Source organism: Somniosus microcephalus, chromosome 8 (assembly GCF_052327205.1).
Source record: "Somniosus microcephalus isolate GS21.2 chromosome 8, FLI_Smic_1.0, whole genome shotgun sequence".
NCBI classification, from domain to species: domain Eukaryota; kingdom Metazoa; phylum Chordata; class Chondrichthyes; order Squaliformes; family Somniosidae; genus Somniosus; species Somniosus microcephalus.
Window position 1 is genome coordinate 248806930 of NC_140994.1, and position 144179 is coordinate 248951108.

Below are 144179 nucleotides of genomic sequence, written 5' to 3' on the forward strand. Positions count from 1 at the left end.
AATTCACCTGTCTGCCTATATCCTCACTGCCCATTTCACCAGTTTGACTATATCCTCACTGCTCGTTTCACCAGTCTGCCTATATCCTACTTACTGCCCATTTCACCAGTCTGCCTAAATCCTCCTCACTGCCCATTTGACCAGTCTGCCCATATCCCCCTCACTGCCCATTTCACTGGTCTGCCCATATCCTCCTCACTGCCCATTTCACCAGTCTGCCTATATCCTCCTCACTGCCCATTTGACCAGTCTGCCCATATCCCCCTCACTGCCCATTTCACCTGTCTGCCCATATCCTCTTCACTGCCCATTTGACCAGTCTGCCTATATCCTCCTCACTGCCCATTTCACCAGTCTGCCCATATCCTCCTCACTGCCCATTTCACCAGTCTGCCGATATCCTCCTCACTGCCCATTTCATCAGTCTGCCTATATCCACCTCACTGCCCATTTCACCAGTCTGCCCATATCCTCCTCACTGCCCATTTCACCAGCCTGGCTGTATCCTCCTCACTGCCCATTTCACCAGTCTGCCTATATCCTACTTACTGCCCATTTCACCAGTCTGCCAATATCCTCCTCATTGCCAATTTCACCAGTCTGCCTATATCCTCTTCACTGCCCATTTTACCAGTCTGCCTATATGCACCTCACTTCCCATTTCACCAGTCTGCCTATATCCACCTCACTGCCCATTTCACCAGTCTGCCTAAATCCTCCTCATTGCCCATTTCACCAGTCTGCCAATATCCTCCTCACTGCCCATTTCACCAGTCTGCCTATATCCTCCTCACTTCCCATTTCACCAGTCTGCCTATATCCACCTCAATGCCCATTTCACCAGTCTGCCTATATCCACCTCAATGCCCATTTCACCAGTCTGCCTAAATCCTCCTCATTGCCCATTTCACCAGTCTGCCAATATCCTCCTCACTGCCCATTTCTCCAGTCTGCCTATATCCTCCTCACTGCCCATTTCACCAGTCTGCCTATATCCTCCTCACTGCCCATTTCACCAATCTGCCTAAAACCTCCTCACTGCCCATTTCACCAGTCTGCCTATCTCCTCCACACTACGATGGTCTGAGGAGCGAGTTGGGTAGAATTGCTTGGCGAATGGCACTCAAATGTTTGATGGTGGATAGGCAATGGCAAACATTCAAAGACCGAATGGATGAGCTATAGAATTTGTTCATCCCAGTTTGGCATAGAAATATAACAAAAAAGGTGACTCAACCGTGGCTAACAAGGGAAATTAGGGATAGCATAAGATCCAAGTAGAGGACATATAAATTGGCTAGAAAAAGCAATAATCCTGAGGAATGGGATCAGTTTAGGATTCAACAAAGGAGGACAAAGGGATTAATTAAGAAAGGGAAAATAGAATATGAGAGTAAGCTAGCTGGGAACATAAATACTGACTGTAAAACCTTTTATAGATATGTGAAGAGAAAAAGATTGGTGAAGTCAAGCGTAGGTCCCTTACAGTCAGAATCAGGGGAATTTATAATGTGAAACAAGGAAATGGCAGACCAACTAAATACATACATTGTTTCTGTCTTCACAAAGGAGGACACAAATAACCTCCCAGAGATGCCAGAGAGCATAGGGTCTAATGAGAGGGAGGAAATGAAAGAAATCAGTATTTGTAGGGAAATGGTGTTTGGAAAATTGATGGGACTGAAGGCCGATAAATCCCCAGGGCCTAATGGTCTACATCCCAGGGTACTTAAGGAAGTGGCCCTAGAGATAGTAGATGCATTGCTGGTCATTGTAGTGTATGTGCCTTTAAGTCAGAACTACTTTTTACAGCTCCTGTATACTGTAGTACCGGCAGTGACCACACCGGTATATAAGCTGTGCGCATGCCTCTGTACCACAGTCTAGAGATTACCCTCCTCCAGTAAAGACCTGTTATTTGTTAATGAACAGCATCCATGTGATTATTTATCCACTGAACCATGGATCTAACAGTGGTGACGAGTGTTCATTCGAATCTACTTGCAACATAAAAAAAAATGTTCGAGTCCAGGAACATGGCGTCGACCGCGAGCAACCGCCCAGCAGTCAGGCAGAGATCCAACTTTGCTGGGGAGGCTGTGGAGAGCCGGGCTTGGTTCCCCAGCCACAACGAGCAGTAAGAGACCGACGACAGGTCCAGAGCAGACCCTTCCCGAGCAGCGGTGGCTGGAGCCGGCCGACGGCAGAGAGAGAGAGCCGAGCAGCGTCGACGGGGTAAGAAAGAGGGTGACGAGAGCAGGGCGCAGCCGGGGGTTGATCACCGAGCGGCGTCGAGGAAAAATACTGCAGAGAGAGGGTAAGAAACAGCCGAGTTCTAGACTGAGCGGCGTCGACAAATATCAAGAGAAGAACACGCAGAGCACAGCCAGGGATCACGGGCTGATCAGGGGCCACGGGGCGAAGCAAGGGGATGCGCCATTGAGCCACGGAGAAGCAGGGAGAGCGCGGGAGACGCCATTGAGCTGCGGAGAAGCAGGGAGAGCGCGGGAGGTGCCATTGAGCCACGGAGAAGAAGGAAGAATGTGGGAGACACCATTTTGCGAAGCCACAGCGGAGAAGACGGGCGAGCGCGGGAAGGAAGGGAAGCATGGGAGATGCCATTTTGTGCCAGCGGAGAAGAAGGGGAAGCGCGGGAGGTGCCATTGGTGATAGTTAACGCACAACCAAGAATGCTGAAGAGTGGCAGTATCTCTACGTTCGACAATGAAGTCGAAGATTGGGCGACATATGTGGAACGTATTGAGGTGTACTGCAGGGTGAATGAAGTGCCAGATGCTAATAAAGCAGGGGTTCTGTTAAATTCCATGGGTGCAAAAACTTATGGGTTACTGCGAAATCTAATAACCCCAGAGAAGCCGGTAAACAAGAATTTTGAAAGCATAGTAGAAATCCTACAGGACCACTTAAACCCCACACCGCTGCTGATAGCAGACGATTTAAGTTCCATAAAAGGAACCAACACAAAGACGAAAGCAATGCTGAGTACCTAACGGAACTGCGCAAGCTATCGAAACACTGCCAGCTTGGAGCGGGACTAGCAGACACATTAAGGGACAAGTTTGTGTGTGGGCTACAAAGTGAAGGAACCCAGAAACGGCTTCTATCAGAAAAGGACCTTACGCTGGACAAAGCTTTCAGTATGGCAGTATCACATGAAGCAGCCGCAAGGGGCACTGCAGAGATACAATGGAGACCGCAAGAATATGGCACCAACGAAATGACCTATGGAACAGGGAAGTGCTATCGCTGTGGCAGAACAACACATGACCAGAAAGATTGTTGGTTCAAGGACCAAGTGTGCAGACAGTGTGGGAAAGCAGGACACATAGCAAGAGTCTGCAGGTCTGGGAAGAAAACCAACAGTAAGAAATCTCCACAGGAGAAGTACAAAAAGGTACACCAGGTGATGGACAGTGGTTCAGATGAACAAAAAAGTGACACAGACTCCGGAAGCAAGGAGCTGGGTTGTCTGAAACTACGTAATGTAACTGAAATGGAGGATCACCAGACTATCTGGGTTACACTCAAGATAGACGGAGTCCAAGTGGAAATGGAATTGGACACAGGGTCAGCTCTAACAGTTATAAATCAAAGAGACTACAAGCGGCTATTTTCACATACACCCTTGAAAGCTACAGAGATTGTCTTGAAGACGTATACGGGGCAAAAAGTCTACCCCAAAGGAAAAATAAGGGTGAATGTGACATATAAAGGTCAGGAAATACCTAAAATGGATATATATGTATTGCCAAATGGAGGACCACCACTGCTAGGACGTGAATGGATCCGAAAGATACAATTAGATTGACATTCCATACAGGCACTGAAGGTTGAGGCCAAAAAGGATGATGACGTCACACCTGGACGACTGTCAAAAATGCTAACTGACGCAAAAGAAGTGTTCCAGGAGGGACAAGGAACACTCAAAGGAATAACAGCAACAATTAAAATAGAGGAAAATGCAAGCCCAAATTTCTGAAGGCCAGACCAGTGCCTGCGATCAGACCTGCGGTTGAAGCAGAGCTGGAAGGGTTGGAACGTTCAGGAGTACTGTCCAAAGTGGACTGGAGCGAGTGGGCTACACCCATCGTTCCTGTAATGAAGAGGTCGTTGAGTAATACGCCTTCGGAACCAAAGAAGGTCCGCATCTGTGGGGATTTTAAGGTGACAGTGAACCCCGTCCTTCACACGGTGCAATATCCGCTTCCACGAATTGAGGATATTTTTGCCTCGCTATCTGGTGGTAAACGCTTCACCAAAATTGATCTAGCCCAGGCGTACTAGCAAATGGAGGTAGAAGAAGCTTCGAAACATTACCTTACGATCAACACCCACAAAGGTCACTATCAATAAAACCGGCTAGTGTTTGGAGTAGCCTCGGCTCCGGCTATCTGGCAAAGGGCAATGGATCAGGTCCTGCAAGGGATTCCAGGGACCCAGTGTTATTTGGACGACATCTTGGTCACGGGCGAAAATGACGGTGATCACCTCGCTAACTTGGAGAAGGTGCTCGCCAGATTAAAAGAATATGGGCTACGAGCTAATCGCCACAAGTGCGAGTTTTTCCAGAAACAGATCTCGTATTGCAGCCACGTCATCGATGAAGAGGGGTTACATAAGTCCCCTGACAAGATTGAAACAGTAGTCAAGGCTCCAGCACCGGAAAATGTGTCACAACTGGAGTCGTTCCTCGGGCTGGTAAACTATTACCACAAATTCTTACCAAATTTGTCTACGGTATTACACCCGCTGAACACCCTACTGCAAACAGGGGTACCATGGAAGTGGGATGACGAACGTAGACGAGCTTTCCAGAAGTGTAAAGAATTGATCACATCAAAAGAGGTGTTGGCCCATTTGAACCCAGCACTACCAATTCGTTTGGCATGTGATGCATCACCTTACGGCATTGGAGCGGTGCTGTCGCACAAATTCCCAGATGGGTTGGAGAGGTCAGTAGCCTTTGCGTCTCGGTCACTAACCTCAGCTGAGTGCAACTACGCCCAGATTGACAGGGAGGCCCTCAGCCTAGTATGGGGAGTAAAAAATTTCAACCACTATCTGCATGGGCAGAAGTTCACCTTGCTGACTGACCACCAACCACTTGTCTCCATCTTTAATCCTAAGAAGGGCGTGCCAGTAATGTCTGCACAGCGGTTACAAAGATGGTCCCTGTTTCTAGGGGTGAATCAATATGAAATAGAATATAAAGGCACGAAACAGCATGGGAACGCTGATGGGCTATCGCGCCTGCCACTGCCTACGGTGGAGAAAGCACTAGCAGTGGACCCTATCGAGATATTTTATTCGTCGATAATTGAACGATTGGCAGTAACAAACACGGATATAGAGAAGGAGGCCCGCAATGATCCGACGTTGTCACGGGTATATGAATTGACGGTGAGGGGATGGCCAACACATGGCGACTCACTGTTGCCAGCATTCTCATCCAGAAGAGAACAGCTGTCAGTATGCCAGGGGACAGTGATGTGTGGAGCCAGAGTGGTGATTCCACCCAAGTTAAGGGAGAGAGTGCTAAAAGAGCTACATGAAGGTCATCTGGGGGGAGTAAAAATGAAAAGCCTTGCTAGGGCTTATGTGTGGTGGCCGGGAATCGATCAACAAATCGAAGACCTAAGGAAGAGCTGCTTAGGATGCCAGAAGGTCCAAAATGCACCACCACATGCCCCTCTACACCCATGGGAGTGGCCCTCCTCTCCATGGCAATGGGTGCACATTGATTTTGCTGGTCCATTCATGGACTCAATCTTCTTAATAGCACTAGATGCTCATTCAAAGTGGCCTGAGGTGATAAAGATGTCTTCAACCACTACAGAGAAAACGATTGCAGTCCTACGGATCATATTTGCCAGAAACGGTTTGCCAGAGCAGATCTGCTCTGATAATGGACAACAGTTTGTGTCTGACGAGTTCCAATAAATTCATGAAAAGGAATGGGGTAAGGCATTACACATCCGCACTGTATCATCAAGCCACCAATGGATTGGCTGAGAGGTTCGTGCAAACCATTAAGAAGGCGATAAAGGCCATGTGCGATGAGGAAATTCCACTACAGCATAAGCTGGACAATTTCTTATTAGCCTACCGAAACGCGACACATGCAGTTACCAACCAGACCCCGGCCATGATGTTCTTTAACCGAAGGTTGAGATCTCGTCTGGACTTGCTCAGACCAAATGTGCGAAGAAATGTTGAGGACAAACAATTCCAGCTCATCAACGAGAAGCCGACAAGGAGCTTCAATGTAGGGCAACCAGTCTTGGCCCGGGACTATCGAACAGAGAAGTGGCAACCCAGAACAATATGTACAAGGCAGGGGCCATTAATGTACACCGTGGATGTCGGGGAGAACATTGTGAGACAGCACGTCGTTCAGATCTTAGCATCACAGGAATGCGCCAACCCCATATCTCGAGTACCTGGGGATGAACCCGACATACCGGTAGCATCTACTTCAGACCCAGTAGCAGTGGAACCCGATGAACAACCCGATGAAAAGGGGTCAGGATCGCCTCTGCACCAAAAACAAGAACCTCTGGAAAGGCGCTATCCCAAAAGGGTCAGGAAGCCGCCCCAAAGACTGAATCTATAAATGGACTTTTGTTATTGAATGTACATGTAAAAATGTAATTGTTATTTGAATATTAAGGGGGTATTATTAATCAAAAAAGGGAGGAATTGTAGTGTATGTGCCTTTAAGTCAGAACTACTTTTTACAGCTCCTGTATACTGTAGTACCGGCAGTGACCACATCGGTATATAAGCTGTACCCAAGTCTAGAGATTACCCTCCTCCAGTAAAGACCTGTTATTTGTTAATGAACAGCATCCGTGTGATTATTTATCCACTGAACCACGGATCTAACAGTCATCTTCCAGAACTCGATAGACTCTGGAACAGTACCCATGGATTGGAGGGTAGCTAATGTTACCCCACTATTCAAAAAAGGTGGTAGAGAAAAAGTGGGGAATTATAGACCGGTAAGCATGACATCGGTAGTGGGGAAAATGCAACAGTCTATTATAAAAGATGTAATAGCAGAGCACTTGGAAAGCAGTGACAGGATTGGACAAAGTCAACATGGATTGACAAAAGGTAAATCATGCTTGACTAATCTACTGGAATTTTTTGAGGATGTAACTGGTAAAATAGATAAGGGAGAACCAGTGGATGTGGTGTATTTGGACTTTCAGAAGGCTTTCGATAAGGTCCCACATAAGAGATTAGCATGCAAAATTAATGCACATGGGATTGGGGTCAAGGTATTGACCTGGATAGAGAACTGGTTGGCGGACCGAAAGCAAAGAGTTGGAATAAACGGGTCGTTTTCCGAGTGACAGGCAGTGACTAGTGGGGTACCGGAAGGATCGGTCCTAGGACCCCAACTGTTCACAATATATATTAATGATCTGGACAAGGGAATTGGATTTAATATCTCCAAATTTGCAGACGACACAAAGCTGGGTGGGAGGGTAAGCTGTGAGGAGGATGTCGTGAAACTCCAGTATGATTTGGACAGGTTGGATGATTGGGCAGAAACATGGCAAATGCACTATAATGTGGATAAATGTGAGGTTATCCACTTTGGTGGCAAAAACAGGAAGGCAGATTATTATTTGAATGGCAATAGATTGAGAGAAGGGGAAGTGCAAAGAGACCCGGGTGTTCTTGTGCACCAGTCCCTGAAGGAAAGCATGCTGGTGCAGCAGGCGGTTAAGAAGGCAAATGGTATGTTGGCCTTCGTAGCAAGAGGGTCCGAGTACAAGAACAAGGATGTCTTGCTGCAGTTGTATAGGGCCTTGGTGAGACCGCACCTTGAGTATTGTGTGTAGTTTTGGTCACCTTACCTGTGGAAGGACGTTCTTGCCATGGAGGGAGTGCAGCGAAGATTCACCAGGCTGATACCTGGGATGGCAGGAATTACGTACAAGGAGAGATTGTGTCGATTGGGCTTATACTCACTGGAGTTTAGAAGATTGAGAGGGGATCTCATCGAAACCTATAAAATTCTGTCAGGTCTGGACAGACTAGATGCAGAAAGGATGTTTCTGATGGCCGGGGAGTCCGTAACCAGGGGTCATAGTCCAAGGATAAGGGGTAAGCCATTTAGGACTGAAATGAGGAGGAATTTCTTCACCCAGAGAGTGGTGAACCTGTGGAATTCTCTGCTACAGAGGGCAGTGGAGACCAGTTCATTAAATATATTCAAGAAAGAGTTGGATATATTTCTTGAGGCTAAAGGGATCAAGGGATATGGGGAGAAGGAAGGGACAGGCTACTGAATTTGAATGATCAGCCATGATCTCATTGAATGGCGGAGCAGGCTCGAAGGGCCGAATGGCCTACTCCTGCTCTTATCTTCTATGTTTCTATGTTTCTATATTTCTATATTTCACCAGTCTGCCTATATCCTCCTCACTGCCCATTTCACCAGTCTGCCTATATCCACCTCACTGCCCATTTCACCAGTCTGCCTATATCCTCCTCACTGCCCATTTCACCAGTCTGCCTATATCCTCCTCACTGCCCATTTCACCAGTCTGCCTATATCCTCCTCACTGCCCATTTCACCAGTCTGCCTATATCCTCCTCACTGCCCATTTCGCCAGTCTGCCTATATCCACCTCACTGCCCATTTCACCAGTCTGCCTATATCCTCCTCACTGCCCATTTCACCAGTCTGCCTATATCCACCTCACTGCCCATTTCACCAGTCTGCCTATATCCTCCTCACTGCCCATTTCACCAGTCTGCCCATATCCTCCTCACTGCCCATTTCACCAGTCTGCCAATATCCACCTCTGCCCATTTCACCAGTCAGCCCATATCCTCCTTATTGCCCATTTCACCAGTCTGCCTATATCCTCCTTACTGCCCATTTCACCAGTCTGCCTATATCCACCTCACTGCCCATTTCACCAGTCTGCCTATATCCTCCTCACTGCCCATTTCACCAGTCTGCCTATATCCACCTCACTGCCCATTTCACCAGTCTGCCTATATCCTCCTCACTGCCCATTTCACCAGTCTGCCTATATCCTCCTCACTGCCCATTTCACCAGTCTGCCTATATCCTCCTCACTGCCCATTTCACCAGTCTGCCTATATCCTCCTCACTGCCCATTTCGCCAGTCTGCCTATATCCACCTCACTGCCCATTTCACCAGTCTGCCTATATCCTCCTCACTGCCCATTTCACCAGTCTGCCCATATCCTCCTCACTGCCCATTTCACCAGTCTGCCAATATCCACCTCTGCCCATTTCACCAGTCAGCCCATATCCTCCTTATTGCCCATTTCACCAGTCTGCCTATATCCTCCTTACTGCCCATTTCACCAGTCTGCCTATATCCACCTCACTGCCCATTTCACCAGTCTGCCTATATCCACATCACTGCCCATTTCACCAGTCTGCCTATATCCACATCACTGCCCATTTCACCAGTCTGCCTATATCCACCTCACTGCCCATTTCACCAGTCTGCCTATACCCACATTACTGCCCATTTCACCAGTCTGCCTATATCCACCTCACTGCCCATTTCACCAGTCTGCCTATATCCACCTCACTGCCCATTTCACCAGTCTGCCAATACCCACATTACTGCCCATTTCACCAGTCTGCCTATGTCCACCTCATTGCCCATTTCACCAGTCTGCCTATATCCACATCACTGCCCATTTCACCAGTCTGCCTATATCCACATTACTGCCCATTTCACCAGTCTGCCTATATCCACATTACTGCCCATTTCACCAGTCTGCCTATATCCACATCACTGCCCATTTCACCAGTCTGCCTATATCCACATTACTGCCCATTTCACCAGTCTGCCTATATCCACCTCACTGCCCATTTCACCATTCTGCCTATATCCACATCACTGCCCATTTCACCAGTCTGCCTATATCCACATCACTGCCCATTTCATCAGTCTGCCTATATCCACATTACTGCCCATTTCACCAGTCTGCCTATATCCACATCACTGCCCATTTCACCAGTCTGCCTATATCCACCTCACTGCCCATTTCACCAGTCTGCCTATATCCACCTCACTGCCCATTTCACCAGTCTGCCTATATCCTCCTCACTGTCCATTTCACCAGTCTGCCTGTATCCACCTCACTGCCCATTTCACCAGTCTGCCTATAGCCTCCTCACTGTCCATTTCACCAGTCTGCCTATATCCTCCTCACTGCCCATTTCACCAGTCTGCCTATATCCTCCTCACTGTCCATTTCACCAGTCTGCCTATAGCCTCCTCACTGTCCATTTCACCAGTCTGCCTATAGCCTCCTCACAGCACATTTCACCAATCTGCCCATATCCACCTCACTGCCAATTTCACCAGTCTGCCTGTATCCTCCATATTGCCCATTTCACCAGTCTGGCTACATACTCCTTACTGCCCATTTCAACAGTCTGCCTATATCCTCCTGACTGCCCATTTCACCAATCTGCCTCTATCCTCCTCACTGTCCATTTCACCAGTCTGCCTATATCCACCTCAGTGTCCATTTCACCAGTCTGCCTATATCCACCTCACTGCCCATTTCACCAGTCTGCCTATCTTGACCTCACTGCCCATTTCACCAGTCTGCCTATATCCTCCTTACTGCCCATTTCACCAGTCTGCCTATATCCTCCTCACTGCCCATTTCACCAGTCTGCCTATATCCGCCTCACTGCCCATTTCACCAGTCTGCCTATATCTACCTCACTGCCCATTTCACCAGTCTGCCTATATCCTCACTGCCCGTTTCACCAGTCTGCCTATATCTACCTCACTGCCCATTTCACCAGTCTGCCTATATCCTCACTGCCCATTTCACCAGACTGCCTATCTCTACCTCACTGCCCATTTCACCAGTCTGCCCATATCCTCACTGCCCATTTCACCAGTCTGCCTATCTCTACCTCACTGCCCATTTCACCAGTCTGCCTATATCCTCCTCACTGCCCATTTCACCAGTCTGCCCATATCCTCACTGCCCATTTCACCAGTCTGCCTATCTCTACCTCACTGCCCATTTCACCAGTCTGCCTATATCCTCACTGCCCATTTCACCAGTCTGCCTATATCTACCTCACTGCCCATTTCACCAGTCTGCCTATATCCTCACTGCCCATTTCACCAGTCTGCCTATATCTACCTCACTGCCCATTTCACCAGTCTGCCTATATCCTCACTGCCCATTTCACCAGTCTGCCTATCTCTACCTCACTGCCCATTTCACCAGTCTGCCTATATCCTCCTCACTGTCCACTTCACCAGTCTGCCTATATCCTCACTGCCCATTTCACCAGTCTGCCTATATCTACCTCACTGCCCATTTCACCAGTCTGCCTATATCCTCCTCACTGCCCATTTCACCAGTCTGCCTAAATCCACCTCACTGCCCATTTGACCAGTCTGCCTAAATCCACCTCACTGCCCATTTCACCAGTCTGCCTAAATCCACCTCACTGCCCATTTCACCAGTCTGCCTATATCCTCCTGAAGTCTGTTACTATCCTTCTCATATTTCTGAGTATTGTGTCATCTGCAACTTTGAAATTAAGCCCTGTAAACCCAATTCCCGGTCATTAATATATTTCAAATAGAGCAGTGATCCCAATTTTGTCCCTGAGCAAACACCACTGTATACCTTCCTCCAGTCTGAAAAAGATCCATTCCCCACTACTCTCTGCTTTCTGTCTCTTAACCAATTTCGTATCCACGCTGCTGGATATCAGTTCTATCAGTTCTAAACTTACTGTTTGCTAGTTTGAACCTGCGTCCCCTTGTCCTGCTCCCACAGTTTAATTTAAAGCAATATTTTTGATTAACCATCTCTGTACTATTTACTACCAGTGACCAGTTAGAATGGAATAGTACAGCACAGAAGGAGGCCATTCGGCCCATTGATTCAGCGCCAGCGCTTACAAAGACCAATCCAGATAGTCCCACTCCCTCACTCATTCCTCATATCCCTGCAATTTTCTCTCCTTCAAGTATTTACCTTATTCCCTTTTGAAGGCTGCTTTTGAATCTGTATCCACCGCCCTATCAGGCAGCGCATTCCAAATCCCAACCACTCGTTGCATAAAATAATTTTTCCTCATGTTGCCTCTTTTTTTTTTTGCCAATTCCCTTACATCTGTGTCCTTTCCTTTCCAACCCTTCAGCCACTGGAAACAGTTTCTCTTTACTTACTCTATCTAAAGCCTTCATGATTTTAAACACCTCGACCAAATCTCCTCTTGGAATCTCTTTCCACACTCTGGGATAAATACATCTATCCCTGAGGATTTATTTATTTGTTTCAGTTTTTCTAGAACTTCCAACTTGTTTATATCAAAATCCTGAATGACTTGAAGAGGGCATGTTGTTCAATTCTTCCCTTGTCAATACTTGGAGGAAGTAACCACTCAGAATATTTACTTTCTTGTGCTCATCCTGACTTTCAATTCCAGTTTGCATCTTTTAATGTTCTACTCTCTTCTCTGACAATCTTCTTGCCGTTGTAATATTGTAGTAATGCAGTATTGTAGTCAGCTGTGACTTAGTGGGTAGCACTCTCTAGGTGGGAGGGGCTAGGAGTTAGCAGGTGCTGCTGGGTGCTTGATTGCTGCAGGGAGTTGGAGTGAGTTTGTAAAAAGTTAGTGGTGGGGTTTTTTCAGGTTTTAGGGTCTTTTTGGTGCTTAAATGGCAGCCAGATGGGTGCTGAGTTGCCCAGAGTGTTCAGAGCGGCACGTTGCTCAGAGCTGCAAGGTGGAGAGCTGTGGGGTGTGTCACAAAGGCCCCAAATGATGTGAGTGTGTGGCAGAAGGAAGCCCCTTGAGTGATGAGGAGATGGGAGAAGCAGAAGGAGCAGGAGGTATGAGTGGAGTGGCCAGAGGAGTGTAGCAGGCAGAGGACACAGCTGGTGAATGGAAGGAGAAAAGAGCGCAGGAAGAGGCAGAAAATTGCAGGAGCAGAGAACAGGATGGAGATGATGGAAAACACACCAAGTATGGTGAAAAATGACAAAGACAGCAGAGGGCAGCACGGGTCAAGTGCAGAGTCAAGCCATAATACAGCTCGGCTCTCCCTAAAGAATCTGGTGTCCGCGGGGGGAGAGGAGGCAGGGTGCGGGGTAATTGTAAGTACTCCAAAGAAAGATGGGGAGTCAAACATCTCGGGGAGTAGGAGGGGGCAAGACAAGGGGAGGGTACAAGAGGCAGGAGCCTTAAAGGGGCAGCAGGATGGGAGCGGGGAGACAAAGACGCCAGAAGGGAGCAAGATAGGTGCAGATGCGCCATTGTCCCAGAGAAAGAAGAAACGGGGAGCAAGGGTCAGCAGTGGAGATGAGGCCGAAGGGGGTGGGACTGTTGGAGAAATCGGGATAGCAGGAAGACTGTCTAAGGTAGATTATGTATCTGACGGGGAGCAGGGACAGAAGTTTACAGAAGAACTCGAGAGTGAAGAGTCAGAGGGGGACAGAGACATAAAAGTGGGGGGTGGGGTGCCATCGGGTGGAAAGGGAAAGGTTAGTGAGGGGCAGAAGGAGGGAGAATGGGCAGCTCCTCAGCCCAAACCAAATGTAAGGAAGTGGATGAAACTGCAGGGAAGGTTCAAACAGGAGGTGAAAAAGAGCCGGAGGCTGCAGGAAAAAGCAACAGCTGCCCGAAAAGTTGGGAAGGAGCATGAGAGGAGGGACGGGCCAGAGATTAAATGATGGGGAGATTATCAGGCACACTTCCTTTAATCGGAGCCATGATTTCATTGGTCTCGATTAATGTCAACGGACTGAGGGATGAGAAGAAATTGCAGCAGTTGTTGCAGTGTTTTAAAGGCACTGACCTGTTGTGTCTGCAAGAAACCTTTTGGGATGAGGATATCCTAGAAAGAGTTCGGAAGGTTTGGAAGGGAGAGGTGTTTGCAAGTTGTGCAAACAATAACCGTAGAGGGATGGCTGTTTGGTGAGTCCGTCCATAAAAGAGAACGTTGCCTTGGTGGACAAGGACACTAATGGGAGATTTTTTATGGCTAAAGGTAAAAATGGAGGAATTTAATTGCGATCTCTTAATATCTATGCACCGAACGACCATTACAAGTGTCGCAAGTTTTTTCGGTAGTTATTCACTGAAGTGGCAGAGGTGGAAAATCCTTGTATAGTGGGGGATTTTATTTTATTTTTTATCTTGGATGGCCATTTCAGCCCAGATGACCTTTAAGGATGACAACTCCAGAGGGATGATTGTAAAAATGATAGCAAATTTAAATTTGAGAGACTTATGGAGGGATCAGAACCCCATAAAAAGAGAATTCTCCAGAAGATGTTGGATGGGTGATGTTTTAAAACGGAGCCAAATAGATTTTGTGTTAATGCAGGAAAGGTTAAGTTCTGAGGTGATGGAGATTTATTATAAGAAAGTATTTTTAGTGACCACTTGGCTTTGGTTCTTAAAATTAGGAATAGCAGAGTTAAGATCGGTTCAGTGGTTTCGATTTTTAACAATCAATACCTTAAACAAATTGCTTATAAAGAAGGGATTTTAAATATAATAAAGAATGCTCGTAAGGAACCTTTATCCTTGAAAGAAAGAAAATTTTGATGGGATAATTTCAAAGATGAGTTACAAGTTTTTTCAGTAACTTATGGGAAAGGGAGAGCAGCAGCTAACCGGCATTGAGATGAGAATATAAATGGAAGGTTTATGGATATCTGTAAAGTAGTTGATGGAGGGGATAAGGGAGCAGAGACTAAGTGAGTGGTTTTAAAGGAAGAGTGGGAATTATTGCAAGCTGAAAAGTGCAAGGGGGACATTCTCCATGCAAAAGGCCAAAGATGCATTGTCGGCAGAAAGATGCACAAGATATTTTCTAGAGCAAGAGAAGCTGAACAAAGATTGTCATTAATTGGAGAGTTGAAGGTTAGGGAGAAGAGCATTAATGAAAGAGGGTAGATTTTGGAGGCAGCTAATAGCTTTTATCAAGAGTTATATACAAAAGAAGACATTTCCAAATTGGCGATGGAGAAGGTTAGTGCTTTTATTGAAGAGGGTTTCAAGGAGGATGAGAGAAGCATGCGTGGCAAAGAAGTAGGATTAGCAGAAATAATAGTAACAATAAGTGGAAGGAAGGCAGGGAAAAGCCCAGGGTCCGATGGACTAAGTGCAGAATTTTATAAAGAATTTTTCGAGATTTTAAGTGCACTGCTCTTAGAGGTTTTTAAGGAGATTAAAGTTGAGGGAAGCCTGGCCCCATCTATGAGGAGATGTGTCATAAGCTTAGCATATAAAAATAAAGGGAATAGAAGGGATCTGAGGAATTGGAGGCCCATCACATAATTAAATGTAGATTATAAGATCTTGGCTAGGGTTATGGCAAATCGTATGAAGGAGATGATGCCGCAGATAGTTTTGCCCTCTCAGTCCTATGGAGTCATAGGCCGGGACGTCGCAGACTCTGTAGTCTCAATCTGAGATGCGATAGAGCTAATGGAAGAGAGTGGGAGGGAGGCTTATGTGTTAAAGATAGATCAAGAGAAATCCTCTGATAGGGTCTCTCATGAGTTTTTATTGATGGCTTGGGAAGCATTTGGTTTCGGGAAAAATGTAATTGAGTGGATAAGGATTTTTTAGTCAAACATATTTAGCTACGTTAAATGTAACGGTTTTTTATCCAAGTATTTTCCGATACAGAGGTCAGTGAGATAGGGTTGTCCTCTGTCCCCACTGTTGTACACATTGGTAGCAGAACCATTAGCTTACATGATGCGAAAGAAACAAGGTGTAGTTGGGATTGTGGTTCCCAGTTCCGGGCTGGTGTCGGTGATACACCAATATGCAGATAACACGACCTTAACGTTGAGAGATGATGGGGGTGATTTTCATTCAGAAGTCGGGAAGGAGGCGGGACTACAACTTTCGGGGTTGTAGTCCCGCCTCCATTGAGATGCGGCCAATCCATGCAATTTTAACTTGATTGACCTTGTTGAGCCCGCCCAGCGGGCTCAGCAGGCCAATTAAGGGCCACCTGGCAACAGATGATGTCACAGACTGAAATTTCATCTGTCAAGATGTTTTGACAGATGAAATATCAGTGTTTCACAGCTGTTTGAAGCTGCCAAACACTGACAGTCTTACTTCTAACCTGAGTCCTTCTACACAGACTCAGTTAGAAATCTCACCGGCACAGAAAGCTGCAGGTTGTCACTTTTGACAGTTCGCAGTCATTCTGCTTTCTGTGCCGGTGAGATGATGGACTCCCGAAACCTAGAGGAAGGAAGGCTGAAAAGGTAAGTACAGGTAATTTAAACTTCTTTACAAACTTTAGACACACCAAACACACTTACCTTTGCACTCATGCACCCATCACTCACCTGAACACCGGCATCTTGACCCCCTCCAAGTCCTTCAACCCGACGGCCCGACTCCTCTAACTTGGCGTGGTTTGGAGCCGTCGGGAATCCCACACTTCAAGCTTTAAAATAGGGATTAGGCTAAAAACTGCCTGTTAACTACCTGTTAAAAGGCAGTTAATTGTCACTAATCCCTTCCCGCCTCGGGTAGGTGGGTCCCAGTGCGGGGCGGGTACCTGCCTCCTTTGAAACTTACATGGAGGCGGGTTGGGGGCGGGATGGGGGCGGGATGGGGGCGGGATGGTGTCGGGACCCCCGAATTCGGGACTTTAACCCCCCGCACGCCTTCAAACCCGACTCCACGGGTCAATGAAAATCGACCCCGCGGCGTCAGTGAGGAAAGCTATGGGAGTAGTGGAGGAGTATTGTAGAGCTTCAGGAGCCAGAGTGAATTATAGTAAGTCCCAATGCCTGGTTGAGGGAAGGGGTAAGGGGGAGTGGTTGGAGGAAAGCCCCTTTAAGGTGGTGGAGGTTTTGGAAGTTCTGGGGGTGCATATGGGGTGCAAGAAGAACAGGGATGAAGTGAATTAAATTGGGAACCGAAGGTTATGAAAATTAAAAAGATTTTGGGAAGATGCGAAAGAAGGTGGGTGAAAGTGAAAAGAAAAAAGACTTGCATTTATGTAGCACCTTTCACAACCACCGGACGTCTCAAAGCGCTTTACAGCCTATGAAGTACTTTTGAAACGTGGCAGCCAATTTGCGCACAGCAAGGTCCCACAAACAGCAATGTAATAATGACCAGATAATCTGTTTTTGTTATGTTGGTTGAGGGATAAATACAGGACACCGGGGATAACTCGCCTACTCTTCTTTGAACTAGTGCCATAGGACCTTTTCGTCCACCTGAGAGAACAGACGGGGCCTCGGTTTAACATCTCATCCGAAAGACGGCACCTCCGACAGTGCAAGGAAAAGTGACAGTGGTGTCCGCTTTCCTGCTATCTCAGCTATGGTACTTATTGACGGTGGAAGATATTCCTGAGTGCAAAGAAAAGTCCATCCGAGAGGCTTGTGTGGGGTTTTTAATGGAAAGGGAAACCAGCCTTGGTGGCTTACAATACCATCATTGGACGGAGAAATCAGGAAGGACTCAATTTCCCAGATATTGATTTGAAGAAAAAATCCTTTATTTTCAATTGGGTGAAGAGATTTCTTCAGAAGTCAAATACAAGTTTTTGGAAGAGTTGTTTTGAGCATTTTTTTTAAAGAAGTGGGATAGGAGGGCAGGGGATATTGTATATGGAATACAACAATATGTTTTTGAAATCGATTAAACCTCTCCCTAGATTTTATAAGGAGATTGTAGAGACTTGGGCCCAATTTTTTAAAAGTGTGCAGTTTATGCCCAAGGGTGCTGAGGAATTTTTAGAACAGCCCTTATTTTTGAACAGGTGGGTCAACATTGAAGGAGAGGTATTATTTAATCAAGCTTTTATAAAAGCTGGTATTATATATGTGAAAGATGTATTATATGAGGTAATTCCAGGTTGGTTGCTGGAAGTGGTAGTGAGCTTCATATTTTGGGAGGAGGATCAGGAGGTAGAGGAAAAAGCAATTATGATCATGTATGAGAAGAGTGTGAGGGCAATGCCACAGGATTGGATGGAAGAAATAAATGTGCAAATCGCCAAAGGAAGTAAAATGCTTCCCGCTTTTCCAAGCTTTCTGCTGGAGAAAGGGGAGGAGTTGGTCCAATTTGACAACTGTAATACTCGAGATTTCTATGGGGCATTTAGAGAATGGAGAGTCAAGACACCTGCTGGTCAGGGGTTTTGGCAAAGTATATACAGGAAACTCTCTTTTTACCAGCTCCTAAATAACTGGAAATCTCTCTTAACCGGCAAAATTCAGGAGTAGGTTCAGGTAAGTTTTACTTCATATTAGTGGCCGTGTAACCGGGTTCCTGGGCCTGTGGCCGTGTAACTGGGGTTCCTGCACCTGTTGCCATGCAACAGGGACACTTGGATCTGTGGCCATGTAACCGGGGTTCCTGCACCTGTTGCCATGCAACAGGGACACTTGGATCTGTGGCCATGTAACCGGGGTTCCTGCACCTGTTGCCATGCAACAGGGGCGCCTGAATCTGTGGCCGTGTACGGGGCTCTCGTACCTTAGTAAGTATACCTCTCTGTAATCCGGACTTTTTGATCAACCGGTCCTGTTGGTGTCGGATAAAAAAGAGTTCCCTGTACCACAGCTGGACTTCAACAGGATTTGGAGGGAGTGTGGGCGAATTTTAAATGTCCAGAGTAGATTGAACTGGATTTCAAATTGGCTCATAACTGGATTTTTACCATGATGGTCTTATGTAAGATTGGGTGAGTGGAGGGGGTAACTTGCCCAGTGTGTGGGACACAGGATGAGACTCTGTCCCATTTACTGGTGTTATGTCCGCAGTTAAATGATTTAAAGTATTATGTTCGACAGTTGTATGAGGTTTTTTTGCTGGGTGGGGACCGAAGAGCGAGAATGGGAATCCCGTGTGTCTCAATTTTGAGATGGGGATTGCAGGAGAGCCTGCCCGAGTCTAGTGGAGCGGCAATTAATTTAATGTTCAGTTTGGCTAGATTCGTGATTGTGCAAAGAAGGAAAGCTCTGTTTTTTTAAGGGGAGGAGAATAAATCTAAAAGAGTATTTTAAATATAAGCTAAAAGATCATTATAAGGCTTTGTGGATGTTTTATTCAGAAAGGAATTTAAAGATAGTATTTTATGATCAATTTTTAAAGTATAATCGATTAATATATGTTACGGGAGACAATTTAAAACTTCAGGTTTTGATGTTAATATGTGGTGGAGGAATGGCTGTGTAGAGTGGCGGAATGGATTTGTATGATACAATGGAATGATCAAATGTTGTAAATGTTTTTAATGTTCAATAAATAATATATATTGAAAAAAAAGTGGGCAGCACACTCACCTCTGGAGTCAGAAGATTGTGGGTTCAAGTCCCACTCCAGGGACTTGAGCACAATAATCTAGGCTGACACTCCAGTGCAGTACTGAGGGAGTGCTGCACTGTCGGAGGTGCCATCTTTTGGATGAGACGTTAAACCGAGGCCCGTCCTGCTCTCTCAGGTGGACGTAAAAGATCCCCTGGCACTATTTCGAAGAAGAGCAGGGGAGCTATCCCCGGTGTCCTGGCCAATATTTATCCCTTAATCAACATCACTACAAACACAGATTATCTGGTCATTAGTACATTGCTGTTTGTGGGAGCTTGCTGTGTGCAAATTGGCTGCCGCGTTTCCCACAAAACAACAGTGACTCCACTTCAAAAAGTACTTCATTGGCTGTAAAGCGCTTTGAGACGTCTGGTGGCCGTGAAAGGCTCAATAGAAATGCACGTCTTCCTTTTCTTTTCAACCAAACTGGCAAGACTGTCGGACAGCATAGGCACAGACACCTCAATAATCCAGCTAGTAATGCAACTTTTTCGAGACAATTTATGGTGAAGAACCTTTGCCAACTCCAAGCATGATGCTGTTGAAGCTGCCCTGGTTATATTACAGAGGGGCAATATAAATGGGCTGGCCAACTAAAACATGACCACCACCAAGCATGTACAGATGTTCTGAAATGGATATACAGAACTATTTTCTTCTGTTTCAACCTCTTCCTCAATTAAAACAACAACAACAACAACTTGTATTTATATAGCACTTTTAATGTAGTACAACGTCCCAAGGCGCTTCACAGGAACGATTATCAAACAAGATTTAACACCGAGCCACATAAGTAGATATTAGGGCAAGTGACTAAAAGCTTGGTCAATGATGTAGGTTTTAAGGAACGTCTTAAGGAGGAGAAAGCGTTAGCGAGGCCGAGAGTATTAGGGAGGGAACTCTGGAGCTTAGCGTCTAGAGAGCTGAAGGCACGGCCGCTAATGGTGGAGTAATGAAAATCGGGGATAGGCAAGGCCAGAATTGGAGGAGCGCAGAGAATTTGGAGGTTTGTGGGGCTGGAGGAGGTTACAGAGATAAGATAAGGCGAGGCCACGGGGTGTATTTATTACTGGGGAAAGATTTGTATTGGCGAGTGTGCTAAAGCTTTCTGTTTGATGGCTTCTACCTCTGATGTCAGCTTTGGCTCATATTACATCAGTGCTAGACCAGGTGCTTTGATTGGATGCATCGTTGGAAAATAAAACTAGTTTGGTGGCAGAAGCTGTGCTGAATTTACACCAAAAATGTCCCATCAGCAGCAGCTGTGCCATCAGCAACAAACTCCAAATCCCAATGATTTATGCAATGACATATAACAGCACAGGTGCAGTTACTTTAAAGACGTGCAGCTGAATGCAGATATGCTCTTCTCCTTCAGTTGGCTGCACTCCGACATATAAATAGCCTGACCAGGCAACCAACAGCAGCGCAGACCAATCATAATGTAGGTCTACGCATTTGCCATGGGATTAAGGCACCCTGATTCATCACAGTAATTATGCTATGTTACAGCATGCCTGCAGAGCCAGGCGTGGATGCCAAAAGTCAAAGGGAAGGAGCAGTGCAAAGCGTGTCAGGGCAAGAGAGAGGCTAATTCTGATTCCCAGCTTACAGAGTAAAGCTGGCCTCAGAGAGAAAGAACTTGCATTTAGGTAGCACCTTTCACCATCTCAGCATCGCTGGAGTTTAGAAGAATGAGAGGGGATCTCATTGAAACTTATAAAATTCTAACAGGACTAGACAGACTAGATGCAGGAAGGATGTTCCCGATGGCAGGGGGGGGCCAGAACCAGGGGTCACAGTCTAAGGATAAGGGGTAAGCCATTTAGGACAGAGATGAGGAGGAATTTCTTCACCCAGAGAGTGGTGAACCTGTGGAATTCTCTACCACACAAGGCAGTTGAGGCCAATTCATTAAATATATTCAAGAAGGAGTTGGATATATTTCTTAAGGCTAAAGGGATCAAGGGATATGGGGAGAAGGCAGGGACAGGGTAGTGAATTTGGATGATCAGCCATGATCTCATTGAATGGCGGAGCAGGCTCGAGGGGCTGAATGGCCTACTCCTGCTCCTATCTTCTATGTTTCGATGTCCCAAAGCGCTTCACAGCCAATGAATTGCTTTTGAAGTGTCGTCGCTGTTGTGATATAGGGAAATGCAGCAGCCTATTTGCACGAAGCAAGGTCCCAGAAGCAGCACTGATATCGGTGAGCAAATCATTTGTTTTAATGATGCTGGTTGAAGGATAAATGTTGTCCAGGACACCGCGGGAAACTACCCTAAACTTCTTTGAGTAGTTCCATGTTTCATTCAATGTTTCATCTGAAAGATGTCACCTCCAACATCCTCCTCAGTGCTATACTAAAGTGTCAGCCTAGATTACACACTAAACCTTTTTAAATCACTGGTTAGGCCTCAGCTGGAGTATTCTGAGCACCAAACTTTAGGAAGGATTTCAAGGCCTTAGAGAGGCTGCAGAGGAGATTTACTAGAATGGTACCAGGTAAGAGGGATTTCAGTAACAGGGCGAGACTCGAGAAGCTGGGATTGTTCTCCTTAGAGCAGAGAATGCTAATGGGAGATTTAATCGAAGTATTCAAAATCGTGAAGGTTTTTGATAGAGCAAGTAAGGAGAAACTGTTTCCACTGGCAGAAGGGTCAATAATCAGAGGACACAGATTTAAGGTAATTGGCAAAAGAACCAGAGGGGAGATGAGGAGAATCTTAGCGAGTTGTTGTGGTCTGGAATGCACTGCCTGAAAAGGCGGTTGAAGCAGATTCAATAGTAACTTTCGAAAGGGAATTGGATAAATACTTGAAGTGGAAACCAATTACGGGGCTATGGAGAAACACCAGGGGTGTGGGACTAATTGGATAATTCTTTCAAGAGCAGGCACAGGCACGATAGGTTGAATGGCCTCCTTCTTTGCTGTATGATTCTATGAAGTCTCTGGAATGGGGGGTTGAACCCACAACCTTCTAACACAAAGGTGAGAGTTCACATGTCAAAGGAGGGATTAGAAGCTTTAGTTGTGTTTTTAACTGGGGTATTGAGGGTCAAGTGTGAGACTGTAGGGGGTGGCGTGTGTGCAGTCAGCTTGCCTCTGACTGGGTTCCTGAGTGCTTCGAATCGCTCCCACACCCCTGGGTTCTAGACACCGGACTTAGGTACAGGCGGCGATACAGAATTGGGGTAGACAACTAGTTTGGTACAAGAAAACTGTATTTTATTAAAAGGCACAATAAAAAAATTACAACATTGAAAATCATTGGAACGGTTACAGGCTTACAAGAGTACACTTAATTAGGAATGGGGAACACACAGCACATCGAGGGAAAAATCACAGTATTAATCCCCCTACCCTTGTCCCACCCCCAATATCTAACTAATTGTGCTGTGAGGGGCCAGGGATTATGCTCACCAATAAGGGTTTCTGGAAAGGTTGGATCCTGTCGATTGAGCCGGTTGTGGTTTTGGGGTTCACTCTTTGTGTCCTTTGGGGCCTACCGTCGTCACGTGGTCCCAGGGCGCGGTGGTGGAGTCGTCTGAGTAAAGTACCCTCTTTTCCTCCGTTAGTGATAGGGAGTAAAGTCTTTGTTGGGTACTTTACCTCGTAGAGTGGAAAACTTCGGGTTTTGTTCTTCTGGTGGTGGTCTGGTCGTCAAAGTTTTGTTGCGGTTGGGGTTCGGTTGGCGGTCTTCGGTGTTAGCTCGGTCGCGGTGGCCTAGATCACTACCTGTGCAGTGGTAATGATCTGGAGGTATGGTTTACCCGGCCCTTTGTTACCGTGGTGCTCGTGGTCGTTCTGCTTCTTTGAGTTTCGAGAATTCCTGGACCACGGTGTGTGCCTGCTCGTCCCCCAACGCTTCTCCACACTGCCCTTCTCTGCTTGTCAGCCTTGCCGTTCGTCTCGCCTCGCTTGCCCGCTTGCTGCACACGTGTCCTTTTCCAGTTTTTTTCAGTTACCGGTGGGCCTACAGTTATACTATTTCGGAGGTTGTTATCTGCGCGCCAAATCAGGGTTGGTTCTTTGTCCGATTTTTGGCGGGCTCGTTAAAGTGATTATAGTCGTTCACCTTAACTGCTTTTTGGGCGGTTGCCCCGTTGTTAAATGCTCTTTAATGTCTCGGTGTTTGTTATTCATAATGTGAATTGGTGTCTTCCTGGCTCGGTAGCCAGTTTAAACTGTAAGCGATTATTTATGCAAAGGTTTGATGGGTTCAAGATTAAGTCTTTCCTGAGTTGATTGGTTTCAAAATGAAGAATGCGTATTCTGCATTATCTATTGTCTGGCTTCAGCTCTCACAGGCCCAGGCATGTCATTCGACCTGCCGTTTTTGCAGGGCCCTGCTTTCCAATCTTGCAGGCTTCTGTCACGAGGTCCAGAAGCCATTTTGTTTAGGGTACCCTTATTAATAACTTTGTCCTTCGGTGTCCCTTTATTAATAACTTTGGGGAATGTGGGAATTTTGAGAACCCTACAAGAGTGGTGGGGTGTCCCTTTTAAATCCCGGGCCTCTTTTAAGCAAACCAGGCCTGACTCCCTCCCAAACCTGGCGGTAAAGTCTCATAGGATTTACTTAGTAAAGAAATATTCGTAGATAGCAAATTATACCTGCCTTAAAATCTTTTCCATGCTTCTGACATGTTTAGAGGTACAAACTGTAACGTTCTGAACAAAATCAGTGCCAAATATAGAGACAGTGAGCAAATTCAGAGTCACACACAAAGGTCAAACAAAAGGATGAATCCATCGGGTGAGAGGATGGGTTTTTATACTAAAAATCAACAACCCAAAACTAACTGACAGCATTCCTGCTTGACCAACATTTCTGCAACCGTGCATGTGTATCATATCTAAATGCAGACCTTTGTTATACACAGCCACACTCTTTATTTGAATGTTAGTACAGTCAATTCAATTCAATTCAATTCAAATCGCTTTATTGGCATGACAAGGTACATCTTATGTTGCCAAAGCATCGAAAAACATTCATGGTTGAACACATAAACACAGATCTATCCATACAGTGTATAAACAGATATATCCCTGAGTGTATAAATATACATTCATATAATTTGTATATACTCTTTTCTTATACTTAGTGGTTGTCCCTCTGTTTATGGCAAGCTGTAACATAGTGTGCCGCTAAGGTTACACAATTTCTCTCTTCCCCTAGTAGGTATGGGAGTTTTTGGTCGTCATTCAAATTTCTGAATTCCGGGCATATTTTTGTGAATTTTGGGTAGAAATTCTCCCTTATGCCCTGATATTTTCAACAAGCTGTGAGGAAGTGCATCTCTGTCTCCACCACTCCCTGACTGCAGTGAGAGCATATCCTGTCCTCTCTTGGTAGCCGGGTCTGCCTGTGTCTACCTTTTTCGATCGCCAGGCTATGTCCTTGACATGAATCTTGTCATTCATGGGAAATGACTTACGAAATAATACTGGGCGGCATGCTGGTGGCGCTGTCCAGGGAGAGTATAAATACTCGGGCATGTGGCCAGCTTGCTCAGGACATTCTTTAACAGGAACTAGTGAAGGACACAACTGGATCTCCATGTTGAAAAACAGTTGATTAAAGCCTTGTTTAATACTCAGACCAAGTGCCTAGTAGTTTTCTTATGTCAGTCCTCTTGTGAATTAATCCTTTTTTCTGCTGCTTTGTATTGTTACCCCTTTGTCCGACGCCAACATCTCAAATAAAGCCCAGAAATGCAGGCTTGGTGACTCATGAAGACAAGGAATTGCATTGAAAGCGCAGCGAGACATGGGCAGGTCATGACTTTTATTATAGAGGGGGAAAAAATCTTCAAGTATGCAAAAACACGTTTTACAGCAGTGGTGAATTTCAAAATTACTGAAGGGGCTGTGAGTACTAAAGGTGTGAAATTTATTCCTGACGAGGAGCTGGGCCAGGACCCCTGTGTAAGATTTGCAAAATCTGTGCATCTCCCCGAAGGTTATTATTAATAAAAGGGATCCTGCGTGGACATTTTTGAATTAAAAGGGGTACCCAAGATGGCGTCCGTGCCTCATGGCAGAAAGCCTGTGGGATTCCAAAATGGATTCTGCAGCGCAGACAGCTTGGGAGAAATCGAAACTAAGGCTGCAGGCTTTCTGTGAAAAGAACTTTGTGTTTTGGGACCCAGACAGAACTTTGAATTATGTATTAAACCGAATTGGAGACAAATCTAAATTCAATGAGGCCTACAGTTAACGCCATCAAACAGTCTGCATACATAATCGGAAACAGATTAAACACATCCATCGAGGCTGGACAAGCCCATCAAGGACTTTCAGGACAATACAAGTAGATGCAATTACCGGCCATCTAAAAACCGTCAGTATAGATTGCTACCATTATTTTTAACTAGCCCGCCAAAATTAAAACAAAGAACTAACCTGATTTGGCGCGCAGATAAGGGTTTTCGACAAAGGTATAATTGAAGGCCCCCAGGTAGCAATCGGTGAACTCCTGCTCTGCTCACCTGCTGCTCTGATGCGGTGCTGGTGCTGCCGCTCCCCTGGCTCTTCGGCCCCTCGCCCTCGTGGCTACTGCTCTTCCCCCGTCCCGCGCTTACCACCTGGCCTTTGTCCGTGCCCTCTCCCACTCTATCTGGACTCGCCCCGGCACCGGGTCAGGCGAACACGGGCAATTCAGGCCAGGCAAAGCGGGACGCGACAAGGGGAGGAGGGAAGACCACCGGAGGAAGACCAACTGAGGGTAGGCTTCGAATCATCGGGCCTTCAGCCTCAGCTGACCTGCGACTATCGTCATGCAAACTCAAGCTGTCGATGAAGGACCATCCCTGCAAGGTAAAGTACCCAAGCAGAGACTTTACCTTTGGGGTAGTCGAACCTGGACAACGCCCTTGCAGCACCCGGAGCCCACGTGACGACGGTAGGCTCCAGAGAGCACCAAGAGCGAACCCTGAACCCAACCGCTGTTTTGAGTCTAACAAACCCTTTTGATTGGTGAGCATGAATTCTGACCCCTCATAGCTTAACCTAGTTAGGTATAGGGGTGGAATAAGGCTAAGGGGATTGTTAAGATAGTTGTTTTCCCTTGATGTGCCGTGTGTTCCCCATTTCCCTGTATAAGTATAAGTATAGTATTATTATGCCTCTCTTGTAATTTTTGCCTGTAGAAGTGTACACTAGAAATTTTTGCATAAGATTGTATCAAGTTTTCCTCTTCAATAAAATCTTGGTTTTGTTTGCATCCAACCACCTGTCTACTCGAGTCTTCTCTGTATCACTGCCTGTATCTAAGTCCAGTGTCCAGAACCCAGGGGGTGAGTGATTCGAAGCGCTCAAAGAAGGTAGTCAGAGGCAAAGCTGACTGACCCAAACACGCCTGTGCAAAACCCCCCACAGAAATGGCGACCGCAGCAGGACACCAGCAATAAGGTTGCGATACGGTAGACAGTGGTTCGGATGAGCGAACCGTGATGGAGGAAAGGATTTCTGATTATGTTTTTAGCAAGATGACTATCACTAAGAAGTGGATCACCACTCTGTTAAAGTCTGGGCGTCCGGTAGATGCAGCAGCCAAGTGGACAGAGGGAAAGAAACACAAGAAGACCTTAGAGAAGGCAGTTTGGCTGATGTGCTTTAAAAAGCAGATCAAGCTTCTTGACGGGCTCGTTGCCACGCAGGCAATCGAGTTAAGGGAGTCAGCCCTGGAGATCCAGGATAAGGCTCACGCGGGGGAAAAGTTGGTAGTAGCTCTGCAGGCTTTGAACCAAGAAAGAGTGCATCTAGTAAGAGAACTCAAGACCCAGTTGGAATACCTACAGTGTCAAGTCACCGAGGCCAAGGGAAATGAGTCAAGGTTGCGGGACAAAAACACCCGCGTGGCAAGGCAGATTAGGGAACAGGAAGAGAAAGTGCAGGAGGTAAAAGCCACTTACAAGCTAGCTAATGAACAGGGGTTTGAGGAGGCAGACCACGGCCCCTGCAAAGAGAGGATAGAAAATCTGAGCCGGGCCCTCCGGAAGGCAAAAGGCATGGTATGCCTCATAAGCCCAAAGGCACATCAGGCAGATTTTATGGGGAACGAGGGGAGAACAGTTCCAATGTCACCGGTAGTGCCTAGGGACGACCCGGTTGAGAGAGAGGGGGGACCTCACGACCACCACCCATAGCGCCAAGTTTCAGTGAGGTTTGGCAGCAAGGGGGGGTGGAGCCCAGAGTGGAGCCAGAGGTGGAGGCGGAGGTAGAGCAACCCCCATCCGAAAAGTCGGAACCAGAACCGATGAGCCCAGCACGGCATCAGAGGTTCGGCCCACCCGCCAATGCCGAAGATGAGGGAACCCACCAAAACCAGCTCGTATTACCCTTTAACACCCAACAGCTTAGGGTTATGGTCAACCATATCCCGAAGCTTTCCGCCAAGGGAGACCCCTCGATCCACTTCAGGGAAATAGAGTAGGCCGCCAGCGTCAATGACTGCAATGACGCTGAAATGGCCAAGATGCTGCTATTCTGCATGGAGAGTAATCTCCTCCAATCCCTCTCTGAAGAGTGTAAGAGGGGACAGAGCGGGTACGAGGAGCTTAGTGACACAGTTCTGGAGGCCATGGGGATGGATGAGGGAAGTCCTTTCTCCCATGTAGAGAAGACGGTACAGCTCTCAGGGGAGACCCCGCAGGCTTTTGCGGGCCGGTTGTGGCCAGTGTACCGGAAAGGCTGCCCGGGGACGCGGGACCGGGGTTTCCTGAACGGGGATTCTCTGACGCATTGGCTCCGTTGTCTAGTGGCAAACAGCTTGCCACAGACCCGGGCCAAGGCAGAAGCCTGGTTCGACCCCAAAATTCCCCAGACCACAGAGATCACGGTAATTAGACAGCTCACTCTGGCCTATAAAAACGGTAGGGGAGCCGATGCACACCCACCCAAGGGAAAGCTGCATGAGGTAAAACCCGGACCGGGTAGGAAAGAGTGGCACCAGGAAGGGAGTAAACCCACAACACAAAGACCAGTTGTTACAGGTGTGGGAAGGATGGTCACTGGTGGAAGGAGTGTAATAGAATGAGAGTAAGCTTGCAGGGAACATAAAAACAGACTGTAAAAACTTTTATAGATATGTGAAGAGAAAAAGATTGGTGAAGTCAAGCGTAGGTCCCTTGCAGTCAGAATCAGGGGAATTTATAATGGGGAACAAAGAAATGGCAGACCAACTAAATACATATTTTGGTTCTGTCTTCACAAAGGAGGACACAAAAAGCCTCCCAGAGATGCCAGGGAACATAGGGTCTGATGAAAGGGAGGAACTGAAAGAAATCAGTATTTGTAGGGAAATGGTGTTAGGAAAATTGATGGGACTGAAGGCCGATAAATCCCCAGAGCCTGATAATCTACATCCCAGGGTACTTAAGGAAGTGGCCCTAGGAATAGTAGATGCATTGCTGGTCATCTTTCAGAACTCAATAGACTCTGGAAAAGTATCCAGGGATTGGAGGGTAGCTAATGTTCCCCCACTATTCAAAAAAGGTGGTAGAGAAAAAGCGGGGAATTATAGACCGGTAAGCCTGACATCGGTAGTGGGGAAAATGCTAGAGTCCATTATAAAAGATGTAATAGCAGAGCACTTGGAAAGCAGTGACAGGATCGGACAAAGTCAACATGGATTTACAAAAGGTAAATCATGCTTGGCTAACCTACTGGAATTTTTTGAGGATGTAACTGGTAAAATAGATAAGGGAGAACCAGTGGATGTGGTGTATTTGGACTTTCAGAAGGCTTTCGATAAGGTCCCACATAAGAGATTAGCGTGCAAAGTTAAGGCACTTGGGATTGGGAGCAAGGTATTGACTTGGATAGAGAACTGGTTGGCGGACAGAAAGCAAACAGTTGGAATAAACGGGTCGTTTTCCGAGTGGCAGGCAGTGACTAGTGGTGTACCGCAAGGATCGGTTCTAGGACCGCTGCTGTTCACAATATATATTAATGATCTGGATGAGGGAATTGGATGTAATATCTCCAAATTTGCAGAAGACACAAAGCTGGGTGGGAGGGTATGCTGTGAGGAGGATGTCGTGAAATTCAAGTACGATTTGGATAGGTTGGGTGATTGGGCAGAAACATGGCAAATGCACGATAATGTGGATAAATGTGAGGTTATCCACTTTGGTGGCAAAAACAGGAAGGCAGATTATTATTTGAATAGCAATAGATTGGGAGAAGGGGAAGTGCAAAGAGATCTGGGTGTTCTTCTGCACCAGTTGCTGAAGGTAAGCATGCAGGTGCAGCAGGTGGTTAAGAAGGCAAATGGTATGTTGGCCTTCATAGCAAGAGGGTTCGAGAACAGGAACAAGGATGTCTTGCTACAGTTGTACAGGGCCTTGGTGAGACCGCACCTTGAGTATTGTGTGCAGTTTTGGTCGCCTTACCTGAGGAAGGACGTTCATGCCATGGAAGGAGTGCAGCGAAGATTCACCAGGCTGATACCTGGGATGGCAGGAATGACGTATGAGGAGAGATTGTGTCGATTGGGCTTATACTCACTGGAGTTTAGGAGATTGAGAGGGGATCTCATCGAAACCTATAAAATTCTGTCAGGCCTGGACAGGCTAGATGCAGGAAGGATGTTTCTGTTGGCCGGGGAGTCCAGAACCAGGGGTCATAGTCTAAGGATAAGGGGTTAGCCATTTAGGACTGAAATGAGGAGGAATTTCTTCACCCAGGGAGTGGTGAACCTGTGGAATTCTCTACCACAGAAGGCAGTAGAGGCCAATTCATTAAATATATTCAAGACGGAGTTGGATATATTTCTTAAGGCTAAAGGGATCAAGGGATATGGAGAGAAGGCAGGGACAGGGTACTGAATTTGGATGCTCAGCCATGATCTCATTGAATAATGTAGCAGGCTCGAAGGGCTGAATGGCCTACTCCTGCTCCTATCTTCTATGTTTCTATGTTTCTATGTAAGAACCCTTGGAAGGATAACAAACGAAAGCATCCCACAGCCCCAGCCCAAAAGTCAGGGTAGGGACCCCTTCCGCAGAGGTCGAGTCGCTTTTGGACGCCATGAGGTCCTTACTGGCTGGCCACGGGAGAGTAGCAACCGCCATCGGTGCTCTCAGCCCGTCAGCCCCATCCAACGCACAACCGTGACTAGAGCCGGCGCAGCCTGTGTATCTGTGTTCGCTCCGATATGATGAGTGGAGGAGATCCATGATGGAGATGGAGGTGGAAAAGGTAGCGGGGACCTATCTGTTGGACATGGAGGCATCGCGCACCGTGATCTACTCAGCTAACCCCACTGCCTCACCTCTCTCCAGCGGGGTCCCATACAGTCTATCGGGGTTCACGGGTAAGGAACAGACTGGTTCGGTCTCCATCCCGCTCGCCATTCGGATAGGACTGCTCCGCTCCAAGTGGACGTGTGTTCTGATGAATTGGGACGTGGAGGGTGGAAGGGGAGTCCTGGGGGCCGACTTTATCGTAGGTCACGGGATCCTGGTGGATTTGAGGAATCAGTGCTTCTGGGGGGCGTGAAAAGTAAAGAACGGGGAGATCGTAGTAATCCCGGGTAAGGAAGGGAAGGGGACCCTCTGCACCATGAAGCCCAAAGAGGATTATAACCTTGGGCTCATGGTCAGCAACACCCCGCCAGAGTTCCAGGCATTTGTGCAGGCCCACCTGGCCGCATTTGCCACTCACAAACACGACTGCGGGAGGGTCACATGGTTTGAGGTCAGAATAGATGGGGACCCCATGGCCCGACCACAGAAACAGTATAACTTCCCCAGGGAAGCAGAGCCGGACATGGAAGCAGCCATGTCCTCGTTAGTACAGCAGGGAATTCTGAGGCCGATAGCCACCCATGTGAACTCTCCGTTGTGGCTGGTTAGAAAACCGGACAATTCCTGGAGAGCCACGGTGGACTATCGGGTGCTCAATAGTAACATCCCAGCCTGTGCACCTACAGTGGCAGCAGTTGCCGACCTGATAGGGCGTATCCCAGCATCCGCGACCACTTTCACGATGCTGGTTTTTTCCAATGGGTTTTGGTCCATTCCTGTCAGGAGGGAGGATCAGTACAAGTTTGCCTTTACTTTAAAAGGGCAACAGTACACATGGAACTGCTTGCTTCAGGGCTTCCACAATAGCCCCAGCATCTTCCATCAGTGCATGGCAGACAGTTTGAAGGATTTTAGTCAGCCCAGACAGTTGGTACAATATGTGGATGACCTACTCCTGTTCACTGATTCGAAAGAGGAGCATGGCCCGCTATTGGCCGAACTGCTGGAGCTGTTAGGACAGAAGGGTTTCAAGGTAAATCCCAAGAAGGTGCAGATGAACCAGCAGGAGGTGAAATTCCTCGGTCTGACCGTGCGCGCTGGAGAAAGGGCCATAGATAGGGCTGGGGAAGGAGAATCCCGGGACCCTATTGGGCAGGTCAGGAAGCCGCAGTCCGGAACAAGGGAGGCACACGGGCGGTAGTTTTGGCCCCGGACCTAAAGCTGGTCCGGACCCAAGATCCCGTCTGTAAGACCGTCCCGGTGAGAAAAGATAAAAGACAGCCCCTAGAAGGTCCGCTCGGGGCAGCGGGCGAGCCCTCCACACAGGTTTTAAAACAGGCCGCTGGTTACATCAACCACTGCAAGCTGTTTCAGCCTGAAAGGGGAAAGCAGCTATTTTGGAAAAGGCCTGAGGATGAAGATCCTCAGCCTGCAGCAGGAGCAAGTTCACAGACTGCACGGGCAGGCGCTGTGGCTTGCTTGAAGGGAGGGGCCATCCAGCCCATCGATTGGGACATGCCCCCACTCTTCTGGGATCCAGACGAAGGGAGGGACCCGAGGGCGAAAACTCCACCCCTAAACCAGGTGTAGAGAGGGAGGGACCTGAGGTCGAAAACTCCGCCCCGGACCCAGCCATGGGACCTGGGGGCGGATACTCTCAGCTCGCAGCAGCAGGCTGTGAAAAGTTACCTGCCCCCAGCCCAGGTTCGGGAGGGGTCAAGCCCGGGGGAGTGGCGGTTCGGGTAAAAGGCCCAGCGACCAAGAAAGCCCCACCCGCCAAAGCCCCCAGAAGGTCCCCACGGACGCCCCAGCCGAGAAAGCCATGGTCACCAGCCCTCTAGTTACCAAGGGCCGCCCCTCGAGCCAGGGAAAGCTCCAAGGACAGAGGTCCTCAACCAGCAGCCTCGGGCTGCGAGGAACCAACAGTGAAGGATGGTGCGGTCACGCCGGGGGTAGCGGCGAGCTGCAGTCCAACCAGGAATTAGCCTGGCCGCCCGGAGACGGGCGGCGGATGTATATAGTTGGGTTTAAGTTTTAAGTAAGGTGTAATTGTTTAGCTTAAGTTTGGGTGTTTGTAATTTAAGTTAAATAAGGTGATGGGTAATTTTAAGTTATGTAGTCTGTTAAGAGTGTATCTTTGGGTCGAGGTCGCGGGACCCGACCATGCCTCACCAAGCCAGAGAATCTCTTCGGGACCTGGCTGCATGTTTTTTTTTACATCTTTTTGCAGAAAGATGTTCGGGATGGAATGGAACGTGGTCCTATTCGCCCTGATCGGGATGAGTAAGGAGAGGAGGGGCGACGTTCAAGACTCCCACATCTACGGGTGTTTGGGAGACAAGGCGACCCTGGCGATCGATGGGAGCGGTGAACGGGATACGGAGGAGACCGCCGTCTACTTCCACGAAGGAAGGTGGCCAGGATGGTTGGGGTCCAATTCGTCTCTGTACTCCAGCCAGACCAGATTCACGTACGGGGAAGCCTCCCTCCTGTGCCCCCGGGTGCGAGTCGTATCCACGAGGGTCAGCTTCACCGTTGGAAAGCGAATATGTTTAACATGCAAAGGACACATTTCACTGGACAGATGGTGGTGGCTCAGAAAGTTGAGCAAGGACATGAGGAACCCCGAAGTCGAATGGGAGCGTCTGGGTAACAATACCCATCGGACAATTACCGGGACTCATGGAGGACTGAGTGTATGTTGGGACAAGTGGTGGGAACCGGACCAAGGGATTTGTATCTGTATGTGGGGGTCAGAGAAGGTCTGCCCTGCAGGCATATCCATTATTTTCCACCGGCAGTGGCAAGGCGCCGGGGATGGAATAAGATGGATACCAGCCTGAAGACGTGCGCAGTCCCATTCTCCCCAATCCCAGTCAATGCCACTGAGCTGGTAACCCGCCCCCATAAGCCCCTGCCCACGGCGTAGGCAGCGAGGTTATCCAGGGAAGATTGCCCCACTACCGCCAAGGGACCAGGGGATGGATTGGTACTAGTCCCCACGATCAGATGCTGTACCAGGGGGTACACTACGCGGTAGCCTCCGTGATTTTAAATCTCACGGAGGTACATTTACCGGAGTGGTGCCCCAAAGAAACAGAGCAGTTATACCAGGCCCTATTACAGGACATGTTCAAGAAATTTTATGAGTATGATTTTGCCCATGTGGACAAGACCGAACTCTACACCACACACCAAGAATTTTTGGGTAACCCAGGGAGACAAAGAAGGGGTGTATGGAACGATGTTTTTACTGCGTTTAACACTGGGTCCTCTGTCATCAACAGCTTGGATGACATAGAGCTGCAGACCTAGATAAATGGTTCAAAAGCACAGTTAAAAGGGATATTACTGGATGAGAACAAGGTAGTGGGCTCGGAGTTGCATGAGGACCAGGCCATGACGGTCAATTTAAAAGAGATCATAGCCGAGTTGGAAAAGCACGCGAAGACGGTAAAAACTCTCATAAGGGAGGACAGAAATGCTTCTGACCAAGCCGCGCAGAATGAGGTGTGCGTATTATACGGAGCTTTAAAACAAGGTTTGGTCCCCTCCGGGATTAGCAACTGTATTGATTTCTTTGTGGGTTCAATGACGAGACATTTATGAAAGAGAATGTCTTTTAATCTAAAGTCTGTTCAACTCTTTATTCAGCATTTACAGGAGACATCATGCTAGTGATGCATCTAGAATGAAACTGAAACTAAACTAAACTGCTTTGCTTGTCTCTGCCACATGCCCTCTGCTGGTCAGGCACAAGCAATCAATACATGCAAACATGCTGGTAAGGCATCATAATCAAACAGGCAAATACCATCTCTATTTGCTGATATCATTACATCTCCTTTTCTTAAAACAAAAGCATTTTACTTTTAACTAACAACATGTTTTCTTTGTATTAATCTGCATTTTAACTGTAACACTTAATGAACTTACATTATCATTATCATGATCAAGGTTTTTTAACCTTGCTTTGTGTGTTCACATGAAATATGTAAATACACTAGAACTTGAAGAAAGAATAAGACAACATTACTTCCTTCTATAACAATAGTCCTTACATTTGCTCAATGAGTCTCTCAGGAGGCTTCACGTGTCTTGAGGATTTTCTGATTGATTGTCCTTGAATCTGAGTTGTTGCCTCAGATGATTGGTTCTCAGCTGTGTGATCAGGTTGTTCAACAGTATCAGTCCTTTGACCTGCTGTGGCTGGTCCCATGAGAAGATCCTGATGATTTCTTCTCAGAACAGCACCCTCATCTGTCTGAATGGTGTATGATCTTGGTTGAACTTCACTCAGGACAGTTCCCTTCTGAGTCCATGTGTTTGTTTTGTCTTTGAACCTTACTTGGTCACCAGTGTGGAGTTCAGGTAGGTTTTGTGTTCCTCTGTCATAGTAGTACTTTTGCTTTTCTTTCTGTTGCTCTTTGAACTTCCTCACTTTCTCCCCCTCTTTTGTTTTCAGGAGGTTCTCCGGGATGGGTAGGTTTGACCTTAGCCGACGTCCCATCAGGAGTTGGGCTGGTGACATACCACACTCGAGCGGCGTTGTGCGGTATACAAGCATGCTCTGGTAGAAGTCAGTTCCACCGTCTTTTGCCTTGTACATCAGTCTTTTCACTGTCTGGACCGATTTTTCCACTAGTCCATTGGACTGTGGAAAGTGAGGACTTGACGTTGTGTGGACAAAGTCCCACTCTTTGGCAAAGTGTCGGCAAATTGCATTGTAAAACTGGGGTCCGTTGTCTGTGAAGACCTCGCTTGCCACGCCATGTCTGGAGAATATGGCTTTCATACATGTTATCACAGCATCTGCAGTGGTGGTGTACAGTCTACAAACCTCTGGATACAGGGAGTAATAGTCTGTAACTACAAGATAGTCCTTCCCTTGACATACGAATAGGTCAGCGCCTACCTTCTGGTAAGGTCTGTCTGGCGCTGGGTGTGGCTTTAGTGGTTCTACCGGTTTGCTTGCTCGATATTTCAGGCATATTGGGCAGTTTGACACCTCATTTGTCACATCTTGGTTGATTCGTGGCCAGTACATCACCTCTCGTGCTCTTTTCTTACACTTTTCGATTCCCAGATGTCCTCCATGGATCTTTTTTAACACCTCTTTTCTCAGACTCTTTGGGATAACTATTTTACTTGCTTTGTAGATGATGTCTTCGACCACTGATAGTTCCGCCCTGCAGTTCCAGTACTCTGCCATGTCAGGTGAGCAGTCTTGCTTCATGTTGGGCCATCCATCCAAGATGCTTTTCCTCAGTCGTCTCATTGTTTCATCTTTGTTTGTCTCAATCTTTATGAGCTCCATTTTTGCATCTGCTATGGGCAGTGCACTTGTGATCATGTCCACGTGGGCGTTCACTTTTTCATCCATTGTGGTGTTTGCGGGCTCACTTGGGTCTACATCTCTGGACAATGTGTCTGCTGTATACATCAGCTTACCCGGTGTGTACGCAACATTCAGTGTATAGCGTTGCAGCCTGATCATCATTCTTTGTATTCTAAGCGGACAGCTATTTAGTGGCTTTTGGAACAATGCAATCAAGGGCTTATGGTCAGTCTCTACACTGATTGCTTGTCCTGCCACAAACTGGTGAAATCTTTCACAGGCGTATGTGATGCTGAGCAGCTCCTTTTCTATTTGAGCATATCGCGTCTCCGCGTCTGTCATTGAGCACGATGCATATGCAATAGGTTGCCAGTAGTCATATTTTTGCAGAAGAACGGCACCGAGCCCACTCTGTGATGCATCTGATGATATCTTGATGGGTCTCGCTGGGTCATAAAACCTCAGAACTGGATCCTCTGTGAGCAGTTTCTTTAGATCGCTCCATGACCTCTCATGCTCATGATTCCATTCCCATTCTATATTCTTTTCAGTTAGTCTTCTCAGTGGCGCCATCTTTTCTGAGAGGTTGGATATGAATTTCCCCATGTAGTTGATCATTGCATTAAACCTCTGCACGTCCTTTTTGCATTGTGGCTTTGGCATATTCTCAATGGCGGACACCTTTCTGGGATCTGGTCTGATGCCCTCACTGCTAAGGATATCTCCCACGAATGTCAGTTCTGTCACCCCGAGCTGGCATTTCTCTCTATTCAGCTTCAGGTTTGTTTTCCTTGTTGCTTCCAGCACTTTTTTCAGTCTCTCGTCATGCTCAGTTCTCGTGGTTCCCCATACTATGATGTCATCCATTGATGTATCAACTCCCTCCAGGTGCTCATAGATCATATGGATAGTTTTGTGATACACTTCAGGAGCTGAGGCAATGCCAAATGGTAACCTTAGGAATCTGTATCTGCCAAATGGACTGTTGAACGTACACAGTCTTGAACTTGCTTCGTCCAATTTCATCTGCCAAAATCCTGATGATGCATCTAACTTGCTGAAATACTTTGCATTTGCAAACTGTGCCATGATTTCCTCACGTGTAGGAAGCTTGAAGTGCTCTCTCTTTATTGCTCTGTTTAGATCTCTTGGATCCAGGCAAATTCTGAGCTTTCCATTCTTTTTGTCCACTACGACGAGGGAACTCACCCACTCAGTTGGCTCATCTATCTTCTGAATCACGTTCAGGCTTTCCATCCTGTCCAACTCTGCCTTCAGTTGCTTTTGAAGAGCAAACGGAACTTTTCTGAATGGATGTATGACCGGTGTCATACTTTTATCTACTTTGATCGTGTGTTCTCCTGGAATGCAGCCTAGACCCTTAAATAGGTCTTTGTACTCTTTCATGAGTTCATCATAGACTGTCTCTCCTTCGCTTTCCACAACGAGGACTCTGTTTACCAGGTTCAGTCTCTCACAGGCTTTTAAACCTAGTATGGCTTGCACTTCCTTTGGCACCATGATTAATGCTAGCGTGTGCTCCCTGTCCTTGTGTGTTACTTTGACAATGCATCTTCCTTTCACTGGTATATCAGTACCTGAGTATCCTGTCACTTTCACTTTTATTCCATGTATCTTTGGTCTGGGTCTAATTTTCTTAAAATCAGTCTCTGATATCACATTAACTTGTGCTCCAGTGTCCAATTTAAATGGAATGTGTATGTCATTCACTTGTAGTGTCAACATCCAGTCTCTTTCTTCTTTTTTGTTTTCAGACACAACATCTACATAGAACTCCTCTATCTCGCTTTCATCTATTGTATGGACCTTGCTTTGTTGCGCTTGGTTCTTACAGCAACGGGCATAATGGTTGTTCTTGTTGCAACTATTGCATGTTTTACCATATGCTGGACACTTTCTTGGTGTATGTTGTGTACCGCATCGACTACATGCCTTCCGATTGTCCCTTTCATTTTCATTCGCTGGCCACGCCTCTTTATTCACATTGGCGCTCTTTTTGTTAAACGGTTTGTATCCGTTCTTTCTCACTGCATCCACGTTGCAGCTATTGTCACTGAACAGCTCCTTTGCCTGCAACTTCACAGTCTCTGTAGCCCTACACAGTGCTATGGCTTTTCCCAGGTCTAGATCTTGCTCTCTTAGCAGTCTTTCCCTTAGACCATTATCTCGAATACCACACACCAGTCTGTCTTTTATCAGCGAGTCTGTCAGTCCCCCAAATTCACATGTTTTCTTCGGTTTCTCAGTTCAGTAACATACTGATCAATAGTCTCACCCGTTTTCTGTACACATGTGAAAAATCTGTGCCTCTCAAATGTCACGTTACGTTTAGGTATGCAGTAGGCCTCAAACTGTTCCATTATTTTATCTAGCTTCATTTCGTCTCCATCAGCAGCGAATGTGAAGTTATTATACACCTCCAGCACTTCATCACCCACGACATGTAAGAACAGTGACGATTTCTTTTTATTACTTTTCTCGTCAGCTCCGATTGCTGATAAATACAACCCACATGTTGTTTGAACCTCCTCCAATTTTCAGCCACATTATCTGTCAACTGAAGCGTCGCCGGTGGGTGTAAACCTTCCATTTTTTCACTTTGTTAGCTATTCTCCAATGGTAAGCAACGATGTTCTCCTTTGGCTTGCTAATTTGTGGAGAGCTGATTTAACTTCAGATTTTTTCTCTTCATTTCTTTCAGTCACTTCTGACACCATGTATTGATTTCTTTGTGGGTTCAATGATGAGACATTTATGAAAGAGAATGTCTTTTAATCTAAAGTCTGTTCAACTCTTTATACAACATTTAAAGGAGACATCATGCTAGTGATGCATCTAGAATGAAACTGAAACTAAACTAAACTGCCTTGCTTGTCTCTGTCACATGCCCTCTGCTGGTCAGGCACAAGCAATCAATACATGCAAACATGCTGGTAAGGCATCATAATCGAACAGGCAAATACCATCTCTATTTGCTGATACCATTACAGCAACAAGCACCTCGCAGCCCTCCACCCGTTTGAGAACGCATTGAGCCCGTGCCAACTCCGTCTAGCCTCTGAAGCCTATCCAGTCCCCATGGATTGTGGGCGGTCCAACCACACAATCATGGGAGTAGTAGTTAGGATGCCGGTCATGGGTAGGACAGCCCGACCCGCACCGGTATACAGGGTTGAGAACATTGGAGTCATTCATGGGGGTGCACACATTCGGTTCACAGCGGTCCCGCCTTACGTCATTAAGTGGGAGCATGCTATGACAGGTACTGACCTCTCAGGGTGCCGGAGCCGGGGAGCACACATAATCCTGTGCCCCCAGCACTTGAATGCCTTCTCAAGAGCACAGTGTGGGTTCAGAGCTGCTGACGCGAAGCCTATAAATTGCACCATGGAGGCAATGGCACAAGGCCATGTTCCCCCGCAGGTAGCATATATAGGGGGTGGGACATATTGTGTCACCACTGGCGCATCTCACTACCAGCATGGACAGCATAGCTGGTGCCCGGTTAGTGACAGCAGTTTCTGTTTTAAACCCAAGGAGGCCCAGGAGCGAATTGTCCCCACCCCTGAACCCTCCACTGTTCACCTCACTGTGAAGGAGAATTTTACGAATTTGCAGAAGCACGTAGCGCACTTTGGCTACGAAATTCCCCCTCTACCTGAACATTTGACCAAAATTCTAGAAGCCGTTATAGTTTCACAGAAACATTTGTACACTCTCGAGCAGAAAACAGTAGAGATAGGGTCTAAGATATTGGATATTGTGACTCCACCCTGGTGGAACCTTTTCAATAATATAGAGGTCCCTTCGTGGATCAGACTGGCTTCTCACATTCTCGTGGTTTGCCAGTTAGGAATAGTGCTGTATTTAGTTTGCATTCAGTGTAAGGGGAAAGGTCGGTGGTCAGAATTCCGAAACCAGAGCTTTTGGAAAGAACATTATGTAAAGGTGGAGGAAGATACGCCGGTTTAAGTTTTTTTCCTGTTTTCGATGAAAGAATTGTTCTTTCTTTGTGTTTGTTATTTTCAATTAAAAGTTTTTCTACTGTTGTTTTCTTTTGCGACGCGGTTTAATAAAGATATGTGTACCAAGTGGTGCAGGGGTGTAGGGCCCCCTCCATGCTTGGATGTGTGTGTAAAGTCTATGATTTTACTCTTTGTATGCTGATGTACACTACATTTTCGTGGAATGGGAAGTGCATGTGTTGTGGGTATATTGGATAGATAATTACAGGGGAAGGTTGACTATGGAGGGTCAGAAAAATTTTGCTCACCTTAAAAATTATGATACTTCAAGCAAGTTTTAGTATCACAGGGCAGACTGTAAGATTTGCAAAATTTGTGCATCTCCCCGAAGTTTATTATTAGTAAAAGGGACCCTGCGTGGACATTTTTGAATTAAAAGGGGTACCCAAGATGGCATCCCTGCCTCGTGGCAGAAAGCCTGTGGGATTCCAAAATGGATTCTGCAGCGCAGACAGTTTGGGGGAAATCAAAACTAAGGCTGCAGGCTTTCTGTGAAAAGAACTTTGTGTTTTGGGACCCAGACAGAACTTTGAATTATGTATTAGACCGAATTGGAGACAGATCTAAATTCAATGAGGCCTACAGTTAACGCCATCAAACAGTCTGCATACATAATCGGTAACAGATTAAACACATCCATCGAGGCTGGGCAAGCCCACCAAGGACTTTCAGGACAATACAAGTCAATTATTGGGCCGGTAGATGCAATTACCGGCCATCTAAAAACCGTCAGTATAGATTGCTACCATTATTTTTAACTAGCCCGCCAAATTTAAAACAAAGAACTAACCTGATTTGGCGCGCAGAAAAGGGTTTTTGACAAAGGTATAATTGAAGGCCCCCAGGTAGCAATCGGTGAACTCCTGCTCTGCTATCCTGCTGCTCTGCTGCGGTGCTGGTGCTGCTGCTCCCCCGGCTCTTCGGCCCCTTGCCCTCATGGCTACCGCTCTTCCTCCGTCCCGCGCTTACACCCTGGCCTTTGTCCGTGCCCTCTCCCACTCTATCTGGACTCGCCCCGGCACCGGGTCGGGCGAACATGGGCAATTCAGGCCAGGCGAAGTGGGACGCGACGAGGGGAGGAGGGAAGACCACCGGAGGGAAGGCCACCTGAGGAAGACCAACTGAGGGTAGGCTTCGAATCATCGGGCCTTCAGCCTCAGCTGACCTGCGACTATTTTTATGCAAACTCAAGCTGTCGACGAAGGACCATCCCTGCAAGGTAAAGTACCCAAGCAGAGGCTTTAACTTTGGGGTACTCGAACCTGGACAACGCCCTTGCAGCGCCCGGAGCCCACGTGACGATGGCAGGCTCCAGAGAGCACCAAGACCGAACCCCGAACCCAACCGCTGTTTTGAGTCTTACAAACCCTTTTGATTGGTGAGCATGAATTCTGACCCCTCATAGCTTAACCTAGTTAGGTATAGGGGTGGAATAAGGATAAGGGGATTGTTAAGATAGTTGTATTCCCTCGATGTGCCGTGTGTTCCCCATTTCCCTGTATAAGTTTAAGTATAGTATTATTATGATTCTCTTGTAATTTTTGCCTGTAGAAGTGTACACTAGTAATTGTTCCATAAGATTGTATCAAGTTTTCCTCTTCGATAAAATCTTGGTTTTGTTTGCATCCAACCACCTGTCTGCTCAGGTCTTCTCTGTATCACTGCCTGTATCTAAGTCTGGTGTCCAGAACCCAGGGGGCAAGCGATTCGAACCGCTCAAAGAAAGTAGTCAGAGGCAAAGCTGACTGACCCAAACACGCCTGTGCAAAACCCCCCACACCTGGAAGATTTTGATTTTGAAGACTTTGGGGGAGAAATTCGGTATCGCCCCAATTGGGGCGCAATTATCAGCCGGGCGCCAAGTTTAGCGCCCGGTGCAAATTATCGCCACCTTCTGCGAAATTGGTCTGTTTCGCCCCGGAGCTGATTGCAGCACTAAATCAGGCGCTGCACGACTCTCTTAAGGCGCTAAGCCGGAGGAGCGAGGCGCTAACTCAGAGGGCGGGCACAGCGCAGGTGCTGTCAGTTAGCGATTGCACACAGACACGCTGGCGCCGGTCAGCTCTTAAAGGGGAGGGTCGATCTTGATTTGCAGCCGCACCCTGCGCATCAGAGCCCTGAATCTCGGCCTGGACAGACCTGTTGCCAAATCCTGCAGCCAAGGACCATGGAGAGGGCCAGGGAGCGAGCGCAGCGTTTCAGTGAGGGGGCCTTGGAGGCTCTGGTTGGTGCGGTGGAGCGCAGGCAATCTCTCCTGTACCCGGAGAATGGCAGGAGGCCTCTGCCCAGCGAGTACCGAAAAGCTTGGAGGGAGGTGGCTCACAGAATGACCTCCAGCAGCATGGTGCCTAGGACCCCTGTGCAATGCAGGAAGAAGTTCAACGACCTCACTCGGGTCGTCAGGGTGAGTGCCTTTTTCAGAAACCTCTTCATCCCTCCATCTCGACCTCGCTTTATGGTCAAAGGGTCTTGAAAGCCCCAATGCCCAGCACTCCTCCAACACCTATGGCCCTTTCAGGAAACTCATATGCGCATTCAGCACTTTGCATACAGTAAGGACTATTCAACCATGGGAGGCTTTTCAGCCAAGATCATGGCTGCACACAGTAAGGGCTATTCGACCATGGGAGGCATTTCAGCCAAGATCATGGCTGCACACAGTAAGGGCTATTCAACCATGGGAGGCATTTCAGCCAAGATCATGGCTGCATCTTTACTCAGACCCCATCCGTTTTCTTGCAGGGCAAGCTGGCGCATAATAGGAGACAGCAGCAATGGACTGGGGGAGGCCGGCCTCACCTTCAAGCCCTGACCGACCTGGAGCAGCGAGTCCACTGGATGGTGGCAAGCCGGATGCTTGGCCCCGTTGCCACTGGAGACGCCGACCCTATTCTGGCCAGCAATGGTAAGGTCATCACCTTTTTGACCTCTCTCCTTCCACTTGTTCCTCACAACAGCATTCTTTGACACTCTCGATCCAAATCAGTACATCGCTGCACTCATGCCTCCCTTGTTGCCACCCTGTCCTCACGCTAAAGCCACTCTTGTACCTCCCTGCTTTCAGATGCTGATTCACCAGGTGAGGAGGCAGGCCCTCAAGCTATCACTGGGAGTGAATCTGAAGGCGAGGAGGAAGAGGAAGCCAGACCATCAGCGCAACCCACTGCCAAGGCAGCCCATGACCATACTGGGGACACGCCTTCCCTGGAGGGGAGTGGGGGAGAATGGTCTGATGAAGGTGAAGCTCCAGGACCCAGCGGGCTGCAGCAACGCGAGGGGGGTAGGGAAGCTCGGGGGCCTTCTCCCCGGAGGGAGAGTATGGCCTCGAGTCCTGCTACAGTGAGCGCAGAAGAGGTGCTGCTCCTCGCTGAAATGAGAGCCCAGGCGGAGCAAAGGCACACTGAGCTCATGGCTGCAGTGGCAAGGATGCCCGAATCATTGAGTCACTGGCAAGGAGTGTCCAGGACTTCGGTGCAGCACAGGCGTCTGCCACGCAAATGCTAAGTGCTGCAATGCAGTCAGTGGCTGGTCTCATGCAGACGCAGATTGAGGCCACGTGAGCACTAACTGATGTCACCCTCGCTGGATTGGGCAGTTTTCCCTGGGGCCCTCCCCGCACCGCAGCAGGCCGGCAATCTGTGCTCCCGCAGATTGCTCCGCATGCTGGAGTGCTGCCCCGTGGGAATGCCAGTGTGTCGGTCGAGCGGAGAGTTGCTGTCCTCTCTCAGGATGACAGCATTCCTGCTGCCAGCACTGGCACTTCTCCACTGCAGTTGCCACCACCTGTAGGACAGACTGCTGTCGCCCATGCAGAGTTGGAGCAGTCAGCAGCCGGGCACTCCAGGCCCAGAGCTGGTCCAGGCCGTCCCTCAAGGGCATCTGCAGTCTCAGTTTCTGACACTCAACAGCCTTCCCCCAGCCTTGCTGCAGCCACTGGGGTCCCAGTGCGGCAGAGCTGCAGGGTGGGATGGGGGCAATTTCGCAAGGGAAGCAGATCACCCTCAAAGGGCAAAAAGTAGAAGGTGTGGCAAAATGTTGTTCATTGTTTTATTGAAGGCCGAGGATCGTGGTCATATTTTTGTTACTGTTTTGGACATTGTCTCCAGGTTGTGAGAGCCAGTTATGTGATTGGCTGTTTCTTTGTGTGTTTCTTTCTATTACTTTGTCATGCGGGAAGGATACAGTTTTGTAAATAAAGAAGTGTCTTTATTCAAAATGTGCATGTTTGTTCTTTGCACTCATTGTTGCCTTGACCGGCTTAGGGGTTGCGGCATGGTTCCATTCAGGTTCTTTGAATGGCAGAAGCCATTCCCTCAGAGGGGGCCTAGAAGCGACTTGCTATAAGCCTTTGACGGATGGCCCTTGCACTTTGTGCCTCCCTCCCATCTTGGTGCTGCTGCTCCTCCTCCTCCTCCTCCTCTGCTGGTGCTCCAAGGCCCGGTGGCATTGGCTGGGTCCTGAGGTTTGCCAGGTTATGCAGCATGCAGCACACAACAACGAAGTGGGAGACTCGCTCAGGCGAGTACTGCAGGGCTCCTTCAGAGTGGTCCAGACAGTGGAACCATTGCTTGAGCATGCTGATTGTGTGCTCAACGATGTTCCTGGTAGCTTGATGGTTCTCATTGTATCGTTGTTCTGCAGGGGTACTGGGCGAACGGAGCAGGGTCATCAGCCAGGTGCACAGAGGATAGCCCTTGTCCCCGAGAAGCCAGCCTCCTGGGTGAAGCGGGGCCTCGAAAAGGTCTGCCACAGAAGTCTGGTGCAGGATGAAGGCATCGTGGCTGCTGCCTGGAAAGTGGGCATTGACAGCGAGTATCAGCTGTCTGTGGTCGCAGACCAACTGGACATTCAAGGAATGGAAGCCCTTTCAGTTGCGGAAATCCTCGGCATTCTCTTGCAGCGCCCGCAAAGCCACATGGGTGCAGTCAATGGCGCCCTGCACCATGGGGAAGCCCGCTATTCTTGCAAAGCCCGCTGCGAGCTCTTGCTACTTGTCTGAGGTGTAAGTCTAGGGTTCTCAAAATTCCCGCACTCCCCGAAATTATGGATCAATGGACCCTGTTTGGACAAGTTATTAAGAACAGGGTACCAAAATGGCTTCTGTAACCTCGTGACCAAAACCGACAGGATTTTTAAAAGCAGGGCTCTACAGACAGGCAGGCCCGGAGGCGAAACTTAAAATGCAGGAATCTGTGAGAAGGACTCTGTGGAGACAGACAGCCAAAGTAAACACAGAATACGCATTCATTTGACTTGTAACAAATCAAACTAGAATGGGCCTAATATCGTGGCCATTAGGTTTCTGCATATTTGATCGGTAACAGCTCACAGTAGCCATCAATTCAGGATGTGGGCAATTAAGTTTCATCCATGACAAACAACCAGGACATCAGGGCCATTAAACCTGGAGACAACCACTCCACAAGTCGTTAAAATAAATGGCTGTAATCAGTTTAAACGAGCCCGCCAAGAGTAAAACAAAGGACTGACCTGATTTAGCGCGCAGATAAGGAGTTGAAGAACGGGTATAATTGTAGGCCCATCAGTGGCAATCGCTCTCTTAGCTCTCTTATCACTTGCTTGTGGCCTTGGCCTGCTGCCTCTTGTTCTCGTGCCCTGGCCTCATGGCGGGCTCTCTTCTCGCTCCCTGCACTGCTCAACAACCAAGGACGCCCATTACACTGGGGCCAAACGTGGGAGGAGAACGAGACCTGAGTTTAAAACCACACAGGACACACAGGCCACAAATGAGCAGACGAGACGAGACAAGACGAAGAATGTAAACCAGTAAAGGCAGAGAAGGGCAGCGGAAAGACACATTTGGGGACAAACGATTAGTTATAAGCTGAAGTTTGGTGAATAGTGTAACCCCAATTTAAGAATATGCTGGCATTCGAAGGATGGGTAGCAAAATCGAGACAAACGGCCTAGTTATAAGCTGGCATTTGTCACATGGACACCAATAGCCCGGTTAAAGAATAAGCTGGCGTTCGAAGAATGATTAGCGGTGCCTGTGACGAATAAACTGGCGTTCGAAGCTTGGATAGTGAAATCATTCAGACGGTAAAGACCATCAATTGACCCCCGACCGTAACATTACCGCCGACGACCGCACGAGGGAGAAGAAGAAGAAAACCCATCGCGACTCGACGACGACGGTAGCTGAGGAAAAGGGAGGGTGCTACGCATCAACAACTTCAGCGCAGCGCCCCGAGACCACATGGCGACGGGATACCTCAAAGGACAGCAAGAGCGAACTTCAAAACAACCCAATTAAGTAAGAAGTTTTGGATTGGTGAGCATGAATTCCTGGCCCCTCATAGCTTAATCTAGTTAGGTATAGGGGGTGGGATTAAGGATAAGGGGATTGTTTAATGTAGTTGTTTTCCCTCGATGTGCCGTGTGTTCCCCATTCCCATATAAGTGTAATTGTTTATGCCTGTACTTTCATACCAGTAATTTTCACAAGATTGTTTTATTCTGCTTTTAATAAAATTTTGGTTTTCTTACACCAAACCATTTGTCTACTCGATTTTCTGTGTCGCCGCCTGTACCTAAGTACCTAGAATCCAGGGGTGGGGGAGCGATTCGAACCGCTCAAAAGACAGTCAGAGGTGAAGCTGACTGGGCACACGCCACCCCCTACAGGGGTCATGGGGAAAGAGATGTACTCTCATCTCCTTTTAAAGAGCGCATTTGTGACTTGACGGATGCAGCAATGCACCGCGAACTGGGAGTTATTGGCAATGTCCCAATAGCAGATTGAAAGGAGCCGGTGGCATAAAAGTTGAGAGCCACTGTTATCTTCACTGCCACCGACAGAGACGTCCTGCTCCTCAGTTGAGGTCGCAGATCTGGCTGGAGGAGGTGGCAGAGCTCAGTGACCACCTCCTTGCTGAATCACAGCCTTCGCAAACACTGCTCCTCAGACATATTGATGTAGGAGAGCTGTTGTCGAAAAACCCTGGGACGGTAAGATCTCCTGTACCGACGCCTGTTGGCCCTCCTCCGTCTGGCCATGATTGCCACTCTCTCTCTGCGTCTCTGTGCCCTCTCAATGTGATGGAGAAGCACGATGTTCCCATCCATTGCAGCCCCCATAATATGTGGGCAATCAAAGTTATGCCAGTGAAAAAGCAAAGCAACTACAAAGTTATGGTCAGAAGCCAAAACTACCTCAGACAGCGTTGACTCAATGCAGAAGTCTCTCTTTCTCCCTTTGTCTCTCTGCAAATCTCTCTCTCTCTCTCAGAACAAGTGGTCCAAAAATGGCTACCACACAGAAGACAGGAATAGCCCCCTTTAAATAGCACCCCCCCAGCCTCACAGCGACTGGGAAGCGTTCCAGTCAACCTGTCGTTGGTAGCGATAGGCGGAAAGGAGGGGGGTGCCACTGAATTTCCGGTCCGGGGCGCCCCAAGGGCGTTGCACTCTGGAATGATGTCAAGATCTGCATGCGCAGGAGAGCGGGTGGTATGGTTTAGCATCGCCGCTAAATGTACGCTCAATTTCGCGAGAGGCGCAGGTATTGCCACGCCCGGGCGCTAGTTGGTTAGCGCCCCACTTAGCGCCCTCTTAAGGCATTAACGGGTGGCGCTCACAACTGAATTTCTCCCCCTTTATTTTGTGCACTTTCCGGCGTTTTGGAGTCTGTAACACCAAAATTAGTGGAAGAGTTCGAGACATTTTAAATATGAAATTAAACGTAGCATTAAGGACTTCAATACAACTTGACAGGTCAAAGTTAAAATCAATAGATTAATGCCCTCCCATTAAAATAGTGTTAAGCGATCACTATTATCCAGGCTATGTGGCTCTTTTGAACCTGGCCAAAAATGTTTATTTGAAAATCATTACACACAGCGATCGTTAAAAAAAAGTAAAGTATGCAAAAAGATATGGTTGCCGAAAACTTGAATATTATGCTCTCGGGTATACCTGACATTGCCTGGAGGCTGGAAGTGGGAATCTGTTAAAGTCTTACTAATGATTAACGTCTCTCCTCGTAATTCTTCGTGGATGATGATCATTCTACTGTCGGTGGTGTGAGCCCTTTTGATGGTTACACCATGATAATTGAATGACCTCAAACCATGTGTGTGGGGAAAACAAACCAAAAAAACAGTTGTTAGGGAATATAATCAGGCATTGTGACTCACACATAGGAACATAGGAACAGGAGTACACCATTCAGCCCCTTGAGCCTGTTCCACCATTCAATTAGATCTGCATCTTAACTCCATCTACCCTCCTTGGTGTACGGAGTGTACAGAGATTGACTTCATGAGTTATTGATACAGAAGACTTATGTGAGACAATTCTAGAAATATATAGAGATTTATTAAAAGGACCAACACGCAATTTACAGTTGGTGAATAAGTCAATCGCAACATTAACAGTTCTAAACAGAGAAAAAATACGATCTATTTAACAGAGAATCCTACTTTTAAATCTTAACTTCGCTGCAGTATTACAGTTCTTAAAATTTTCTAAATAGGATATCCATCAATCTCAAAATACCTTTGATCCCCAAGGTACGAGTGGAAGACCACAGAGCCACCTCTGTAGTCGAGAATCGCTTTGCCCGATTAAAGCCCATTTGAGACTTCAATATTTATACCCTTTTTCAGTTGTACTTCCTTAAGGTTTCTGCTGATGCAAGTTAATTATCACTGCAGTATTCATCTTTCTGCTGACCTCTGCAATTCTTTTCTGCCACATCAGCTTGTAATATTCCAGAATCTGCCGCATCTCCAGGTGTTCTGGGTTCCCCAAATAAAAGGTGTGAAGGGAAGATGTCCCTTATTTTATGTGTCATCTTCACGATGGCAGATTTTCCTTATCTTATGTGCCATATTTACAAAGTTTAATTTATAACACTTATCCATTGTTTTGTTCCCAAAAGGTCAGCTACTCGGAGCCACCCCATTCTTCTAGTTCAATAAGGTTATTTATTCAAGGTCAACAACTTGTCCTGTTTCAATAGCCAGAATTCTTTCATAGCTATTTCATAGTTAGGTTTCTAAATTTCCAAACCCAGTTTGTCATGTTTTAAAGAATTTATAAGGTAGAGTTCCTTATAAGTTACTCTTCAGGGTCTTATCTCAACAAAGCCAGAATTCTTTCATAAGATAGTGTATTTTTCTAAAAAGTTTATATAGTATATTCCTTCACAATGATATAGGATGTTTCTCAGGAATGAAACCGGAATTGAGGTAGCTGTAACAGAGGCTGTCAGAAACCATCAGCTCATCGTAAAACCTTTCTGTTTGAAGGTGATGGGGAAAAAAAAATTGGTTCTGGTAGCCTTCAGTTCCACCTTCTAACGGATCTGATTGGTTCTGAAAGCCTCCAGTTGTGCCTTCCACACTGATCATATTGGTTCATATTGACAACCTTCTAATTCCAGGGGGGAAAAGCTGATTCATGCTGTGAAACACAGACAAGCTGACACATGGGTTTAACAGCTGACTGTCTTCTTGGAAGTTGATGTTTGGTTCTCTCTCAAATGCACATCTATACAAAAGAATGACAAATTCAACTGCCGCAAACACTTACAACATGTTAGATAATAAACAAGCAATGACAAAATTTAAAATGCCAAGCTTCACTTGCCACAAATGCTTTGCTATTAGCCCATCCCTGGTTGAATGGGTATTCTGCCAAGAGGATGTCGCTCAATAAAATAGCAGCTTTGAACATAAAAATAAATTAATCATAACTTTTTGCCAACAAAAGTTGATGCTACGTAACAGAAGTGGAATTTTGCACAAACAGAAATGTTTAATCTCCCCTGTAAAAGAAAATGGATTAAGCTCCCTTTCTGGCCCATTGGGTAAATGCATTGTCCATTGAATAACACCTTATACATTCACTCCCTCCTCCACTGGCACACCGTGGCTGCAGTGTGTACCATCTACAAGATGCACTGCAGCAACTCGCCAAGGTCTCTTCAACAGCACCTCCCAAACCCGCAACCTCTACCAACTAGAAGGACAAGGGCAGCAGGTGCATGGAAACGCCACCACCTCCAAGTTCCCCTCCAAATCACACACCATCCTGACATGGAAATGTCGCTGGGTCGATGAAAGTAAGCTTCAATTTGGAATGGGCAGTAAATGTTGGCCTTGCCAGCGACGCCCACATCCCATGAATGAATAAATAAAATATAAAGAAATGAAAGATTACTGAGCCTTGCCAGGAGGTCCCAGATTTGTTCATTTGCTCTGTGCTGACTTGGCCTGAACTGTGATAGCGGTAGGCATGCTACAGTAGCGCTTCTGGGCTAGATAGAGGAATAAAACATGATAGCTCCTTCTGGATATTATGTGCACGCGTGTGTGTGTGTCTGGTACTCACACATGAAGAATGGGCATTATGATGAGGTACCGGAAGACCTGCACAACAACAACACTAACTTGCATTTATATAGTGCCTTTAATGTGATTAAAATGTTCCAAGGTGCTTCTCAGGAGCGTTATCAAAGAAAAATTGACACCGAGCCAGATAAGGAGATGTTAGGGCAGAAAAGCGATAGGTTTTAAGGAGCATCTTAAAGGAGGAAAGAGAAGTAGAGAAGCGAAGAGGTTTAGGCAGGGAATTTCAGAGCTTAGGGCCTCAGCAGCTGAAGGGACGGCCACCAATGCTGGAGCGATTAAAATCGGGAATGCGCAAGAGGCCATAATTGGAGAAGTGCAGATATCTTGGAGGGTTGTAAAGCTGGAGGAGGTTACAGAGATAAGGAGGGGCGAGGCCATGGAGGGATTTGAAAACAAGAATGACAATTTTAAAATCGAGGCGCTGCTCAACCGGAAGCCAATGTAGGTCAGCGAGCACAGGCTTGATGGGCGAACGGGACTTGTTGTGTGTTAGGGCATGGGCAGCAGAGTTTTGGATGACCTCGAGTTTACGGAGGGTAGAACATGGGAGTGCGTTGGAATAATCAAGTCGAGCGGTAACAAAGGCATGGGAGAGGATCTTCAGAAGAAAAGGTGAAAACCAAAGAAGAAGAAAAATAAAATAATTGTCAATGAAATAATCCCAGCGGAGCGAAATTGTACTAATCACCAGTAAACCTCATTCAGTTCACTTGAGGTTTTGCATTAGTGAAGTTTAGCTCACATCTTGCTAGCTAAATCCATCAAAGTGCTTTAATCCAAAATAAAACACATTCAGTTCCAGCTGATGCTGGTTAATTTTTTATAGAAAGCCTTTCCTTGGGTATTTAATATTCTGCCCCCAATTTATTTAAGTCAATGTGATGTGATAAGAGGGATAAAGTCATTTGCAGCAAGAAATCCCAGTTAATAGGATTGAAACACATTAATTAGTGGAATTCATTCATATTTATATATTTATTTATCTTGGTGAGTTTATATGCTCATTATGATGATGAATGTCAGCGCTGGGGAATGGAACGTTTTTCCACTTCTGCCATTCTGTGTCAGTAATGAGCTCTCCCACATCAGGCATATCATGTGCTATATTCAGAGTAAAGTGACTCAGAAGGTTGCAGGTTCAAGGCCCACTGAGGGTCTTGAGCCACTCAGGACCTTTGAGCGCACAATCTAAGCTGGCACTTCAGTGCAGGACTGAGGAAGTGCTTCACTGTCAGGGCTACTGGGGAAAACATTCGTCTGGGCCCAATTTCAGGCCCAGAGTTAACACTACACTTGAAGCAAGAAGCACGAGGATCGAAAGAAATTCATCTTCAGATCATTATCTACATACTCGGGGCAAGTTACTGGCCCGATGCCTGTCCGGCTTATCGGGAACGAATTTCCCCTTTCACAGAGTTGAGCACATAATCCAGGCTGACACTTCTGTGCAGTGCTGAGGGCGCATTGCACTGTCGGAGGCGCCATCTTTCAGATGAGACGTTAACCTGAGGCCCAGTCTACCCTCTCAGGTGGATGTAAGATCCCATGGGTCTATTGGAAGAAGAGCAGGGGAGTTCTTCCCAGTGTCCTGGTTAATATTTATCCCTCAAAAAACATCACTAAAAATAGATTATCTGGTCATATATCTCATTGCTGTTTTGGAATCTTGCTGTGCGCAAACAGTGAATACGTTTGAAAAATACATCATTAGCTGTATAGTGCTTTGGGATGTCCTGAGATTGTGACAGGTGCTATATAAATGCAAGTCCTTTCCTTTATATACTGTAACTCCCAGTTCCCTAAGTTGAATTTATAAAATATTAGCAGCAGTTACTTTTATGTAGAGCTGAGATCTGTTCTGTATTTAGTATCACATTTAAATAAAGTTAATTATGCTACATAACAAATGCAATTTCAGTGAAAGACCAGCATAGGCCAATCTGTTTAAATTCACCAATGCACACAGTGGAAATTGTGATTTGGCTTAGCACTTCAGAGGTGTTGAGATTTGAGTTTTCACAGTTCTGAATTGGAAGACATATCTGCAGTTACATAGAATTACATGGAATTTACAGCACAGAAACAGGCCCAACTGGTCTATGCCAGTATTGATGCTCCACAGGAGCCTCCTCCCACCCTAATTCATCTCACCCTATCAGCATGCCCTTCAATTTCTTTCTCCCTCATGTACTTATCTAGTTTCCCCTTAAATGCATCTACGCTATTTGCCTCAACCACTCCTTATGGTATCAAGTTCCACATTCTAACCACTCTCTGAGTAAAGAAGTTTCTCCTGAATACCTTATTGGTGACCATCTTGGCCCAGAAACTCGGGTCGGGGGCTTCCCGCGGGTGCAAGCCTCCGACCTGCATTCACCTAGCGCGTTGTGCTGTGGGCCCGCGTGGGATTCCGATCCTGGGCCTCCTCCAACTGTCGGTGCACAATGCTCGCGTATCCCAGGGGCGCAGTTAGTTCGAAGCATCCCCTGGGATCACGTGGGCCATGGAGAGCCAATGGTAGCAGGGAAATGCCCATTCATAAAATTGACAGGAAGAGCTGTCAAAACTATAAATACTATAAGCCCCAAAACATAACTAAAACTTGAAATCATTTTTTTTTAAAACATCACATTTTTAAAATAACTATAAATTACATAAAATAACTATTTCAAACAATAATTTACATTTTTGAAAAATTAATTACATTTTCTAACGGGGCTAAAAATAAACTTATCTTTTATTAAAAGTATTTAAAAATAATAACCCTGTGGAAAAAATGTATTAATTTTAATTAATTCACCACTTACCTTGTTAAAAGCAGGCCTTGCACCTGCTTTTTAAAAGTGTAACTGCTGGAGACTTACCCTCCCGGAGAAAGCTGGAAAAAAAACGGAAGTTCCAGGCGTACGCGCTGCCTCTCCGGCGCATGCGTTCAACCTGTCAACCCCTTCCTTTAAGGGAACGGAAGTTCCGGTTTCCCGCGCATGCGCAGTGCATGCACGAAACCGACACTTCCGTTGGGCCTACGCGTGAGTACCCAGCGCGTACTCACCCGTGGAGACCCGAATTTCTGGGCCAAGCTTACATTTATGACCCCTAATTTTGAACTCACCCTCAACTGGAAACATCTTCTCTATGTCTACCTTTTCAAACCCCTTCATAATTTTAAAACCTCTAGCAGGTCACCCCCTCAGCCTCCTCTTTCCGAGAGAAAATTGCCCTTGCCTGTTGAGTCTTTCCTGATAGTTGTACCTTCTGAGTTCTGGTAGCATCCCACTGACTACTTTGTGCATTCTCCCAGGGACTGCCAGGGAAACAGCCACCTACTTCTCCACTCAAAATCTATCACATTGGGAGGATTGTACACATAACAGTTTCTACAAAGACAGGGATCAGAGATTTGCATATGCCCTTTCCCTGTTGTATACACTGCTCTATTATTAGACTGGACAATGAAGGGATCACAAAATGGGTTCTGACTAAGATGGTCCTTCAGTCAATATGATCTCAGCTTTGCACAACACCAGCTCTGCCATCTTCCTACGACAGCATGTAGCTGAAACTTTAATGAGTCTAGATCCCTGGCATTCCTGGGCAACATGTTCCAGCCATTGATTATCCCATACTCCTCTATCAGAAAGACAGCAATGCTGATCGACCCATTGATACTAGACTGACAAGTACGTAGCAAAAATAATTTCTAAGTTAATTTTGAAAGACACAGGTGGCAGCTGCTTGGTCAGCTGACTATTCTTGTCCTTGAGAAGTGACCAACCAAGATGATTATAGGGAAAGGTTAATAAATTATGCTCGGTAATGAAGCAATGTCAACATAGGTCCAGATAAGTTGTTATTTATGATGAAGGGTTTGATGGACACCAGTTAAAAATACAATTTTTTCTATCCCAAGGGTAATAGACTTGTGGGATAAGTATAAATGCACTCAGAAGATAATTCTGCAGAGAGGGGATTGAGACATGCAGGCGTGGTTGAGAATTATTAAATATGTAGGACTTATTAGACCTAAAACATTGTTCTGTTACAAAAAAGTCTTATGTCTTTCCGCTCTATTAGTTATTGAAAAGTTCCATGTAAAAGTAGTGAAGATTAATTTCAGTTGAGGATGCATTTTAAGCTCCATTCCCATTTGTACATCATTAATTGCCATCCTCTAGTATTTCACCCAATGGACTCATTCATATGTAAGCTGAAACAGTGAGTATGCGGGGCTAAATCTCCAAGGGGAGCCTTACAGTCACACTAGATTCCGCCCATACCCAATGTCCACACTAGTCCACTTCCAGCTCAATAGTGAGCAGAAGTGGGAGCCTTGTCCTATTTTTTCTTCCTTAATATGGGCCAATTGCAGTGTCCCCTACATAAGAACATAAGAAACAGGAGCAGGAGTCGGCCATACGGCCCCTCGAGCCTGCTCCGCCATTCAATAAGATCATTGACCTCTAATGGAACGGTAGCGTAGTGGTAATGTCACTGGGCTAGTAATCCTAGTAAGCCATGAGATGTGAGTTCACGGCAGCTGGGGAATTTAAATTCAGGTAATTAAATAAAATCTGGAATAAAAAGCTAGTATCAGTAATGGTGACCATGAAACTATCGCATTGTTGTAAAGATCCATCTGGTTCACTAATGTACTTTAGGGAAAGAATTCTGCTGTCCTTACCTGGTCTGGCCTATATGTGACTCCAGACCCACAGCAACTCTTAACTGCTCTCTGAAATAACCGAGCAAACAAACTGCTATGAAATACAATAATAAGAATAAAACTGGATGGACCACCTGGCATCGACTCGGCAATGGCACACCCAGCCCAGTCGATCCTGCAAAGTACTCCTCACCCAACATCTTGTGCCAAAATTGGGAGAGCTGTCCAACAGACTAGTCAAGCAACAGCCTGAAATAGTCATACTCACAGAATCATACCTTTCAGCTAATGCCTCAAACACCTCCATCACCATCACAGCGGTTGTGATACAGTTGGGAGGGAGTGTCCCTGGGAGTCCTCAACATTGACTCCGGATCCCATGAGGTCTCATGGCTTCAGGTCAAGCATTGGTAAGGAAACCTCCTGCTGATTACCACTTACTGCCCTCCCTCTGAGTGTAGCAAGGGCACAGAATGTACTCTGGGTGGGGGACTTCAATGTCCATCTACGAGCTGGCCGAGTCCTGAAGGACATAACTGATAGTCTGGACCTGCGACAGGTGGTGAGAGAACCAACATGAGGGAAAAACCTACTTGACCTCTGTTGTGTATGTACCTTTAAGAGAGAACTGTTTTACAGCTCCTGTATACTGTAGTACCGGCAGTGACCACAACTGTATATAAAGCCAGAGCAGGCTTCTTTACTTCAGTCTTGAGACTACACTACTCCAGTAAATACCTGTTGATTGTTAAGTTACAGCATCCGTGTAGTTCTTCGGGAAACATCCTATTTAAAGAATCACGGATCTAACAGTGGCGACGAGTGTCAATTCGAATCTACCTGCAACTCTGCATTTCCCTTCGAGGATTCACTCCGGGAGGGCGGTGGAAGAAACTCGAGGCCAGAAACACGGGCGTCGACCACGAGCAACCGCCCAGTCGTCCGGCAGAGAGAGAACATCGCAGGGGAGGTTGTGGAGAGCCGGGCTTGGTTCCCCAGCCACGACGATCAGCAACAGACTGACGACAGGTACAGCGCAGACCCTTCCCGGACAGCGGCGGCTGGAGCCGACCGACGGCAGAGAAAAAGCCAAGCAGCGTCGACGGGGTAAGATAGAGGGTGAAGCGCACAGGGCGCAGCCGGGGGTTGAAAACCGAGCGGCGTCGAGGTAAAACAAAATGGAGAGAGAGAGGATAAAGCAACAGCTGGGTTCAGGACCGAGCGATGGAAACGGGAAAGGCGCACAGAAAAAAAAAACACGCAGAGCACAGCCAGGGCTCAAGGGCTGAACAGTGTCCGCGGGGAGAAGAAGGGAGAGCACGGGAGACGCCATTTTTAGAAGCCGCAGCAGAGAAGAAGGGCGAGCGCGGGAAGTAAGGAAAATGCGGGAGACGCCATTTTGTGCCAGCGGAGAAGAAGGGAAAGTGCGGGAGATGCCATTTTTGACAGTTAAATCACACCCAGGGATGCCGAAGAGTGGCAGTATCTCTACGTTCGACAATGAAGTCGAAGATTGGGTGACATATGTGGAACGTATTGAGGTGTACTGCAGGGCGAATGAAGTGCCAGATGCTAGGAAAGCACTGGTTTTGTTAAATTCCATGGGTGCAAAAACTTATGGGTTACTGCGAAACCTAATAACCCCAGAGAAGCCTGTGAATAAGAATTTCGAAAGCATAGTAGAAATCCTACAGGACCACTTAAACCCCACACCACTGCTGATAGCAGAACGATTTAAGTTCCATAAAAGGAACCAACACAAAGACGAAAGCAATGCTGAGTACTTAACGGAACTGCGCAAGCTATCGAAACACTGCCAGTTTGGAGTGGGACTAGCAGATGCGTTAAGGGACAAGTTTGTGTGTGGGCTTCAAAGTGAAGGAACCCAGAAACGGCTTCTATCAGAAAAGGATCTTACGCTGGACAAGGCTTTCAGTATGGCAGTATCACATGAAGCAGCCGCAAGGGGCGCTGCAGAGATACAGCGGAGACCGCAAGAATATGGCACCAAGGAAATGTCCTATGGAACAGGGAAGTGTTATCGCTGCGGCAGAACAACACATGACCAGAAGGATTGTTGGTTCAAGGACCAAATGTGCAGACAGTGTGGAAAAGCAGGACACATAGCAAGAGTCTGCAGGTCTGGGAAGAAAACCAACAGCAAGAAATCTCCACAGGAGAAGTACAAAAAGGTACACAAGGTGATGGACAGTAGTTCAGACGAACAGAAAAGTGACACAGACTCCGGAAGCAAGGAGCTGGGTTGTCTGAAACTACTTAAGGTAACCAAAATGGAGGATCACCAGACTATCTGGGTTACACTCAAGATAGACGGAGTCCAAGTGAAAATGGAATTGGACACAGGATCAGCCCTAACAGTCATAAACCAAAAGGTCTACAAGCGGCTATTTTCACATATACCCTTGAAAGCTACAGAGATTGTCTTGTAGACGTACACGGGGCAAAAAGTCTACCCCAAAGGAAAAATAAGGGTGAAAGTGATATACAAAGGCCAGGAAATACCAAAAATGGACTTATATGTATTGCCAGATGGAGGACCACCACTGCTAGGATGTGAATGGTTCCGGAAGATACAATTAGATTGGCATTCCATACAGGCACTGAAGGTTGAGGCCAAAAAGGATGACGACATCACACCTGGACGACTGTCAAAAATGCTAACTGACGCAAAAGGAGTGTTCCAGGAGGGACTCGGAAAACTAAAAGGCATAACAGCAACGATTAAAATAGAGGAAATGCAAGCCCAAAGTTTCTTAAGGCCAGACCAGTGCCTTATGCGATCAGACCAGCCGTCGAAGCAGAGCTGGAAGGGTTGGATCGTTCAGGAGTACTGTCCAAAGTAGACTGGAGCGAGTGGGCTACACCCATCGTTCCTGTAATGAAGAGGTCGTTGAGTAATACGCCTGGGGAACCAAAGAAGGTCCAAAATGCACCACCACATGCCCCTCTACACCCATGGGAGTGGCCCTCCTCGTCATGGCAACGGGTACATATTGATTTTGCTGGTCCATTCATGGACTCAATGTTCTTAATAGCAGTGGATGCTCACTCGAAATGGCCTGAGGTGATAAAAATGTCCTCAACCACTACAGAGAAAATGATTGCAGTCCTACGGACCATATTTGCCAGGAACGCCTTGCCAGAGCAGATTTGCTCTGATAATGGACCACAGTTTGTGTCCGAAGAGTTTTGAAAATTTATGAGAAGGAATGTGGTAAGGCATTACACATCCGCCCTGTATCATCCAGCCACAAATGGATTGGCTGAAAGGTTCGTACAAACCTTTAAAAAGGCGATAAAGGCCATGTGCGACGATGAAATTCCACTACAGCATAAGGTGGACAATTTCCTATTAGCCTACAGAAATGCGACACATGCAGTTACCAACCAGACCCCGGCCATGATGATCTTTAACCGAAGGTTGAGATCTCGTCTGGATTTGCTCAGACCCAATGTGCGAAGAAATGTTGAGGATAAACAATTCCAGCACATCAATGAGAAGCCGACAAGGAGCTTCAATGTAGGAGAACCAGTCTTGGCCCGTGACTACCAAACAGAGAAATGGCAACCCGGAACGATATGCACAAGGCAGGGGCCATTAATGTACACAGTGGATGTCGGGGAGAACATTGTGAGATGCCACGTCGATCAGATCTTAGCGTCACAGGAACGAGTCAACCCCATGTCTCAAGTACCTGGGGATGAACCCGACATACCGGTAGCATCTACCTCCGAACCAGTAGCAGTGGAAACCGATGAACTAACCGACGAAAAGGGGCCAGAATCGCCTCCGCACCAAGAACAAGAACCTCAGGAAAGGCGCTATCCAGAAAGGATGAGGAAGCCGCCCCAAAGACTGAGGCCTAGAAATTGGGTTTTGGCACAGCAACGGCTTTAGCGCCGGAAGTTAGTGCCGGAGCTAAGTCGCGCTGGTCGGGCCAAAAATTCACTACTTCTGCGCCCAAACGGCTGCCGGCGCTGCTGAAAGCTGTTAGCGCCTGAAAACTGGTGCTATGCGCTGAATTTCGGCGCTATTCCGGCGCTGCGGCGCCCGCTGCGGTGCGGCAGGTTCGGGAAGTGCAGGCCTCCTCCTTCCCTTAAGGAGGACCTGCCTGCACCCGGCCGCGGCCCGCGATAATCTTATTAAAAATGAGCCCGGCACCTCGGACAAGTGCCGGGCTTGCTTCTGTTCCGGGGGGTGGGGGGGGAAGTCCGGGGAGGGAGCTGCAGCCAGGCGGGCGGCGGGAAAGCGGCCAGCCGCCGCGGGGCCTTTAATGCGCCGGCGCAAACTTGTGCAAGGCACCTCTGCCAGAACGTTGCTTGCGGCTGCCACGGGCGAGGCGGCCGCAAGTCAATTTCCCAGTTCGGGCGGGTTACCATGGCAACCGGGACGCTGCGCACACCGATGACGTCATCGGTGCCGGCGCAGCGCTACCGGTCTACCGCGGCGGAAGGGCCCCAGGCAATTTAGACGCCGGCGCCAATTGCAGCGCTAGGCCCTCTAGCGCCGCAAAATCGGCGCTAAGGGCACTGAATTTCTAGGCCTGAATCTATAAATGGACTATTTTCAGTTAATGTTGCATGTTAAAAATGTTAATTGTTAAATGAATGTTATGGCACTGTGGGCTAGAAATTCAGTAGGCTTTGCGCCCAGTTTTTGCCCAAAGAGTGCTTTTGCGCCACTTGCTGAGATTGCGCCAATATTCAGTGCTGCGGTAATGGCGGCATTAGCCAGTAGCGCTACGCCGCCACCGATGATGTCATCAGTGTGCGCAGTGCCCCGCTACCGCCCCGCTACCGGCCCGACCGCCATATTTAGTTGCGACCGCCTCTTCCGCAGCGGCCGCAAACAGCGATCTGAAAACGGGGCCATCCTGCAGCCTTAGTGGGGCGAGTTAAGGCTGAGGTGCGGCCGGCCGCTTTTTCGGCAGCCGCCTGCCCGCACCTCCTTCCCTGGCCTCCTCCAACCCCCCCCGCGGCATTGCCAGCTGTTTTCCGGGAGCCCGGCACTTCTCCGTGGTGCCGGGCTCATTTGCCGGCACTAGCGAGCGGCGATCTCGCTGTTGCAGGCATCTCCCCCTTAAGAGAGGGAGGAAGGCCTGCAGTACCGCAGCCTGCCGCTCCGCAGCGGGTGGCGCTGCGGCACCTAGCGTGCCGAAATTCAGTTTCAGCGCCCCAAGCGGGGGCGGCCACACCCTTGAATAGCGGCCGGCTTCGAATTTCCGGCGGGCGCAAGTGGCTCCGCGCTCAGCGGTAACTTCTGGGCGCAAGCGAGCTGGCGGGGCCAAACTGAATTTCTAGGCCTGTTAACCTAAAAGGGGAGGAATTGTTGTGTATGTACCTTTAAGAGAGAACTGTTTTACAGCTCCTGTATACTGTAGTACCGGCAGTGATCACGCCTGTATATAAAGCCAGAGCAGGCTTCTTTACTTCATTCTTGAGACTACCCTACTCCAGTAAATACCTGTTGATTGTTAAGTTACAGCATCCGTGTAGTTCTTGGGAAACATCCTATTTAAAGAATCACGGATCTAACAACCTTGTCCTCACCAATCTGCTTGTCGCAGATGCATCTGTAGCAATATTGGTAGGAGTGACCACCGCACAGTCATGGTGGAGATGAAGTCCCGTCTCCCTCCTTCGTGTTGTGTGGCACTACCATGGTGCTAAATGGGATAGATTCAGAACAGATCTAGTAGCTCAAAAATTGTATTCCACCACAATCTGTAACCTCATGGCCCAGCATATCCCTCACTCTGCCATTACCATCAAGCCAGGGGACCAACCCTGGTTCAATAAGGAGTGTAGCAGAGCATGCCAGGAGCAGCACCAGGTGTACCTAAAAATGAGGTGCCAACCTGGGGAAGCTGCAACACAGGACTACATGCATGCTAAAAAGCGGAAGCAGCATGCTATATACAGGGCTAAGCGATCCAACAATCAACAGATCAGATCAAAGCTCTGCAATCGTGAATGGTGGTGGACCATTAAACAACTAATGGGAGGAGGAGGCTCCATGAATATCCCCATCCTCAATGATGGTGGAGCCCAGCTCGTGAGTGCAAAAGACAAGGCTGAAGCATTTGCAACCATCTTCAGCCAGAAGTGCCAAGTGGATGATCCATATTGGCCTACTCCTGAGGTCCCCACCATCACAGAAGCCAGTCTTCAGCCAATTCAATTCACTCCATGTGATATCAAGAAACGGCTGAGCGCATTGGCTATGGGCCCCGGCAACATCCCAGCTATCGTGCTGAAGACATGTGCTCCAGAACTAGCTGTGCCTCTAGCCAAGCTGTTCCAGTACAGCTACAACACTGGCATCTATCCGACAATATGGAAAACTGCCCAGGTATGTCCTGTCCACAAAAAGGACAAATCCAATTCGGCCAATTACCGCCCCATCAGTCTACTCTCAATCATCAACCAAATGATGGAAGGTGTCATCGACAGTGCTATCAAGCGACACTTACTCACCAATAACCTGCTCACTGATGCCCAGTTTGGGTTCCGCCGGGACCACTCGGCTCCCGACCTCATTACAGACTTGGTCCAAACATGGACAAAGAAGCTGAATTCTAGAGGTGAGGTGAAAGTGACTGCCCTTGATATCAAGGCAGCATTTGATCGAGTGTGGCATCAAGGAGCCCGAGTAAAACTGAAGTCAATGGGAATCGGGATAAAATGCTCCACTGGCTGGAGTCATACCTAGCACAAATGAAGATGGTTATGGTGATTGAAGGTCAATCATCACAGCCCCAGGACATCACTGCAGGAGTTCCTCAGGGCAGTGTTCTAGGCCCAACAATCTTCAGCTGCTTCATCAATGACCTTCCCTCCAACATAAGGTCAGAAATGGGTATGTTCGCTGATGACTGCACATTGTTCAGCGCCATTCACAACTCCAAGATAATGAAGCAGTCCATGCCCACATGCAACAAGACCTGGACTTCAGGCTTGGGCTGATAAGTGGCAGGTAACAGTCGCACCGCAGAAGTGCCAGGCAATGACTATCTCCAACAAGCGAGAGTCTAACCACCTCCCCTTGACATTCAACGGCACTACCATTGCCGAATTCCCCACTATCAACATCCTGGGGGTCACCATTGACCATAAACTTAACTGGACCAGCCACATAAACACTGTGGCAACAGGGGCAGGTCAGAGGCTAGGTATTCCTTGGTGAGTTTCGCACCTCCTGACTCCCCAAAGCCTTTCCACCATCTACAAGGCACAAGTAAGGAGTGTGATGAAATACTTTCCACTTGCCTGGATGAGTGCAGCTCTAACAGAACTCAAGAAGCTCGACACCATCCAGGACAAAGCAGCCCACTTGATTGGCACCCCATGCACCACCTTAAACATTCACTCCCTCCACCACCGGCGTACCGTGGCTGCAGTGTGTACCATCTACAAGATGCACTGCAGCAACTCACCAAGGCTTCTTCAGCAGCACCTCCCAAACCCGTGACGTCTTCCACCTTGAAGGACAAGGACAGCAGGCGCATGGGAACACCATCACCTCCAAATTCCCCTCCAAGTCACACACCCTCCTGACTTAGAAGTATATCACCGATCCTTCATCGTCGCTGGATCAAAATCCTGGAACTCCCTCCCTAACAGCACTGTGGAAGTACCTTCACCACACGGACTGCAGCGGTTCAAGAAGGTGGCTCACCACCACCTTTTCAACGGCAATAAATGCTGACCTTGCCAGCAACACCCACATCCCATACATGAATTTTAAAAAACTCCGCTTTCCCGCCCGATCTCCATATCCCTTGATTCCCCTAGAGTCCAAAAATATATCTAACTCAGCCTTGAATAGACACAAAGGGCAGGATTTTCATTGGGCCGTGGAGGCGGGTTTGGAGGTGTGTGGGGGGTTAAAGTCCCGAAATCAGGGGCACAAACCCATCCCACCCCCAACCTGCCTCCATGCCAGTTTCAAAAGACCCGCACTGGGACCCGCCTCCCCGAGGCGGGAAGGGGATTAGTGCCAATTAACTGCCTGTTAACAGGTAATTAACAGGAAGTTTTTAGCCTAATCCCTATTTTCATTGGTGAAATGTTGGATTCCCGATGGCTGCAAACCACGCCCAGTTAGCGTGGCGGGCCGTCGGGATGAAGGGCTTGGAGGGGTCGAGATGTCCAGTGTTCAGGTGAGTGATGGGTGCATGAGTGCAAAGGTAAGTGTGTTTGGTGTGTTTAAAGTGTTTAAAGAAGTTTTACTTACATGTACTTACCTTTACAGCCTTCCCTCCTTCAGGTCTCAGGAGTCCCTCATCTCACCGGCACAGAAAGCAGAATGACTGCTGTTGTGTATGTAACCGTTTACCTTTAAGGGAACTATAGAATGTGACCGTTCGCCTTTAAGAGCACTACTTTAGGGTGGCACTATTTATTGGCTCATGTATACTGTAATACCGATAGTGACCACACCAGTATATAAGGGTTGTGCTACGTTAACTAGATCAGAAATCGCCCAGACCACTGAATAGTAAAGACCTGTTTTGTTTGTACTTCTAAAGTCTCTGAAGTTATTTACTGCACAACCTACAGACTTTACAGTGGCGACGAGTCCGATCGTACCCTGCGGCAAGACTAACCAGTAGCAGAGAGCTTCAAAAAGAAAACACGAGGCTCCGTCTACTAAAAGTATAGTACTTACTGGAAGCTGGAAGATTAACAGCAAAGCTGCGGCAGCAACAGGCACAGATTACCCTGCTACCACATCTTGAGCGAGCCAATCAGCCTAAAACAAGGCGGCCGAAGAGACTGTGAGTAGTTAAAACAAATAAAAAAAAATTTAAAACGGGGTAGAAGTATTTGGAGGAGAAGGGCAAAGCATTCGGGTCCAACGGCGTCGGGTGACAGCCGGACCGCGGGCAATGTGAGAAGCCGTGCAGCAACCGCTGCCACGAAGCGCTGAGCCTGCGAGTAGGCGCGGGAGTGTCAGAGCCGAGAGCCGCGCGAGCGGGGGAGCCAGAGCCGAGCGGGAGGCGTTGCAAGCCAGCGATCGCATCTCCAGATAAGGGCCGAGAGCCGCGAGAGCGATCGGATCTACAGATAAGGGCCGGCAGCCGCTTCGCGATCCAGCGATCGCATTATAGATAAGGACCGCACTCGGGCTGACAGACGGCGTCGGGGGACCGGGTGAAGACCGCCAAGCGCGGGAAAACCGCCATTGAAGTGGGCGGGGAGAGCGAGAAGCGCGGGAAAGCCGCCATTTTTCGGGGAAAACCGCTGAAGAAGAAGGAAGAAGCGGGAAACCGCCATCTTGGAAATTATTAAGAATTTCAGAAAAGTAATAAGATTTTTCAGAAAGGCTGGTGTGTTCTCAAGAAGAGAGAAGAAAATTAATAATAAGTAAAGTAATACTTGTACTGTTCTCAAAAAGAGAAGAAGATGCCTAAGCGAGGAAATATTAATGACTTTAATGCAGAAATAGAAGACTGGGCCACGTATGTGGAACGCATAGAAATATATTGCGTAGCAAACGAAATTGAGGATGACAACAAGGCAATAACTTTGTTAAATTCGATGGGAGCAAAAACATACGGGCTTTTGAAACATCTAATAGCACCAGTTAAACCAGTGGACCAGACCTTCGAAGAGATCGTAACAGTGTTGAAGGATCACTTGAACCCCACACCGTTGATGCTGGCTGAACGATTTAAATTTTACGCCAGAACCCAGAGGCAAGATGAAAGCAATGCGGAATACTTAGTCGAACTGCGTAAGCTAGCGAAATACTGCCAGTTTGGAGGGAATTTGACAGAGGCGCTGCGGGACAAGTTCGTATGCGGCTTGGCCAAAGAAGGAACGCAGAAGCGACTTCTGGAAGAAAATGACCTCACACTGGACAGGGCTGTCCTCATAGCTTCATCGCACGAAGCCGCAGCGAAAGGGACGGCGGAAATGCAGCTAAAGGCGGCGGCACTCGGGGTGGACCAAATTACAACAAGCACTCCCAAATGCTACCGTTGTGGAAAGACAACGCACGACCAGAATCAGTGCTGGTTTAAGAACCAAGAGTGCAGGAAATGTGGCAAACTGGGTCACATCGCGAAGGTATGCAGGTCCGGAAAGAAGACCAACAAGCAAAGGAAGCCACCACCACAAGGAAAGTACAACAAGGTGCATCAGGTGGCTGAAAAGAGTTCAGACGAACAAAATTCAGACTCAGACCCAAACAGCCAGGAGCTGGATAGTCTGAGAATCCACCATGTGGGTAAAGTAACTGATCTACAGTTGATCTGGGTCACACTAAAAATAGCGGGAGTCCAAGTACGAATGGAGCTGGACACGGGATCAGCTGTATCCGTCATCAACCAAAAGGACTATCACCGGCTATTCTCTCACATACCCTTAAGAAATACCAAATTCGTATTACAGACATACACGGGGCATCATGTATACCCCCTGGGAAAAATACGAGTCAAGGTGAGAGATAGGGGTAAAGAACACCCACGAATGTATCTGTACGTACTACCTGAGGGAGGACCACCACTTCTGGGACGGGAGTGGATCAAGAAAATAGACATGGAATGGCACTACCGACAAGCAATGACGAGTGAGGACTCGGTGCAGACAAGCAGCTCAGACTCCGAGCCGGAAGACGATAAGTCCAGCTTATGTATGAAAAACAAGATTAACATGAACTCACGGACTAAGGTTGGGAAATCGATGGCGTGCATAAAGACAGAGAATTCTGAGTCTGTTCAAGCTACAGACAGATGCATTACGGAGGAACACCGGGCTAGAACTCAACGTTATGTCAAAGTACAACGACAATTAGAACAGTTGAGTGCCCGTCTCCTACAAGAGATGGAAAAGGTGAAAAAGTTCTGGGACACCGAATGGGAGTCCCTGGAAAGACAACAGAGACAGCTCACTCAAGCAGAGAACGACCATAGAGCCATCGTGGCCAAGTACCAATCACATCTCCCTGAGGCTGTTCAGGAACTAGAATATACACAGAACGATCCAAAGGAAGAGGAATCTTCAGGAAGTCAGGATGGTATTCCAGTTCACCTCTACGACTTGTTGCAAGCAGAGTGTAACGAGTTGAAAGAACAGTATGAACAGGCTCGGACTACAATCCTGGAAGGGGTTAACTTGGCAACTTCCGAAAAGCTCGTGTTAGTGAAAGAACATGAACGACTAAAGGTTGACCATAAGCAAGAATTACAAAGTCTGCAGGAAATGTTTGATGAGCTTCAGGCCAAGGCTGACTCATCGTTAGGGATTCAATCCATAGGAAAAAAATTAGTGGTGGAAGACATACCAGAACAGGGAATACAGGATGTCCAAGAACTCGTTAAATTATTAAAGGAAACACAAAATAAATATGAAGCGGCAATGGCCGAGGTCCAACGACTTGAAGAACAGATGCAACTAGAAATCTTTTCAGTGGAAGAAAAGGGAACTGTAAGAAACACAGAGACCGTAAGAATGGGCCATGAACATGAGCTTAAATCATCAGAGGAGAAGGGTTTGGAGCTCTCAAAAGTTATTGAAATAGCCGAGGTTGCAACACAGACTGAGAAGATGGCAGCAGAGCAACCCTTAGATACCAAAAGTACGCTGACTCATGTCAAGGTTGAACAACAGAACGCTGAAACAACTGCTCCGGTAGAGGGATTGAATAGTCCGATCAATCAATCTCCAAAGGAAGTTGAAGTATTAAAATCACAAATGAGGTCATTAGTAAACAACTTGCTGAAAGCCCAGAAAAAGTTAGAGGAAGCGGAACACGTGAAGAAGTCTCTTCAGGAAAGATGTCTGGATTTGGAACAAAAGCTGGCTGACGTCCAGCTGGGTAGGGAGGACATAGAAGACCCTCTCGCTGGCCTAGCTCAGGACGACTCCGAATATTACTATGTCCTGTCCTGCCCAACTTGTAACTTCGACTCCCACCATACAGACATCATGGAGGAGCACCGAAAGTCTACGGAACATCGGGAGAAGGTGGCTCTACTACGGAAAAAGGAGGAAGAGAAGGAGGAACTGCGCATGCAGCTGGCAGCTGACAGTGGAGCCCAGAGAGTCTCCAAGAAGCAGAAAAGGAAAAGTCGAAACAGAAGATGACCCATCTGAACCATTATTACCTCTACCAGATCACACACGTGGTCCCTCCGAACGGAGCCAATTCAGTTCGGAAGTTCAAACTGTTAAACCCATGGAAGGACTATTGAATGAGTCACTCCAGCAATGTGAACCGACTACACCACAGAGACTGAATCTATGAACTGTTTTCCACAGAGACTGAATCTGTGATCTGTTTTGACATGAAGTTATATATGTTATTATGTTATGTTAAACATGAAGTTATATGACGTTGACTCCATCGAGAGTATATCTGTAAATTGTTATATGACGTTGACTCCATCGAGAGTATATCTGCAACCTGTTTATATAAAATTGAAGATTGTATGTTTAACGGGATTCTGTAAGTAATAAGCTAGGAAGGGAGGAGTGTTGTGTATGTAACCGTTTACCTTTAAGGGAACTATAGAATGTGACCGTTCGCCTTTAAGAGCACTACTTTAGGGTGGCACTATTTATTGGCTCATGTATACTGTAATACCGATAGTGACCACACCAGTATATAAGGGTTGTGATACGTTAACTAGATCAGAAATCGCCCAGACCACTGAATAGTAAAGACCTGTTTTGTTTGTACTTCTAAAGTCTCTGAAGTTATTTACTGCACAACCTACAGACTTTACAACTGCGAGCTGTCAAAAGTTGCAGCATTCAGCTTTCTGTTCTGGAGAGATCTCTAAATCATCCTGAGAGGAAGGAATTAACTTGGAGTACAGATTGTCAGTGTTTGACAGCTTCAAACAGCTGCCAAACGCTGATATTTCATCTGTCAAAAGGTCTTGACAGATGAAATATCAATCGGTGATGTCACCTGTTGCCGGGTGGCCCATATTTGGCCTGCTGAGCCCACTGGGTGGGCTCAACAAGGTCAATCAAGTCAAAATCACGTGGGTTGGCTAGAACTCGATGATGGCGGGGCTACACCCCTGAAAGTAGTAGTCCCGCCTCCTACCCGCCTCCTCAAAGAAAATCCAGCCCAAAGACTCAGCATTCACAGCCCTCTGGGGCAGAGAATTCCAAAGATTCACAACCCTCTGAGTGAAGAAATTCCTCCTCATCTCGGTCTTAAATGGCCAATCCCTTTTCCTATGCCCCCTAGTTCTATAGACTCCAGCCAGGGGAAACAACCTCTCAGCATCTACCCTGTCAATCCCCTTCAGAATCTTGTATATTTAAAGGAGATCCCCTCTCATTCTTCTAAACTCCAGAAGGTATAGGCCTATTCTACACAATCTCTCATCGTAGGACAGCCACCTCATCCCAGGAATCAATCTAGTGAACCTTCACCGCCATCTCCAATTAGATTGGTTAACTCAGAACACACCAGAAATCAAACCTGGGTTGTGCGCTCAACTGCTAACTGAATAAATTCATATGGCATGTGATGAGCCATCTTAAAAGTCACTTGGGAGTAGGAGGACAAGGTTGGATTGTTCTAGCGCCGTTCCTGTTGCCTAAGAGCTATCAGAGTGAACGTCACGGGTTCAGATCAAGCTTCTTTAATAATGTGCTTGGCACGATCAGGGTTTAAAGCATTTCATCTTGCCTGCAATTTAAATAAATGAACAAAAGCCACTTAGAATCTGAGCTATTATTTTCTGCCTTTGCACATGATATTTTACTGCACAATGTGGGGCTTTCTGCAATACAGCAAAAAAGCAAAAAATGATGGATCTGCCAAGTCTGATCAGGACCTGTACTGCAAATGGAAGAGGTTCCATCACGGCAAAGTGTTTCCTTTCAAACTACTGTTACCTATTTTAATATAAAATAGTCATAGGCATAAAATAAATAGCCTATTACGCTGTTAGCACTTGCTTCTGCTTTCACTTTATCACTTGTGAGTCGTGAGCACCAGAAGCCATTAGGAGCATAACTCAAAGACTGAACACACATATATCACACGGTGAAAACCCAGTACTCTTTTTTTTAAACAAAATGCATCGTCACCGTAGACGATTTCTCGACTGAAGTAAAGAATGAAAGTAGCCGACGTAGGATCAGTTTGGGCAGAGTTGCCAACCTCCATGCGTTGGGAGCGGTGTGATATTTTGGAGCTCAGTCCGTGGCGGTGCTTATGGGGCTGTGTTTTTGCTTCAGTACCAAAGGCACAAAGAAATAATTTATTGATCAAATTTAGCTGTTTTTGTTGAGCTAAAGCAAAGACTCCGCAATCTTCTAGATATCTAGATCGATAGATATAGATAAATAGCCGGACCGGCGGGTGGATTGACTGACTGACTATTTTGTGGGAAGGATTTAATAGTTGGGGACAGTAGACTCTCAATACTTGTTTAACAACACAGAGCTGTCACATCAGGGAAATGTTAGAAGTTACTTCTGATCAGCAAGAATGACACAGATTGCAAACGTTGTTAAACATGTGCAGCTGTGTTTATTTCTTTTGAGTGAGACAAAACCAGGTTATACTTTTAAACTAACGAGTGATTGTCACTCCTAATGAGTTATAATTGCATGTCCAATTTTGAGTCAATAGAGGATTTCCACCCCTCGGGTCTGCGTTCCAAGCATCTTTCTCTTCCCTTCGCAATAAAGAGTTCAGTAACAACTTACATTTATATTTTTTTTATTATTTGTTTTTTGTGGTATGTGAGCATCACTGGCAAGGCCAGCATTTATTGCCCATCCCTAATTGCCCTTGAGAAGGTGGTGAGCCGCCTTCTTGAACCGCTGCAGTCCGTGTGGTGAAGGTACTCCCACAGTGCTGTTCGGGAGTGCCTTTAACAAAGTAAAACATCCCAAGGTGCTTCACAGAGGTGTAATGAGACATAGATTGGATACTGAGACAAAGTAGGAGATATTAGGAGGGGTGAACAAAAGCTTGGTCAAAGTATGATTTTAAGGACAACACTCAAGAAGCTCGACACCATCCAGAACAAAGCAGCCCGCTTCATCGACACCACATTCACCACCTTAAACATTCACTCTCTCCACCACCGGCACATCGTGGCTGCAGTGTCTACCATCTACAAGGTGCACTGCAGCAACTCGTCAAAGCTTCTTCAACAGCACGTCACAAACCCGTGACCTCTACCACCCAGAAGGGCAAAGGCAACAGGTGCATGGGAACAGCACCACCTCCAAGTTCCCCTCCAAGTCACACACCATCCTGACTTGGAAATATACCTTTATTCCTTCATCGTCGCTGGGTCAAAATCCTGGATCTCCCTGCCTAACAGCACTGTGGGAGTACCTTCACCACACGGACTGCACAGGTTCAAGAAGGTGGCTCACCACCACCTTTTCAAGGGCAATTAGGGATGGGCAATAAATGCTGGCCTTGCCAGCGATGCCCACATCCCGAGAATGAATAAATATGATAAAAATGGAAGGTCTTGAAGGAGGAGAGGGAGGTGGAAAGACAAAGGGGTTAGGGAAGGTATAGCTATCTAGATATCTAAAGGATTGCTGACTCTTTGCTTAGCTCAACTAAAACAGCTTGAAGGGAAAACAGTTACAGGGCTATGGGGAAAGAGCAGGGGAGTGGGACTAATTGGACAGCTCTACCAAAGAGTCGGCACAGGCACGATGGGCCGAATAGCCTCCTTCTGTGCTGTGTCATTCTATGATTCTGTCATTCTATAACATGGAGCCTAGACATCCACCAATGGTGAGGCAAAGGGAGGGGAGCTGTACAAAAGGCCAGAGTCAGAGGAGTGGCGTGTTCGGGGGCGGGCAGTGGTCGGGGGCAGCGGCAGCGGGGGGTGAGTGTGCGCTGGTGTGGAGGATTATAAGGCTAGAGGAAGTTAGAGAGATATGGAGCAGGGAGGCCGTGAAGGGATTTAAACCTTTCTCAGAGAGCTTGGACCTGTGGGAGAGCAGCAGCGCGACCGGCGGCACTTAAAACCGGCGGATTCAGCAGAGGCGAGGTCAGAGAGCTTGGACCTGTGGGAGAGCAGCAGCGCGACCGGCGGCACTTAAAACCGGCGGATTCAGCAGAGGCGAGGTCAGAGAGCTTGGACCTGTGGGAGAGCAGCAGCGCGACCGGCGGCACTTAAAACCGGCGGATTCAGCAGAGGCACACCAAATCAACAGCAGAGGAGAGAGGTAAAAAGTAATCAGAGTGTGACGTCACCAGGGAGCAGGTAAGTGATTGGTTGGTGAGTATTTCTCTTTTTTAAACTTTAACTCTGTAGTTTATAGTTACTAGGGTCTTTTCTGGTGTAGCAGGGACTGTTGGTGGACTATACAAGCGCCTTAGAGATATTTTTAATTGGTGATAGTAAATTAATTTAAATTAATTAAAGGGAAGGTCATGCCAGGTGAGCCCAGCCCCGTGATATGCTCCTCTTGCTCTATGTGGGAATTCAGGGACCCCGGTGCCCCTGATGACCACGTGTGCCAGAGATGCATCCATCTGCAGCTACTAGCAGACCGCATTGAGACGCTGGAGCTGCGGGTGGATGGGTTGTTGAGCATTCACGATGCTGAGAGGGTCGTGGATAGCACGTTTAGTGAGTTGGTCACACCGCAGGGAAGGGCTGCACAGGAAGACAGGAAATGGGTGACCACCAGGCGGAGCAATAGAAGCAGGCAGGTAGTGCAGGAGACCCCTGTGACCATTCCCCTCTCAAACAAGTATACCGCTTTGGATACTGTTGAGGGGGATGACTCACCAGGGGAAGGCAGCAGCAGCCAACTTCCTGGCACTGGGGGTGCTCCTGCTGCCCAGGAAGGGGGGAAAAAGAGTGGGAGAGCAATAGTGGTAGGGGGTTCTATAGTAAGGGGAACAGATAGGCGTTTCTGTGGCCGTAGACGTGAATCCAGGATGGTTTGTTGCCTCCCTGGTGCCAGGGTCAAGGATATCACTGAGCGGCTGCAGGGCATTCTGGAGGGGGAGGGTGAACAGCCAGAGGTCGTGGTCCACATTGGTACCAACGACATAGGTAATAAGGGGGATGAGGTCCTGCAGCAAGAATTTAGGGAGCTAGGTGAAGGATTAAAGAGCAGGACCTCAAAGGTTGTAATCTCTGGATTACTCCCGGTGCCACGTGCTAGTGGGTATAGGAATAGGAAGATAGAACAGATGAATGCGTGGCTGAAGGGATGGTGCAGGGGGGAGGGCTTTCGTTTCCTGGATCACTGGGTCTGCTTCTGGGAAAGGTGGGACTTGTACAAGTCGGACGGTTTACACCTGAACCAGAGGGGAACCAATATCCTTGCGGGGAGGTTTGCTAGCACTGCTGAGGGGGATTTAAACTAACTTGGCAGGGGGATGGGGTACAGAGTGGAGCTATAGTAGGGGGTGATTTACAGCCAAATACAGAGGAAAAAACAAGTCAGCTGGGAAGGCAGAGCAAATATGTGAAGGCAAAAGGGAATATGGCAGGGCTGGAAGGCATTTATTTTAATGCAAGGAGTCTTGCAAATAAGGTGGATGAACTGAAGTTCTTGTTGAACACACGGGAGTACGATATTGTTGCTATCACGGAGACATGGTTGAGGGAGGGTCAGGACTGGCAGCTCAATATTCCGGGGTAGAGAATCTTCAGGCGAGACAGAGGGGGGTGTAAAAGGGGAGGGGGTGTTGCAATATTAATTAAGGAGTCAATTACTGCTGTAAGGAGGGATGATATATTAGCGGGTTCCTCTAATGAGGCCATATGGGTAGAACTTAAAAACAAAAAAGGGGCAAGCACTTTGCTGGGAGTGTACTATAGGCCCCCAAACAGTCAGGGGGAGATAGAGGAACAGATATGTAGGCAAATCTCAGAAAAGTGAGAAAATAATAGGGTAATAATAGTGGGGGATTTCAACTTCCCCAATATTAATTGGGATAGTCAGAGTGTGAAAGGCTTAGAGGGTGCAGAATTCTTAAAGTGCATCCAGGAGAGCTTTTTGAGCCAACATGTAGAAAGTCCTACAAGAGAGGGGGCGGTACTGGACCTAATTCTGGGGAATGTAGCCGGGCAAGTGGTGGAAGTATCAGTAGGAGAGCATTTTGGCGACAGTGACCATAATTCGGTGAGATTTAAGGTGGTCATGGAAAAAGACAAAGACGGCCCGGAAGTAAGGGTTCTAAATTGGGGGAAGGCTGATTTTAATATGATAAGGCAGGATCTGGCCAAAGTGGACTGGGAGCAGCTACTTATAGGAAAATCCACATCAAAACAGTGGGAGACTTTCAGAAGGGAAATAGAGAGAGTACAACGCCAACATGTTCCTGTAAAGGTCAAGGGTGGGACCAACAAGCAAAGGGAACCTTGGATGACAAGGGATATACAAAAATGCATTAGAAATAAAAGGGGGGCTTTTGGCAGTTACAAAAGACTAAAGACGGAAGAAGCCCTAGAGGAGTATAAAAAGTGCAGGGGCATACTTAAAAAAGAAATTAGGAGGGCAAGGAGGGGCCATGAAATAACACTGGCGAGCAAAATAAAGGAAAATCCTAAGATGTTTTATAAGTATATTAAGGGCAAGAGGATAGCCAGGGAAAGGGTAGGGCCCATTAGGGACCAATGTGGCAATCTGTGTGTAGAGCCAGATGATGTAGGCGGGGTTTTAAATGAATTTTTTGCATCTGTGTTCACTATGGAGAAAGACGATGCAGACATAGAAATCGGGCAAGGGGACTGTGACATACTTGAACATATTAGCATCGAGAGGGAGGAGGTGCTAGCGGTTTTAGCAGGCCAAAAAGTGGATAAATCCCCAGGCCCGGACGAGATGTATCCCAGGCTGCTGTGGGAGGCAAAGGAGGAGATTGCAGGGGCTCTGACACAAATTTTCAGAACCTCTCTGGCCACAGGGGATGTACCAGAGGACTGGAGAACAGCTAATGTAGTACCATTATACAAGAAGGGTAGCAGGGATAAACCAGGGAATTACAGGCCAGTGAGCCTAACATCTGTGGTAGGGAAATTATTGGAAAAAATTCTGAGGGACAAAATTAGTCTCCACTTGGAGAGGCAAGGATTAATCGGGGATAGTCAGCATGGCTTTGTCAAGGGTAAATCATGTCTGACAAATCTGATTGAATTTTTCGAGGGGGTGACTAGGGGGGTGGATGAGGGAAATGCTGTGGATGTGGTTTACATGGACTTCAGTAAAGCTTTTGACAAAGTCCCGCATAGGAGACTGGTCAAGAAGGTAAGAGCCCATGGGATCCAGGGTGCCTTGGCGCGTTGGATCCTAAACTGGCTGAGTGGCAGGAGGCAGAGGGTGATGGTCGAAGGTTGCTTTTGTGACTGGAAGCCTGTGTCCAGTGGGGTACCTCAGGGATCGGTGCTGGGTCCCTTCTTGTTTGTGATCTACATAGATGATTTGGATGAGAATGTAAAAGGTATGATCAGTAAGTTCGCAGATGACACGAAAATTGGTGGGGTGGTAAATTGCGAGGAGGAAAGCCTCAGGCTACAGGACGATATAAACGGGTTGGTCAGATGGGCGGAAAAGTGGCAAATGGAATTTAACCCTGAAAAGTGCAAGGTGATGCATTTTGGATGGACAAATAAGGCAAGGGAATACACAATGAGTGGTAGGACCCTAGGAAGTACAGAGGGTCAGAGGGACCTTGGTGTACATGTACATAGATCCCTGAAGGCAGCGGAACAGGTAGATAAGGTGGTTAAAAAGGCATATGGGATACTTGCCTTCATTAGCCGAGGCATAGAATATAAGAGCAGGGAGGTTATGATGGAGCTGTACAAAACGCTGGTGAGGCCACAGCTGGAGTACTGTGTGCAGTTCTGGTCGCCTCACTATAGGAAGGATGTGATTGCTTTGGAGAGGGTGCAGAGAAGATTCACCAGGATGTTACCTGGGATGGAGCGCCTCAGCTATGAAGAAAGACTAAACAGGCTGGGGTTGTTTTCCTTGGAGCAAAGAAGGCTGAGGGGGGACCTGATTGAGGTGTACAAAATGATGAGGGGCATAGATAGGGTAGACAAAGAGGAACGTTTCCCCTTAGTAGGGGGGTCAATAACAAGGGGGCATAGATTCAGGGTAAGGGGCAGGAGATTTAGAGGGGATTTGAGGAGGAACTTTTTCATCCAGAGGGTGGTTGGAATGTGGAACTCAATGCCTAAAAGGGTGGTAGAGGCAGGAACCCTCACAACATTCAAGAAGCATTTGGATGAGCACTTGAAATGCCATTGCATACAAGGCTATGGACCAAATGCTGGAAAATGGGATTAGACTGGACAGGGATGGATGGGCGGCGCAGACACGATGGGCCGAAGGGCCTCTTTCTGTGCTGTAAAACTCTATGACTCTATGACTATGACATTATACAATGCCAATATCTCCAGATTCAGATTCCCAATTTAAGATTTGAGCATTTCAGCTTACACATTGGGAGGGTGAAGAATCACCCAATATAATCGAAAGAAGTCATTACACTCCAAAAAGTAATTTACAGTGTGAAAAACTTTAAGACATTTTGACAGTGTGATGAAGTGTTATATAAATGCTCGTGTCTTTTTAATATATATTTTTAATAACACTACTGAAATTTCAGAATTAGCTTTATTTCTTATTACAAATAAAAATACACTTCCAAAAAGTCCTTTCTCCCTGATCTCTCTTCTTTCTGTGCTCTCAATGTTTGCTTTTAGTTTGCATTATTTATTTTCTGTGTTACGTATTTTACATTATTCTTACCCATTTCGTTTTTTTTCCCCAAATTATAAACTTGCTTGTTTATCTTTACCTCCACCAGCCCACTCTCCACTTTAGGAGATGGACATCCTAGCATTAAAATCTGTCCCTGATTGGAGCTGTATTTTCAGCCAAACACAAGATTGTTGAGCTGTTACCTGCTTATGTAACTAGGATAAACTTCAGACATGCTTTCCTGGGCGCCCGATTCAGTGGGCATCCCAAAATAAATGAATTCGATCAGTCTCTTTCTCTCTACACAGATACTGCCTGACCTGCTGAGTGTCCAGCACTTTTTTGCTTTTATTTATTTAACTTAAGTAACAAATAGGTTTAAACTCGGTAGCAAAGAGGTTTAAACTCAGTAGCAAAGAGCTTTCAATAGTAATGTTCGAGAATTCAAGAAATGTTTATAAATAAAACCTGAAGCAAAGAGGCACTGTAAAACATTTACAATTCAATTTTTTCCTAGCAATTGGTTTAATGTAGGCAACTCGATCAAAATAACACATTTACATTCTGCAATTTACTCTGCCCACTTGGAAGAAACACTGAAGTTTGACATTTTATACAAGATGAAGAAGGTATGTAAACTTCTAAAACTTTGGTCACACTGTGTTCCAATTGGCATTTTATTTGATATACCATAAGCATCAGCCTTAGCACTTTTGCCTCTGAGACTGAAGGCTGTGGGTTCAAGGCCTATTTCAGAACTTATGCATGTAATGTCGGGTGACACTCAGGGGTCCTGTATTGTTGGAGATGATGGCTTTTGGTTGAAATGTTAAAACAAGGCCCCCACCTGCCTGCTCGAGTGGACAAAGAAGATACCCTGGCACTATTTGAAGCGGAACAGGGGAGGTCACCTGGTCAACATTTATCCTTCAACCAACACCTCTGAAAAACAGATTACAGTAATGGATTATTCATCTATTTGCTTGTTTGTTGGATCTTGCTTTGCTCAAATTGGTTGCTGTATCGACTTACAAATCAACAGTGGCTGATTTCAAAAGTAATGCATTGGCTAGGACATCCTGAGGAGGTGATAGGTGCTAAGGCAGGGAATTTCCTCAGAGCAGCGCCCCCTGTGCCATGATAACTTGGTTGTAAAGCACTTTGGGACGTCTGGTGATCGTGAAACGTGCTATAGAAATGCAAGTCTTTCTTTTCTTTCTTTAACTTCAGCGGAAGTTCAACAGAAACTCTGCTAACGTGTGGAAACGGGGTTCCCACAGCATTTCCGCCGGCTGTACGGGACCAGCTCCGAGGTAATTGCCGGTCCATATAAGTGCAAGCTCTATCGTTGATCCACAGTCTGTGCTGAGTTCTCTGATTTCAGCTTACAATTGGCCTCAGCACCCTGTGTTTGGGAGGTGAAGAAAAAGAACACAAAATCAACCTAGGTTTCCGATCCTGATTGGTACCTTGTGACTCACACTGCAAGGTGTGCACCTGTAGGTGTTGAGCAGGGTTGCCAATCTCCAGGACTGACCTGGAGTCTCCAGGAATTAAAGATTGCTCCGCAGGTCACTGCTACGAGGAAACACCTTAGAGAAAAATAATGGGGCGTTAATAAAGTGTTGCTTTTTTTTCATTTTCTTTCAACACTTTCGTTTATTAGTTACAATTAGTTGGCCGGGGAGGTGGTTGGAGGTGCGATAGAATCTTCAGGGTGACGTCCCAACCGGAGAAGGCAACCCTGGTGTTCAGTGAGGACACGTTTGGTCTCATCTGTGAAGGCCCTCCACAGCCAAATAGACTCACAGATGAAGAATGGCCAATCGAGTGAGGGATTGGAAGAATATAGCTCATCTGCATTCAGGAAAAGAGCACAGAAAAGTGGAGTGAGAAAAGAAAGAAAGACTTGCATTTCTATAGCGCCTTTCATGACCACTGGGCTTCCCATAGTGCTCTACAGCCAATTAAGAACTTTTTGAAGTGTAATTACTATCGTAATGTGGGAAATGCAGCAGCCAATTTGCACATAGTGTCTCATTGAAAGACAGCACCTCCGACAGTGCAGCACTCCCTCAGTACTGCACTGGACTGGAGTTTCAGCCTTGATTTTTGTGCTCAAGTCTCTGGAGTGGGACTTTGAACCCACAACCTTCTGACTCAGATGCAAGGGTGCTACCAACTGAGCCATGGCTGACACATAATACAAAGTAATCCAAGACTTAGAAAAACACCACAAAGAAATGGTAGCTAGCATTACATAGCGAGTAAGTAAATGATTGAAATTTACCATTTTAAAAATAGGATACATTAAGTTCCCTTTCATAGAAGTGACATGTTATGCAGATATGCTTTTGGTTGCTATTGATGTAGATGGAAAGGTACCAAGCGGTAGTAAGAATGCTAATTGTACAGCCTGTTATATTTAATGGAGTGACAGATTTGCTACTCGAGTGGCTTTGAAAGTTGACAGAGTCAGTATAATCAATTTTCACCCCAAATATCACACTGGCAGGCATTTGGAATTAGTGGTAAATGTCACTTTCTCACCAAACGCAGTGGAGTCCAGTCTCTGTGGATTTTCTGTACGATCTGTGACCTTTGCTGTTATGAAGTGGAACTTCACAGCCTTCATTGCCATCTGATGTAGGCATAACCTCCAGCAGAATCGCACTGTGCATGGACCCTACTGTGAAAACAAGCAGAGTATAGCGTGTTTGAAGATATATTTGTGCACTAAGATGCAGTAAGCCCACAGTGCTGCTGATCTTTGCAGAGGCCACGTAGAGAAACAGGAGTTGACATAACGACAATCTGCAATATGTCCTTCTCTGACTTGTGAGCATAAAGGCCCTGAGTTTAACTGCCCCCGCCTAGCAAAAACCGGGTGGTGGGGAGAGGGGGCAGTGCAGTTAAAATAATGCACGTCACTTACCCCCCCCTCCGATCCCGCACTGTCCCAATCGTAACCTGCTCCTTTTGAGCAGGCAAGCAGGACACCCGCTGGAAGGAAGCGGGGTCCTACTTTAAATGTGCAGATCAGGTCCCGATGATGTCATCAGGACCCGATCCGCAATTTCAACTGAGGCCTGAGTGAAGGGGAGGAACAGTGTCAGCTCCCCGGTCAGGCAAATCCTCCCGGGAGCCAGTTCCTGGGTCCGAAGAGTTCCAGAAGGTAAGTTTTAAGTTTCCATGAGGGCCAGGAGGGGGCTGGTATGCTCCTCCTGGCCCTCACAATGAAGCCTTGGACCTCCCTTGCTGCCTGGCCCCCTCAGACCTTCCAATCTAAGTGGGTCCGAGGCAGAAGTTCAGCCGATGGTAATTGTTCAGAGAGCAAATTGAGGGAGTAGGAGCAGAAGCTTCTTATGTGTCCTTATTTCCATGCCAATGCTAGGCCCGCATCTACTGCAGGCACTGACCCTATTCCGCTTTCTTATGGAAGCTCTAGAAATCGCAGGGCAACATGAAAGCATAATGGGTCTCCACCCTCTTCTGCCCAACCTTTCTGAATCCAGGGATAGGCGTTGCTTCAGGGTGATGGTCAGGAAAAGCCACCCGTTGAGTTCATGAGGCAATTCTTAAAAGAGAATATTTTACAGCAATGAAAGATTGAAAGAAGGATTTGAAAGACTTGCATTTATCTCAACACTCTGGCCCAGCTAATCTCTGTCAAAAGATAATGGCCCTAAATTTCTGCAGGGTTCTCCTGATCTGTGGCAAAGCAAGCAAAAAAGAAAAAAAGAAAGAAATTAATTGCATTTATATAGCACCTTTCATGACTTCAGCACGTCCCAAAGTGCTTTGCAGCCAATGAAGTACTTTTGAAGTGTAGTCGCTGTTGTAATGTAGGAAATGCGGCAGCCAATTTGCACACAGCAAGATCCACAAAAAGCAATGAAATAATGACCAGATAATCTGTTTCAGTGATGTTGGTTGAGGGATGAATATTGGCCATGACACCGGGGAGAACTCCCCTGCTCTTCTTCGAATATTGACATGGGATCTTTTACGTCCGCTTGAGAGCGCAGACAGGGGCCTCAATGAACAGTTGATCAAGCAGGTAATGGTCAATTGGACTACTGTGTATCGCAGTTGAATTAGGAAAAGGTTAGAAATCATGCAGTAAAATGAAAGATGTGTACTTAAATAGCACCTCATCATATTGCTAAGTAATATCTCAAGCTGCTTCACACACAATGAATAACATTTTGAAGTGCATTAGTTTCCATTAAGTATGCAAGCAGGGCAGCCATTTTGCATGCACCAGCTCCCGCAAACAGCAATGAGATGAGTGAACAGTTGGTTGACGGGAGAGATGGGCCAGGATGCTGGGAGAATTCCCTGAGCTTCCCATGAGTAATGCCATCAATTAAACATAATGTCCACCCGAAGAGACAGATGTTTCATTTGACGAAAGGTCTTCTCTAACCATGTAGCTTTCTCTCAGTACTACACTAAAGTGTCAGTTCAGAAAATGGGGGGAATTTTCCCAGCCCTGGGGAGGCGGGAATGCCGGGAATATGGCAGAAACCGGAAGCGGGTACCAACCCCGCTCCCAACCTGCCTCCGTGCCATCTTCCCGGGTGGCGGGTCACCGACTCGCGCAGGGACCCGTCTCCTCGAGGCGGGAAGGGGATTAGAGCCAATTAACTGCCTGTTAACAGATAGTTAACGGGCAGTTTTGAGGCTTATCCCCATTTTATCCCTGCAAGTGTGGGCTTCCCGATGGCTGCGAACCTTGCCAGGGTCAGCGAGGCAAGCAGTGGGTCTGCGGGGGTGAGAGGGATTGAAAAGTACTCTGCAGAGGTGAGTGATGGGTGCAAGTGTGTAGAGATAAGTATGAGAGGTGAGTGTAAAGTGTTGGAAAATGTTTCCTTACCTTTACTTCTTCCTGCAGGCTTCAACCCTTGAGGATCCGGAGGTGCCTCATCTCAACGGCAGAGATGACAGAATGGCTGCTGCATTCTCAGATGCTGCAGCCATCTGCTTTCTGCTGAGGAGAGAGGTTTTGGTGAGCCTTTTGTGCAAGGGCTCACCTTAGAACAGAGATGTCAGTGTTTGACAGCTTCTCAAAGCTGTCAAACGCTGACAATTCATCTGTCAAAACATTTTTGACAGAGGAAATGTCATACGCTGACGTCCTCTGTTACTGGCTTTCCCTTAATTGGCCGGTAAGCCTGCAGGGCGTGCTTAACAGGGTCAATCAAGGGAAAATAGCATGGGTTGGTCAGACATTGTTGGGGGCGGGACTGAAACCCAACAACCAGCAGTCCCGCCCCTCTTGACAAAATCCAGCCCTATGTGTTCAACTTCGTAAACTGTGCTTGAACCCACAAATGTCATGATATAGAAGCAAAGCTGCTACCAGTTCAGTTAAACTGACACCATAATATCCAATGCACTAATTACTTATTGGGCCAGAGATTAGGATCGGGTGCTTGCCGCGCGTGCAAGCCCCCGATCTGCACTCACCCTGCGCGCTGACATCTGAAGCCCGGGCCTGCTTGCATTTCCTGTCACTGGCCTGGTTCAGATGTCAGCGCGCAGTGCTTACCTGATCCAGCGGCGTAGTTAGTGCGATGTGCCGGCTGGGATCAGGTGAGCACTCTGCAGCCAATCAGGGGAGGGGAAACTCATTCATGAGTTTGATAGTCAAGACTGACAAACTCATGAAAAGTACGGGTGCCCAAAAGACTAGTTTAACTTTAATTAAAATTTTAAAAAACATCCCAATAATTAAATAAACTATAAATAACTTTAAAAAACTATTTAAAACAATTAATACAATTTTTGAAAAAAATAATTTTTTACGAAATCGGGTCTAAAAATAAACTTACCTTACTGTACAGTCCTTATAAACAATGAATCTGTGGAAAAAATGTAATCATTTTAAATAATAGACCACTTACCTTCAAGAATCCACTCCTTACGCCTCCTTTTTTCATTTCTAAAAAGTTCAGGCCCTTGCACACGCGCAAACCTGTCAAAACGAAGGAAGTTCAGCGCGTGCGCGCAGAGTCCTGCGCGCACGCGTTGGACCTCTTAACCCCTTAGTTCGATGGAGAGGAAATGCCGGTTTCCCGCGCATGCGTTGTGCATGCTGAAATCCGGCACTTCCAACGGGCCCACGCGTGAGTACACCGTCCGTACTCACGCGTTGGGACCGGAATTACTGGCCCATTATGTTATAACCTACCCACCCAACATAGATCATCCCCACTTCCCTTCCCACCTAGCCATCCACCCAACATAGATCAACCTCACCTAGTCACTCACCCACCCAACATAGATCAACCCCACCTAGCCACCCACCCAACATAGATCAACCCCACCTAGCCACCCACCCAACATAGATCAACCTCACCTAGCCACCCACCCAACATAGATCAACCTCACCTAGCCACCCACCCAACATAGATCAACCCCACCTAGTCACTCACCCACCCAACATAGATCAACCCCACCTAGCCACCCACCCAACATAGATCAATCTCACCTAGTCACTCACCCACCCAACATAGATCAACCCCACCTAGCCACCCACCCAACATAGATCAATCTCACCTAGTCACTCACCCACCCAACATAGATCAACCCCACCTAGCCACCCACCCAACATAGATCAACCTCACCTAGCCACCCACCCAACATAGATCAACCCCACCTAGCCACCCACCCAACATAGATCAACCCCACCTAGCCACCCACCCAACATAGATCAACCTCACCTAGTCACTCACCCACCCAACATAGATCAACCCCGCCTAGCCACCCACCCAACATAGATCAACCTCACCTAGTCACTCACCCACCCAACATAGATCAACCCCACCTAGCCACCCACCCAACATAGATCAACCCCACCTAGCCACCCACCCAACATAGATCAACCTCACCTAGTCACTCACCCACCCAACATAGATCAACCCCACCTAGCCACCCGCCCAACATAGATCAACCCCACCTAGCCACCCACCCACCCAATTACTTTGATAACATAGCGAAAAAGGGAATTTGATGTGAACATGTTAAGAATTCATATAATATCATCATTTCCAGATTGTAGATCACAAAGGTATGCATTGCCTTTGGCTAATTGCACGTCACTATTTTATTGTGTATTTTTAATCTACAAGTGGTACATTCTAAATTATAATATTTTCTATTGATTCCTGCAATCACTTGTCCATGTAACTTATGTGTCTTGCATTATATTCTTTCTTCCTAGCAGAGATGTATTAAAATGGCTCTAGTCTTGAATTCTGATTCAAATAGCAAGGGTGTGTCTCTGTACACAGAAAGCTTGAGCACAGTCAATATACTTCCAAAAGGTCGTCTTTGTTCGAAGACAGGTAATTATTAATTTTGAAAGTTCCTGAAATATTGGCATTCCCAGATAAGGTGGGTCAGAATGGTTGTATTTGAGTCACGGCTCCATAAATACCACACTGATCGGCTATAGATGGTCTGTGGTGTCATAAATTCTGCTCAAGTATTTTAGATGTATTTACCATCAATGGGCATTAGGTGTTGCTCTAAATAAGCAAGTACTGACTTAATCTCATCCAGCCTGGAAAATAACTGTACCTAAATTCATAGCTAATATTTGTACTGCCAAGCATGGGCAAATCCCCAAATCCATGAAAAGAAATGCATAATGCATCTAATCCTGATAGAAAGTGAAACTTTGTTTTCTGATATTGCAGGATAGGTTCAGATTCATTAAAGGTACAGGCACTGTTCAGATTAATTAAAGGTAAAGGCACCGTTCAGATTCATTAAAGGTACAGGCACTGTTCAGATTCATTAAACATACAGGCACTGTTCAGATTAATTAAAGGTAAAGGCACTGTTCAGATTCATTAAAGGTAAAGGCACTGTTCAGATTCATTAAAGGTACAGGCACTGTTCAGATTCATTAAAGGTGCAGCTACTGAGATTCTGCAATGGCTCAGTTGGGAAGCGCAGTGGCCAGTATGGGAACTGAGTCACAAACAGCTGGTTTTATACTTGGTGTGAGGGGGAGGGCTAGTGTTGTCAATCCCTAATGCCCAGGTCTCACATAGCTAGTAGGAACCCCAATCTAGACTTGCCACTAAATCTATCCAGTGGGAAGACTTGGGGGAAAAAATTAGGTCGCGCCCCAAGGGCGCTAACTTTGCTGGGACACTACTTTAAGCGCCATGAAAATGTTAGCGTTCCCCCGTGCCCAAAATTGAATGGTTGCACCCCAAGCAGGAGACGGGGCACTACTGGAAGTGCTCACCCTCCCTTTTGGGGCGCTCCCATGGAATATCGCGGAACTACGTGCAGCAGCGCCACGCACAGCCCTGCTGCACCACCAGGGAGCGAGGTGCCGGCAAAAGAGACAGGCACTCAAGAGAAGAGCCGGGCTGACCGATCGCAGCCAGCACCCCGCAGGAGGAGGCAAGAGGGGGCAGGTGCTGGCAGGTGGCCGCAAAAAAAATGGCCGCCCGGCACCTGCCCTTTAATTTGCGCCACCCCGGCCACAAACACGGCACCTTGACCCTGCCGGACATAGCGATAGGTCAGGGAGCGCGAGCGAAGTTTGAAGCCGGGGTGCGGGCGGGGCGCTGCTGGCTACCTCCGCCACTAACCACCCGCCGAATTTCGCGGGAGGCATTAGCGGCGCCGCACCCGGGCGCTTTGCGCCGTCGGGGCACTAACGGGAGGCGCAAAGCAACCAAATTTTTCCCCTTGATTTCTTATTGCCTCTTCCCAGCAACTGGATTTAGCGAACCTGGCAAGTTTACACTGGGGTTGCTGCTGGCTGCACGAGACCTACACATCAGGAACAGGCAGTGCTGACACTGGCTCTCAGGCCAGTACAATGAGCATTTTGAGAGACCAAGGAAGTCCTAATATCCATCCCCGATCTGATCTCAGTTAGCCTTTCTCAGCCAAGCAAGTAGCTCCAAATTGCCTCAGTGCCCTGGCATTGAAGAGGGAAGGGCAAAAATCAGCCATGGTTCCTGCTCCCGATTATTATCCAGTGATTCCTGCTGGAAAATGCATGTCAGATAAGGAACAGACCAGGCTAGATAATTGTACTCTTCACAGCTGAATATCTTGCCAACAATCATAGAATTACAGAATCATAGAATAGTACCGCACAGAAGGAGGCCATTCGGCCCATCAAGCCTGCGCCGGCTCTTTCGAAGACCAATCCAGTTAGCCCACTCCCCCGCTCTTTCCCCATATCCCTGCAATTTTTTCTCCTTCAAGTATATATCTAATTCCCTTTTGAAGGCTACTATTGAATGTGTATCCACCACCCTATCAGGCAGTGCATTCCAAATCCTGACCACTCGTTGTGTAAAAAAGTTTTTCCTCATGTCACCAATCACCTTAAATCTGTGCCCTCTGGTTATTGACCCTTCAGCCATTGGAAGCAGTTTCATTTTATTTACTCTATCTAAATCCTTCATGATTTTATACACCTCTATCAAGCCTCCTCTTAGCCTTCTCTGCTCCCAGGAGAACAACCGCAACTTCTCTAGTCTTTCTACGTAACTGTAATCCCTCATCCCTTGAAACATTCTAGTGAATGTCTTCTGCACCCTCTCCAAAGCCTTCATGTCCTTCCTAAAGTGTGGCACCCAGAACTGGACACAATAGTCCTGCTGTGGCCAAACTAGTGTTTTATCTCCTTGTATCAGATTTTGGTTTTCTATTGCTTTCTTCTCTTCCTCAACCATTTTTTTCCACTTTATCCTCCTCACATCCTCTCCTCGTACTGTTGATTCTTCATTTTGATTTTTCTCCCTGCCCTCTGGTACATAGGAACAGGAGGAGACCAATTCGTCCCTCGGGCCTGTTCCGCCACTTAATGAGATCCTGGCTGATCTGTGATCTAACTTCATGTACCCGTCTTTCCCCCCTATCCCTTAACACCTTTGGTTAACAAAAAATCTTTCAATCTCGGGTTTAAAATTAACAACTGACCCAGCATCAATTGCGATTTGCAGAAGAGAGTTCCAAACTTCTACCACCCTTTGAGTGTAGGGGTATTTCCTAACTTAACTCTTGAAAGGACTGGCTCTAATTTTTAGGGTGTGTCCCCTAGTCCTAGACTCCCCAACCAGCGGAAATAGATCATCTCTATATACCCTATCAGTTCCCATTAATATCTTGAAAACTTCGATCAAATCATCCATTAATCTTCTAAATTCCAGGGCATACAACCTTCTCCAAGTGGCCATTATACACGAGTGAGCCTTAACAGTAAGTATCAGCAGGCCATTTGACTGCATGAGACACCCCAGCCATGCTCAAATCAACTCTCACCTAATATTCACGGGTGTGTGCATCTCTGGCAAGGATGGGACATGGTTTCCCAAGCAGGGATGTTCCCCATTATCAAGTTCAATGTTGATAGCTCACACGTAGAAAATGGACTTTGGGTGACACCTCAGAGGGCTGGCCACACTACAGCAGGAGAAAGTCTCTTCCAGGAAGGAAGGTGGAATATGTCAAGACGGGATAAAGTAAAACAAAATGATCATCGTGTTTCATGAGGAACCTGCTTGTTCCTAGTTTAGGGGTTAATATAAAAACTAAACACAACAATCAGATGACTTGATGAGAACTGGTCAGTCGTAATTGATCCGAGTGCTATGCATGCAACAGCGAAAACATACCCAGAAATGTTATTTTTCCATCATTATTTTCTGACTTGTAGCACAGGGCATGCACATTTAAAAACATGAACGGAGCATTGGATGAAATAAAATATATCATCTTGCTTGGAACATCGCTATGTTAAAGGTTGATTGGAAATCCTGCTTCCTTTCAAGCTGAGGCCCCGGGTACATTCCATTGATGCAGGATTTGTATGTCTCACAAATTAAAGTCTTTTGACCAGCAGAAGCAGAGAATCAGCAACCTGCTGAAGACTTCTATTCACAGCTCCAGCTCTGCTGAGCTCTGAGGGATATGAGCGGAAACCACCTCGATGTAAAATCAATCTCGATTTTTTTTTTTGGCCAATCTGCAGAATCATTTCGGGCGTTGAAGCTGGATTCCTCTATTGAGGCTGACATGAGTAAGATTTGGTTGGTGAGATTATGTAGGATTCGATTTGGAGAAGGGGCCCCATTGCTTTGTTAATATATTTATTTATATATATTTATTTATTTATATCAGTATATTATATATACTGAAATATATTTAAGAAGGAGATACAGGAAACTCTTTTTTATCTGGCACCGACGGGACCGGCGTGGTGCCGCTTTATCAAAAAGTCCGGATTACAGAGAGATATAGTAAAAGGTATGAGAGCCCCGTACACAGCAACAGATCCAGGCGTCCCTGTTGCACAGCAACAGGTGCAGGTACCCGGCCACAGATCCAGGAACGGCCACTAATATGAATTAAAACTTACCTGAACCTACTCCTGAATTTTGCTGGTAAATCGAGAGTTTCCTGTAGATAGATTTCCAGACACAAAAGGCATCAAGGGTTATGGGGAGAGAGCGGGAAATATGGTATTGAGATAGAGGATCAGCCACGATCATATTGAATGGCGGAGCAGGCTCGAACGACCGAATGGCCGACTCCTGCTCCTATTTTCCTATGTTTCTATGTTTCTAATGAATAAACACCATTTCATTTATACATGCTCAGTTGTTAGCAATGAAACACCTGCGCATTTGGAAAACGTCTGCTGTGGCCTGTGATTTATGTTGGCGTTGTAAATGGGAATAAAAGATAACGGGGTAGAGTTCCCGCTTTGGGCGCAATCGGGAAACTGGCCGCAAATTGCGCTCGAAATTGCGCTAGTTTCCGCAGTGAAATTATGGTTCAAGTTTCCGCCCAAACTCATTTGCAAAATCACAAAGGTAAAATCTGCCGCGAATCAGCGCAAGCGGGCAGCGTAATAGAACGTCATTATTTTTATTTCCTTTTAAGCAAAATGTCGCTGATGTATTGAAGATTGCCGTTTTATTAATACAACGGAAAATGGGTTTATCACAAAAAAATAAGCATTTTTTAGGAAGGATTTCTAGTCCACCACTTGTGAGTAACCTGATTTTAAACCACTGAAAATGATTTATAAGAGCTATATCGATCCATTTACTAGTTACATTGGTGTACATTAGTCAGGTTCTGAGTAAATTAAATATTTTGTAACATGTGAAAACATCTTAAAACCGCCTAATAGTGCCTGTGCACCTAAACATAGAAATATAGAGGCCTAGAAATTGGGTATAGCCCTGCTTGAGGCGCTAGAACTGGCGCTGCGCAAAGTTTATAGCCAGACGAAACTTATCGCTGCCTGGCGAGATATTGGGTTGCATCGCCCCCAAAGGGGATTGAGGCGCGAACTCAGATGTTGCACGGGGCTCCCAAGGCGCAAAAGTTCAGGCGCTACCCAATATCGGTGCGGACGGGCGCAGCGCAGGTGATCTCAATTACCGGAAACCACGAGACTTCCAGGCGCCGGCCGGCTCTTAAAGGTGTGGGTCAGTCAGCCTGAGCTGCCACACTCAACGCCCTGTAGGCCTCGGAATCAGCGCTCGCCCTTCTCTGGCGCAAGAAACTTGGTCAGGATGGAGAAGGTGAGACAGAGAGCAGAGCGCTTCAGCATTGAGGCTCTGGACCAGTTGGTGTCTGCAGTTGAGCGCCGTCGAGATGTTCTGTATCCTGACAATGGCAAGAGGCCGAATCAAAAGGCTTACCGGCGATCTTGGAGGGAGGTTTCTCAGAGGGTCAACTCCAACAGCATGGCGACCAGGACCCCTGTTCAGTGCAGGAAGAAATTCAACAACCTCACTCGCGTCGTTAGGGTGAGTGCTGGTTATGCAAACTTCTGATTCCCTCCATCTGCACCTGACTTCGAGCACCCTGTTGCCATGATGCCCCAATGGCCATCTGTCAGCAAGCACCCATGGCCCTTTCTGGGCACACACATGGACATTTCACTCAAGGCCTCATGTAAGGGCTCTTGCACCATGGGGGGCATGCGATGATCTCTCAAGGCCTCATGTAAGGGCTCTTGCACCATGGGGGGCATGCGATGATCTCTCAAGGCCTCATGTAAGGGCTCTTGCACCATGGGGGGCATGCGATGATCACTCAAGGCATCATGTTACAGAACTTCCCCTTCTTTCCCCTGCAGTCCAAGCTGGCAGCGAGGCGAAAGGAGCAGACTCGAACCGGTGGCGGGCCTCCACAAGTCATCACTCTGACGGATCTCGAGGAGAGAGTGCACCAGATTCTTGTAGGACGTCTGCCTGGTCCTGTTACCACTGCAGCTGCCGACCCCATTTCCGACAGCGAGGGTAAGGCTCTCTCCTTTTTCAGCTGTTTCCTTCCACTTGGTCCCCCCGCCAGCATGCTTCCTCAGTGTGCAGCCATGTCCGAGCCTTGCCGCAATCTGACATGCCTTTCCGCCAACCTGTCCTTTTGCTAAAGCCACTCTTCCACCTCCCTGCTTTCAGATGATGCATCAGCAACTCGGGCTCAACGCCCTGAAGCTGCCAGAGCCAGTGCCTCCGGAGGCGAGGATCAGGAGGAAGCCGGACCATCCGTTCCAATCTCAGGGGAGCATACACATCTACAGACTGGGGATAGTAGTTCCCTGGAGGGGAGGGGGGGGGGGCTCTGAGGATCAGCCAGTTGCTGGAACAAGCGGCATGCAGCAACGTAAAGGGGGTAGGCAAGTTCGGCCACCGTCTCCCCGGAGGGCAAGGCAGGTAGTGATGACTGCTGCACAGAGTGCAGAGGAGGTGCGTCGCCTGGCTGAAATGAGCACCCAGGCCCGGCTCAGGCACACTGAGCTGATGGCTGCAGTGGGGAGGATGCCTCAGTCAATAGAGACACTGGCAAAGAGTGTGTTGGACTTCGGGGCAACAATGGAGAGGACTCTCCAGGGCTTCGGGGCAACAATGGACAGGACTCTCCAGGGCATCGGGGCAACAATGGACAGGACTCTCCAGGGCTTTGGGGCAACAATGGACAGGACTCTCCAGGGCTTCGGGACAACAATGGACAGGACTATCCAGGGCTTTGGGCCATCAATGAAGAGGACTCTCGAGGGCTTCGGGGCAACAATGGAGAGGACTGTCCAGGGCTTCGGGCCAACAATGGAGAGGACTGTGCAGGGCTTCGAGGCCACTATGGAAAAGACTGTTCAGGGCTTCGGACAATCCCTGGAAAAGTCTGTCCAGGGCTTGCCCGAGGCAGTGGAGCGGTCGGCACCGGCCTTGTCCGAAGCAATGGAAAGAACTGTCCAGGGCTTCTCCGAAGCACTGGCACCTGGCTCACAGGTCCTCACTGCTGCCACGCAGTCACTTGCCGGCCTCGTCCACACCCAGATTGAGACAACACGAACTCTCACTGCAGCCACCCTATCTGCATCAGCTAGGATCACCCCGGGCCCTTCCAGTCCCTTACAAGGCCAGGAATCAGTGGAGCATGCGATTGTGGCGGATGAGCCGAGCCGGTCCCCTCAGAGAGCCAGTGTGCCGTCCGACCATGGTACAGGTGTCCTCTCTCGGCAGGTGACCATTGCACATGCCAGCGCTGGTACGTCTACAGTGCAGCTGCCACCACCTGCAGGGCACACTGCTTCCAGCCATGCTCAGATCAAGCATCCTGCGTCCGCACCCTCCAAGCCCAGAGGTCGGCCAGGCCATCCCTCAGGGGCTTCTGCGCTTCCACACAGTCAGCAGGCATCCCCCAGCCTTCACCCCGCCACTGGGGTTCAATTACGTAGGAGCAGCAGGGAGGGAAGGGGCCGACCATGAAGGAGAAGTCGTTCTCCATCAAGGGGGCAGCAGTAGAGGGAGGTGCTGAGACATTTCTTTGGCCAAATTCAAGGACACCTTCACCTGTTGTAATTGTTGGAAATGGTTTGTAAAGTTTTGCTGCTTTGCCGAAGAGTTAACTGTTATTTTGTTAGTTATGGTTTCTGTTGACATGACATTGTTTTGCTGTAATGAAAGACTTTTGTGACAATAAAGAGAAGTTTTAATGTGCTATGGTGCACGTGACTAATTACAGTGATGCTGGCCTTCAGAGGCTTTCAAACATCCAAAGTGCGCAGGAGTTAAGACACTCATCATTCCGCCAGAGGGGCCTCGATACGAGTCCTGATGAGCCTCTGACGGATGGCCCTTCCACTTTCAGGAGCCCTTCCATCTTCCTCCTCCTCCTCCTCATCTGCATGCTCCTCCTCCTCCTCCGCCTGCTTCTCCAGGGTCAGAGGGAAGGTGATGAATTGACGCCTTCGCCTATAAAGGGCAGCTGTAACTTGTCGGATGCAACAGTGCACTGCAACCTGAGAGATATTCGCAACGTCCCCAATGGCTGACTGAAAGGATCCGTTGCCATAAACATTGAGGGCAACAGTCAGTTTAACGGCCACCGACAGAGGGGTCCTGCACCGTAGACGCGGCTGCAGGTCCTCAGCAAGCAGGTGGCACAGCTCAGTAACAACGTCCCTCCTGATTCAGAGCCTTCGCACACACTGCTCCTCCAACATGTCAAGGTATGACACCTGCTGCCTAAAGACCCTCGCCGCATACCCTCGGATTGGCCGACCTCCATTGCCCCTCCTCCTTCTGGCCAATCCCTGACCTCTCTCCCGCCGTCTCTCTGCCACTTCATAGTGTTCGGCCATGAGGCCGTCGCCCTCCAAAGCATCTCCCATTCCGATGCCAGTTGGTCAAAAGGCTGTTAGGTCTAGTGCTCCAACTGCTCCGGACAGGTTTGAGGGTCCCAAGTACTCTAATGCTAAATTCCAAAAACTCTGCCCCACAGTAGCTCACCAATTCTCTCCACCAGCGATTGCAATGAACAGGCCAAGTGGCTGAAGCTTCTATACTAGAGCTGTCCCCTTTAAATAGCACCCCCCCGACTCCGAGAAGGGCCTGCTAACGCTCCTTCAAACTGTCACTAATAGCGCTAGGCGTAAAGGCTCCGGGTGCCACCCAATATCCGCTCAGGCGCCCCTAAAAGGCGTTGCACAATGAAATGACGTCATGATCTGCTTGTGCGCGCGGGCGCGCGCAAACACTTAGCGCAGGCGTTAAATGTATAGTCAATATGGGAGTTGTCGCTATCTTCATTGCGCCCGCCCCAACATTAGGTAACGCCCCAATTCTCGGTCTCTTTAGGCACTAACCGCTGGCACAAACAACCGAATTTCTAGGCCAGAAAATAGGAGCAGGAGTAGGCCATTCGGCCCCTCAAGCCTGTTCCGCCAATCAATGAGATCATGGCTGATCATCCAAACTCAGTACCCTGTCCCTGCTTTCTCCACATATCCCTTGATCCCTTTAGCCTTAAGAAATATATCTAACTCCTTCTTGAATGTATTTAATGAATTGGCCGCAACTGCCTTCTATGGTAGAGAATTCCACAGGTTCACCACTCTCTGGATGAAGAAATTCCTCCTCATCTCAGTCCTAAATGGCTTACCCCTTATCCTTAGACTGTGACCTCTGGTTCTGGACTCCCCCGCCATCGGGAACATCCTTCCTGCATCTAGTCTGTCTAGTCCTGTTACAATTTTATAAGTTTCAATGTGATCCCCTCTCATTCCTCTAAACTCTAGCGAATATAAGCCTAATCGACCCAATCTCTCTTCATACGTCATTCCTGCCATCCCAGGTATCAGTCTAGTGAATCTTCGCTGCACTCCCTCCATGGCAAGAATATCCATCCTCAGATAAGGCGACCAAAACTGCACACAGTACTCAAGGTGTGGTCTCACCAAGGCCCTGTACAACTGCAGCAAGACATCCTGTACTCGAATCCTCTCACTATGAAGGCCAACATACCCTATGCCTTCTTAACCGCCTGCAATACCTGCATGCTTACCTTCAGCGACTGGTGCACAAGGACACCCTTGTCTCGTTGCACTTCCCCTTTTCCCAATCTATTGCCATTCAGATAATAATCTGTCTTCCTGTTTTTGCCACCAAAGTGGTTAACCTCGCATTTATCCACATTATACTGCATCTGCCATGTTTCTGCCCAATCACCCAACCTGTCCAAATCATACTGGAGTTTCTCTGCATCCTCCTCACAGCACACACGCCCACCCAGCTTTGTGTCGTCTGCAAATTTGGAGATATTACATCTAGTTCCCTCGTCTAGATCATTAATATATATTGTGACTAGCTGGGGTCCTAGCACTGATCCCTGCGGTACCCCACTAGTCATTGCCTGCCACTCGGAAAAAGACCCATTTATTCCAACTCTTTGCTTCCTGTCTGCCAACCAGTTCTCTATCCAAGTCAGTACCTTACCCTCAATCCCATGTGCCTTAACTTTGCACGCTAATCTCTTATATGGGACCTTATTGAAAGCCTTCTGAAAGTCCTAATACACCACATCCACTGGTTCTCCTTTATCTATTCTACCAGTTACATCCTCAAAAAATTCCAGTAGATTAGTCAAGCACGATTTACCTTTGGTAAATCCATGTTGACTTTGTCCGATCCTGTCACTGTTTTCCAAGTGCTCTGCTATTACATCTTTTATAATGGACTCTAGCATTTTCCCCACTACCGATGTCAGGCTTACCGGCCTATAATTCCCTGTTTTCTCTCTACCACCCTTTTTAAATAGTAGGGTTACATTAGCTACCCTCCAATCCATGGGAACTGTTCCAGAATTTATAGAATTTTGGAAGATGACCAGCAATGCATCTACTATTTCTGGGGCCACTTCCTTAAGTACCCTAGGATGTAGATTATCAGGCCCTGGGGATTTATCGGCCTTCAATCCCGTCAATTTCCCTAACACCCTTTCCCTACAAATACTGATTTCATTTAGTTCCTTCCTCTTATTAGACCCTATGTTCCCCGACACCTCTGGGAGGTTATTTGTGTCCTCCTTTGTGAAGACAGAAGCAAAGTATGTTTTTAATTGGTCTGCCATTTCTTTGTTCCCCATTATAAAAGAGCTCAATTTAAAGAGACTCCTCGAGCGGCCGAAAACGGGCGGAATCTGCGGAAACTCGCCATGCTCATTATTTCGATCTGGGGCTGTGGCCAGTTTTGTGGGCGGGGCTGGTTTCGGGCAAAATGATTTTTAAACCAGCGTTGAAGATCACAGAAAATCGATTTCAGCTCATCTGCTGCTGAAACCCTCATTCATGCTGTTGTTGCCTCTGCACATGGCTATTCCAACGCTCTCCGGGGCTGGCCTCCATTTTCCACCCTCCATAAATTTGAGCTGATCCAAAACTCGGCTGTCCATGTCCTAACTCACACCAAGTCCCGTTCACCCATCACACCCTGTGCTCATTGACCTACATTGGCTCCCGGTCCGGCAACACCTCAATTTTAAAATTCCCATCCTTGTTTTCAAATCACTCCACGGCCTCGCCCCTCCCTATCTCTGTAACCTCCTCCAGCCCTACAACCCTCCGAGATCTCTGCACTCCTCCAATTCTGGTCTCTTGCACAACCCTGATTTTCATCACTCCCCCGTTGATGGTCATGCCTTCAGCTGCCTCGGCACTAAGCCCTGGAATTCCCTCCCAAAACCTCTCCAACTCTCTCTTCTCCTTTAAGATGCTCATTAAAACCTACCCTTTTGATCAAGTTTTTGGTCATCTGCCCTAATATCTCCTTATGTGGCTTGTTGTCAAATTTCATTTGATAACGCTCCTGCATTAAAGGCACTATATAAATGCTAGTTGTTGATGTTGTTGATTTAGGCTTGACATAACTTACATTTAAAATTCCCCGATCTTTTGCGCTGCTCCGGTTGATTTCACCTATTTTGCACTGATTCGATGGGCTGAATGGCCTCCTTCTGTGCTGTACTCTTACATGAATCAATGATTCTATAATACTAGCGCAAACCTATGGAAAATCTACCCAATCCTCTTGTAACTTTGTTCTGACTCGCTCAAAATTTAGAAAAGGGGCTGCTTTTTAATTCGATTTGCATCTGTACATTTGGATGACCCCAAGTTTTATATTCAGTCTGGTCAGACTTCCAGGAAGAATTTCCGTGGGGGCTCAGTTCCCCGATATCCTGGAGCAACTTACAGATAAGATCGGCGGGAAAAACCCAGAGAAATGCCTTTGAGTACATTGTCTGGCACTATGCTATAAGTCAGAAAATTATCAGTGAAAAGTATCTTTCCTGGGTATGTTTGCAATGTTGCTCATGCAGCTTTCTGATCATTCTCAGGTAAGGACTAACCAGTTCTGGTTAAGTGGGATGAATCTTGTGACTTATTAAGAGCAGTGCTGAAGTATAGCTGGTAAGATTAGATAGGTTTCACTTCTATTGTCATTTCCCAAACTTTTAAGAGTTTTTCCTTCCCCAAAGCCTAATGCTTTAAACAGATTATAGAGGAGTGAAGAGAGTGGCTTATTGACTGACACTTTATCCAGATTTACAACCCTGATATAATCAGAGAATCTTACAGCATAGGAGGAGGCCATTCGGCCCATTCCCCTGCTCCTTCCCCAAAAGTGAAACTCAAGAGTGATGGGATGAAATCTCCTCTTCTTTGCTAGCTGTAAAGGTTCCATATGAAACGAGTTTGAGAAGTCCAGCTCAGTATCGCAAGTCCACAGGGTAACACCGCCAATAATTCAGTACAAGCTGGCATTAAACTGGCAAATTCAATTGGGCTGGATTGTGTACCAAACTCTCAAACTGAAATGGTGGGGTTTGTACTCAGATTCTCTGGTTTAGTGGTCTTGGTCTCTGGATGACTCATCCAGTAACATAGCTACTAAACTACTGTACACACTGACGGCATAATTTAATATTAAAGATGTACGTTGCCCCTGAAAGTGTCCCGATTGCATTATTTAAGTGGTAGAAGATTAAAGAATGCATGCTAGGAAGCATCAGTAGACACCAAAGCCAGAGCCAGCCTACACCTGCCCATGTGCCAGCAACTATACTTTGTGAGCTTTGGCACATCTATTGACAATAACTGAGGCCAACTGTCTCAGTAAGGTGCCACTCAGCATGATCTAGCTGCATAACTGTGCCCTCAGCTGCCAAGGGCACCCACAGCCAATCTTCAAATAAGGATGTAAAGATGGCACTGCCAGTGGCATGCAAGGTCACCAGTGCCCACAAATTTAATGCCTTCACTTCCTTCCAGGCTAGTATGGGGATAATCCGCACTAACAGTCAATCTGCTGCCTACACGTGTATCAAATTGGTGACTGATGCTTAATCAGCATGGCCAGCGCTGTCATCTCCTTTCCTACTGAATAGCAACAAGCCCAATGTCACCCCACTGATGCATTCCCCAAATTTTAAGGTTGATTCTTGGAGGCTATCCAGTCATCTGGGCAGCCAGTTCCTGCACCTCACCTGCCACTGGCAATTACTCCTCCTGACCTGTGCACTGTAATTCATCCAGTTCTATCTCCTCAAGCTCATTAACTGAATCCTCTAAGATGTGTGTAGCTGTGCTAGTGCTGACAAATGTTGCTGAGTGACGCGAGGTGCTGTCTTGTTCTGGCCACTGCCAGGCTCTTGTTCTAGGGCTAGAATGACCGAATAAGAACAAATCATGGAATGTTAGTTCTAAGATATACCTATGTTTATGTCTTTATGGGAGTGGGTGAGAAAGGGAGCCAAACACAAGAGTGCGCCTCATCTGGGGAAGGGTGTAATTTCATGTTCCCCAACTCTCTTCATGCTTTTATACACAGGGATGTCCAGGCTGGTTACAACCAAAAGAATGGAATGGTTATCATTTCTGAGCCCTCCTCCAGTTCAGACTAGTTCCCTTCTATTCCGTATTACATTGTCATGCAAAACTAGAATCAGTTTTCAAACATTGAAAGCTGAAGGAGATCACACTCAGTGATAGACATCTCCCACCTGTAGTCCATCCTGTCTGTCGATAAGTCAACTTAAGAACGTAAGAACATAAGAAATAGGAGCAGGATTAGGCCAGTTGACATTTCGAACCTGCTCCACCATTCAATATCATGGCTGATCTTCTACCTCAAATCCACTTTCCTGCACTATCCCCATATCCCTTGATTCCCTTAATATTCAAAAATATATCCATCTCTAGTTTGGAATATACTCAATGACTGAGCCTCCACAGCCCTCTGGGGTAGAGAATTCCAAAGATTCACCGCCCTCTGAGTGAAGAAATTTCTCCTCATCTCAGTCCTAAATGGCCGACCCCTTATTCTGAGACTGTGACCCCTGATTCTAGACTCCCCAGCCAGGGGAAACATCCTCCCTGAATCTAACCTGTCAAGCCCTGTAAGAATTATATATATTTCAATGAGATCACCTCTCATTCTTCTAAACTCTAGAGAATGTAGGCCTAGTCTACTCAATCTCTCCTCATAGCACAATCCCTCCATCCCAGGAATCAGTCTGGTGAACCTTCATTGCACTCCCTCTATGGCAAGTATATCCTTCCTTAGGTAAGGAGACTAAAACTGTCCACAATACTCCAGGTGTGGTCTCACCAGGGTCCTATGTAATTGCAGTAAGACGTCTTTACTCTTATACTCAAATCCTCTTGTAATAAAGGCCAACATGCCATTTGCTTTCCTAATTGCTTGCTGTACCTGCATGTTAACTTTCAGTGATTTGTGCACAAGGACACGCAGGTCCCCCGAACACCAAAATTTCCCAATCTCTCACCATTTAACAAATACTCTGCTTTTCTATTTTTCCTACCAAAGTGGATAACTTCACATTTCTCTGCATTATATTCAATTTTCCATGTTCTTGCCCACTCACTTAGCCTGTCTATATCCCCTTGAAGCCTGCTTGCATCCTCCTCACAACTTACATTCCCACCTAGCTTTGTATCATCAGCAAACTTGGATATATTACAATTAGACGCCTCATCCAAATCATTGATGTAGATTGTGAATAGCTGAGGCCCAAGCACTGATCCTTGTGGTACCCCACTAGTTACAGCCTACCAACCCAAAAATGACCCGTTTATTCCTACTCTCTGTTTTCTGTCTGCTAACCAATCCTCAATCCATGTTGGTATATTACCCCCAATCCCATGAGCCCTAATTTTGTTTAATAACCTCTTGCGAGGCACCTTATTGAATGCCTTCTGAAAATCCAAATACACCACATCCACTGGTTCCCCTTATCTATTCTCCTAATTACAACTTCAAAAAACTCTAACAGATTTGTCAAACACGATTTCCCTTTTATAAATCCGTGCTGACTCTGCCCAATCCTAATATTATTTTCTAAGTGCCCTGTTACCACGTCCTTAATAATAGATTCTAGTATTTTGCCTTCTACTAATGTCAGGCTAACTGGTCTGTAGTTCCTGTTTTCTCTCTCCCTCCTTTCTTAAATAGTGGGGTTACATTTGCCACCTTCCAATCCGCAGTAACTGTTCTAGAATCTATGGAATTTTGGAAAATGACAACCAATGCATCCACTATCTCTATAGCCAACTCTTTCAAAACCCTAGGATGTAGGCCATCAGGCCCATGGGATTTATCAGCTTTCAGTCCCATTAATTTCTCCAGTACTACTTTTTTACCAATGCTATTTTCTTTCAGTTCCTCATTCTCACTGGACCCTTGGTTCTCCACTATTTCCGAGAGGTTTTTTGCATCTTCTTCCGTGAAGACAGACACAAAGGGCTGGATTTTGCCAGCCCTGGGGAGGCAGGTTTGGAGGTGGGACAGTTGGCAAAATGGCAGAATTTGGGGGCGGTTGCCCAACCCGCCCCGTGCCATCTTGCCAGGAGGCGGGTAGCCGTCCCGCACCGGGTCCCATCTCCTTGGAGGCGGGAAGGGGTTACAGCCACTTAACTGCCTGTTAACAGGTTGTTAACCGGCAGATAAGAGGATTATCCCCATTTTGCCCACACAAGTGCAGGCTTCCCGAAGGCCCCGAAACCCGCCAGGGTCACCGAGGCGAGTAGTGGGTCTGCGGGGGCCAGAGGGGTCCAAAAGTGTGCTGTGGAGGTGAGAGATAGGTGCAAGTGTGGAAAGGTGAGTATCTAAGTTAAGTGGAAAGTGTTAAAAAAAGACTACTTACCTTTGTTTCTTCCTGCAGGCTTCAGTCAGTGGGTACGCGGAGAGTCTCGCATCTCCGCGGTAGAGATGACAGATAGCCATTGCATTCTCCAGTGCAACAACCATCTAATTTCTACAAAAGAAAGAGGTTTGATGAGTTCTTGTATTCAACATCATTATAGCATTGCTGTTTGTGGGAGCTTGCTGTGTGCACATTGGCTGCCGCGTTTCCTACATTACAACAGTGACTACACTTCAAAAGTACTTCGTTGACTGTAAAGCAGTTTGTGGCGTCCTGAGGCTGTGAAAGGCGCTATATAAATGCAAGTTCTTGCTTTCTTTCCCACCAAAGTTATGGCAGGGGATCAGGAGAAACCTGTGGAAGTTCAGGGTCACTGGGGGGAAAATTCAGTAGGTTAGCGCCTGCCGTCAGTGCCTGCAGAGGGCAGTAATGGGGTGCTCATGCAGTAGTGCTGGGGTAAGGCGAATCCAGCACCGCACGGCAAATCCGGCCCACTGAGGTACCGCCAGAGACTTCAATGTCAGAAAGATCATGCAACGCTCACCGGGCACCTGATCTGCAAAATTAATTGCATACCTTTGTGCCTCGACCAGAGAGCAACAGGGAGAGGAGGCGCACAGCTGATGCAAGCCGTCTCCAGGGACGTTATTTAAAGACATCAGCTTTAATCACTCGCAGCTGTCAGGGCAGGTTAGTTTCAATGGCTTCTTGTCAGTTTCAGCCAGTGGAGCAGTTCGTATGAGTAATTTCAGCTTCTTTTTTTATCAGCAGTCTTCTGGCAAGTGCAAAGTGGCTACATTTATTGTTCAAAGATTCAAACTGCTACACTTGGCAACATTAATGGGGGCTGTACTTACACGCCACTTCACCCACCAGGATCTACGGCGGAGGGAGCGTAGGCAGCCAGAAATACGGGAACATGTGCGCAGAGGGATGAGGAGGGACAACAGGGCTCTCACCAGGAGGCCTTACCCTCCGAGGGTATTCCAACAGCACCTCTCCTACCTTCAATTTAGCGAGGAGCAGTGTATTAGAGGGCTCCGCATCACCAAGGTGGTGGTGACAGAACTCTGCCACCTCCTCCAAACAAATCTCCAGCCTCACACCAGGATGACTTAAACCCCAGATCCCTTTTGCTCACCACATGCCCATCATACCATCCCTGTGTCATGCCATATCACAGCTTCCTCCTGGGCACTAATGTGAAACGAGAGAGACCACAAAATATTGCAAACTCCATTAATAAATTTATGCATTAACATATCACACATACCACATTCATTCAAATAACTAATGACCCTTGTGCCTGCCATAGTTGTATAGCTGTCATTGTGTGCAAGGCGTGAGATGTGGGTGTGAGTGTTGGTAGGTAGAGATTGTTGGTGGGTGAGTGCTGGGGGTCTGGTGCTTTGGGCAGTGTGTGAAGCTTGTGGTACTGATGGTGGTATGTAGCATTTGTTGAAGCATTCACTCACCCTGACCACCCGACTGAGGTGGATCTGCCATGAGCACACCTGCTTCAGTCCTTTGGCTCCTTCTCCTTGTTGTGCTTTTCTTTGCTGAGGCAGCTGCCCAGCCAGGAATGCTGAGAATGCGGTGCTGCAGCATCAATGAACCTCCCCTTTTATTCTTGGGAAAAGCCTGTGGCAATAATGAGTTGAGATTAGACTGCACCCGATATTGCTCCACCCCTTGAGTGTAACGCCACTGAGCTAGGCCCTTAAGACTTGATTTAGCGCTCCAATCATTTCTTTGAGCAGTGAGAATGAATGTTGCGTGCATTCTAAAGCATTAGCACCTGGCGCTAATGCTTACACTTTTCTAAAGGTACCGCCCATTCCTGGGCTATAATGAATTTCTATCCACTATCTTTTGACAAAAATAAGCTGGGCCAGAGTCTCAATTTAGTCCCTAGCAGGTAAAAGTGCACAGCACAAAACCGCTTGTAATTTAGCAATAATGGGCGGACCGGGTGCATCTACATCTATTTTTTTCTCACCAATTACTGTCTCTGTGAGTGAGAATTCCAATTAACACTGAATTATTAGCACTGGGAGGAGTTGTACATCTGCGATTGAGCTGAAGTTATCTTGTTAGAGCAGCCTGAAGCACAGGCGGCCAAGCTTCCTAGCTCAGGAGCCAGAAAATGGCATTATATTCTGACAAATAGTGATGAGTTTTAAATGTAGTATACGGGCATGCACACGGATAACTAAACATTTACCACGCAAGTCCTTTTGAAACCTAGCCCATCAGTGTGACTTTTGACATGCTTGACTTCCAACTGCTTATTTGAAATCTGGATCATATTCTCTGATTGCATCTCATTCTCTGACCATCTCATTATTTCTGAATCTCTCTCTCGTTCTTGTCCCTTCCATACTCCTTCTCTTTTAATCACTTATTCTCACGCCCCTTCCTTGCACCTCTCTGATGTTCCCTCCCTGTCTTTCTTCTTCCTTCTCTTATGTCCAGCTCTCTCTTGTTCCTACAATTCCTCTTTCTCATTGCTCCTTTCAATCATGCCTCCCTCTTCTTTCTCCCCTCTCTCTTCAGACTGAATTACGTGGTGTGGGACCGGGATCACATGTAGGTCTGACTGGAAAGGGGAAGCAGGTTCCTTTTCTCTGAAGGACATTGTTGAACCGATTGGAATTTTATGACGAAACCCCAGCTTTTATGATCATTTTTGTTCAGCACCTCTGGAATAATGGATCAGCACCATAAGCATTATATTAACTCCCAGGACAACATGGATACCGGACTCAGTTTAAAGCAACAACTGCAGCTATTAGAACAACCAAAAGTTTAGGTGCAAAGAAGACTGCAGGATAACTGCAGTGCTAAAAGCAAAATCTTTGTTAGCTATGTCAGGACTCAAAAGGCAAACTAAATCCGCAAACTCTACCACCCAGAAGGACAAGGGCAGCAGGCGCATGGGAACACCACCACCTCCAAGTTCCCCTTCAAGTCACACACCATCCTGACTTGGATATATATCGCCATTCCTTCATCGTCGCTGGGTCAAAATTGTGGAGCTCCCTCCCTAACAGCACTGCAGGAGTACCTTCACCACACGGACTGCAGCAGTTCAAGAAGGCAGCTCACCGCCACCTTCTCAAGGGCAACTAGGGATGGGCAATAAATGCTGGCCTTGAAAGTGACGCCCACATCCCGTGAATGAATAAATAAAAATAAAAGAAGGCAATCAGAGACTCCATAGCGCCATTAAAAGACACTGCAGGGCAAATTCTACTGAACTCCCTGGACATGGCAGAGGTTTTTTAAATGGCTACTTTCCACCAGCTTTCACTTCAGTAGAAAATGCTCAGGTATCATTGATACAATGCACAGTTATCATTGAAGTTGAGAATATCACAGTGAATGCTCACATAATCCAGTAAAGAATAGCAGGTCTCAAATCTGATTGGACAGCTGGGTTTGACAATATTCACAAAGAGTGCTCATAGAAATGTGAGATGTTTTAATTGAGCCCCTGGTTTCTATAGTTAATAACTCACCCTAGAAATTCGGTGGCACCCTTCCCAATGGATTGGAGGGACGTTAATGTTGTACCGATATTTAAACAGGGCAGCAAGTTAGAACTAGGAAATTATAGAAATAAAAACAGAAAATGCTGGAAACAATCAACAGGTCAGGCAGCATCTGTGGAAAGAGGAACAGAGTTAACGGTGCAGGTCGATGACATTTGATCAGGACAGAAATTATCGATCCATTAACTTAATTTCAGTTATTGGAAGGTTGTTCGAAAGGATTATTAGAAATACCTTGTTGACCACCTGGACAGAGCAGGGGTCATTCGAGACTTGCAACCTAGTTTCTGAAAAGAAAGTCATATTTCACCAAATTCTGAGGGGGTAACTAGATTTGTGGATGAAAGTAGCCCTGTCAACATGGACGTGAAATTCGGTAGTGCCCCGTCTTGGAGGTGCCATGGCAGCAGCCAGGCGCTGAGATGCGGTGCCAGGCTGCATGACGGCGGCCAGGACCACGCCACGGCACACCACGGAGGGCTGACCTGGAGGTCGGCCAAAAAAAAATAATGGCGGTGCGGGTCACGGCCGCACCTCCCCTTCAAATACCGCCCCGCGAGTGGAGGTCGGCCCAGCTCGCGTCGTATGAGGCTGGCGCTGACACCGCCTGCGGCAGCCTCATGGGGCACAGCCGAATTTCTGCCGCAGGGCGGTAAGGAGACACGGCAGGGCGCTAATGGGTCACCGCGCATAGTGATGACGTCAACGCTGGAGGCGTGGCAGGCGGGGGTGCGCCGCTATCAGGTAGTGCCTCAGCAATGCCCTGCCGAATTTTGCGGAGGCGCTTTTTCACCCCTCCCCACCCCGGCGATAACCCCTTTGCGCCCCGGTAGTGCCCCCGGGAGGCGCTAATAGTAGGCAGAAAGGAGTCAAATTTTGCCCGATTCAGACTTTCAGAAAGCTTTTGACAAGGTGCCATACAATAGGTTACTTTATAAGATAATTAATTGTGTATATACCACGCTTGATACAGAATTAAAGTCTGTTGAACAGGATAGGGGCCTCGATGTTATACTGCATGATCTTTGAAGGTGCACGACCCGTGTTCAGAGGCTATTGCAAAGGCAAATAGAATACTAGGATGTATAGCGAGGACTATTCAGTGTAAAACTAAAAAAATTTAGTGTCCTTGTACAAAATCTGGTTCGGCCTCATCTGGAATACTGTGATCAGGTTTTGTTCCCTCACATGGTGGGTGATATACAGGTCCTGAAACAGGCTCTAAAGAAAGCTTTGAATAATTGTTGGTTTAAAAGCTCTTAGTTAACCTTCAGTTATCATGATAGACATAGAGAGCTGGGTCTCTTTTCTCTGTTAAAGGTTAGTCTGTGGGGAGATTTAATTGAAGTATTTAAAGTGATGAAGGGACTGTGCCTGTGTGGACAGACTGTTTGATCAGGATACATTGGGAAAAACAAGGGATTATACACGTAAGCAATGTGAGCATAGAACTGGGTTAGATGTCAGGAGGTTTTGCTTTGCGCAGAGGGTTGTTGACACTTGGAACAAGTTACTGGCTCGTGTGGCGAATGCGGATTCATTGCAATGGATCAAAAAGGAGGTGGCCGAGTTTCTTGATGTAGCCTATATCGCTGTATACAAAAGCTAGATGGGATGCCATCCCCTTGAAAGAAAGACTTGCGCCTTTCACTACATCAGGACGTCCCAAAGTTTTTTGCAGCCATAAAGTACTTTTGAAGTGTAGTCACTGTTGTAATGTAGGAAACGCAGCAAGCTCCCACAAACAGCAATGTGATGATGACCAGATCATTTTTTTTTGTGATGTTGATTGAGGGATAAATATTGGCCCAGGACACCAGGAAGAACTCCCCTGCTCTTCTCCAAAATAGTGCCATGAGATCTTTTACATCCATCTGAGAAAGCAGACGGGGACTCGGCTTAACATCTCATCCAAAAGACGGCAACTCCAACAGTGCAGCACTCCTTCCGCACTGCACTGGGAGTGGCAGCCTAGATTTTTGTGCTCAAGTTTCTGGAGTGGGACTATGAATACATCACCTTCTGAGCTGAGGGTGGTGCCCACTGAGCTACAGCTGACACTATAGATCCCCTTCAGGGGTCAGAGAGACATTTCCCAGGTTTTATTTCCTGAATTAACCTAGGATTTTTTTTATATCTGTTTCTTTGCCTCTCCCAGGAGATTACATGACTTCAAGCGAGAAAAAATACTTGGGGAGAAAAATTCAGTTGGTTTGTGCCTCCAGTTAGCGCCTTAAGAGGGCGCTAATGGGGCACAAAGCAACTAGCGCCCGTGCGAGGCGATGTTTGCGCCGCTCGCGAAATTGACCAGACATTTTGCGGTGGTGCTAAACACTGCTGCCACAATCTCCTGCGCCCGCAGGCCCTGAGGTCAGTCAAGTGTGCAACGCCCCGGTAGCGCCCTGGACCGAATATTGAGTGGCGCACCCTGCCTTACCGCCTGCCTAGCAACGACAGGTTGAGGGGAGCGTTTTGCAGTCGGGAAGGGACTGGGGGAGCGCTATTTAAAGGCGACCACTTCCTGCCTTTTTTTGTTGGTGACATTTTGGCACCACGCATTCTGAGAGAGAGAGAGAGACTTCTGGAGAGATTCAACGCTGTGTGAAGGAGTTTTGGGTGCTGAGCAGCACTTTGCAGGTTCATTTTGATTTGCCCTTCCTTGTATCGATTTAGAAGAGACTGTGGGGGCTGCACTCTGAGCTCTTTCCCTGGGCCTCTCCATTGTTCTTTCCAGCAGATTTGATGTACAGGTCTCTCCAGGCCGAGATTCAAGGCTGCAATGAGCAGGGTGTGGATGGAGAGCAAGATCGACCCTCCCCTTTAAGAACTGGCTGGCGCCAGTGCGTCTGTGTTCCATTGCTGACAGACATCACATGAGCTTCGCCAGCGCTCTGAGGTAGCGCCTCGCTCCTCGGCGTTAGCACCTTAAGACGGTGTGTAGCACCTGATTTAGTGCTCCAATCACCTCCAGGGGCGATAAAAGCCAAGTTTGCAGTCGGAGGCGATAATTAGTGCCAGGCACTAATCTTTGCGCCCGGCCGATAATTGCGCCCTTCAAATGGGGCGATACTGAATTTCTCCCCCTATGGGTCATGACGCTTAGTTGCATCATTACTGTTTGGGACAGTCTCAATGGACGGTGACTAGCTGGTCTTTTACTCTCCGTCTTTTTGTATGTAATTATCAAGAATATTCAGAACTTCCTTCAACCATCCACCGTCAAGATATAAGGAACAAGCCATCCTACAATTTTCAATTAAATGAAGATGTTTGTAACGTGACAAGTCTAATTCCCAACCCTCCCTCTCCCTCATGACTGATGCTTCTATTTGCCATAAGAACTGACATAGATTAGAAAGTCACATTTTCTCCAAAATTATCTCCAGTTTCTTCTTTCAAAAACACTCATAGAGTGTTTTACTTACCAAAGTCATAACTTCCACCTATTATAATTTCTCTTTTCCACCTCCTCCCCCCAAAAAAAACCTTTTCAATCAACAGTTGCTCTTCACATATCTAAAGGAATCATACAAATTCTCATCCTGAGGATTCTGCTTGCAGTCTCTAACACAGGATCGTCTCTGACCGCTTCATTGCCCAGAGCTGTTCTCCTCACTGGGCAAGGGTTTGGGGTTGATAGAAAAGATGCTCTCATCTCATGTCACAAAGAGAATTATACCTTCAAGGCATTTTTCATGAGAATGAGGGGAAAAAAGAAAAGGAGGGTGGAAATGTAGCAAATAATAAAAAACAGCTGATGTCCATGACAGCAGATTGGAGAAGTTTAGGTGCTTTAGATTAGAAACTTGAAGGAACAATCTCAAGGCAATGTTGCTGGACCAACTGAACATTGGATCTCATTTGAAAAGTCTTATTTATTAATAAACTAAAGAAAGAGAGAAAGACTTACATTTCTAAAGCGCCTTGCAGGACCACAGGACACCCCAAAGCACTTTACAGCCAATAAAGTACTTCTGAAGTGCAGTCATTGTTGTCGGAAAATGGATTCTACATTTCAACATCCTCCATTCCCCAAGAAAAGGATGAACTTTAAAAAATAATTTTACAAAGAATTGACCTTGCTAAAACCTATAAGTGGTTCATGTAATTTTGCTGAAATTAGGAACATGACCACTTATATTTGAGATATAGAAGACTACAATTAACATATTAAACTCTTTAGTTGAAATAAAAACTTACTTAATCTAAGTGGTAGTGCTTAAGAAGTAACAAGGCAGAAACTGTGACTTTCTGCTAGACACACAACTTGCATTCATATAGCGCCTTTAACTACTAAAACATCCCAAGGCGCTTCGCAGGATCGTTATCAAACAACATTTGACACCAAGCCACATAAGGAGGTATTAGGACAGATTACCAAAACCTTGGTAAAAGAGGTAGGTTTTAAGCAGTGTCTTAAAGGAGGAGAGAGAGAGATGGAGAGGCGGAGAGGTTTAGTGAGGGAATTCCAGAGCTTAGGGTCTAGGCAGCTGAAGGGACAGTTGCCAATGGTGCAACGATTAGAATTAGGGATGTGCAAGATGTCTCAGTTGGAGGATTGCAGAGATCTCGGAGGGTTGTAGGGCTGGAGGAGTTTACAGACCTCATCTGATGCAAGCATGAATTGGGGATAGGGCTGCAGCAATTTAGCTCCTGTTCTGCTCCCCATACTTACATCTAAGGACACTCTGTATCGGGATCACAGCCTCACAATTACTGCCCTCTGAAACTCATTTCCTAAAAGAACATTCATCAAGGAAAAGCAGAAATGCTTTATTATCCAGGACACCCAAATTTAGGAACCCTATCTTCCTCAGTATATTCTGTCACAGCTGAGGATGGCACAAGTCGTCATTGGATACTCAGTTGATATGTTATGTTGAATTCAAAATATGTAGGTAGCCAGGTCAGCATGGAAGAATGGCTGCCCAGTTTGTTCTGGATGAGTAGATTTATTTTATTTGTTCCTGTGATGTGGGCGTCGCTGGCAAGGCCAGCATTTATTGCCCATCTCTAATTGCCCTTGAGAAGGTGGTGGTGCGCCACCTTCTTGAACCGCTGCAGTCCGTGTGGTGAAGGTGCTCCCACAGTGCAGTTAGGGAGGGAGTTCCAGGATTTTAACCCAGCGATGATGAAGGATCGGCGACATACTTCCAAGTCAGGATGGTGTGTGACTTGGAGGGTGTTGGAGGAAATTTTAAAATGGCACTGTAGTGCCTGCTGAAATACTTGACATTCATTGACATTTTGCAGACACTGGCATAACAGACAGCTGACTTGATCTGCTTACACCAAACGTGTGATGTCACTTGTACAGAACAGTAATATAATTAAGTTGTTTGCTAACGGTATAATAATATAATCAACTTGTTTTTGACAGAATGTGATTAAGGGTTGCTAAGGTATCGGATTGGCCAAAGTTAAAGGATGCCAAAGTACCAGATTGGCCAACGAATTCATGTAATATGGTATCTTTCCTGTTTTTAAATTGTATAAAAGGAGCGCGGCTGCTATTGTAAAGCTGAGAAGCTGGCGATTGCACCAAGGGGGTGTATAGCACTTCTCCCAGAGCGCTCTGTAAATAAAAGTGTACTCGCACATTCCAGCAAGGTCCGCAGTAGTCTGAGTTTATTGCTCTATCAGTCGAAGTTGGGTATACGTCGACCCTGTATATCACTGGGTCCGTTCAGGCTCCAATTCGGCGATAACAAATTGGCGCTGCGAGCAGGGTCACCGGTGTTTTAGTACTCTGATCAAGTATAAGGATGCCGAGTGATCAAAGAATAAGTAAGTGGACTAGTGAAGTGTGGGACTACACTTGACATTTGTCTGTGATGAACTTATATTCGTATCTGTATTGACAAAATTTTAATCCTCAGGTCTTATTCGGGACTAACAGACTGACGTTAGGAACTTGTGGAGCGGGGTAAAACATTACACGTCCGGGCACTTCTGAAAGACAGAGAAACCCAGACCTCTGAGAACGCCGTTTCGAGTATGTTAAAACGCCCGGGTATTCTTAGAAGAAAAGAATAGGGGGGCTTTCAAAAACGTGACTCCAGACAAAGAGGAAAGGTCGGTGGACTACTGATGTCAGGTAAGGAGATTAAGAGGGGGCCCCCGGGCTCCCTCATCAATTCTTATATGACAGACAGGCATTCACTAATTTAAAAAATGCAGAAGGACGGATGGGACGTATCACAGACATTAGAACTTCAGAGAAATAGGCTGAGTAAACAGAAAAAGGATAAAACTAAAAAGGCAGGCGTGTTACTAGTACACCAATTGTCAGGACTGATAGAACAAGTAAATGTAATTAAGAAAATTGTTGAGGATAAAACACAGGACATTAAAACTCTCGAAACAAAGATAACTTGCCAAGATAAGGTAATTAAGGATTTAGAAAAGAGGGCTACATGTGAGGGCGGACGAATGAGTGATTGGACGGATACTACTTCCCTTCCCCCATACGAGACACTAGATCCAACGGCTCCCATGTTTGAGGAAAAGGTCAAAAGTATCGACATGGCCCCAGTAACCCGGGGTGGAACCGCCGCTGCACCAACAGCGAGTTATAAACCCTTTACCCCGGGGAGAGACAACAAATCATGACAGTCCTGGGAAAACTCCAGACCCGTAGCCTGAACGCAAAGTTTTGGGCAGAACTCAACACCGTTTGGGTGGGGCATCAGTTACATCTAAGAGACATCCATCAGTCAGTTCAGGCAGCCTGTCCGGCGGACAGGTGGCGACTTGTGGCGGGCGATCCCGGTGCGGGCGCCGCCGCAGCCGCAAGGGATTACAGTGGGGGACGCTGGACACATGCAGTAGCCCTCACTGCCAAAGTAGACGCCCAACAGGCACCCTTTGTTCTCTTTAAAACTGAAGTCCAACAGGTTTTAGGTGACTCCCCCACTAATTGGAGTAAAATTACAGCGACTAAACAACAAAAGGGAGAAGGGGCCTCAGAATATGGCGAGCGACTATTTAGTATTTACCAGGAAAGTTCGGGCCAACCAAACGCAGTCAGGACAGAGCCGGCATTTATACAAGCATTTAAGGATGGCTTATCACCGGCACACCAAACAATCATAAAAATGGGAGTAGTGACCTCAAGAAATTATGATGACCTGGTCGAATGGGCATGTGAAATAGCTTCGGAAATGAAAGAAGGGCACCAGACGACCCTGTACCTAGTATTAAAAACATTGGAGACGGCTGGCCTAAAGATGAGCCCCAAAAAGGCACAGATAGGAAAAACCCAGGTATTGTATCTGGGACACCTTATCTCCCAGGGACTTAAAGAAATGCCACCGGACAGAAAGGACGCTGTCCAGAGTATGCCCAGGCCCGTAACAGTGAGGGGAGTAAGGAAGGTATTAGGCCTCTTTAATTATAGTAGAAATTTTATCCAAGGGTTCGCTAAATTAGCAGAACCCATACAGCGGCTAGTGAAAGGGGGCAAACCAGCACTGGACTCAATAGAATGGGGCCCAGAGCAGGAGGAAGCTTATATCCAACTGAAGTCAGAATTAATATCAGCCCCAGGATTGGGATTACCAGACATGTGCAAAGACTTCCACATACACTGCAATAATGAAGGGGGATTTTATACCGCGGTGGTAACACAGGATCATGGGGACAAGCGCAGGCCAGTGGCATACTGCAGAAGGACCTGTAGTAACTGGGCTTTCACGGTGTATAGCCGCATTAGATTGTGCTGCCTGGGCCATAAAGGTCAGCGAGCCAATTGTGATGACAGGAAACATTATCCTTCACACCAAACACACCTTGGTAGAAATGCTGAACACGGGAAAATTGAGATCCGTCTCAAATATGAGATGAGCAAAATGGGAAGCGGTCCTCCTCCCTCCGAGTAAAGCAGTAACCATCATTAGGGATATGGGGGACAATTCGGCAGAAGGAATATTAGGAACCGGAGAGCCTCATAATTGTGGGGATGTAGATATGAACTTAGAAGAAGATAGAATAAAGGATACCCCTCTGGCGACGGCCGAAGGAACACTTTACGTAGATGGGTCGCGCAAATATATGGATGGACTACCCCGCACAGGGTGGGCCGTAGTTAATGACCGACTGGAAACAGTAGAGTCAGGGCGAATCGACGGGGGTTTGTCAGCCCAAGTGGCTGAGTTAGTGGCACTCATTAAGGCACTGGAGATGTCGGAAAATAAAGTAGTAAACATCTACACAGATAGTAGATACGCCTTTGGGGTAGTCCATGACTATATGACCGCCTGGGGTAGGAGAGGATTCATTACGACAGGAGGCAATCCTATAAAACATCAGAGAAGGATAGAGGCCCTCCTTGAGGCTAGTAATAAGCCCCAACAAGTTGCAGTAATAAAAATCAAGGCACACCAGAGAGAGCCGGACAGAACTAGCCCAGATTGGTTAAACCACCAGGGGAACCAAGCAGCGGACAAAGCTGCACAATTCGCGTTAGAACAAGAGGAGATTAGCGACACACCAGTGGCTAGCATAAGTAACCCAGGAGATGAGATAAGTATTGAAGAACTGCACGAGGACACACCAGATGTTGAGAAAGGTACGTGGGAGAAACAAGGCGCTATACGAGGAAGCGATAACGTCTGGCGAAAGGATGATAAGGTAATGGCCCTAGAGTGCATACAAAACACTCTGTTGGAAATTCACCACGGGCTCTCTTACTCGGGAAGAGAGGCAATGACAGGATGTCTCGGTACAGAATGGTGGTGGAAAGGGATGGGAAGAGATATTGCTAAACACTGCCACCGGTGTGTTACGTGTGCACAGTACAATCCAGGCAGGCCAATAAAGGTTAATATGGGACATCAACCCAGGCCGCGAGGCCCATGGGAACATTTGCAAATCGATTTTACCGGCCCTCTACCCCCGTCCCACGGTAAAACATACTGCCTGGTAATCATAGACCAATTCACTCGATGGGTGGAGGCTTTTCCAACACGGAACTGCTCCACCCTGACGGTTGCCAGGATCCTAGCAGAAGAAGTAATTCCCCGATGGGGAGTGCCCCTTCAAATCGACTCCGATCAAGGCACTCACTTTACTGGTAGTGTCATAAAAACCGTATGTCAATGAATGGGTATAAAACAGAAGTTCCACATCCCCTATCACCCACAAAGTTCAGGAATGGTGGAACGGATGAACCGTACCCTTAAAAATGCATTGGCCAAGGCGATGCAAACATCGGGAAAAACATGGACTGAAGTGCTGCCCATCATCCTGATGAAACTTCGGGCCACTACAAACCGAACGACTGGCCTTACCCCTTATGAACTAATGACAGGAAGGGCGATGCAATTACCCGACGGCATCATAACAGGTGGGGCCGATGTAGGTCCTCTAAAAGATAAATTAAAACGATACGTTTTGGAACTCAGCACTCAATTAAAGGAGATGCGTAAAAATATCCGTGACCAACAGCGGGAAAGGGACAAGGAGCTAGAACTTAACACGCTCCCGGACGTTCCCCCCGCCGGAGCGCGGGTCATGGTAAGAAATCTACCTGGCAAACCGGGGTTCGCGCCGAAATGGAGCGGACCCTATGAGATCATAATCAGTGGGGACACCTGTGCCTGTCTGGACATAAGGGGAAAGGGCATATGGAAACATTGGACTCAGTTGAAGTTATATAAAGGACATGAACGTGAATAATTACCCCCACTGTTCTGAATCTGTTCCACAGAAAAAAAAGGGAGACCCCTTCGGCAATAACTGGAAGAAGAATATTGCATCAAAAACATGTATAAGTTAATGTGTATAGTTGCATTGATACGTATTGTCACGGGAGATGCGGCGACAGGACCGCATAGAAAACGGGGATTGCATGTAAATACGTTTTTATATATGTCACATAAGTATGCCAAATGGAGTGGGATAGATGCCTGTTGGGTATGTAGCCATACTCCCACTCATGCGAAAGGAGGGATACCCTTGCGATGAAAGAACCCCCCTTTTTAGTTCTTACCAATACGTCAGGAAAGGGCCAGCCGATCGGGGAGATATGTTGGGAGCGCGGTACAGAACAGACTGAAGGGATCAGAATTGATGTGGGGAAAAGTCATTGTATACAAAATTTTACCACATATAATGCAGGAAATTCCATGGAAAGCTGGTGGTTCAATACCACCAATTTGATGAATTTGACCAATAATAAACCATGGAATGGGACCAGGCGAACAAATACTGACAACCAGATGGGTTTTACCGTCTTCCGCGCCAACATAAACCCCGAACAACCGGGACAGATAATGACAGCCTATAATGGGACATACTTCATATGCGGTCATAGAGCATACCCCTAGCTACCAGAGAATTGGGCAGGATCTTGCTATTTGGGGTAGGTAGTACCATATATACACCACATAAAGGAATTGAAAGACCACCACAAGCATAGTCGTACTAAAAGAGAACTTCCCACCTGGCAGGTGGTACTAGGAGCTATGTTCCCCATGGCTGGAATAGTGTTTACTTCTCAAGAAATATGGTTATTGGCAACCATAATTGAGGGAGTAGCCAGCGACATGGCTGAATCCCTGAGAGAGATGAGTGCCGAAATGGTAGCCCTAAGAACTGTCGCCCTGCAAAATAGAATGGCACTAGATTACCTACTAGCTGCACAGGGAGGTACACGTGCCATGATCGGAGCAGAATGCTGTACATACATCCCAGACAGTTCTGAAAATATTACCAACCTAGCGGACCATATTCAAAAACAAGTAGCTTTGCTCCATCAATTCAATATTGGAGGCGGATGGTTTGATTGGTTCCTGGGAGGATCAGGCTGGGGTGCTTGGCTAGTGCAAATGATATTGATCATGGTTGTGATACGTATACTGCTGTTCTGTGCATTGAGTATCATTAAAATGTGCTGTCAAACTGCTGTGAAAGCTGTGCCGCCAGTAGCTTCTGTCGAAGAATACACCGACCTCCTGCCCAGAAATATGGGTGAAGAAGAAGAAACGTATGATGATGTGGCTGGAACGGCTGGTTCTCACGAGATGAGTCAGTGGTTGTAAACCAACCCTGTGAAGAAACGAAGAACGATGGTCATCTGGGAGCAAGAGGGGCTGTTGGAGGAAATTTTAAAATGGCACCGTAGTGCCTGCTGAAATACTTGACATTCATTGACATTTTGCAAACACTGGCATAACAGACAGCTGACTTGATCTGCTTACACCAAACGTGTGATGTCACTTGTACAGAACAGTAATATAATTAAGTTGTTTGCTAACGGTATAATAATATAATCAACTTGTTTTTGACAGAATGTGATTAAGGGTTGCTAAGGTATCGGATTGGCCAAAGTTAAAGGATGTTAAAGTACCAGATTGGCCAAGGAATTAATGTAATATGGTATCTTTCCTGTTTTTAAATTGTATAAAAGGAGCGCGGCTGCTATTGTAAAGCTGAGAAGCTGGCGATTGCACCAAGGGGGTGTATAGCACTTCTCCCAGAGCGCTCTGTAAATAAAAGTGTACTTGCACATTCCAGCAAGGTCCGCAGTAGTCTGAGTTTATTGCTCTATAAGTCGAAGTTGGGTATGCGTCGACCCTGTATATCACTGGGTCCATTCAGGCTCCAATTCGGCGGTAACAGATGGGAACTTGGAGGTGATGGTATTTTGTTATTCTGCGTCTCTCACATCAGGGCTACTGAATAAAACATGACTGGAGCCACACTTCAAACACAAAAGAATGAGATGTAGCTTGTGGAACATCAATGGATATGAAGTGATAACTTACACCTAACCTTTGCCTGTGTGCAAGTTGGGGTTGCTTGGTAAGTACAGGGAAGATGGGAAGCAAGGTAGGGAAGAAATACTTCAACCTGCAGAATTCTTAAAACTAGTCTCATATTATATCATCCAAACCTTTCGATTAAAGAAAACAATTTCTGTGGTAAAGTAAATCTTTAGCTTGAGAAAACTGGATGTTTGCTTTAAACATTGAAAAAAAAGAAAAGTACAGAAAAATAAAGAAAAGCAATAAATATTTAAGGGGAGAAAATCCACTCTTGACCTAGTAAGTTCCATAGACAGGTCCATAAACGGCCGTAACCTAGGTTGGGACTCTGATGTGTCTTTCCCTGGCCTTACGCTCCAGTTTCTTGATGGCCTTGAGGAGCATAGCCTCCGTTCGTCACACACTTAGCCCATCATTGTAAGGGGGTGCAGGGAGTTCCCAGGAGAGTGCTCCTTTGATAAGCCGTATAAAACCATTAACAAGGTAAAAAAAAAAATCTCCCGGGCTTTTGATAATCACCTTATTTATGGATATTTAAGTTAAATAGCTGATAGGATTAGATGAAGAGAGGTGGGAGGAGGCTCTTGTGGAGCATAAACACCGGCATAGATCAGTTGGGCAGAATGGCCTGTTTCTGTGCTGCAGACCCTGTAATGGTATAGTCTCAGGTGTTTTATATTGATGTATTACAGAAGGAGATACAGTCAAATGAGAGATCACAGTATCTTTTCCCATGAGCAAGAGACAAATATTCAGTGTTGGGTATAAAGGCATTTCAGACAATCCTCCCCCCGTAACACCGCATATTTACCAACAAGCTGTTAACACTGAATATTCAGACCCAATGCAACCTCAAGTTCCCCTGGTGCTAAATTAATCAAATTTACTGTGCTAACAAGCAGAAATCAGTCATTTAACCTTGTAAATATTACTTATTACCAAACTGTGACAAAGGGCTATCGATGACGACAAAAGAGAAGTAGGAGCTTCTTCTTCTTCTTCTTAGGCAGTCCCTCGGAACCGAGGATGACTTGCTTCCACATTAAAAATGAGTTCTCAGGTGACTGATGAGTCCAATGCGGGACCTACAGTCTCTGTCACAGGTGGGGCAGGCGGTGGTTGAAGGGACGGGTGGGTGGGGGACCTAGGTTAACACAGAAACATAGAAGATAGGAGCAGGAGTAGGCCATTCGGCCCCTCGAGCCTGCTCCGCCATTCAATGAGATCATGGCTGATCATCCAAATTCAGTACCCTGTTCCTGCCCTCTCTCCATATCCCTTGATCCCTTTAGCCTTAAGGTTGACGTGCGCTCCTTGCGCTTGGCTTCCGCTTGCTCCCGGCGAAGAGACTCGAGGTGATCGACGCCTTCCCGGATGCTTCTCCTCCACTTTGTGCAGTCTTGGGCCAGGGATTCCCAGGTGTCGGTGGGAATGTTGCACTTTTTCAATGAGGCTTTGAGGGTGTCCTTGAAGCGTTTCCTCTGCCCACCTGGGGCTCCCTTGCCATGTCGGAGCTCCGAGTAGAGCCCTTGTTTTGGGAGTCTCGTATCGGGCATGCGGACGGTGTGACCCGTCCATCGGAGCTGATCGAGCGTGGTCAAAGCTTCGATGCTGGGGATGTTGGCCTGAGTGAGAGCACTGACGTTGGTGCGCCTATCCTGCCAATGAATTTGCAGGATCTTGTGGAGGCAGCATTGGTGGCACCTCTCCAGTGCTTTGCGGTGCCTGCTGTACATGGTCCATGTCTCTGAGGCATACAGCTGGGCGGGTATCACTACTGCTCTGTAGACCATGAGGTTGGTGCTGAGTTTGAGGTCCTGGTCTTCAAACACTCTCTTCCTCAGGTGACCGAAGGTTGCACTGGCACACTGAAGGCGATGCCAGTGCAGGAACAGGAGCATCAGAACAGGGATAGACCATTCAGCCCTTCGAGCCTGTTCCACCATTCAATTAGATTGTGGCTGGTTCCCCATAGCATGATTGAAGTTGCACTGGAGACCAGATTCCGATGAGGCTGAATTATTTATATTAGTAAAGAACGGAAGAAAGAGAGCCTTGCATTTATTTGGTGGCTCATTACTTCTCTCAGAGAAGTGATTGCAATGTAGGTAAATATAACTATTACCACACATCAAATTCAATTGGTCTTCTTTGACACCTAAGCAGTTTTGTCCACTTATTGATATTCATATAATGATATAATGCGCAGAATATAGATTGATAGGTTCTGCAATTGCTTTGTGCTGCCTAGGTATCGCCATTTAGAACTATTTCTGAGAGACAAAGCGGGGAATTTTAACCCCCAAAAATGAGTGGGTTTGGCTCGGGTGGGATGTAATAATGTTAAGAATCTCAAACCCGACCCCAACCTGTCCCCAACCCACCCACTTCCAGTTTTAACGGTGAAGGGACGGGGAGAGGGGGGCGACCAATCTGCTCCCAGGAGCAAGTTGGTCATTTAAATATTATAATGAGGCTGCATGCTTCAGGTTTAATCTCCATTTTCAATTTCACACTGGCTAGCTGGGTTTCCCGGGCCCTCGGAAACCTGGCAGCTGAAGTGAAGCGAGGACTGTTATTCCAGCAGGTCTGCTGGCTCCAGCTTACCTGCTTCCCCCCCTCCAGCCACAATCTCTCACCGACCCAACCCTTCCGATCTCTCCCACCTCCGCCACCACTATGCCTCTGATCTCCCACGCCCGATGCCTCTGATCTTCCCTCCGGCCTCCGATCCTTCCCTCCCTCCGGCCCCCACAATGGGCTGAATTTTGCCGGTGCTCAGAATGCGGGTTCAGAGGAGGGTCCGCTGTCAAAATCAAAATGATTGACAGCGGGTTTGGAACCCACTTCCAAGCCGCCTCCATGTAAGTTTCCAAAGTATCGGGTCTGCGATTTCAGAACAGACCCAACACCAAGCAGCGGGGGAGGCATTTAAGACAGTTAAATGCTTGTTAAATGCTTGTTAACTACTATTTTGCCAAACTTTTTCTATTTTTCCACTTTTTTAACGAGGTTCCTGGCATTCGGAGATCACGTCAGGTAAGTAGGTCGGGTTCTCTATGTCTCCCCATTGCTGTGAATAGGTGACAGCTGCAAAAGTGGTATAAAAGCTACCATTTCACAGCTGGTCACTTTCCAATGTCAGAAGCTTGAGCCTTCAGGATTTGGATGACGCTTTTGAGCTGTATGCACTTTGGAAGTGTTTGGAGTAAATGCTCTATCTGCTGTCACCTCCTTGGAGGAAGCTCGCTCACCATTGACAGATTGCTTCTGTCATTTCAACTTCAGCTGCCATCTATTCCAGCAACTTCAGTGCCCTTGAAAAAATCTCACCTTGCTCCTCTGAATCCCACCACGATCAGCCCCAACACCAGCAGCACCAGGCACACCAGCAGCACCAGGCACACCAGCAGCACCAGGCACACCAGCAGCACCAACAACAACACCAACCTTCTCCACAATCACCAGGCATCAGCGCCTGATAACATTGCTGCCTGGGAGGCCAGCGATGGCCTCACCATGGCCAGATTTACTTCACTTTACGCTGTATACCCTGGCTGCCACATAATGCGCCAGGTTGGCACCACCCCACATCAACACCATAAAGCATCCCTACAATGCCCAAGCCATTCCTTTCACACTGACCACCATTGCAGGGGGGTACCATTATGTGTTACCATTCACTGCAACTCACTAAGCCACTTCCAAAGGTGCACACAGATCTGTCCAAGAACGCAAAGTGTTGAAAATAAAGGTTTCAATATTTGACACCACATTAACAGAAACTGTCCATAAAAATTGAATAAAACACCCAAGTGCCTACCCTTGTGTGTTGTTAGTTGTTATGATCGGACTAGGATGAGGGGGAGTGGGAGGGGTGGCTAGTGAGATCGGGAAGTGATAATGTAGATAGAGAGGGATGGGTGGAGGTGCAAGGTAAGTTGGTGTGAGTAAGGATGTGCAGGAGTAGGGTAGGGAATGCAGAGTGATGGGGATGTGATGAGTGGCACAGCAGGATGAGGTTGAGTGTGGCTTTGTACTAATGTTTAATGATCATTGAAAGGTTTGCACCACTGCAGCCTGGTCCTCCTGACGATATCTCTGCTTGTGTCCTCCTGTGCAATGTACAACCAGGCTGTGTTGGTCTCCTGGGGAGGTCTCTTCTGCCCATTGGAGGGGAAGAGAACCTTTCTGCATGCTGTGACTCCTTCCATAAGCATATGGAGGGAGTCATGGGATAGCCTGGGTGCAGCCATGCACCTCTGTGCAGAGCTTGTCAGTGTTTGCAGCACCTCAATGCTGTGGAACACTGACAGCGGTACTGCCAAAATTATTTTGTGCACGGTCCCTTTAAGGAAACCGGCTGATGGCGTGTCATCAAATGACATCATCAGGCCCGCTTCCTTCAATTGGCCGGCAAACGAGCTGGGCGGGCTTACCAAGCCCAATCAGGGGAATATCATTTTGGACAGCGGGCTGGAGCCGGCAGCAGGGTCAGGACCTGAAACCGACATCGCCCGCCACGGGCCCGCCGAGGTAGGGGAAATCGTGGCCTAAATGTTAAAGTCGCAAAAATGCAGCGGACTGAATATCAATGAGCTACAGATTGTATCCATGCAGTTCAGGTGGGCAATTCCACTGCCTAATGTGGACCATATAGACCCGAATAGACCCAAGTAACTGGAACACTGGGACCACGCACTTTATTTGCTGTCGCACTTTGCTGTTGTGAGGTTGATTACATTTTTTCCACATCTACAGTCCCCACCTCTTCCAGCAGGTGCTTTGGTGTTAACGCGATTTGCCCGCTATACGCGGTGGACGGTATAACAAGCAGCATTAAGGCAGGAGACAGCTGTGCGACTAACTACACCTGTCCTCTGCCTGCGGCACCTGGGAGAACCGTTTGGATGTGCAAATCCACACTGTGATTCCGTCCTTCCCTTTCTCTAATCAAGAGCCACAGTTCGAGCCAATCACTGGCTCAAGGGTCACTCTCGGGAGCACCGTGCAGCGGGCGACCTCTAGAATTTCCCCGCTCCTGACTTCAATTGTGCAACTTGGGGGGAGGGAGGCATTAGTGCAGGTGTTGGAGAACCACAGGACCAAGTGTACCAGTGAAGTTCTACTTTAATCAAACTATTTCATTCCATGGAAGCTTGTGGAAGCAATTTTTTTACCCAACCAAAGTGGCAGAGCATGAAAGGAAAGCGTCATAACAAGGTAATAATCGACATGCCTAATAAATTATAAGCGGTGCCTTTGTAATTGACTCCTACAGTAATGACAAATGGTTATTGCTATTTGCCTGATGTAGGTGGGTGCCCGTGGTAAGTGTTTATTGAAATTTATAAAATTCTGACATGAGTGGACAGACCAGAAGCAGGAAGGATGTTCCCGATGGTTGGGGATTCCAGAACCAGGGATCACAGTCTAAGGATAAGGGGTAAGCCATTTAGGACAGAAATTAGGAGGAATTTCTTCACCCAGAGAGTGGTGAACCTGTGGAATTCTCTACCACAGAAGGCAGTGGAGGCCAATTCATTAAATATATTCAAGAAGGAGTTGGATATATTTCTTAAGGCTAAAGGGATCAAGGGGTATGGGGAGAAAGCAGGGACAGGGTACTGAATTTGGATGATCAGCCACGATCGCATTGAATGGCGGAGCAGGCTCGAGGGGCCGAATGGCCTACTCCTGCTCCTATCTTCTATGTTTCTATGTTTCTATGTGTGGAGGGTATAAATGGTGGGGATTGTATCTGTGTTTCCAAGTAGAAGAAAACTATATTTGTGTGATTTTACTTTTTCCAACAATTTTCTCCCATGCCTGCCACCTCCCCTCCAACCCCTTGCCTAAATGACCATTGGTCATATATCAGTCTAGACAGTGAGTGTCATCCGGCTAGCTGACTGTGAGCATCTTCGCTGCCGAGCTCCACGCTGTTCTCACCCGACGTGCACAGATGCACAATTACAACCATTCTCATTTGGAGTACTGAGAGGAGATCTGCAGCATATTGCCTGCTCAGCCTCCATTGAGCAGCTCACACAGTTTCTGAAACCTTCTGTTACATATGGCACGTTTTCTAATCCTCTGGGTCCTGTTATCCCAAGGGTACTCGGTTTGTGCTGCTTAAAGCATATTAATCGCGACAAAACTGTTGCAATTGCAAACATTTCATGAGTAGCAATTCAGAACAATGCACTTTTGATGCAATGCAAGTAAGTTCCAGATATTTTTGCTAAATAGGCATCTCTTCATAATAGAAACTTGAAGGTGTTGGAACAGCTGTTAGAAGGGAAATCTGGAGACCAAGTATGTGAAAACATGCTCATGTATTTGGGTTCGCTGCCTTGATTAGGTTGTAGAGAATCAAGCAGTGGAGGCTAAAGATTTGTATTTCCAACTGAGACCTGGTCTGTGTCCATCCTGCGCTGAGGAGGATGGTGACAATGCACAATCTGATTTGTGGTGCTTTTCATTGTACTGAGAATTAATTTGTTGTTGATTCTATTCTCATCCTTGTGTTTAAATCCCACCATGGCCTCGCCTCTCCCTATTTCTGTAACCTCCTCCAGCCCTACAACCCTCCCAGATCTCGGTGCTCCTCCAATTCTGGCCTCTTGCGCATCCCCGATTTCCTTCGTTCCGCCATTGGCGGCCGTGCCTTCAGCTGCCTGGGCCCTAAGCTCTGGAATTCCCTCCCTAAACCACTCCACCTCTCTTTCCTCCTTTAAATTGCTCCTTAAAACCTATTTTGGTTCTGGTTACCTGTTCTAATATCTCTTTATGTGGCGCGGTGCCAGATTTTGTTATATAATGCTCCTGTGAAGCCTCTTGGGATGTTCTACTACAGTACGTTAAGGGTGCTACATAATTGCAAGTTGCTCTTGTTGTTGATGGCATCTTCTTAAGTAGGCCTATCACTTGCGGACTCAGGTTCTTCCCAATTGGACCCTACAAGTCAATTCTCTAATTGGTAGGCTGCATGGTTTTACAGGGTTAAGCTCCCGCAATACTCTTACACACAATTAGATCCCCAAGCCTCAGCCATTACCACCCTGTGTTTAAGGCCTCTGAGCTAAGAGGGCTTTCCCTACAGAAGAGAGGGTGTGCACTCCAAATCAAGCTAGCAATGCAGTAGATGTAATTTATCTAGATTTTCAAAAGGCCTTCGATAAGGTACCGCATAGTAGACTGATGAACAAGGTCAGAGAATGTGGAGTCAGCGGACAAGTAGCAGAATGGATAGTTAGCTGGCTTCAAGACAGAAAGCAGAGAGTAGGGCTAAAGGGTAGCTATGCACAGTAGCAGAAGGCAGGAAGTGGTGTTCCACAAGGATCAGTGCTGGGACCACTGCTGTTCACAATTTATATTAACGATTTAGACTTAGGAATCAAAAGCACAATTTCTAAATTTGTGGATGTCACCAAATTGGGGGGGATAGTCAATACTGAGGAGGACTGCCACAAGTTACAAGAGGACATTAATAAACTTGCAGAATGGGCATATAATTGCCAAATGAAATTCAGCACAGATAAATGTGAGGTATTACATTTTGGCAAGAAAAATAGGGGGATCACATATTACATGGAAAACACGAATCTAAGTGTGGTAGAGGAACAAAGGGATCTCGGAGTACAAATACACAAATCACTGAAAGTAGCGACACAGTTTAACAAGGCCATAAAGAACCAAACCAAGCACTCGGGTTTATTTTTAGAGTGTTTGAATTGATAGGTAGAGAAATTAGGCTAAACTTGTATTGAACCTTGGTTAGACCACACTTGGAGTACAGCGTACAGTACTGGTTGCCAAATTATAAAAAGGATATAGAGGCACTGGAGAGGGTGAAGAGAAGATTTACAAGGATGACACCAGAAATGCGAGGATATACCTATCAACAACAACTTGTATTTATATAGCACCTTTAATGCAGCAAAACGTCCCAAGGCGCTGCACAGGAGTATTATAAGACAAAAAATTTGACACCGAGCCACATAAGGCGAAATTCGGGCAGGTGACCAAAGGCTTGGTCAAAGAGGTAAGTTTTAAGGAGCGTCTTAAAGGAGGAAAGTGAGGTAGCGAGGCGGAGAGATTTAGGCAGGGAATTCCAGAGCTTATCTCGGGGGGTTGTGGGGCTGAAGGAGATTACAGAGATAGGGAGGGGCGAGGCCATGGAGGGATTTGAAAACAAGGATGAGAATTTTGAAATTGAGGCGCTGCTTAACCAATGTAGGTCAGCGAGCACAGGGGTGATGGGCGAACGGGACTTGGTGTGAGTTAGGACACAGGCAGCCGAGTTGTGAATGACCTCAAGTTTACAAAGGGTAGAATGCGGGAGGCCAACCAGGAGTGCGTTGGAATAGTCAAGTCTAGAGGTAACAAAGGCTTGGATGAGAGTTTCAGCAGCAGATGAGCTGAGGCAAGGGTGGAGACAGGCGATGTTATGGAGGTGGAAATAGGTGGTCTTTGTTACGCTGTGGCTATGTGGACAGAAGCTCATTTCAGGGTCAAATATGACACCAAGGTTGTGAACAGTGTGGCTCAGCCTCAGACAGTTGTTAGGGAGATATCAGGAAAGGATAAACAGGCTGGTTCACTTTTCTCTTGAAAAGAGAAGGCTGAGGAGTGACCTAACAGAGGTCTTTAATGCATGAAAGGTTTTGGTAGAGTGGATACAGAGAGAATGTTTCCACATGTGGGGAAGATCATAACTAGAGGCCATCAATATAAGATACTCACCAAGATATCCAATAGGGAATTCAGAAGAAACTTCTTTACCCAAAGAATGTGGAACTCGCTACCACAGGGAGTGGCTGAAGCGAATAGTATAGATGCATTTAAGGGGAGGCTGGACAAGCATATGAGGGAGAAGGGAATAGAGGGTTATGCTGATAGATTTAGATGAGGAAAGACGGGAGGAGGCTCGAGTGGAGTATAAACGCCGGCATGGGCTGGTTGGGCCGAATGGCCTGTTTCTGTGCTGTACATCCTATGTAATCCTCTTTAAGCTGATACATATTTCTCATCAACCTGGTTTGCAGTTGCTAAAACTTAGTGTTGGCTTAAATCTCTAACATTTTCCAGTTCTGATGAAGAGTCATCGACCTGAAACGTTAACTCGGTTTCTGTCTCCACAGATGCTGCCTGACCTGCTGAGTATATCCAGCACTTTCTGTTTTTATTTCAGATTTCCCACTTCCGCAGTATTTTGCTTATAAAATACAAATGCGTGTTTTACCAATTTGCGCTCCTGGTGCAGATATTAGGAAGTTAGGCGTGGAGTTCCGCACACAGAAGGATGATTTTCCATCCATCCGCCCCATCCTGATATGTAATCCCAGCATGCGAGAGCTCTGATCATGAGCCTTCATTTATAAAATCTATCCTGGTTGATAAAATAGCCTGCGTTCTGAGTTATTACCAGGTTAGTGCTACACACCTGAATTGATTTTGACATTCCTTTAAAGCAAGCTCCGTACCAAAAACAGCTGGTATCTAACCTGTACCAATGCCTCGCAAGCTGTAACATAATGTATGCAGAGTGCCAAGTGTGGGCTCAAGACCTTGAGATAGACTTCAAAATTAACAGATGGTATGCTTCATGTAAGAATATTAACAAGATATCAATCAATGCTCGACTGCATTTAATATACCTTTAAATTCTTAATTGTATGTATTATAGCCCTATGAATCTTTTGCAGATGGGATTTAATAGAACATGTTTTCAATGGCTAATTGTGTCCAGTTATCTTGATGTACCCATTTTGGAAGTGCTTGAAGGGAAGTTTATTTTGGTAAAACGGTAAACAACTTAAGATACACACAATTGCTTCCTTAATCCTGGCATTTCAAGTTCAGAAGGCTGTTAAAAAAAATCATATGGTTTCCTTTTCTATATAAACAGAGGCATAGGGCTGGATTTTGCCAGCCCTGGGGAGGTAGGTTTGGAGGCGGGACTGCTGGAAAAATGGCAGAATCTGGGGGCGGGTGCGGGCGGGTGCCCACCCCACCCCCAACCCGCCTCCGTGCCATCTTACTAGGAGGCGGGTAGCCGACCCGCGCCGGGTCCCGTCTCCTTGGAGGCAGGAAGGGGATTAGTGCCACTTATCTGCCTGTTAACAGGTAGTTAACAGGCAGATAAGAGGATTATCCCCATTTTGCCCACACAAGTGCGGGCTTCCCCAAGGGTCCGAACCCCGCCAGGGTCACCAAGGGGAGCAGTGGGTCTGCGGGGGTCAGAGGGGAGCAAAAGTGTGCTGTGAAGTAAGTGATGGGTGCAAGTGTGGAGAGGTGAGTATGTGAGGAGAGTGGAAAGTGTTAGTAAAAGTTTACTTATCTTTGTTTCATCCTGCAGGCTTCAAGAGTTCGGTATGCGGAATCTCGCACCTCCGCAGCAGAGATGACAGATGGCCGCTGCATTCACCAATGCAGCAACCATCAAATTTCTGCTAAATAAAGAGGTTTGATGAGTCTTCAATTCAAGAACTCATCAAACTGCAGAGAATATCAGTACTTGACAGCTTCACAGAGCTGTCAAACGATGACAATTCTGTGTAACCGGCTTTCCCTTAATTGGCCTGCTAAGCCCGCTGGGCAGTCTTAACAAGGTCAATCAAGGGAAAATAGTGTGGGTTTGCCAGAAGTTGATGGAGGCAGGACTGAAACCCGACAAGTGGGAGTCCCGCCCCCAAAAGCTCCCCATTGGTAAAATCCATCCCAATGTTTCTGTTTAACTCCCCGGAGCCTGCAATCAATTCAAATCGCAGGGCTGAAGAAAACTTCCCCTTTTACGCTGGATATATTGCTCTTAAAAAGCCTCTTCTTCTTCCCTCCCTTCTTCTCTCCCACATGGCAGCTGTCCTTCATTCTGCCAGCGCAATTCACACCCCATCTAGAACCATCCTTTGTTTCTTAACCTGTCCCATTACCACCTCCTCTCGCCTTGAATATCTCTTAATGTCTCTCAATGTCTCTTAATCGCTCCTGCTTTCTATCCTATCACTGACCTTCCCTTTTGTTCTTTCATCCCCTCCCCCCTTTTCCCAGCCCCCAAACCTGCTTTCTATTTCCTGCTTTTTTCCAGTTCTGACGAAAGGTCATCGACCTGAAACGTTAACTTTGTTTCTCTCTCCACGGATGCTGCCCTGGCCTGTTGAGTTTTTCCAGCCTTTTCTGTTGCTATTCCTGAAAAAGTTAAGCCTTGTTGAAAGAGGTGTAACTGAGTTTTTAACAACGTAATGACTGCTGAACAACAGTTCTGGCCCTGAAAAACTAATTTTATATTTGTGGAATGTCAAATTTTTCCATTATGATAAAAATTCCACGGTTCTTTATAATATATATATATTTTTAAGTTTGTTTATGTTTCAGCCTCTACCTTAATCCCCTGTGTATGTCCTGTAGTGTATGTACTTTGAAGAAGGAACTATATTCTGCAGCCCTTGTATACTGCAGTACCAGTAGTGACCAGCCCTGTATATAAGCCTGTGTCGTAACTTTGTATAATAGTTCCAGTTTGGTCTCCACTCAGTAAACACCTGTTATAACCAACTCCTGCAGTCTGTGTCTCAATTACACACGGACGTAACACTGGCGACGAACAGATCCGAACTAACCTACAGTTCTGCACCACCTCATGGGGATCCATCCCTGAAGCGAAGTTGTTAGAGGTCGAGGCCAGAAGGAAGAAAAGAAAAAAACAAACAAACAGAAGAAACGGGCGTCGACCATGGGCAACCGCCTCTGATTCATCGAATTCGAAGATTTGCAGGAGAGGCTGTCGAGAGCGGGGCTTGGTTATCCTGTCTATGGTGTTCCAGCTAATCGGGCTGGTGGCAGGTAGTACACTGATCCTTCCTGGGCTGTGGCGGGCTAGAGCTCGATCGGGTGGCTTTTCAACGGGGCCGAGCAGCGTTGTCGGGAAGAGGAGAGGGTGGAGCACACAGGGCGCGGCCGGTGCTACGAAGCCGGGCAGCGTACAGACCCGAGAAGAGGGAGGAAAGTGTCCCGTAGGGTTTGCTCTGACGACGGGAACAGTAATTGAAATAAAAGGAATTAGAAGCGCAGAAAGCCGCGAGGAGCTGCAGTTTGCCACGGGGACCGCGGAGAGCGGCGTTAGCAGCAGCGCGGGGGGGATGTGTGCGAAGGCCATAGGGCGTCGCCATCAAGGCATAAAAAAGCCAGCAACAGCGCTAGCAGCAGCGGAGAAGACAGAAAGCACGGGAGGCGCCATCTTATTCCAGCGGGGAAGAAGGCAAAGCGCGGGAGGCGCCATTTTGTTCAATTGGGCAAGAAGGCAAAGCACGGGAGGTGCCATCTTAGATCTCCAAGATGCCGGAGACTGGCAATATCACTGCCTTCGATAATGCAATAGAAGACTGGACCATGTATGTGGAAAGAGTCGAAGTATATTGCAAGGCAAATGAAGTAGCCGATGAGAAAAAGGCATCGGTACTACTAAACTTAATGGGCGCAAGAAAGTACGGCCTATTGCGGAACCTGATCACTCCAGCCAAACCGATGGTGAAGAGTTTTAACGAAATTGTTGATATCCTACAGGAACACCTAAATCCTACACCGCTGCTGATAGCAGAAAGATTTAAATTCCACAAGAGAAATCAGCATAAAGATGAGAGCAATGCTGATTACCTTACGGAACTACGCAAGCTATCAAAGCACTGCCAGTTCGGAGCAGGACTGGCAGATACCCTACGGGACAAATTTGTCTGTGGACTCCTGAGTGAAGGAACCCAGAGAGGTTAATCTCAGAGAAAGAGCTGACGCTAGATAAGGCTTTCAGCGTGGCAGTACCGTACGAAGCAGAAGCAAGGGGAGCTGCAGAAATACAGCAAAAGCCATAGGAATACGGCACCCATGAAATGACACGGGGATTTGAAAAATGTTATCACTGCGGCAGAACAACTCATGACCAGAAGGACTGCTGGTCCAAGGACAAAATATGCAGGCAATGCGGAAAGATGGGACACATTGCAGGTGTTTGCAGTTCAGGGAAGAAGACTAATGACAACAAAAAGGCTACTAAGGAACAGTACAGGAAAGTACAAAAGATGATGGACAGTACTTCCGAAGACCAGAAGAGCGATAGTGAATCTGGGAACAAGAGACTAAGCTGTCTCAAACTTCACAACGTAATCGCAAAAGAGGATCACCGAACCATTTGGGTCACCCTCACGATAGCAGGGTCCCAAGTCAAAATGGAATTGGATACAGGATCAGCCCTGACCGTCATGAATCGACGAGACTATGAGCGGCTATTCTCACACATACCCTTGAAAGACACATCCATTGTCTTGAAGACGTATACGGGGCAGGAAGTATACCCCAGAGGGAAAATAAGGGTGCCTGTCGAATACAACGGCAAGGATATACAGAAATTGTATCTGTACATACTGCAAGATGGTGGACCACTGTTATTGGGACGTGAATGGATCAGAAAGATAAGTTTAGACTGGCACTCCATTCAGGCACTGACGGTGGCTGGTAAAAAGGATGACGACGTCACACCTGAACGATTGTCAAAAACCTTAGCTAACGCTAAAGAGGTATTTCAACAAGAACTGGGAACTCTTAAAGGCGTAACCGCCTCGATAAAAATAGAAGAGAATGCAATTCCCAAGTTTTTCAAAGCAAGACCGGTACCGCATGCAATTCGCCCAGCCGTCGAGGCAGAGCTGGAGAATCTGGAGAATGCAGGCGTGTTACCTAAGGTAGACTGGAGCGAGTGGGTGACACCCTGAAGAAAACGTTAAACAATAAGTCTGAGGAGCCAAGGAATGTTCGCATCTGTGGGGACTTTCTCCCCGTGTTTGCGTGGGTTTCCTCCGGGTGCTCCGGTTTCCTCCCACAGTCCAAGGGTGTGCTGGTTAGGTTGATTGGCCATGATAAAAATTGGCCCTTAGTGTTAGGGGGGATTAAATACATGGGGTTACGGGGTTACGGGGATAGGGCTTGGGTGGGATGGTTGTCGGTGTAGGGACCGGGTGCTAGGGTTTGGATGATCAGCCATGATCTCGTTGAATGGCGGAGCAGGCTCGAAGGGCCGAATGGCCTACTCCTGCTCCTATCTTCTATGTTTCTATGACTTCAAGGTGACGGTGAACCCAGTCCTTCACACAGTACAGTATCCTCTCCCGAGGATAGAAGATATTTTCGCCTCACTATTTGGAGGGAAGCATTTTACAAAAATTGACCTAGCACAAGCATATTTGCAGATGGAGGTTGAAGAATCCTCTAGGAAGTATCTCACGATAAACACTCACAAAGGTCTTTACCAGTATAATCGACTGGTATTCGGAGTAGCATCAGCTCCGGCGATATGGCAAAGAGCGATGGAACAATCCTGCAAGGGATTCCGGGGACTCAGTGTTACTTGGACGACATCCTAGTGACAGGTGAAAATGACAGTGAACACCTTGCCAACCTAGAGCAGGTGCTCACTAGACTAAGAGAACATGGGCTATGAGCCAATCGCCCCAAGTGCGAGTTTTTTAAGAAACAGATATCGTATTGTGGCCACATGATTGATGAAGAGGGGTTACATAAGTCCCCTGACAAAATTGAAGCGGTAGTTAAGGCTCCAGCGCCTGAAAATGTGTCGCAACTGAGGTCATTCCTCGGATTGGTGAATTACTACCATAAGTTTTTGCCGAATTTGTCCACAATTCTGCACCCACTGAACGCCCTACTACAAACTGGAGTAGCATGGAAATGGAGCAATGAATGTAAACGGGCCTTTCAGAAGAGTAAAGACCGAATCACTTCAAGAGAAGTGTTGGCTCACTACAACCCATCACTACCGATAAGACTGGCGTGTGATGCATCTCCCTACGGCATTGGAGCGGTACTGTCACATAAATTCCTTGATGGGTCAGAGAGGCCGATAGCTTTTGCGTCACGCTCGTTAGCTTCAGCCGAGCGTAACTACGCCCAGATTGACAGAGAAGCCCTCAGCCTGGTGTGGGGGGTGAACAAGTTCAATCACTGCCTGCACGGTTAGAAATTTACTCTACTAACTGATCATCAACCTCTTCTCTCCATTTTCAACCCTCAGAAGGGCGTCCCGATAATGACAGCACAACGGCTACAGAAGTGGTCCCTTTTCCTAGGGGCACACCAATATGACATCGAGTACAAAGGAACTAAACAGCATGGGAATGCTGATGGATTGTCGCGCCTACCGTTGCCGACGGTGGAAGAAGCACCTGCAGTGGATCCTGTGGAGATATTCCACTCGACCATAGTCGAATGTCTACCTGTGACGAATGCAAACATAGAAAAGGAAACATGAAATGACCCGACACTCTCCAGGGTCTATGATTTAACGGTGAAGGGATGGCCAACACATGGTGAACCACTGTTGCCAGCATTCTCGCCGAGAAGAGAACAGCTGTCAGTGTGCCGAGGAACCTTGATGTGTGGATCCAGAGTAGTAATTCCACCCAAATTGAAGGATAGAGTGCTCAATGAGCTTCATGAGGGTCATCTGGGAGGGGTAAAAATGAAAAACTTAGCCAGAGCGTTTCTGTGGTGGCCGGGAATCGATAGAGAAATCGAAGAGATGACCAAGAGCTGTACAGGATGCCAGAAGGTCCAAAACGCCCCACCAAAAGCCCCTCTGCATCCATGGGAGTGGCCCTAATCTCCATGGCAAAGGGTGCACATTGATTTTGCTGGTCCATTATGGACTCGATGTTTTTAATTGTGGTGGATGCACATTCAAAGTGGCCAGAGGTAATAAAAATGCCCTCAACCACCACAGAAAAAACTATTACAGTCTTACGAACCATATTCGCCAGAAATGGGCTGCCTGAACAGATTTGCTCCGACAATGGACCACAGTTTGTGTCTGAAGAGTTCCGGAGGTTCTTAAAGAACAATGGTGTTAAGCATTACACATCCGCCCCATATCATCCAGCCACCAATGGATTCGCTGAGAGGTTCGTTCAAACATTCAAGAAGGCTATCAAAGCAATGGGTAATGAAGACATACCCCTACAACACAAGGTGGATAACTTCTTGTTTGCCTACCGGAATGCGACACATGCGGTTACCAACCAAACTCCAGCCATGATGTTCTTCAATCGAAGACTACGATGCCGCTTGGATTTGGTTAAGCCAAACATCAGAAGAGATGTGGAGAACAGGCAGTTTCAGAATATAAATGAAAGGCCGACCAGGGGTTTTAAGATAGGTCAACCAGTTTAGGCCCGGGACTACCGCACAGAGAAATGGCAGCCAGGAATGATCTGCACACGGCAAGGACCTCTAATGTATACCTTGGACATTGGAGAGAGCATTGTAAGACGCCATGCTGACCAGATTCTAGAGTCACTGGAAAACGTCAAATCCACACCACGATCCGATACACCTGGTGATGAAACCGAAGTACTGTAGTGTATGTAACCTGTACTACCTTAAGAGGATACCTTAAGGTGATGGACTACTTTTTGATGGCTCCTGTACATTGTAGTACCGGTGGTGACCACACCGGTATATAAACCCTGCGGCGCAAAGTGTACCTCAGTTCCGCCCTGACCCTCAATCACTAAAGACCTGTTTACTTACTTCTGTAGTCTGTGTCCTGTTATTCAGTATAACTGCACTTGTAAACACAGACTCAACAGTGGCGACGAGTCTGATCGTACCTAGCGGCAGTTTTGCATCCAAGGAAGCTTCGTCCTCAGGAACGGGCGTCGAAAAAGGGCATCCGCCCTCTACATCCTGCTGAGCACTGCATCGCACGGGAGGCCATCGGGAACCCGGGGTTCTGGCCACGAAGTCCAACATCAGCAACAGGCAGTGATCATCCTTTCTACGACAGCGGCGGGTAAGCCCGATCGAGCGGCACGGGGGGGGGGAAGTCGGCCGAGTTGTCAGTGGGAGAAGGGGAGGGAAAATGAAGAAAAGGGCGGAGAACACGACCGCAGCCGATGTCAGGGGCCGGACTGCAATCGGGGCAGAGACGCGCAGCAGCCAGAAAAGCGTTTTATTGCCACAAGGACCGCGGGAGCAGCTGGGAATAAAGGCAGGAAGGACCGCTGGGAGGCGTGGACGGCAACAGCGCGGGAATCGCCATCTTGAGTCGGTGGGGGAAGAAGACAAGCGCGGGAAAATCTGCCATCTTAAATTTAAAAAAAAATAAAGTCATCATATTAAATAATATCCGAAGGAAAGGAGAAACTCAGCAAGGATGCCAAAAACGGGTAACATCACTGCTTTTGATAACGATGTGGAAGATTGGGCCACTTATGTGGAACGCATCGAAGTTTACTGTACAATGAATGATGTACCGGATGATAAGAAAGCACTAACCCTATTAAACTCGATGGGTGCGAAGACGTACGGGTTATTAAAGAACCTGGTAACCCCAGTGTGGTGTATGTAACCTGTTCCACCTTAAGAGAACTTAAGCCTGTTCCACCTTAAGAGATGTACTACTTTCTCTGGCTGCTGTATACGTAATACCGGTGGTGACCACCGGTATATAAGTACTGTGTAGTGATATTGTATTTAGTATAGTCCTGACCTCCAACTAGTAAAGACCTGTTGAAACTTTATTCTTGTAGTCTGTGTCAGTAATTAATCTTAATACAACTGGAACACACAGACTTAACAGTGGCGACGAGTCCGATTCTTACCCTGCGGCAGTTTATATCCACGGCGGCTTCGTCCACAGAACGGGCGTCGAAGAGAGGCATCCACCCTCATCACCCTGCTGGAACACACGTCGCGCGGCAGGCATCGAGAACTCGGAGTGCAGAAGACATCCTGAACTCGAAGCCTCCATCAGCGGCAGTCAGCTATCTTCTTTCTACCTTGGTGGTGGGTAAGCCGGTCAGCGACGCGAGCAGAAAGTCGGCCGCGTTGGCTGTACAGACGGGGGGGAGGAAGACGGAGGAATAAGGGCGGTGAGATCGATTGCGACCGGAGATAAGGGCCGGGCCGCATTCGGGCCGAAGGGCGCAGCGCGGGGACATCGATCGCGGCTGGTGATAAGGGCCGGGCCGCTTTCGGGCCAAAAAGGCGCAGCGTCTGGGGCGACTGAAGGCGCGAGAGCCGCGGTGAAGGCGAACGCAGCCGGTGCTAATAACCGGGCTGCAAGAAGGGCTGCGAGGTGCGACATCGGGGAAGTGCGAATGTCCGAGGGAGCCGCGGTGAAGCGGAGACAGCGTCGGGGGAGTTACTAACCGCTGGGAAAGGGGAGCAGCAGCGGCACGCCAAACGCCATTGCAGCCAGTGGGTGAAGACCGCCAAGCGTGGGAAAACCGCCATTTTGTAGGCGGAGGACGAAGACAAGAGCGGGAAGCCGCCATCTTGGGATAAAAAATAAATAAATAAATAAATAAATTGCAACGATGCCTAAACATGGGAACATTAATGCCTTTGATGGCGACGTCGAAGATTGGGCCATGTATGTAGAACGCATACAAAATTATTGTAAAGCAAATAAAATCCCAGATGCAGAGAGAGCACTGGCTTTGTTGAACTTAATGGGTGCGAAGACATACGGGCAATTGAAACACCTTTTATCACCAGATGAACCGGCGGATAAGACGTTCGAGGAGACTGTTACTGTCCTGAAAAATCATCTAAACCCCACGCCGCTGATGCTAGCGGAACGATTTAAATTTTACAGCAGAAGGCAGCTGAAGGATGAAAGCAATGCTGAATATTTAATGGAATTGCGTAAGCTAGCAAAGTGCTGTCAGTTTGGAACGGGACTGACAGGCGCGCTGAGAGATAAATTTGTGTGTGGATTATTAAAAGAAGATACACAAAAGCGACTGCTCGAGGAGAATGAGCTGACGCTTGAGAAAGCGGTCACTATGGCAGCAGCACACGAAACTGCAGCGAGAGGCATGGCAGTAATGCAGCTACGGTCACCGGAACTCAGTACAAATAAATTGGGTTTGAGCACTGTAAAATGTTATCGTTGTGGAAAGACAACACACAATCAGAACCAGTGTTGGTTTAAAAACCAAGAATGCAGAACGTGTGGCAGGCTTGGCCACATAGCTAAAGTATGCCGGTCAGGAAAGAAGACCAGCAACAAAAAGTCACCGCAAGGAAAATACATAAAGGTGCACAAGGTGACAAAGACCAGTTCGAACGAACAGAAGTCAGATTCAGACGCTAGCAGTAATGAACTGGGTAGCTTAAGAGTACACAACGTTGGTAAGGATGCAGATCTCCAGACAATTTGGGTCACTCTTCAGATAGCAGGAGTCCAAGTAAAGATGGAATTAGACACTGGATCGGCATTGACGGTCATGAATAAGAAAGATTACAAAAGGTTATTCCAACATATTCCCCTACGGGATACGGAGATTATATTGAAAACATACACGGGGCAAAGAGTGTACCCCATCAGAAAGATAGAGGTAAAAGTGGTCCACAAGGGCGAAGAAAGCCAAGTAATGGACTTATATGTGCTACCTGAAGGAGGTCCACCACTACTGGGACGGGAGTGGATTAGGAAAATGAATATGGACTGGCACTCCTTAAAAGCACTAACGGTAGATTCCGGGGAAACAGATGGCAAACCTAAACGATTGTCCATAATATTGGATGATGCTAAAGAGGTGTTCCAGCAAGGACTGGGAACACTAAAAGGAATTACGGCAAACATCAAGATTGATGAACATGCACAACCAAAATTTTTCAAAGCCAGACCGGTACCCTATGCAATACGACCTACTGTAGAGGCGGAACTGGAAGCGCTAGAACGTTCAGGTGTACTGTCTAAGGTAGATTGGAGTGAGTGGGTTACGCCCATTGTTCCCGTTATGAAACGTCCTTTGAGCAACAAGCCAGGAGAACCAGGGAAGGTTCGCATCTGTGGAGATTTCAAGATCACCGTTAATCCGGTGCTTCACACGGTGCAGTATCCGCTTCCGCGGATTGAGGATATTTTTGCTTCGTTGTCTGGCGGGAAACACTTCACCAAGATAGACCTGGCGCAGGCGTACTTGCAGATGGAGGTTGAAGAAGAGTCACGCCAGTACCTCACGATCAACACGCATAGAGCTTTGTAGCGGTATAATAGGCTGGTTTTTGGAGTGGCATCGGCTCCGGCAATTTGGCAGAGGGCCATGGAGCAGGTATTACAGGGAATTCCAGGCACACAATGTTACCTGGACGATATTCTAATTACAGGTGATGGTGATGAAGAACACCTCGCAAACATGGAACTGGTGCTCAACAGACTGAAAGAGTATGGACTTAGAGTTAATCGGCAGAAATATGAGTTCTTTCAGAAGCGGATCTCGTACTGTGGTCATGTCATTGACCGGGAGGGGCTTCATAAGTCTCCTGACAAGATAGAGGCAGTTGTAAAGGCTCCCGCTCTGGATAATGTCTCTCAGTTGAGGTCGTTTCTGGGATTGATTAACTATTACCATAAGTTTCTACCGAATCTATCCACGGCACTGCACCCGCTGAACGCTCTTTTACAGAAGGGGGTACCATGGGAATGGAGCGAAAACTGTAAGAAGGCATTTCGCAAAAGCAAAGAATTGATCACGTCAGAGGAAGTGTTGGCTCACTTCAACCCGCCACTGCCTATTCGGTTGGCTTGTGATGCCTCTCCATATGGTATTGGGGCAGTACTCTCACACAAGTTGCCAAATGGCACGGAAAGGCCAGTCGCGTTTGCATCCAGATCATTGACCTCCGCTGAGCGCAACTATGCGCAGATCAATAGGGAGGCTCTCAGCCTTGTATGGGGAGTGAAGAAGTTTAATCATTACCTGCAGGGCCAAAAATTCACACTTCTGACAGACCATCAGCCATTGGTATCCATTTTTAACCCTAAGAAGGGTGTTTCGGTGATGACAGCACAGCGACTCCAGAGATGGTCCCTTTTCCTAGGGGCACATCAATATCAAATAGAATTCAAAGGTACAAAGCAGCATGGCAATGCTGATGGGCTGTCGCGCCTGCCACTACCTGAAGCGGAAGAGACGACGAAAGTTGACCCTGTTGAGTTATTTCATTCGACCATCATCGAGTGTTTACCAGTCACCAATGCAAGTATTGAAAGAGAAACCAGGAAGGACCCGACACTGTCCCGAGTTTACGAGGTGACAGTGAAGGGATGGCCAACACATGGTGATCCTCTGTTACCGGCATTCTCGGCAAGGCGAGACCAGCTGTCCGTCTGCCATGGTACTTTGATGTACGGGACAAGAGTGATTATTCCTCCCAAGTTACGGGAAAGAGTTCTAAAGGAACTGCATGAAGGTCATCTGGGGGGAGTTAAGATGAAAAGTCTTGCTAGGGTTTATGTATGGTGGCCGGGCATTGACCAACAGATAGAGGAGTTGACAAAAAGCTGCACTGGGTGCCAAAAAGTGCAAAATGCACCTCCGATCGCACCGCTACACCCATGGGAATGGCCTTCAGCCCCATGGCAACGTGTACATATTGACTTTGCTGGTCCATTCATGGACTCAATGTTCCTAGTTGCGGTGGACGCACATTCCAAATGGCCAGAAGTGATCAAGATGAATACCACTACTTCAGAAAAGACAAGTGCGGTGTTAAGAACAATATTCGCAAGGAACGGATTGCCAGAACAGATAGGTTCGGACAACGGACCACAGTTTGTGTCGGAAGAATTCCAAAAATTCTTAAAGAAGAATGGGGTGAAACATTATACCTCTGCCCCATATCATCCGGCGACAAACGGGTTGGCCGAGAGATTTGTCCAAACATTCAAAAAGGCAATAAAGGCCATGAACGATGATCAGATTCCGTTACAACACAAGGTGGACAATTTCCTAATGGCATATCGAAACGCCGCTCATGCAGTGACTAACCAAAGTCCTGCCATGATGTTTTATAACAGCAGGTTGCGGTCCAGGTTGGACTTGTTAAAACCAAATGTGCGGAGGGAAGTGGAAAACAAACAGTTCCGGCATATTAATAACAAGTCCACTCGAAGTTTCGACGTAGGACAACCAGTGTTGGCAAGGGGCTATGGAAACGAAAAATGGCAGTCCGGAACAATTCGGGCCAGACAAGGACCTCTGATGTACACAGTAGATATTGGTAACAATGTGATAAGGCGTCATGCGGATCAACTGGTAGAATCAAGAGCAAGGGTCGAACCCATGGTTGTGACAGAGACAACTGTGGAAGACGTTAATGAACCTGAAGCATCTACCTCGGCAGGGACTGTACCTGATGATGACGTCCAATACATAGGAAACCAACAAGAAGAGTCACCTCAGCAACAAGAATCAGAGACCACTGAAAGGCGTTATCCAAACCGAATCAGAAGGCCTCCTGAGAGACTGAACCTTTGAACTGTTTATACCTGAAGTTATATATGTATATATGTTATTATGTTATGTTAAATGGGGATATGACTGTTAAGCTAAAAAGGGAGGATTGTGGTGTATGTAACCTGTCCCACCTTAAGAGAACTTAAGCCTGTTCCACCTTAAGAGATGTACTACTTTCTCTGGCTGCTGTATACGTAATACCGGTGGTGACCACTGGTATATAAGTACTGTGTAGTGATATTGTATTTAGTATAGTCCTGACCTCCAACTAGTAAAGACCTGTTGAAGCTTTATTCTTGTAGTCTGTGTCAGTAATTAATCTTAATACAACTGGAACACACAGACTTAACACCCAGACAAACCGGTAGGGAAGAGTTTCGCGGATATTGTTACTATCCTGCAAGAGCATTTAAATCCCACACCCCTGCTGATAGCGGAACGATTTAAATTCTACAAAAGAATTCAACTTAAGAAGAAAGCAACGCTGAATTCCTAACAGAACTGCGCAAGTTATCAAAGTACTGCCAGTTCGGAACAGGACTAGCAGACGCACTGCGAGATAAGTTTGTGTGTGGGCTTCTAAGGGAAGGAACCCAGAAGCGACTGATAGAGGAAAAGGATCTTACGCTGGACAAAGCTTTCAGCATCGCAGCATCCCACGAGGCAGCAGCACGGGGCGCTGCGGAGATACAGCAAAGGCCACTGGAATTCAGCACCAATGAAATGGCATTGGGCGCAGTAAAGTGCTATCGTTGCAGAAGGACAACGCATGACCAGAACCAGTGCTGGTTCAAAGACAAAGAATGCAGGCAATGTGGCAAACTTGGTCACATAGCGAGAGTATGCCGGTCAGGAAAGAAGACCAGCAGCAAAAAGTCACCGCAGGAGAAGTACAAAGAAGTACACAAGGTAACAGAGAACAGTTCGGATGAACAGAAGACGGATTCAGACTCCAGCAGTAAGGAACTGGGTTGTCTGAAAATACATAATGTGGGTAACACAGCAGACCACCAAACTATCTGGGTCATGCTCCGGATAGCAGGCGTCCAAGTGAAGATGGAATTGGACACAGGGTCGGCATTAACGGTCATGAATAAGCAAGATTACAAAAGGTTATTCTCGCACATTCCCCTGAGGGATACGGAGATTGTATTGAAAACATACACGGGGCAAATAGTATACCCCAAAGGAAAGATAAAAGTAAATGTGGTCTACAATGGTAAAGAAAGTCAGAAAATGGACTTGTATGTGTTACCTGAGGGAGGTCCGCCACTACTGGGACGGGAATGGCTCCGGAGAATAAATGTGGACTGGCATTCCATACAAGCACTGACTGTGGATGCCTGTAAGGAGGACGGCGTCAAACCTAAACGACTGTCCAAAATCTTAGACGATGCTAAGGAGGTGTTCCAACAGGGACTTGGAACACTGAAAGGAATTACGGCAACCATCAAGGTTGAAGAACATGCAAACCCAAAATTTTTCAAAGCCAGACCGGTGCCTTATGCGATACGACCTGCTGTGGAAGCAGAGCTGGAAGGACTAGAACATTCAGGGGTACTGTCCAAGGTGGACTGGAGCGAATGGGCTACACCCATTGCTCCTGTCATGAAGCGTTCGTTGAGCAACAAGCCGGGGGAACCTGGGAATGTTCGCATCTGTGGCGATTTCAAGATCACTGTTAATCCAGTTCTTCACACGGTGCAATATCCGCTTCCGCGGATTGAAGATATCTTCGCTTCGCTGTCTGGCGGGAAACACTTCACTAAGATAGACCTGGCGCAGGCGTACCTACAGATGGAAGTTGATGAAGCGTCACGTCAGTATCTCACGATCAACACACATAAGGGCTTATATCGGTATAATAGGCTGGTTTTTGGAGTGGCATCGACTCCAGCGATTTGGCAAAGGGCCATGGAGCAGGTATTGCAGGGAATCCCAGGCACACAATGCTACCTGGATGACATCCTGATTACAGGAGATAACGATCAGGATCACCTCGCGAATTTGGAGCAGGTGCTCATCAGATTGAAAGAATATGGGCTAAGAGCTAATCGCCAGAAATGTGAGTTCTTTCAAAAGCAAATCTTGTACTGCGGCCACGTCATTGACCAGGAGGGACTCCATAAGTCACCTGACAAGATCGAAGCTGTTGTCAAAGCTCCAGCACCGGAAAATGTATCCCAGTTGAGGTCGTTCCTCGGGTTGGTTAACTATTACCACAAGTTTCTTCCAAATTTATCCACGGTGTTACACCCGCTAAACACTCTTTTGCAAATGGGAATACCATGGAAGTGGAGTGATGATTGTAAGCGGGCTTTTCAAAAGAGCAAGGCACTGATCACCTCTAAGGAAGTGTTGGCTCACTTTAACCCAATGCTGCCTATTCGCTTAGCTTGTGATGCTTCTCCATGTGGTATCGGGGCAGTGCTCTCACATAAGTTTCCAGATGGCTCGGAAAGGCCAGTCGCTTTCGCATCCAGATCATTGACCTCCGCTGAGCGCAACTATGCTCAGATAGATAGGGAGGCTCTCAGCCTCGTGTGGGGAGTTAAGAAATTTAACCATTACCTGCAAGGCCAAAAGTTTACGCTGCTGACAGATCACCAGCCGTTGGTTTCCATTTTCAACCCTAAGAAGGGTGTTCCGGTAATGACGACGCAGAGGCTTCAGAGATGGTCCCTTTTTCTAGGGGCACATCAATATGATATTGAATTCAAAGGTACAAAGCAACATGGTAATGCTGATGGGCTGTCACGCCTGCCACTACCTACAGCGGAAGAGGCACCGGCAGTTGACCCTGTCGAGATATTTCACTCGACCATCATCGAATGCTTACCAGTCACCAATGCGGGTATTGAGAGAGAGACCCGAAATGACCCGACACTGTCTCGGGTCTACGACTTGACAGTGAAGGGATGGCCAGCACATGGCGAACCACTGTTACCAGCATTCTCAGCCAGACGAGAACAGCTGTCCATATGTCAAGGAACATTGATGTATGGAACAAGGGTGATTATTCCTCCTAAATTAAGGGAGAGAGTTCTAAAAGAATTGCACGAAGGTCATCTGGGGGGAGTCAAGATGAAAAGCCTTGCTAGGGCTTATGTGTGGTGGCCAGGTATCGACAAACAAATAGAGGATCTGACTAAAAGCTGCTCAGGGTGCCAAAAAGTTCAGAACGCACCTCCAATTGCACCGCTGCATCCGTGGGAATGGCCTTCAGCCCCATGGCAACGTGTGCATATCGACTTTCCAGGTCCATTCATGGATTCCATGTTTTTGATAGCAGTAGACGCACATTCTAAATGGCCAGAAGTGACCAAGATGTCGACCACTACCTCTGAGAGGAAGATTGCAGTTCTAAGAACCATATTTGCAAGGAATGGGTTGCCAGAGCAAATATGTTCAGACAACGGACCACAGTTCGTGTCAGAAGAATTCCAGAAATTCATGAAAAAGAATGGGGTGAAACACTATACATCTGCCCCATATCATCCGGCTACAAATGGGTTGGCCGAGAGATTTGTGCAAATGTTCAAAAAGATGATAAAGGCCATGAGTGAAGATCATATTCCACTACAACACAAGGTGGACAATTTCCTAATGGCGTATCAAAACGCCACGCATGCAGTGACAAATCAAAGCCCTGCCATAATGTTCTATAACAGAAGGTTGCGGTCCCGGTTGGATTTGTTAAAACCCAATGTGCGACGGGAAGTCGAAAACAAGCAATTCCAGCATGTAAATAAAAAGGCCACTCGTAGTTTTGAAATAGGACAACCAGTGTTGGCCAGGGACTATAGGGATGATAAACGGCAACCTGGGACAATTCGTGCACGACAAGGACCCTTGATGTACACCGTAGATGTTGGAGAGAACGTAATACGACATCATGCTGACCAACTTGTGGAATCGAGAACAAGGGTCGACCCCATGTCTACGGCAGAGACACCAGTTGAAGAACTTATTGAGCCTGTAGCCTCTACCTCAGACTCGAACGTATTGGATGATGTTAAATCCATAGGAGATCAAGTGGATGAGTCACCCCAGCAACGGGAACCAGAGATCCCTGAAAGGCGTTATCCGGGCCGGATCAGGAGGCCTCCTCAGAGACTGAATCTTTGAACAGTTCTTGTGTGTAAATTGTATATATGTTATCCATGTAGTGTATTAAATTGGGGTGTCCATTGTTAAGCTAAAAGGGGAGGAATTGTAGTGTATGTAACCTATACTACCTTAAGAGGATACCTTAAGGTGATGGACTACTTTTTAACGGCTCCTGTATATTGTAGTACCGGTGGTGACCACATCGGTATATAAACCCTGTGGAGCAAAGTTTACCTCAGTTCCGCCCTGTCCCTCAATCACTAAAGACCTGTTTACTTACTTCTGTAGTCTGTGTCCTGTTATTCAGTGTAACTGCACTTGTAAACACAGACTCAACAAGTACTGTTGTGTATGTAATATGTGTGCTACTTTGAACCTATGGACAGGACTGCACTACTTGTTGGGCGTAGTGATACGCAGTACCACTCCTGGCCATAGGGGTATAAATAGTACTGTGGGTACTGATCCCCCTCAGTTCCCGCCTGTGGGCATGAAGTAAAGGCCTATGTGCAGTCCCTACCTCCAACCAGTAAAGGCCTGTTTGAGTTATACGTTTAAGTCTTTGTGTTAATTGTTCAATACAATACACATACTTAACACTGGCGACGAGTCAGGCTCTTACCCTGCGGCAGTTATTCCAGGCGGCTTCGTCCAAAGACAGGACGTTGAAGAGAGGTTTCAATCCTCAACACCCCACTCAAAACTGAAGGGCAGCAGAAATCCTGACAGCTTCCAGCGACTGGAAGGGACAGGCATTAGGACCCTGAAGCCTCCATCAGCTTGTGAACCGGAGTAAAGACAGGACTGGGGAAGAGAGAGAGGTAGGGCGATAGCGATCGGCAGATAAGGGCCGGGCCGCTTTGAAGTGAGGGGCGCAGCCGGGCCAGCGATCGGGACCAAAGATAAGAGCCGCACTCGGACTGAAAGGCGCGGCGGCTGCAGAAGCTCAAGGTGCGAGAGTCGCGGTGCACAGCGCGGGCTATCGATCGCGGCGAAGATAAGGGCCGCACTCGAGGGCTGAAGGGAGACGGCGTCGGGGGACGGGTGAAGACCGCCAAGCGCGGGAAAACCGCCATTTTGTGGGCGGAGGACGACGGCAAGAGCGGGAAGCCGCCATCTTTGATAACAAGTAAAGAAAAGAAAATCTGAGAAATTGCAAATCTACAATGCCTAAACACGGGAATATTAGCACCTTTGATAGTGACCTCGAAGATTGGGCCATATATGTTGAAAGAGTAAAAAATTATTGTAAGGCCAATAAAATTCGTGACCAAGATAAAGCTCTAACATTATTAAATTTAATGGGTGCGAAGACGTACGGGCAATTGAAACACCTGTTATCACCAGATGAACCGGCGGATAAGACGTTCGATGAGATTGTTAATGTCCTGAAAGATCATCTAAACCCCACGCCGCTGATGCTAGCGGAACGATTTAAATTTTACGACAGAAGGCAGCTACAGCATGAAAGCAATGCTGAATATTTGCTGGAATTGCGTAAATTAGCGAAATATTGCCAGTTTGGAACGGGATTGACAGATGAACTACGAGACAAATTTGTGTGTGGTTTATTTAAACAGGATACACAAAAGCGACTGCTCGAGGAGAATGAGCTGACGCTTGAGAAGGCGGTCACTATGGCAGCAGCACACGAAGCCGCAGCGAGAGGCACGGCAGTAATGCAGCTACGGTCACCGGAGCTCAGTGCACACAAATTGGGTGTGAGTTCTGGCAAATGTTATCGTTGTGGAAAGACAACGCATGATCAGAACCAGTGTTGGTTTAAAAACCAAGAATGTAGAACTTGTGGTAGGCTTGGACATATAGCTAGAGTATGCAGGTCAGGGAAGAAGACCAGCAACAAGAAGTCACCGCAAGGAAAATACGCAAAGGTACACAAGGTGACCGAACAGGAGTCCGATTCAGACGCTAGCAGTAATGAACTGGCTAGCTTAAGCTGTAATGAACTGGCTAGCTTAAGAGTACTCAACGCTGGTAAGGGTGCAGACCTCCAGACAATTTGGGTCACTCTTCAGATAGAAGGAGTCCAAGTAAAACTGGAATTGGACACTGGATCGGCATTGACGGTCATAAATAAGAAAGATTACAGAAAGTTATTCCAACATATTCCCCTACAGGATACGGGGATTATATTGAAAACATACACGGGGCAAAGAGTGTACCCCATCGGGAAAATAGAGGTTGCAGTGGCCCACAAGGGCGAAGACAGTCAAATAATGGACTTATATGTGATATCTGAAGGAGGTCCTCCACTACTAGGATGGGAGTGGATTAGGAAAATGAATATGGACTGGCATTTCCTACAAACAATAACGAGTGAGAACTCGGTGAAGATAGTCGGCCCAGACTCTGGAACGGATGATGGTAAGCCCAACTCAGGTGCAAAAGACAAAGTTTCAGCACAGAATTCCACTGAGCAACAACAACATAGTTTAACTGTGGATTCTGAGTCTGGCAAGTCTACTGATGTGCCCATTTCTGAGGGACACCGGGCTCGAACTCAACTCCATTTCAAACTACAACAGCAATTAGAACAAATGCTTCGCCGTTTTGAGCAAGAGTTGAATGCAACGAAAGAGTTCTTTGATATAGAGTTGGAGAATCTGGAAAGACAACAGAAGCAGCTGATGGAGAAAATGGAGCAGGAGCACACAAAACGTCTGATGTCAGAGGAGTTAACGGTCAGCCAACTCCTGCATATGCTGAAGGACAGGACTCTGAAATGGGAAAAACTTGAACATGAACTTCAATATTCAAACGAAAGGGGTTCGGAGCTCTCAAAGGTTATTGGAAGAGCTGAGGTGGCAACACAGACTGAGATGACTGCAACAGAGCAGCCCTTGGATGCCAAAAGTACGCTGACTCACGTCAACGTAGAACAACAGACCGCTGAAACAGCTGCTCCGGTAGAGGGATTGCATAGTCCGATCAATCAATCTCCAAAGGAAGTTGAAGTATTAAAATCACAAATGAGGTCACTAGTAAACGACTTGCTGAAAGCCCAGAAAAATCTGGATGCAGAGGTACACATGAAGAAGTCTCTTCAGGAAAGATGTCTGGATTTGGAACAAGAGCTGGCTAACGTCCAGCTAGGTATGGAGGAAATAGACGACCCTCTCACTGGTCTAGCTCAGGACGACACCGAATATTACGATGTCCTGTCCTGCCCAGCTTGTAACTTCGACTCCCAAAGTGCAGAAATCATGGAGGAGCACCAAAAGTCTACGGAACATCGGGAGAAGCTGGCTCTACGACGGAAACAGGAGGAAGAGAAGGAGGAACTGCGCATGCAGCTGGCAGCTGTGGCAGCTGACAATGGAGCCCAGAGAGTCTCCAAGAAGCAGAAAAGGAAAAGTAAAAACAGAAGATGACCCATCTGAACCATTATCACCTCTACCAGATCACACACGTGGTCCCTCCGAACGGAGCCAATTCAGTTCGGAAGTTCAAACTGTTAAATCCATGGAAGGACTATTGAATGAGTCACTCTAGCAACGTGAACCGACTACACCACAGAGATTGAATCTGTGAACTGTTTTCCGCAGAGACTGAATCTGTGATCTGTTTTTGACATGAAGTTATCTATGTATCTATGTTATTCTGTTATGTAAACCTGAAGTTATATATGTATATA